Below are 144,179 nucleotides of genomic sequence, written 5' to 3' on the forward strand. Positions count from 1 at the left end.
TGGAGGGTCTCCATGGAACACTCTTTCTCTGATCATCGCTACATTAGGTTTAGAATAGCACGGCACCGAATCCAATAAGCTTCCGGAATAAGTTGACAAAATGCGGAAGGCTACTCAGAAGAAGACTTGGGCAAGATAATTTAGATTGTCCAAGCATAGAAGACATTGACGAAAATGTCAACAGGATTACGACTGCACTGGTGGGGTCCTTCGAAGATAGTTGTGCTCTTCGCGAAAGGAAATCAGCCAAAAAAAAAACCCTTAATGACCGGGAGATTTGGAATATTGGGTAAGAGGTCCGCAGACTTTTTAACAGAGCACGTCGTAAGAAGGCGGAAGTTTATTTGGAAGTGTATTTCCCACGGCTCAAGGAATACAATTAGATTACCAGAGCGGCAAAACGTGCCATGACATGGAATTTTGCAAATCCAACTAACATAAAGGAATGGAAACCAATTACAATGAAAGAGTTCGATGCTTTTTATACCCTACACCACTACTGTGGTACAGGGTATTATAACTTAGTGAATTTGTTTGTAGCACCCAGAAGGAAGAAAGATAGACCCATTGATAAGTATACCGATCGACTCTGAATCACTTTCTGATTTGATTTAGCTATGTCCGTCTGCACGTCTGTATTGATACCGTCAAACAGCTCGTCAGAGGTATTCACGCTCCCTGGGAGGGTGCAAAGCTCGACCTGGTGAGAAAGATGGATATCCCTCAGCTCACGAAGACTACGGTCTTCATCAAGGGATGGAGCAGTAAATTTGCGACGGAACTCATGTTGGGATTCTTGGGCAAGCAAAACGAAGGTTTGGCCACAGAGAAGTGGTAGGTCTTCCACAGGGAGGAGAAGGAGGAAGGCACTTTGTGGTTGCCATTGATCAAGTCTACGTGGCAAGTTTGGCTAATACCAAATGCATGGCGCACTACGGGAGCAAAGCTGTCTTTTTCAAGATTGGAAAGACTAGGATAGGCAGAAATTTTCATTCTGCGACGTCAGGTCGTGCAGTGGCAGGTGACTCAACACCGCCCAACAAACAGGGAGCCGACAACGAGACAATCACGGCATCTCACTATATTGGAAAGACCAGGAGAAGCAATGATCCTAATACAAAAATATCAGGCAGTGCAGTGACCCATCACAGACTTAAAGATTCGGAATACTGCGATAGGTAAAAATCGTAATATTGAAACATTAGGCAGCGCAGCGACAGGAGACTCAATGCATCCCAACGAACTGGGAGTCGATGATGGTACCATCACCTACTCCCAAGAAGCCCATTTACTTAAAATTTTGAAGGCTAAGATAGGCAAAGATCCTACTATTGAAACATCAGGCAGTACAGGGAATGGAAACCCAATAAAGCTTAACGAACAGGGACCCGACAATGGAACCTTTACCGACTTTATAAAAAGTCGGAAGGCTAGACTAGGCAAAGAACCAAAACCGATGGCATCAGGCAGTGCAGTGACAGGAAAGCCAATGCAGTCTAAAGAACAGGGAGCAGACGATGAGATCATCATCTACTCCCAAGATGCCCATTTACTGGAGGACCAATGATTGAGGTAATCCAGATAAACCTCCACCGGAGCGAGACTGCTAGACACACTCTGATGGAGAAAATCAGCAAGGGCAAGATTCATATTAATTAATTAATTCAGGAGCCGTGGACGACCCGGAACAAAGTTTCTGGACTGAACCATATCAACTATCAATTACTCTATGCTAACACTGGTACTCGGCCGAGGACCTGCGTTATTTCTCATAAAAATTTTAGTTATATATTTTCTCCAGAGTTGTCAACGTCGGATGCAACAGTGGTGCGACAGGGAGACGGTGGAGCATACCTGGAATCACTTTATCTGCCTTTCGACTCTCCGACACCGCCACCTACGTCGGAGGTGCAACGGCTGGTGAGGAAAGCAAAACAGACAGGAAACGAGGTACTAATAGGGTGCGATGTAAACTCTCACCTCATTTCGTTTGGTAGTACCAACACTAATAAGCGGGGCCAAGCCCTGACAGACCTAATAACACTTAATATTGGTAATACTGCTACCTTTGTTAATAGGATTAGGGAGGAGATATTAGATGTGACGATATATTTGGAAAATCTAATCGATGAGGTTCAGGATTGGAGGGTCTCCATGGAACACTCTTTCTCTGATCATCGCTACATTAGGTTTAGAATAGCACGGCACCGAATCCAATAAGCTTCCGGAATAAGTTGACAAAATGCGGAAGGCTACTCAGAAGAAGACTTGGGCAAGATAATTTAGATTGTCCAAGCATAGAAGACATTGACGAAAATGTCAACAGGATTACGACTGCACTGGTGGGGTCCTTCGAAGATAGTTGTGCTCTTCGCGAAAGGAAATCAGCCAAAAAAAAAACCCTTAATGACCGGGAGATTTGGAATATTGGGTAAGAGGTCCGCAGACTTTTTAACAGAGCACGTCGTAAGAAGGCGGAAGTTTATTTGGAAGTGTATTTCCCACGGCTCAAGGAATACAATTAGATTACCAGAGCGGCAAAACGTGCCCCCTGGAAAAATTTCTGTGAACAGGTCGATAGCGTTAATGACGCCGCCAAGATAAAAAAGTTTCTCTTAAAACCCCATGTCCAAACTGTAACTTTAGTAGAAGACATGGGAGTGAGAGCGCCTCGTCTGGCCAAAATTTTCACAGCGTGCATAGGACTTGCATATACTCCGAAATCCGGCCAGGAGGTAAGGTGGTGGTTGTAACTAAGCGCGTCAAGGCAAGTTATGCGGCTCCAAAGGCCTACAGACCCATAAGCCTTACGTCCTTTCTACTCAAAACCATGGAACGTATTGTGGACACCATTATAAAGAGTAGGACATCCAGCGAACTGCTTCAATACAAACAAAGAAAGTAGCACAGGGCACGCCACGGGGGCATTTTATCGCCACTCCTATGGGAGACCACCATAAATGACCTATAACGGATGCTGACTGAGGAGGAATTTAAACCCGCTTGCTACGCAGACGATGTTATAATACTTCTAAGGAGTAAGGATCCAAACGAGCTATGCAGAAGAGCCGAAAGGGTCTTGCATATGGCATATGACTGGGCTAGACCCAGAGGTCTCCATGTTAACCCAGAGAAGACTGAAATATGCCTGTTCACGAGGAAGACGAAGTTGGGCCAATTTAACGCACCACAATAAGACGATTTCGATATGTGACAAGGTCAAATACTTAAGTGTGATCTTGGACAGGAAACTGAATTGGAAGTGTCACATTCAGAAGTGTACTGAGAAGGCTCCAGATGTTGGGCACTATGTAGATGGGCCGTAGGCTCGAAATGGGGCTTGAATCCGAGGATAGTCCACTGGCTATACAGGAGCGTGATTAGACGATTACTTACTTACGTCTCAGTAGTTTGGTGGACAGCTATGGAGAAAAAGTGCAACATAAGGACCATACCACATACCACTGGTTCGGAGAACATGTTGTCTTGACATAGGCGTAACGATGAGGACCACACCCACTAGGGCACTCGAGACTATTCTAGATATCCGACCCATTGACACACAGATTAAGGGCGAGGCAGCCATTGTAGCTATGAGACTTAAGGCGATGGGAGAATGGATTAAGGATGGGAGCAGCTCATACCATCGCGGTATACTCAAGGCGACGATAGGAAACCTGGAAGGAAAGGAAGATGTTTCCGATCGGATACCTGAGATGAGCCTTGAAGTCGAGTTCGAGGCACTGCTGCCATCGGCACAGTCTTGGATTGACGGAACCCTAGTATTGCCATCTGCAAGATCATGTTACACGGATGCATCAAAGCTAGAGGACGGAGTGGGCCATGGGGTATACATTGAGAACCCAGGGACTGAGATTTTGATTGATTTTTTGACTGCCTGACCATAAGGCGAAGATCCGGGAGATCACGGAATGCGTGAAGTGGTGTGGTGCTAACGCGAGGACGCCGAGTGTGAAAATTTTTACCTACAGTAAAACTGACATAAGGGCAGTAACAACCAGGACGGTAAGGTCACGAATAGTCTTGCAGTGTAAGAAAGAGATTAACGCCTTCTCTGAGAATGGGAAAATCCGCATCGTTTGGGTGCCAGGCCATAACCGAGTAAGCGGAAATTAAAGGGCAGACGATTTGGCGGTGAAGGCCAGAGGACTGCCGTCAATAAACTTGGTTAACCCGAAGCCTGTCGGGTCGACGCAGTAAGAGAGTGTAAGGGATCCAGATTGTGAGAAGACGAGGCTATTACTGAAAGGAAGCAAGAAGGAGGTCAGTATAGCTATTGGTATCATAACGGAACACATAGGGCTACGAGCTCACTTATTTAATATCGGTACGGCAAGAGATAGCATGTGTAGGGCATACGGGGAAGATGATGAGACGTTGGAACATTTCCTTTGTCATAGCCCGGCTTTCCGGCACTTATGTGGAGCCACAATACCAGACATGAACCAACTTAGGGGAGTGGCATTGAAAACAATTAAGGATTTTGTAAGTACCACGGAATTCCTAACTTAAAATTTTCTTTTAAGAGCTTACTTTATAGTTTTTAGAGCGCACAACAAGCTGATTACTGGCTTAGGTGTATGCCCATAGCATGGGGCGAATTAATATCTGCACCCTCTTTTCAAACTAACCTAACCTAATCATAATTAACAAAGCAAAAAACAATTTCCATAAGAGCTGCTAAATCAGCCATTTCGCCCACAGTGCATCCGTTTTTCTACAAATGAAAAATTACCACCGCAGAACCCAACAAAATTTTCAAATAAAAAGTTCGCTTACATACCAACATGATATAAAACGCTCACCCACATTAGAAACATGACAACATAAATCCATACATAGAAAAAAATATCACGATAATTTTTTTAATTAAAAATTTAATTGAAAATAAAAATGTTTTCAATTAAAAAATTTATTGACTAGATTCATTTCATTTTCTTAATTGAATTTTAACTTTTTTTTCAATTACAATCGTGATTGAAATTTCTGTTATTTTTAATTAAAAAATTAATTGATTCAATAATTTTTTAATTAAATCTGAACTTTTTTCAATTACGATCGTGAATGAACTGTTTTTTATTTTTAATTAAAAAATTAATTTATTGAATCATTGAATTTCATGTTTTCAATGAATTGGCGAACGAATCAAATAACAAAAAAAAATGTTGTGGCATAGGCAGTCATTTTTTTCCAATCAATTTATAATGGAGTTAAAAACTTTTTAAGACCCCGCAGCACTTTTATGGCTGTCCATTTTTGGAAAAGTCTAGCCTCCCAAAATCTCGATAAGTATTTTCTGTATATAGAAAATAAAACTCCACCACAAACAGACTGCCTTTTTAAACTTCTAGACGCTATTCGAAATATACATATTAAGGACATAATGACATAACTACTCTAGATAAATGTTTTTCTGTTGGGTTTACTTCTGCAATGTATGTAAATTATTGCCTCGATACTCTTTCTTTTATAATTCTGGAAACAATATTTTCCGTTTAGGTCTTGGAAAAACCCCCATAGGTGTTTTGTTTCTAAGAAGTGATCGTGGACTCAAACATAAACCTTAAATTCGGTTTAAGGTTTACAGGAGGTTTACATATGTGAATCCTTTTGCGTCGCGATTGCGCACTATACAGTGCACTTTTCGCAATAAATTTAAATAGCATATTTTAAATTTTTAATCGATCCAATTAAAAATTTAATTGGATGTTTCGAAAATTCCAATCGTTTTTCTAATTGAATCAATTTAAATATTAAATGAAAATTTCAAAAATTTTCCTTGCATAACAGGGTGACATAATAGGCATTGGTAAATCTTTTCTTGCAACTACGAATGAAAATGTGTGTTTTAATAGATCCATGCAACATGAAATAATGCTATTTCCAAATAAAAACGATTAATTACATGTACTTTTTTAACCAACGAGGTTAAATTTCGAAAAATTTCGAACCGAACACTGATTTTGGTAATAAAATTCAATGATTTGCAAGCGTTGCTCGTTAGTAAGTCTATTCATGATGAAATGTCAAAGCATACTGAGCATCTTTCTCTTTGACACCATGTCTGAAATCCCACGTGATCTGTCAAATACTAATGCATGAAAATCCTAACCTCAAAAAAATCACCCTTTATATAGCCGCTATATAGACCGATCTCCAGACTTAAAGTATTGAGGCAATAAATTGGTAATTTTAATCCGATTTTGATGAAATTTGGCACAGGGTGTTATGGTAGACCCCTACCTATTCCTGTCAAATGTAGTCCAGATCGGACCATGTTTTAATATAGCTGCCATATAGACCGATCTCCATATATATTGTAATGTGCCGATATAAAGTAGCATTTTTCATCCTATTTCTATAAAATTTGGCAATACGAGTTTTGGTACCCCTCTCAACCCTTTTGTTGAATAACGTCTAGATCAAACCTTATTTGGATATAGATGCCATAGAGACCGATCTCTCTATATATAGAGTATTGAGCCCATGAAAGGAACATTTTTCATCCGAATAGGTCGCCCTAGACATCTAACAATAAATAAGTATATCAAATTTCCATTTTTGGGTTATTATAAACAAACTAAATTTCGCGTAAATCCCTCCACCCATCTCCGCCATCTGGCGTTTTTAAAAAAAGGGTGAGGTATGTAGAGGGGGAAAGGTATGTAGGGGGCGACCACCCACGCACTTAGCTGACCACTTAGCGACCACCCACGCACCACCTGAATAGATATCAGCATCGTGCTCTAATATTAAATTCCTTTTATTTGAGCCCCAATTGCAATTTGTTTAGGGTGAGGCAACCCCCAAACACTTGCTATGAAAGTTGGATATCAAATTCGTTTTTTACTATCAAATACCTATTATTTGGGGCCCTTATTGTCATGGTAAGCAAACATGTCCGGTTTGAGGGGAGTTTGATGGGCGGACCCTGAAATAATATCAGCATCGTGCTAGAGCCCGATTTTGTTTGAGCCTCATAATGTCGAGCATTTTGAAGGTGGCGATCAAGATATTCAGGGCTACGGGTCTCGTTCGGATCCACACTATTTTGTTTTTTTTTTTTGTATTGGTAATGCACATTCAAAATCATATTTCAAAGCTACATCTTGGGATAGCACATTTTTAAAGATCCACAGGTTCTCCAGTGTGTATCCTAATTTGAGGGTAAAATGTGTACTCTCGTACCAAATACCTTTTATTACTATCCTATTCTATCCTGATTGGCCTTCATTTATTATTTTTAATATTTTTGTTTTTGAGAAGGATTGCGAGGGCTATTGCCCTCACTCACATCTTTTAATTTGAATACAATATATTCTCGGTCGTCCTACCTGACAGTTTGGTGTTGTTTTTATTGGGAGGAAAGGGTGGGTCCCCTGACGCTAAGATCCAAAAGGCAATTTATTTGAGTCCTTTAATGTCGAGATCTACATGTCCGAGTGAACGGCAGGACGTGACCCAGTTACTTAAATTCTTATATCAACATTAGATTCGAACTCTACTGTCATAGACCTTTTGTTTGTGGTCAACTCTCAAAGACCTTTCATTTTATGCCCATTTTGTGACATTGGACACTCATGCCCGTTTAGGGAGTTGCACCAAATTCTTATAACAGATGTGTCCTCAACTTCCAAACATATTTCATTTGATACCCTTATTGTCCCAATCGGTAAATATGTCATGTTGAGGGGTTTTTGGGGGGTGGGGCGCTTTAGATACCAATTATTAAATTTTTATATCAGTTTTTTACTATACTTTTAAATACCTTCCATTCGATACCCATATTGCCCAAAGCGTTGAAAGTGTCTTTTCGGTTGGTTTTTTGGGGGTGGGGATCCCCCTCGAACACTTTAGGTGACATTTATATACCAAGTTCATACTCTACTCTGAAATATCTTTCATTTTATACCCATATTGCCCAAAGCGGTGAAAGTGTCTTGTCGGGGGTTTTTTGGGGGTGGGGGGCCCATCCCCCCGACCACTTAGGGTGAAGTTTTATTCCAAGTTTGTACTCTACTCTCAACTACCTTTCATTTGATACCCATATTGTCCCAATCGGTAAACATTCCGTTAGGGTGGGTTTTAGGATGGGGCGTCCCTAAAATTGTATACCAATTTCGTGTTTGTGGGGTACTATGAGGTGGCATACAAAATTCGCTTAAATCGGTGCACCCATCTCCGAGATCTGGAGTTTTTGCAAATTGGTGTAAGGAGGAGGGTCCGCCCCCCTTCGGATATCAGAAAATGTAGTATCCTATTTTCACCGGGGGCTAAAACTCTACCATCTGTTAAAATTTCATGAAAATCGGTTCAGCCGTTTTTTAGTCTATACAGAACAGACAAACAAACAAAGCACAATTTCATTTTTACATAATAAAAGATGGCAACATTTTGGCCGTTCACTTTTAATGAGAATCTTTTCCGCACCAGGGTTTCCTTTTTACAACCTAAATTGAGGGTTTCTATGTCAATTTTCTCTTTTATAGGTGCAATTTCCCAAACAACATGACATTCCAAGAATTCCCTTAAAGTCTGTGGCAGTACCACATATAGTCATCTCCTTTTTTCCCCAATGTTTGTTATTTCTTCAAAACTTCACTCAAATAAGATCAATGCGCCAATATATGTACGCCATGAATTCAGGGATGAAAAAATTCTGCAAATCGGCGGATTTAAAAAGGTGCTCTCACGTGAACAGCTGTTAACAGCCGGCCAGGTTTGACGATATTAAGATGACAGATTTTTATTTGCATTTCTCTTCTTTCTCGCATATTCCCTGCTCAATATATATAGGGTTACAAAATTAAAAAAAAAAATTTAGTTGTTAAATTTTTTTATGAAAACATTTTTTTAAAATGATAGCCAAATTCAATTTTGAGTGTAAACGTATACCAGAACTTCCTATCATAATCGAGACACCACATCAAGAAATAGAAGCGGAAACAATTACGGAAGCAATAAAATGCGCATATGGAAATTGTGATGGTTAAAATACCAAATCTTCCAAGCAGATGATTTGTTATTGCCACGAAAACAACCACAAAGTACCGTAAAACGACCATGCATTTTTCCTTTTTTTTAATTCTTTGAAACTTTTTTAATTTGCAAAAATCAAACCTGATTGAAAAAATACAACCAACGCTCAATATTTCGCTTGAAAGCATACGCATCAATGTTAGACATTAGAAAATTTGTTAAATTAAAAAAATTATACTCAGCTGTTCTCATGACCATACCTTTTAAGTTCTTGTACCATGATACTAATATTATAGCCATAAGCTGTGTATGCACCTCGAGCCAAATTTTCGGTTGAAGTCAGGATGCACCTTTAAAGTGAGGTCATGCGAACAGCCGAGTACAATTTTTTAATGTTTGTTTTGACTTTGCAGTAAATCTAAAGCTGGAATTACATACCACGTGCAGCACTCATGCGTAATTGAGCAATCTAATGCACCCACATGCGCCTTTTGTTACGCACGAATTTCTAAAACTCAGCTTATATATGTCATTCCCAAAGTTAATTCGAATTAGCATTGGCAATGATGTGGTTTAATATGAATTAAATAAAAAATATTCTAATTTACGGACGGCAAAGCAATTTTTGAAATGCAAACATTTTGAAATCATACATTTTGCGTTTGAAAGCGTTCAATTTAAAGTTAAGAGTTGGCTAACTTATTTCGTCAGATGCGTGCGTGCATTTATTGTGTAACTCACACCATACAAACCAACCGATTTTAATTGTTTCTGACATGCATTCGTACGCAAAGGTGCTACGCGAGGTATGTAACTCCACCTTAAGGCTGGTACTATATTCGCTTTTCGCCGATTACTTTTTTTAGATAACAGATTTTAAAGCATAAAAACTTACTGATTTCATTCAGTAGGACATTCCCTCATTATATATGGTAAAATTTTAAAACAATTTTTATTTTATCATTGTTATTTGTGCAGTGTTTTAAAAAAAGTTATCGCGAAAAAATGAGTTTCCAACTGTGAAAAACGAACATAGTACTAACCAATAAATGTCAAAGGCTTGATAACGCAGCTGCAATTTTTTTCTAAAATTTTAAAAATAAGTTCTATTTGATCCCACACATATGCAATTATAACAGTGTAATTATGATGAAAATACAAATATTAAACACATTTGAAGAAGATAAGTTGTAAAACAAAGTTTATTTCTAAAACCACTTTGACATTTCAATTTACGGGATTTGCCACCCAAAGTAATTTCGTTGGGGGTAGAGTTTTGTTGTCGTGCTAATGACATTACCTCTTAATTATACCATGGTTTGCAGCCAATCCATTCTTGCCGCCACTGCACGATGCACTTATAAGGTGAGGTCATGCGAACAGCTGAGTACAATTTTTTTTTAATTTTGTTTTTTTGCAGTAAATCTAAATGTCAAATGCTTGATAACACAGCTGTGATTTTTTTTCTAATATCTTAGATAGATATTCTATTTGATCCGATATTCCACACAAAACCATCAAAACAGTGTCATAATGATAAAAATACAAATATAAAGCACATTTGAAGAAGATAAGTTGTAGAACAGAAAATAAGTTCTAAGAACACTTTGACATTTTAATTTACGGCATTTGCCGCTCAAGGTAGTTTCTTTGGCGTACATTTTTGTTGTTGTGCTAATGACCCTACCTCTTAATTGTACCATGCCGCCACTGAAAAATAGTTGTGTTGAATTGAATACAAGATGGCGACGAACATCGATTTTGGCCGAATTTTAATCATTTTGGCTAATAAAGTACATATGTGCGGTAATTAATCGTTTTTATTTGCAAATAACTTTATTCCATATTGCATGGGGCTATTAAAACATAAACATTTTCATTCGTAGTTGCAAGAAAAAATTCACCACCCTGTTACGCAAAGAAAATTTAATTTAAGCTGCGTACCATGGCGAAACAATTAAAGATGGTCCCATTTGTACAACAACCACATATCATACGGTGCAAACCACTATCTTGCCATCAAGGTGATCGACGTTTTGCCAATACACTTGTGTAAAATTTGTGTGCATGTGTGTATACGTGTGCATAAATGAGCAGATAATATGCAAGATATATTAATTTACAGGCATTGGCAGTTGCCCAACAACTAAATATTGAGTGCACTATCTGCCAAAATCAGTGATTAGTGCAACTCTGATTTTGTGTATGTTACTCGTTGACATATGCACTTCGCGAGAAAAAATTTTACTCAACTGTTTACGGTACACTACCTGGTAGTTATGTCATAATAATATGCGAGAGAGAAGATAACAGTAAAGAGAATGCAAACAAAAATCTGACATCTTAATACCGTCAAACCTGACTGGCTGTTAACAGCTGTTCACGTGAGACCACCCTATTTAATCCGTCTTGGCTGCGTACCTGCAACCAAAATTTTCGGTAACGGTAACGAAAATTTCGTTTAGGATATTTCAATGCACTTCTTCATGATAAGTGAGTTCATGTAAGGTGAGGTCATGCGAACAGTAAATTTTTTTAATTTTGTTTTGACTTTGCAGTACATCTAAATGTCAAATGCTTTTAAATCCTTTTCCTAAAATCTTAAAACTATGTTTTATTTGATCCGAAATTCCTCACGTAAGCAGCGAAACAATGTTATAATAATGAAACACACAAATATAAAACACATTGAAGAAAATTTTATTATTTCTAAAATCACTTAGACGTTTGCATGTACGGAATTTGCCAATCAAGGTAGTTTCGTTAGGGGTAGTAGTATGACATTATTATCAGGTATTGTGCCGTTAACAGCTGAATACATTTTTTTTCGCGAATTACACTATCTGTCAACGAGGTGTGAATTTTGGTTAAGTACAATAACACACACAACCACAAAAACTACTCCCAACGAAACTACCTTGAGTGGCAACTGCCGTTAATTGAAATGTCAGTGTTTCTAGATATAAAATTTATTTTACAACTTATCTTCCTCAAATATGTTTTATATTTGTATTTTAATCATTAGAACCCTGTTTTGTTGCTTATGTATGAAATATCGCATTTTGACATTCTTTTCCTTGATCCTGCTACATCCATTATGACTTTTAAAAATTTTGAAATTTTTCGACTTCAAGGCGATTATTTGACATTTTTAGTCAGTTAAAGTCGACTTCGACTTTTTTATACCAAATGCCGATTAATCGAAAATCGACTTTTAGATCCCTTAAAGACCGTATACGATAATAACAATATTTACGTTTCCGACAAGGTATTTACAAAATAAGAACAATAAAAAGTGCACAACTTCAATTGAGATATGCTTAAGCCGAAAGCTTTAACTCAAGTTTTGAGTCAGGCCTGCTCCGGAGGAGTCCAAAACACACTGTAATTATAAATTTGATATGGTGGTAATTGTTTTGAAATTTCAGCAGGGAAGAAGTGGAACTGAATCATTTTAACGATTTGGAAGGCTTCATTCACATTACGAAGACCTAAAAGTTCCCACTATTTGCCATACATTTCATTTCAGACTTCTCAGCCAGGAAGGTGCTCTTTTGGCATATTCGGGTTATGGGGATAAGGACAAGGACGCAAGAGTGACGGCAGCAATTGCTAGCAATGTTTGGGCCGCCTATGAGAAGCACGGTCGCAATGCATTTCGCGAAGATCGCTTACAGTTTGTTTTACTCGACTGTGAGGGCGGTCATGTTGCAATAACTAAGGTACCCAATCTATTAAATTTTATGCTTTACTTACATGTATTTTTGCAGGTGGCTAGCATTCTGTTATGCCTGTATGCAAAAGAGAACTTTGGACTTTTGGGTCTTCTTAAACAAAAAGCAATGGCCCTTGCGGCGTATCTAGAAGGTCCTTTGAAACAGATAGCTGCGGCCTCTTAAGATACAATGTATTTGTTTGATAGAAAAAACTAATTACAAAATAACATGTAAAAATAATTTTTGTAGCACTTTTCTACTAAAAAATCCCTCAAGTATCCGAAATAAAACACATTTAAATATGAATATTTGTATTGATTATGTATCTACAATGTAGATTCTACAGACATCTATAGACTTAAATTGGTACATCTTTATTTTCATTAATACAAATTTATCATTGGCGTGTCGATTTATTAGACCCTTATAAAGACTGCATTTCAAAGCATGTCCAATTACTCAATAGCATACAATTTCAAAGTACGGTCCATACTAGTTGAAGCTACGTATTGAGCATGTTTCCCAAACCGAACGCCTGTGGCCAGGGCTGTATGGTCATTAAAAACTTTTAAGTCCTGCCACTGTTTGCATAAATAGATCCTGAAAATAAAAAGAAGCAAAAAATACAAAATTAATTATTGTGTAGATCGAATCGGTTCCATCTACAATAATGGAGGCTATTTACAATCGCTGTGTTTTATTTTAGTCATATTCAGAGCAAATCAAATGTTCTGAATAGAATTCCAGTGCAAACTTGTCGTGGATAGTTATCAATAACTTGCACTAACAGATTATAATAACCGATTGATTAATCGTTATTTGCACTGCATAGTACTGAAATAACAGACAGGAAATGGGTATATAAAAATATCTCGAAAAGCGAACATGTACCAGCATTAATCCGGTAATTCTAAATTTCACCTAGCGTAAGTTTACATATTTGTGATGGGGAGTCGACTGTAGAATGTTGGCTTTGTGTCACTGGCAATTGATTTATTCTGCTCTTGGTGCAAGAACGATTTTTCCATCCCACGCCACTTAGTTGGTTCATGTCTGGTATTGTGTCCCCATCTATGTACAGGTGTCTGTTGGCCGCGAAAGACGGGCAATAACATAGGAAATGCTCCAACGTCTCATCATCTACTTGCCGCACCGATTTTGAATAAGTGAGCACGCAGTCCTATATATCCTGTTGTGGCACCGAAAGCTAAACTGACCTCCTTACTTCCTTTCAGTAATAACCTCGTCTTCTCACGATCCAGATCTCCCCACAGAATTTTAGCCGTCCTACCGACCATTTCGCTATTCCACAGCGTTACATTGCATATCGTTCGTATCCTATTGTTAGTTTAGAGAGATTTTATTAAAGACTAAAATGTACAAATGAAAAATGTATGTATGCAGGCAAGAAAATATTTTAACTACATACATAACAATCAGGGTATACTATGTTAAAATAATATTTTTAATAGTAAATACAGTACAATTATAGCAGAGTACTTCGTATATTTCAACACCTCCCCTCGAAGTACGGCGACTATGCGACTTCAGCAACACCTAGTTCTTGAATGTGTTGTTTGTGTTTCGTAAATCCAAGTCCTTTTGTAAGTACATCAGCCGCCATGTCTTCTGATCTTCGATATTCCAATTTGATTTCATTCCCTTGTATTGTTTCTTGTATAAATTGGTACCGAACGTCGATATGTTTTGTTCGTGAGTGGTGGCCCATACTTTGAATTAGTTTTTGAGCACTTTGACTATCATTGAAGATATGTATTGGTGTTTTTGTTGCTCCTACTTCTTCAAAAAAACGCTTTAAATACAATGCTTCTTTAACAGCGTCTGTTATTGTAAGAAGTTCAGCCTCAGTACTAGAAAGAGCCACTGTTCTCTGCTTACGAGCTTCCCATGTAATTGCTGCCCCAGACATTATAAATGAAAACCCAGAATACGATCGTCTATCTGTTAAATTTAATCCCCAATCAGCATCTACTACCCCATACATTGGGACGTTGCTTTTCTTGTATTGAAGACATTGATTGATTGTTCCTTTTAAGTATCGCAAAATTCTTTTAGCCGCTTGCCAGTGTTCAGATTTATAATTTGAATTAAATTGACTCAAGAAATTCACTGGATATGCTATATCTGGCCTTGTATTAACCGCCAAATACATAAGTGCACCGATTAAACTTTGATATGGGTACTTCTGCATAACTTCTGGATCTGGTTTTGAAGGTTTCTCCAATTTAATTTGTAACTCCATTTGTGTCGTAGTCGGTTTACAATTTTGCATATCAAAACGTTTCAGAACTGATTCAATGTACTCCTTTTGATTTATCGTTATTTTTCCTTGTTTCATATCTTGCTTGAACTCAATTCCAACGTATTTGCTAACCTTTCCAAGGTCTTTCATTTCAAACGTTTCTGCCAACGACTTCTTTATTTAATTCAACAGCTTTTTATCATTCGTTGCTATAAGCAGATCATCCAAGTAAACTGTTACCATAATGCTTTTATTTCTGCTTAGAAACAAACATGGATCTAACTTCGATGGTTCCAGTCCCATTTCCTTTAGCTTTTGACTAAGCTTCTGATACCATTTCAGACCTGACTGGCGCAACCCATAAAGAGCCTTTTCGAGTTTACATACTCGGTTTCGACATTTTTGTAAAGTTTTCATCCATTTTGTCGCTATTTCTTTAGCCAATTTGCTTTTTCGTTCACATGTCCCAACAATCTCACCATTTATCAAATTTTGCAGAACGTCTTCTAGATAATCAGGAATTTCAATGTATACGTCTTCATCCAGATTTCCATTCAAATACGCAGTAACGAAATCCATCTGATGAATTTCAAAATCTTTCTCGACTGCCAAAGCTGCCACCATACGAATAGTGCTAGATCTTACTACTGGAGAATACGTGTCGGAAAAATCCTCCCCTGGCCGTTGGGAGCAGCCTTTTGCAACTAGACATGCCTTCCGTTTGTTGTTTTCTTTGGTTCGAAGCACAAATCTATTACCAATAATATTTTTTCCTTGAGGTCTTTCCGTTATTTTCCAAGTTCCGTTCAAAATTTGGGCAACATATTCGTCCTCAATAGCTATTTGCCAATTCGCACCATCTTCGGAATTCATAGCTTCATCACATGTGACTGGGTCATCTGTAAAAGCAACATTGCTGTGTTCACAATCCATGAGCATATCCGCTTCCTCATTATCATCCACAGACTCCTCTGGTTCATTATTAGGAACAATTTCAGTACTCATTTTTGATAACTTCCGTGGTCGGCCTCGCCCGCCAGTTCTAAGAATCCGTTTTCTTCCTCTATTACTTTTTTGTTGTTGTGGTAAAACATTTTGATTACCTTGCGACCGTAGGTTTATTTCCTTTTGCACATCTTCTACTTGCTCGTCTTCTGGCGTGTCGCTTTCAGCTTGCGGATCCAAATTGATCTCAATATAGTTTTCTAAACTTTTTCCGTAAAATTCATTTATGAATTTGACATCCCTGCTGAGTATTATATTTTTCTTCCGCGATGACCAAAAACGGTAAGCCTTTGACACTTCTGAGTAGCCCACTAATATACATTCTTCCGAGCGAGAATCAAATTTTCCATTTGACTTGTCTTTTATCAATACATAGGCTCGGATTCCAAACGGTCTTAAATGCTTTATTGATGGTGTTTTTCCTGTCCAAACTTTTATAGGCAATTGTCCGTTGAGAGATCTAGTTGGACATCTATTCCGCAAGTAACATGCCGTATTAATAGCTTCGGCCCAAAAAGATTCCGGAACACCAGCCTGCTTCATCATACACCGAGCCATTTCAATAAGAGTTCTGTTCTTCCTTTCTGCAATCCCGTTTTGCTGGGGTGTATGAGGGGCTGTTAATCTTCTTTTTATGCCAGCTTGTTCCAAATACTGGTTAAAGTCCTTGTTGATATACTCTGTTCCATTATCTGACTGTAGATGTTTGATTTTCGTACCCGTGAGAAGCTCAGCTGAATTCTTATACTTCTTAAATGCGTCAAAAACTTCGGATTTCTTTTTGAGAAAATAAACCTCGCAATATCTTGAATAGTCATCAATAAATGTGACGAAATACCTTGAATTGGAATGTGAATTTACTTTCATAGGACCACAAACATCACAGTGGACCACCTCCAACATTTCACTAGTGCGATTTTCACGTCCACTTTCAAAACGTTCTCGTGTTTGCTTTTCACTCAAACATACCTTGCACAAGAAATAAAGATTACCTCTTCGTTCAGCTTTGCACATTACTTTATTTTCTTTCAGGATAAGAGCATGATCTTTGTTAAATTTTACCTTATAGCCCTTGTCTGCCAGCTTCGATATAGACAATAAATTTGTTCGCAAGTCCTTGACGTACATTACATCTCTTACAATAAAGCTTTCCTCTTGTCTATCACCAACAACTTTAATTCTAACGTCACCCACGGCTGTTATCTTGCTCATTTCAAAATTGGCTAAGCACAAATTCTTATCAATTTTTTTCATTGTTGTGAATCCTTTTTTATTCGATGACATGTGGGACGTACACCCACTATCCAAACACCACTCATGCGAAATGTCAAGACAGTTAAACAGCGAATCGAAGCAATTGAACATCGAATTTTCTTGACTTCCTTCTTGAACCAAATTGGCATTCTGCTTTGACCGACAATTCCGGGCGTAATGCCCGAATTTTCCGCATTTGAAACAGCCTTCCTTTTGCTTACCTCTATCTGTCCTATTTTCTGTTGACCGGTTTGAGAATTTTGAACTGACCCCATTTCTTTTTGGCTTTGCGTACAACACGTTTTGATCGTCTCTCTCCACTTTTGCACGACGAGACTGGTCTTCCTCCAAAATTAGAACTTCTGGTTTCGGAAGTTCGTCCCTGGTCTCCAGGGCACAACGGAATGTCTCAAACGAGTCAGGCAAACTATATAACAGCAATATAGCAAGAAGATCGTCTCCTATGGCAACATTTATTTCCTTCAGCTTGCTTACGGCGTCGAAAAAATCATTTATATGGTCTCGAACATTGTCACCATCCTTCATACGGGCTAGAGCAACCCGTTTCAACAATGTAGCCTTCCTTGCTGGACCTTTTGATTGAAATGTGTCTTCTAATTTCAGCCATATTTCTCTCGATGTTGAACATTCGGCAATCAACCCCAATTCTGAAGGCGTAATCGACAAAAGTAAATCCGCACATGCCTTCTGGTCCATTTTTCTTTAATTCGCGGCTGTATCCCCATCTGGACACAATGTTGAACCGTCCACATACGACCACAAATCATTTTTAATCAAAATTGCTCTCATTTGCAACTTCCATGTGTCGTAATTTGATGAGTTCAACGAATCAATTCGCATAACATTTCCCGACATGTCCAATTCTTTATATTTTCACTATTTGCAGCTCCAAAAAATTATTTTCTTTTTTCCTTTTCAAACACAGTTAGGAGCTGGGTCCATAACCTATTGTTAGTTTAGAGAGATTTTATTAAAGACTAAAATGTACAAATGAAAAATGTATGTATGCAGGCAAGAAAATATTTTAACTACATACATAACAATCAGGGTATACTATGTTAATACTAATATTTCTAATAGTAAATACAGTACAATTATAGCAGAGTACTTCGTATATTTCAACATATCCCACGCCCTTAACTCGGACTACGTCGACCCGAAATGCTTCGGGTTACTTGCCGCACCGATTTTGAATAAGTGAGCACGCAGTCCTATATATCCTGTTGTGGCACCGAAAGCTAAACTGACCTCCTTACTTCCTTTCAGTAATAACCTCGTCTTCTCACGATCGAGATCTCCCCACAGAATTTTAGCCGTCCTACCGACCGGTAATTCTAAATTTCACCTAGCGTAACTTTACATATTTGTGATGGGGAGTCGACTGTAGAATATTGGCTTTGTGCCACTGGCAATTGATTTATTCTGCTCTTGGTGCAAGAATGATTTTTCCATCCCACGCCACTTAGTTGGTTCATGTCTGGTATTGTGTCCCCATCTATATACAGGTGTCTGTTGGCCGCGAAAGGCAGGCAATAACATAGGAAATGCTCCAACGTCTCATCATCTACTTGCCGCACCGATTTTGAATAAGTGAGCACGCAGTCCTATATATCCTGTTGTGGCACCGAAATCTAAACTGACCTCCTTACTTCCTTTCAGTAATAACCTCGTCTTCTCACGATCCAGATCTCCCCACAGAATTTTAGCCGTCCTACCGACCATTTCGCTATTCCACAGCGTTACATGCGCGTTCGTATCCCACGCCCTTAACTCGGACTGCGTCGACCCAAAATGCTTCGAATTAACCAAGTTTATTGACGGCAGTCTTCTGGCCTTCACCGCCAAATCGTATGCCTTTTCATTCCCCCGTACTCCGGTATGGCCCGGCACCTAAACGGTGCGGATTTTGCCATCCTCAGAGAAGACGTTAATCTCCTTCTTACATTGCAAGACTGTTTGTGACCTTACCGTCCTGGTAGTTATTGGCCTTATGGCCATTTTACTGTCCGTAAAGATGTTCACACTCGACGTCCTCGCGTTAGCAACACGCCACCTCACCAGGATCTCCGCCTGCAGGATCGTATTATGGTCAGGCTGTGAAAAACCAAATCTCAATCCCTGGGTTCTCAATATAGACCCCAAGGCCCACTCCGTCCTCTAGCTTTGATCCATCCGTGTAACATGATCTTCCACATGACAATACTAGGGTTCCTTCAATCCAAGACTGTGCCACTGGCAGCAGTGCCTCTCACTCGACGTCAAGTGTCGTCTCAGGCATCCGATCAGAAACCTCTTCCCTTCCTTCCAGGTTTCTATCATCGCCTCGATTATACCGCGATGGTATGAACTGCTCCCACCCTCAATCCATTCTCCCATCGTCTTAAGTCTCCAAGCCGCAGTGGCTGCCTCACACCTAATCTGTATGTCGATGGGTCGAATATCTGGAATAGCTCTAGTGCCCTAGTGGCCGTGGTCCTAATCGCTCCGCCTATACCAAGACAACATGTTCTCTAAACCTGTTGTAGGGTCCTTATTTTGCACTTTTATCAACCCGCCGCCCAACATCTTTGAGCTTTTACAGTACGCTTCTGAATGTGACACTTCCAATTAAGTTTCCTATCCAAGATCACTCCTGTTGTTGTAGCAGTTTATTGTGTTCTACCGTTCGTCTGCTTGATTCTGTAGAGTGTCAAGACCCAGGAACTCTGCGACTGGTGCGTCCACAGGGATCTGGTTCTGAGCCGAGTGGGTCTGGCCGGGCAGTTAAACAGGTGACGTGTATCGTGCGGTCCCTGGTTACAATCGGGACATACATCTAGGAATTAAGGCGGCTGCATCTGCCGGAACGTAATTGAGCCAAAACTACTCTGGTTTGCCGGGGGAGGTCGATTTCTTCAGGTGAATGGGTGGCGGTCGTTCTCCAAGGACTACAATCACCCGATAGCCAATTCTCGCATCTTCTACCGTGTCTGCATGAATGTTGTTTAGAAATGCTTGATATGCCGCTTGATCTAGAGGTTCTCTCTTGTAGCGCTGAACCTCACGCTCTAGATCATGTAGATCTACCTTAAGGCTTCTGGGCGGTGGATATCTATCCACAAGATGATGATTTGGATGGTTTCTGCGATAACAGCTCAAAAGGTATTGCTTAGACAGCATGTAGTTATGTCTTCGCACTGGTAGGATCTTTGTCTCCCGATGGAGGTGGTCCACATGAGATCTGAGGAGACAGCCCGTCGCAGTTCGGAGGGCGGCATTCTGACAGATCTAAATATTATTCCACTGCGTGTCACAAAGTTGAAGAGACCACACTGTCGCTGCATAACTTACCAGAGACCGGCCAATTGCTTTGTACGTGGTCAACAAGGTTTCTTTGTCTACACCCAAAGTGCTGCCAGCAAGTGACTTGAGGACCTTGTTTCTATTTTTGACTTTATCGCAGATTGCTGTGGCATGTGGGGCGAATGTGTAAGAGCTGTCAAATGTTACTGCAAGTATTTTAGGACACTTGATGGTCGGAATCATTTCTCCATCGACCTTCACAGTCAGCTCAGTATTCACCTCTCGCGTATTTGTAGAGAACAATGTGGCTGAAGATTTGGTGGCGGATATCTTCAGATTTCTTCCAGCGAAATATAAGGCAAGTTCGTTGAGGTAGACGTCTAGAGGGGGTGGAATGGAGGATAGGTAGAGTTTAAACAGTGCCCGAGATATCACACCACCTTGGGGAACTCCCTGTTTCACTCTACGGTGTTTCCATTTCTTATCCCTAAATTCCACAAATGACTGGCGACCACACAGATAATTCGCGACCCATCGTTTCAGACCTGGCTGGAGGGACGTGTTGGCAATGTCCTCAAATAATTTGGCATGGCTGCTTATCAAATGCCTTCGATAGGTCCAGTGCCACGAGGACCGTCCTATCACATGGCCTGGGCTGATTGAAGCCACGGCAAATGTGTGCGGTGATGTTGTTGTGATGTGCAGTCTTCGAAATCCATGTTGATGCTCGGCGAATGGAAATTCTCCTACGAGGCTCGGGAGGAGTAATGCCTCAAGCGTCTTTGCCACTGGTGAGAGAAGGGAGATCGGTCTGTACGACTCCCCCAAACTCGGGTCTTTTCCAGGCTTCAGTAGCGGGATCACTCTGCCCATTTTTCAGACATCGGGAACTATAAGAGTGTTCAATGACAGGTTGAGGACAGTGGTAAGGTACTCAACTCCAGGTGAATCCAGATTCTTCAGCATCAATTTAGAGATTCCGTCGGGGCCCACCGCCTTAGATGATTTGGCGCCACGGATGACATTCGTAACTTCGCCCACGGTAAATTGTGATGGCTGTTCATCGGCTCGGAAACCACGAATACGGCGAATGGCTCTACTCCTTGCCCTGTCTCTCTCGGGATGCACAACAAATTGACGGTTGAACAACCACGGTTATATCGCCAAAAGTGATTGAGGTCCTGTCAACCCTTCTACCGGGGTTCGAGAGTGACTTTACAGTAGACCACAGTTTGCCTACACCGGTGCCTAAGTTACATTGCTCCAAGTGTTCCAGCCACAAATTCCGCTTATGTTCATTGACTACCCTGTTTATTTCCAGATTCAGCTCGCTGCTTCTGGGATTAGCGGGGTTCATATAGTCCGACGACGAGGACGCCGAAGGCGACGACGACGACACTTGTGACCCACTGCAGGCTATGTTCGCGCAGCACCTTGCGACATAGCCAGTATGACTATACTCCCGTAGTGAAGTGAGGCCAGAGCAAGATCGGTAATGTACCCACTTCATGCACCGGTTACACCTCACCGACAGATGATCAAGGCGGTTTTGGCAAACCGAACAGAACCAGGGTCCGGGGTTCTTTTCAATCCCGGCACGGACCAGAAGCGTGCGGAGAACGTACTGCAGGATGTGCCTCTCCCATGACGAAAAAAAGACGAACACTCCTTAGTATTTGACTTGTGCGTTAGTCAATACACTGCCTGATGTTTCAGTATTAGGATCTTTATCCATCCTAGTCTTCCTAATCTCGTTGATGGTTCCGTCGTCGGGTCCCTGTTCGTTAGGTTGTGTTGGGTCTCTCGCCTCTGCACTGCCTAATGTTTTAGTATTAGGATCTTTGCTTATCCTAGTCTTCCACATATTGAGAAAGTCGTCCGAAGTGTCCGTTAGACGGTATCGAGTGTCCCACCACTGCACCTTGATGGCTCAATGTGAGGATATTTGCCTGTGCTAGCATTCCTAATCCTGAAAAAGTCGGCCTTTGCCCCGTTGTTGTAGTCACATTTTCATGTGAAGTAGCGATCCTCGTCAAGCTCCTGTAGGTGAGCAAGCTTGTTCCGGTCCAACGGACTGATCGCCACGGGAACAGAGTGGCCATTGGTTATTTAAAGGTACCAATAACTCGCCTTGTCATATTAAGCATTTTAGGCACTCGGTATTTGTGCTGAGACTCTCCGCTCGATACCGCTGATTGTCCGCGACTACCGTTGCAGCTACTCCGTATGGAGCATACCACTATCCGTAACCTGTGGACGCGCTCGGTAGCTCCTCGTGATAGCAATGAACAGCACTCTGCAACATGCAGTGGAATATTATTTAGTGGAAAAAAGTAATTTTAGCAAATGCCATTGGCAACTTTAGTTGATATTTGTCAACTGGCAACGCAGTTGAATTAAGTCTGCATATTAAAAGGTTAACCAACTTATCTTTTACGGTTACCTCTTATATTTCGGGTTTGGATAACCCTTGTATTGCAATCTGCCAACTGACCTATCGTTAAGCTTGACATTTTTGAGGTTATACGTACTCAGAACGTTTTGACATACGAGCGCTAATTGCGTTGTTCACAGTAACTTAAAAGAGTCATCTCGCCCAGAAAATGGAATTAAATCGTGAACATTTTCGTTAGATTACTTTTTACAATTTTCGACGTGGATTAACTCAACAACAGTGCATCAATGAACCTAATTCAATTTTTGGCTATAAAGCTCCATTAAGGACCAGTGTTTATCGATGGTATGGTGAATTCAACTGAGGTAGTAGTTCACTCCAAGACGAATTTCGTGAAAGTCGTCCAGAATCAGTTGTTCCAAAAACCAACGGTGCTGTGCGCCAACTGATATTTCAAAATCGTCATGTCGTGAGATTGAGACCACCTTAGGCATTAGTGGGACCAGCATTCATTCAATATTACGTGAACATTTGATCGTCAAAAAAATTTGTTCGCGTTGGATCCAATACAATTTGTCAATCGTTAAAAAAAGGGTCGCATCGATTGGTCGAAAGAAATGCTCCAAAAAACAATCTGAGTGCTTCGAAATATGTCTATGAAATCGTGACAGGTGATGAATCGCGGATTATCGCGTATAATCCCGAAAGTAAACAGCAGTCGACTGTATGGGTGTTTCGAGATGAGCCAAATCCAACAAAAGTTGCTCGCGCATAAAGCACTTCCAAACAAATGATCGCATGTTTTTTCGGAAAATCTGGACATGTCGGAATCGTAGCACTAGAACGACGCAGAACAGTCAATTCTGAGTAGCACGCCATTGTTTGCCAGTTGTCTTCCAAGAAATAAAAAAAACCAACCGCCGAAGACGGATCACTCTTCACCACGACAATGCGAGCTCTCACACATCGACTTAAAAAACTGCATTTTTGAGCACTCGAAACATCGATTTGATGAGTCATCCGCCGTATAGTCCTGACTTGGCACCGAATGGCTTCATTTTATTTCCGTTCGTAAAACATAAAATGAGAGCTCAACGTGTTTCGACTCCTGAAGAGGCGGTTTATGCGTTCAGAATGCATGTTTTGGAGATACCTCAATCAGAGTGGCAAAAGTGCTTCGACAATTGGTTCAAACGCATGCAAAAGTGTATAGGGAATATTTTGAAAAACAATAAAGCGTTTTTCGATTATTATACCCTCCACCATAGGATGGGGGGTATACTATTGGGTTGCCCAAAAAGTAATTGCGGATTTTTCATATAGTCGGCGTTGACAAATTTTTTCACAGCTTGTGACTCTGTAATTGCATTCTTTCTTCTGTCAGTTATCAGCTGTTACTTTTAGCTTGCTTTAGAAAAAAGTATATTTGATTAAAGTCATTCTAAGTTTTATTAAAAATGCATTTACTTTCTTTTAAAAAATCTGCAATTACTTTTTGGGCAACCCAATAATTTCGTCATTCTGTTTGTAACTACTCGAAATATTCGTCTGAGACCCCATAAGGTACATATATTCTTGATTATCGCAACATTTTATGTCGATCTAGCCATGTCCGTCCGTCTGTCTGTCGAAAGCACGCTAACTTCCGAAGGAGTAAAGTTAGCCGCTTGAAATTTTGCACAAATACTTCTTATTAGTGTAGGTCGGTTGGAATTGTAAATGGGCCATATCGATCTTGGGTCTTGACTTCTTGAGCCTCTAGAGGGCGCAATTCTTATCGGATTTGAATGAATTTTGGCACGAAGTATTTTGTTATGATATCCAACAACTGTGCCAAGTATGGTTCAAATCGGCTTATAACCTGATATAGCTGTCATATAAACAGATCTGGGGACTTGACTTCTTGAGCTTCTAGAGGGCGCAATTCCTATCCGATTTAGCTGAAATTATGCAATTATGCATGGCGTATTTTATTCTTACTTTCAACAACTGTGTCAAATAAGGTTCAAATCGGTTCATAACCCGATATAGCTACCATATAAACCGATCTGGGTTTTTAACTTCTTGAGCCTCTAGAGGTCGCAATTATTATCCGATTTGTCTGAAATTTTGTGCGACGGATCCTCTCATGGCCATCAACATATGTGTTTATTATAATCTGAATCGGTCTGATACAGCTCCCATATAAATCGATCTCTCTATTTAACTTGTTGAGCCCACAAAGTGCGCAATTCTTATTCGATATAATTTAATTATGACCCAAACCGGACCATATCTTGATATCGCTCTAATAGCAGAGCAAATCTGTTCTTATATCATTTTTTTGCCTAAGAAGAGATGCCGAGAAAAGAACTCGACAATTCCGATCCATGGTGGAGGGTATATAAGATTCGGCCCGGCCGAACTTAGCACGCTTTTATTGTTAACATTTGTTTCTGTTATCTAAACCCGAAATATAAAAGGCAACCCTCATATTGCCAGAAAACGAAACTACTTAGAATTGTTTCCAAGGCAACGGTTTAAAGAATGTTTATTTAGCTTAAAGTTATACATGTAGTTGTACTAAAGTAGACAATGATGAAGCGGTTCAAGAGAAAAAATAAAATTCACCGAAGTTATCAAGGTAAGATGTAATTTATTACTGTTTTTTAACAAAACATTTACGGTTTCTTTACCCAATGGCAAAGAACAAAATATTCATAATGATAACAAATCGGGAATAAATTGATCGAGTTTGAATTTCGATTACTGTTCTGATATTCCTATATGGCAATAACTATTGTCAGACGTTAATTGAAAAATATAGTAAGTTCATTTTGAAAAAACTGCTGCACTATGAAATCAGCATCTAAAATAATACAGCCACAACAACTTAATTTATAGACTATTGAGGCTTTGAACATATAAAAAAATCTTGATCTCATTGAACTCATAAAAAAATCTTTTTTCTGATCTTAAATATGTGAAATATATCAATAGTAGCCTTTGTTCAGTTACTCTAGTAACAATACATTAACATTTAATATGTTCGGTTGGTCATTTGTGCAAATTGGAGGTTTTTTAATAAAAATAGCCAATTAAGTAGAACCATTGGCTTTGATGATGCAAACTAACGGAACAGGGATATCCGTCCCTGTACCGCTTACTGAAGATAAGTAATATCCTTCAGCTGTAGTTATATACCCTCATAAATGCTGCCGACATATGCGAGGTCTTAAGGCATTTTAATCTAATATGCTCTGAAAACAGTTTGTTCCACGCATTAAAACGAAGACGCGTTCTGCTAATAAGTACTACAATAACATGCTACACTTCATTAGAAGAAAACACTGATTTAAAATTCCAACGAAAATTGCATATTTGGTATTGTTAAGTTAATCGATTTCGAACACGGTTTTATTTTCTTTATCAATCGATTTTTAAAAATGTTTTCTCATTTCTCTCTTTGCTTTACAATGAATTCTTGTTTGAACCGTTGAGTGGGGCGGACGTTTTGTTATTTCACTCCGGAAGAATTTTCCTGTAACTCTAAATGGGTTATTATTTTTGGAAGAGAAATTTAGGTCACTCAAGGATAGCAGCGAAGAGGTATCCATTAGACGGTTGATGATCTGCGTCAGTTTCCAGTGGAGCGACAGATCTAGAGCCCGGGAGTATGCTTAGAATGGATGAATGGAATAATTTGCCCCGGCGAACTAACACGTTCTTTAAGTGGGTGGAATGATAGAAGACGCATCGCTCTCAGGTTTAAGACACTCACGAATTGGGAGAGAGACTCCATTAATTGGGGTCGGGAATTCGCTGCACAGGCTAACCCAAAGACTACACGTCCAGATTCGGAACCAGCACCGCAGTCAGCCAAAAGGCTGAGGTCGGTCACTTAGAGGGCATCCCATGCCTAAAAGAACTAGAGCGAACAATTGTAAGATGGGTACAAGAACCTTTGCTAATGTCGCTAGTGACCGTTTGCCGCAGTTGTCGACAAGAGAGAAGAGCAGGGCTGCATGCACCTAAGAATAATTGGCAGCCGGTTGTACGTACCGGGTTGACCCGATGAAGTATTTCATCGGCAAGGGCTTACCGCCTCAGTGTACAACACACTGCTACAACAACAACAATAATTGGAGTGGGATAGTCAATGGACTGTCATCAGTATACTCCGATGTCCTTGCGGAATTTCCTGGGTCTCCTCCAGTTTGTGACGATGCAGGCTGGTATCGGGGCCGATACAGATTAATTGTATTCGTACTAAACTCTGGCTGCCTCGCAGACCTCAACAAGTATGAAGTGGTTGTATCCTATGGATTTAACAAGTTGAAACACAAGATCTATAGAAACGTGGTGTTGGGGAATCAGGAGACGACTCAGCAGTTGTTGCTGAACACTTGCCTGAGGAACTATCGACCACATCGCTAAAGTCTGGCGGATTGCAGGAGACTGAAAATCCCCCTACCACAATCGAGACAGGAGGGAATGACATCGGAACGGGACCCCACAAGCCCAGTGTAGGTGGCTCATCCGGTTGGACTGATCTCAAGGTGTGCGCCAGCGGGGAAGCATGGAACTCAAAAAGTACATCGACAGCAGCAGCTAGTGAAGCATCTAAGGAGAAATCGTCCACACCACAAGTGTCCAGTGTCCTGCGGAAGAGTGGTTCACAGCTTTCTCATCTGCTTTCTCTCACAGCTTTCTCACATGTCTCATTACTGGCTGTCTTCCCTATATATGGCACACGATTCACGCTGGTTGAAGCCGCTTCTGTAGGGAAGAAAAGCCTCATTGTAATAAGTGATGCTAATGCATATCACCAGATATGGGAAAGTTCGGATGTCAACGAAAGGGGTGAGCTGCTTATTGAATATATTATAAGTTGCAATCTGGTGACTGGTAATAAAGTTTTAGCCTTGCAAAAAATACTGAAGTGGTGGTCCCTCGGTTAAACAGAAGAAAGACGGATTGGGATAAATTTCAACGCAAATCCTGTACATCTATCCCTTCTAGACCAGAAAAGGAAGTGAAAACGGAGGATATAGACATAGTGGTCAAGCGGATCACGAAGGCCCTGAATAACTCGATTGTGCCAGCATGCCCTATTGCCAAGCCAAGGGGCAAACAGCGACCGCCATGGTGGACCCCAGAGTTTGTTGGAGCACCACACGATTGGGACATATATTAGGCTGAGCTAAGAAAATATAAGGGCGAGCCGAGAAAGGCTCAGAACAAATCCTGGGTAAAATTATGCAGCTCCGTGGAGGATACATCTGAGGGCTCTAGGCTAAGGAAGATTCTGCCCTCGAGACCTATTATAAAAGCCAGAGAATGAATGGACAATGTCTAGTGAGGAAACAAGAGACCTACTCGTTGATACACATTTCCCGGAAAACTCTCCAACGGACAACGTGGCGCCAAAAGAGTTTGTCACTGGTTTGCATTCGTTGGAGGCCCTGATGATGCATCACCGGTTGAATAACAAGCTGTGTCTGATAGACTGGTTCCTTGGCCTAGGGAGATATACTCTGCTCGCATTAGAATGTCATATATACCTGTAGGGTGGAGAGACACGAAGGTCATTTTCATTCCGAAAGCAGGAAAACCCTACCACACGAAAACGAAAGATTTTCGTCCTATTAGTCTGTCATCCTTTATGCTGAAGACTCTTGAGAGGTTGATATAAGTATATCTTAGGGCAAAGATCCCTGGAGATCGCCTGTCGCGGCAGCAGCATGCATATAGTAAAGGCAAATCCACTGAAACAGCCCTTTACGACCTAGTCGGCTACATAGAGTGTTCTCTCGCTGTCAAGGAATATACAATGCTAGCATTTCTTCACATTGAAGGTGCTTTCAATAATAGATGGGTCAGCGGAGGAACTCCTCAAGAAGGTGTACTCTCTCCTCAACTTTGGAATATAGCCATTAACAGTATATTATTGTCTCTGGAAGAAAAAAGGCTTAAAAGTGATCGCGTATGCTGATGACGTGGCAATTGTGGTAAGGGGAAAGTTTTCCAGCACTCTAAGAGATATACTTCAGGAAGCTCTAAGTGCAACAGCAAATTGGGCTACCGAAAGTGGTCTAGGTAGAAATCTGTGCAAGACAGGAGTAGTTCTTTTCAGCGGGAGATACAAGTTGCCTACAGTGGAACCTGTCTCGTTGGAAGGAGAGAATGTTCCATTTACAGAAAGCGCAAAATACCTGGATGTTTTGCTGGACAGAAAATTGAACTTCAAATCCAATATTTTGGAAAGGGAAAGAAAGAAAGCCCAAGGTTACCTGACCACTGCAGTGTGTATCAAGTGGATATCCTTGCAATTAAGGAAGTGGTGGAACGACTAAGATATAATGTCATTACGACGACTGGCAAAACAAATCAAAAACAATTGTCGCAGATCTCTAAACGAGATGGCTGAACAGTTCAAAATTCACGTATTCTGGGTGCCGGGGCACAAAGATATTCCAGGGAACTGTATAGCGGACAAGCTTGCGAGACTAGGAACTACCCTACACATTCCAGGGATACTGGAATCTGTGGGTATGCCTCTAGCGACATGTAAGCTATGTTTTCAGTTCCAGGCCCGAGAGACAACGGATTATAGAAGGTCACAAAGAGTGGGTTGTGAACATTCCACAACTATGTGGCCTAATCTAGACTTCAAGAGGTCTATTGCTGAGCTGTCATTGGCTAGAACAGACGTCTCAGACTGAAGGTTGCCAGCAACGACTTTTGCAGAAGCTGTGCGGACATCGAAGAAGAAGTGACTATAGAACACCTTCCGTGTGTGTGTCCCGCACTAGCAGTCAGAATGAGTTCCGGTGCCGAGGTAGATAAAGTTACTGACTATCTTAAAGTTGTTTTTCCAAACTTTCTCCGTTTTCTTTATCTGCTAAGTTGTACAAGGCTTTTTGGGAGTTGAAACCATCCATTTCGTCTTATCTCCATTTACTGCCAGACCCATTTTCACTAGGCTGTCTCCTTGTCTGAAACCTCGTTTGGTATTGAATGGTTCGGAGGGATTCTTTCCTATTCTTACTGAGGAACGCGTATCAGCAAGTGTTATCCTGCAATCATACCAAATTCAGACATGGCTTGAAATACCTTTGAACGTGAAGGGGTATCGAAAGCGGCTTTGTAGTCAACAAAGAGATGGTGTCGCCGCCAACGTCGGACACCAGCAGTTGGGCAAAATGTTCTTTCCATATCCTCAGCATGCTTTCTGTGTCAGTTACCAGATTTCCTTCTTTGTCCCTGCAGGAGCATGTGCCTGCACCAAAGCCATCGGTTTGATGTTTAACTATTTGGACGAATTTCCCGACTTCATTCTGACTCCTGTAAATCTCAATTCGCTCACAATCACGTCTTTCCATTTCCTTTTTCTTTCTGCGGAATAAACGTTTTTCCTCTCTCCTTTTCTTCCGATACCTCTGATAGCTACTGATTTTAGGGTTGCTCTATATGCCGCATTCTTGGCTTCAGTAGCATCTCGACACTCTTGGTCGTACCATGGGTTTCTTGGAGGAGGCTTACGGTACCCAAGTACGGATTTCGCGGCATTTTCCAAGGAGTGGGCAATAGTTTGCCACTGCGCCATTATATCATCGGAACAAGGAGTGCTTTCATCAAGCAGGTGGGTCAGTCGAGCTTTTCAATGTCTAGCTTCCGTGCAGTGTCAGATCGTACTTTCCTTGCCATGTTCAAACGGGTACGAACCTGTGCTGCAACAAGGTAATGATCCGAATCTATATTCGCTCCACGGATCGATCGTACTTCTAACACGCTGGATGAATGCCTTCCATCTATTACAACGTGATCAATTTGGTTCCTCGTGTATTGATCGGGTGCTACTAACTACCATGACATCTGTGGCGAAATCTATCAGCTTCAACCCATTACTGGACGTTATCTCGTGGAGGCTAAACTTTCCGACGGTTGGACCAAATTTTAATATCATGGGCGGTAGAAAATATCCTTGGTCTGCTCGTCCTTGTCTTCCGTCGGGACATGGACACAAATAAGGCTGATGTTGAAGAATTTGGCTTTTATGCGGTTTGTGGCTAGCCTCTCATCCACCGCAGTAAAGCTGTAGACAAGGTGTTTCAGTCTCCATGGGGTTGTGGGATTGCCCATTTATCTCTGGTTGTGGCGAGCCGCATGCTACAAAATCCGACGCTCACCTCCAGCCGCCCCCAACCTGGGAACAGACGCTGATGTTGGCCCTTGTCATCTTGAGTTTCATTGGCACTCAGCGTTTAATTAAGAGCCAGTGTCACCTGACTCCTCACTGAGACTCTCCTCTCCAAAATCGCTGACTGCCTGCGGTCGCATTTGCAGCTACTCCGCATAAAAACGGAGCTTCCCACCATCCACAACCTGGGGACGCGCCCGGTAGCTTTCAGCTAAGCTTCCCGTGATAACGATGGACACCACACAAGTGTGGTGCTCATAGTTATCCCGTGTCGGCCGGGAGGAGTTCCACTTTAGGTTTTCATTTCTTTGAGAACCTGTCTGATTTAGCGGATGTGAACATTCGCAAGTTATTTGGCTTTTTAAAGCGATCTGGATGGTTCAACGGTAGGAACTAGAAGGCATCTTCCTGCTTCTATTCCTGTTGTATCACAATGGACGAAAACGTCTAAGTGAGTCTGACTGCCACTTAAATCTAAACTAACCTTACCTAATAGCTTTACAATCTGAACATACCAACTTCTAGTTTGTGTTGTATTCTTTATTTCATTTTTTAAACTTTTTATATGATATTCGAAAATTTCAAAAGCGTTACAATATTTAGTACACATTCTTCATAGCATCAATGGCTGATTGTCATCACTACATTGATATATTTTATACAATTAATATCTTTAACCCTTAGATTATTTTACTTCGAATGACTTGCTGGACCCAGATACGCCATTGCGAATAAATTTGACAATAGATGATTTTGATGCGGTAATGAAGCTTTAATTACATCAATATATACCACAATTTGTTTGATATATTTACCAATTTGTTTAGAAAGGTCAAGTGGCTAACCCTCGTGCTCCATGTGTAGTATCAACCATTGATCCAAGTTATATAAAAGATGCTTCATTGCAACGAAGAGCAAAAAAATTTCGGATGAAGACGTAAGGATTTTAAAATAAAAAAATTTGAGTTTTGTTGCTCAAATTAATTTTCATTTGCGTTAGTTTTTTTTTTTATCAAAAAACAAACTAACTAAACATCGAAAATATTCTTGATTTTAACTATGAATATAATTTATTATTTTTACAAGTAAATTTCGTAATAGTTTTGTTTTTTTTTTTTTTTTTTTTTTGGTAGAATATTGCTAATTTAATTATGATAGTATTAGTTCATTCGCTTACTTATTTATATTTTTTGTGCAATTTAAACACGAGTTTTTTTTATTGTTTAACGCATTTAATTGACTGCCAAGACCAGTAAATTGTGTGATGTCCTACGAACTGGAGTCACTCATTGATAAACTCTAAAGGGGAGCACTCTCTTTAAAACATTGATTCGCATCGTGTTACTTTTGTGTAAAATTCAAGCAGAAAGAACAACGAAATTTAACACGAAAATCCAAAAAGTATATATTACGAAACATGTCAAAAAAATATAGGCCCCCTATCATTGAGCTTAAGCTTTAATCGGAATGCACTTATCGATATGAAAGAATTTAGTTATAGATCAATCTCTCCTGCCCCTGGCGCTAGTGACCTCTACATGGAATGTAAGGGGATAGCAGCCATGTCCGGTACTGCTGAGATAAAGCTATAGTTGTGACCCAGTAAATGGCTAAGTTTGCAGGCCCGACATCAATGGCCTACGGTCTGGCCATAATCGCCTTGTTTTAGGACTCTTTAATGCGCAGCGGACCTTAGCTTAGGCAGAGTAGATTGAAGGCTCCACGTTCTACACGGTAAATGAGGATGCCCCGTTAGGATTACGGGGAGGTGCAGCAACTTGCCAGACATTGTCAATCTATGAAGGCCGATTGGGTCGGCTTCAAAGAGTACACCAATGACGCTTCAGTGAACTGACATCCCCCACAAATGTTCTGGTTGCAGACATCATTAATCCAGCAGCCGCTCGCTTTATAACAGGTGGTCGAATACCCCAAGTGCGGCACAATTTCCCGACTCAGGTAGTGGTACTCGTAGACAAGCGTGATGGCATTCATTCGAAACAAATAGGGTAGTCAATGAAGGCGCAATAGCACAAAGCTCAAAACGAACTATGTCCCGTACACAATCCCATAACAGCCGGTTGTACGCAAGGGCTGCTACCATATTGTACAACACAGTGCTACTACAATATCATCTCCCGTACACAAGAAAGGAGACAAGACAAAATGTGCAAGATACTCTCGAGCGTTCTGTGTGAAATACTGAAACCTAAAGTCAATGAGATAATTGGACCCTATTAATGCGGCTTTAGAAGGACAGGTCAACTCTTACCATCCCTTCGTTGACTATAAATCCGCTTTCGACAGCCTTATATGTTCAAGGGTATGTCTGAGTTTGTTATCCCTGCAAAATTAATAAGAATGCAGGATGATACTTGCTGAGGCACATTCATTAGTAAGAATAGGAAATAATATCTCCGAACCATTCAATGCCAAACGAGTTTTCAGACAACGAAACAACTTATCGGGTGATATCTTTTATATCCTGCTGGAGAAGATTATACAAACTGGGGATGTGAACAAATATGGCACACTACTTAAAAGAGAACACATGCTACTCGCCTATGCCGACGACATCGATATCATTAGTCGGTCCCGGAATAACAATTCCGTACTGGTAGTAAATGAAGATTAGGCAAAATTAATGGTATTAACTCCCACAACGCATTGTACACCCGAACAGACAAAGAAAATTGAGAAAGTTGGCAACCACAAATTTGAGATAGTCAGCAACTGTATCTAGCTCGGCACCGCCCTAACCGAAACGAAGAACATCTGTATTGAAAAAAAGCGAAGAATAATACTGGCAAACAGATGCTACTTTCGGTTAAGTAAGCAGCTTACAAACAAGGGCACCTCTCGACAGACGAAGATTAACACTATACAAGAACCCCCGGCACGGGATAGCTGTAAGCACCACACAGGTTGGAACATTGAAGTCCAATCTTGCTTACACAGGAGCTTGACGAGGATCGCCACCTCCACATGAAAATGTGGCTACAACAACAGTAACAACTTTACAAGATACTGATGCTGCCCGTGTTGTTATTTGGTTGCGAGCCATTGGCACTTGTGAAAGCAGACGAGGCAGTGCGTGGAGTGTTTGAGAGAAAGATTCTTCGTAAAATGTATGGCCCAATTCGCATTGATGGAAAGTATAACAACGTTAGCATAGTTAAACGTACCAAAATGCAACGGTTGCGTTGACTAGGTCATGTTGTCAGAATGAATGAAGAAACACCAACGAAGAAGTCTTTTGAGGCGATCACTGTGGTACACGCACCAAAAGTTCGATGGAAAGATCAAGTGGTGCAAGACATCTGGATACTTGGCGACTGAGACTTTAGAAACGCAGAAGATCAAGGCGATTTTAACTCCAACTTTTATTTCACAAATTACAATTATCTACAAATTTTATTTGCTTTAACAAAAAATGGTAAGAGTATTGAAGGTTGTTGCGTTACACGACTTCTTTTGTACAAAATTATTGCAACAAATTTAGGATTCGACGTTATATATCAATAAACAGTACTATTGTATTTACAAGTGGATAACATTGTTACCATGCAATCTTTGTAGATAGATGTAGAAAATTATTCTACTAGCGAAATATGATGAAGAATATTTTTTTAGGGATATATTACGTCTTCGGGAAATTACACGAAAAAAATTTGTAATATACGCCACACAACAAAAGTATTTAGAAAAGCAAAGAGAAAGTGTCTACCAAGAAAAAATTTACCAGCATATAAGCGAATTTCAACAGGCAAGTGGGCAATTGATTTAAATTTATTTAATCTCTCTCAATGATTGTTTGTGTAATTTAGTTTGCTTCAAATGCATTATACAAAATGGAATCGAATGCCTTTGGACATATGACGCAAGTTCAGAAGCAACTAACAGACTTGCAGGCAATTAACATAAATGAAGAACTAAAGGCTGTCGCGGCGGAACATCAACGATTCCTTATGGAAGTACAGGAAGTGTATGCTCGTTTCCTGTTTCTTTTGAAACTTATTGTAAGTTATTATTATCTTTGTAGCGTATTTTGGAACTAACACGTGTGAATTTCAGGGCTACTTCGATGAAATCATTGCACCAGAAGATATAGGTGATAATTTAGATGAGTGCAAGTTACCATCGCCTGAAAACATTGTACGACTAGAAATAAACGAACGGAATCCAGTGGGTCAGAGTGAAGTGTCGAATATCATTGTGTTCATGGACAACATTATTAAGCCCTATTTGGAAAAAAGAAATCATCTAAATGCCGATATATGGATCAAGGTATTGTATTATCGAAATAACTTAAAATTTAAATTTTTCAATAAGGCTTTTTTAGGGCTATGAAAGGACCAGGCAAAAAATATTTAACTACAACCGAAGATTTACTCAAGTGGCTTTGTTAAATCATTTAGTTTCCGTGATTCACGATAAATCGGTAAGTAAAATTATTGATGTTTAGTTTCCAAACGAAAAATAAAATTCAAAATTACCAAATCTTTTCGAATTTTTTGAGGTCGGCGATATACGACTGTAAACAATAAAGCGCCATAGCATGATGTTTTCAAAAAATTTCGTTTGCGAAGAGATTTGGTGTATTTGAACACTGAACAGTTATAAAACATTTTATTGGATATGTATGTATATCACTATATTCTCTATTCTTTTTTGTAGGACAAAACTTTCTCAAGACGAACACAGCGGCCCTTATTTTTAGTGGACACAAAATTCCTAACACTTCGCATTGAATTGCTAATGCAGCGTTCTCTGAAACTATTAAACGAGTTTGAAAGGCAGCAGAAGAAAGAGTAAATATATTATGAATCTGTTAGTAGCACGCGTATAAAAAGGATTAGCATGAAATATAGAATACTAGCTGGACAGGGCCCGCTCCACTGCGCCTTCTTTCACTCTCTTATTTTATATGAGCTCTATAGTGAAATAAGACCTGTTTGGGGATGCTGGTAAGGCCTTTCAGATATTTCGCGCCTATACGGACATTATATTAGTGTTCTTCTCCCAAATAACTTTTATTGGAGCCTTATATTGCTATGGTCGGTTAATATGTCCGGTATGGGTGGGTTTTTGGGGGTAAGGCGAATCCCCATATATCAAATTCGTGCTCTGGTTTTAAATACCTTTCATTTGAGTCCCATATTGTCATTATTGGTTTATATTTCATTTGGCTGTGGCTTGCGAGATGGGGCGGCCCCTAGATATCCCACCCTAAATAAGGATACAAATTTCTGTATTTAAGTTATTATAAACAAACTAAATTTCGCTTAAATCGCCCAACTCATCTCCGATATCTGGCGTTTTTGAAAATATGGTATGGCGAGTGTTCGCCCATTAAAGTTTGGATGTTAGATCATTCTCTTGGATTTGGTGGTGGGTTGGAGCAGCCAAACTCTTTGCCCCAAAATTGGAAATTAGATTGATACTCCAATCCCAAAAACCACATTAGAGCTGCATGAGGCGTCTCTGAAACACTTGGCCATGAAACAGATACCTTTTTGTCATAATCCAAAAAAATATCAGCATTGTGCTCTACTCTCAAATTTCTTTAATTTGAACCCCATTTGCCATTGAATTAGGGGAAGTTTATGGGGTGACACGACTCTCAAACAATTGGCCTCAAAATTGGACAACCACTTCGTTTTCTACTATCAAATACCTGATATTTATCGCCATTGTAGACAATCATGACCGGTTTGAAGGAACCCTGAAATAATATCAGGCTCGTGCTAGAGCACGATTTTGTTTAAGCCCCATAATGTCAAGCATTATGAAGGAGGCTATCAAAATATTCAGGGCTATGGGTCTCGTTCAGATTCACAGAAATTAATTTTTTTGTATTGGTTATCTAAATTCAAAATCATATTTCAAAGCGACCATTTGAGACATTCTTAAAGATCCGCAGGTCCTCCTGTGTCTATCCCAATTTGAGGGTAAAAAGTGTACTCTACAACCAAAGACCTTTTATATCTGTCCTATTCTATCCGGATCGCCCTTCATAAATTATTTCATATTATTCATATATTATTTTTAATAACTTTTTTTTGGTAGGATAGGGGGAGGGAGTGTGCTCTCTTTAATTTTTTTCATTTTAGTACAATATATTCTCGGTCATCCTACATGACAGTTTGGCGTTGCATTTGTTGGGAGGAGAAGTCTCTCCCCCAACGCTAAGAACCAAACGACAATTTATTTGAGTCTTTTTATTGTCGCGATCTACTGTTCTGGGGAACGGTAGGACGGACATGAACCAGATACTTGAATCCTTATACCAACATAGGATTCAAAATGTATTGTCATAGACTTTTCCCGATCGAACAACACGTCCTATTGGTAAATATGTCCTGTTGAGGGGTTTTGTGGGGTGGGGAGGCGCCTCAGTTACCAAGGAATACATTTTTCTATCAGCATTGGACTCTACTTTTAAATAGCTTTCATTCCATATCCATATTGTCTCAATCAGTAAATGTGTCCTACTGGGGGGTTTTGGGGGGTGGGGAGGGCTCTCAGACGCAAAAAAATACATTTTTTAGTCTGATTTGTATTCTATTTTAAATGTCTTTCATTTGATACCCATATTGCTGAATGCCGTGAAGTGTCTTGTTGTGTGGTGTTTTTGGTGGTGGGCCCCCACCGACACTTAGGGTAACGTTTTAATGCTAAGTTCGTAATCTACTCTTAAATACCTTTCATTTGATACCCATATTGCCCAAAGCGGTAAAAGTGTCTTCTTGGGTCTGAAAGTAGATTGGTATGTCATGTCATCATGTCAGCATTCGTAGATGGGCACAATATTTCAAAGAGAGACCAACTGCATTATTGTGCGCACAAATGCAAGGCGTTAGTTATTGGAAAAAGAGCTTAGCGAAGAATTTAAAAGAATGTTGACGAACTTTCCGATATTTTTAATAACCAATAGAAAAGCTTGTCGTGCAAAATTAATAACAAATAGAAAAGCTTGTGTAACTAAACAAATATAATTTTGTTCCCGAAATAAGAGATCATTGGAAGAAAATTGGTCTAAAAGAGACAGCAAAATCCATCTGCGAGTAGATAACTGCCTCATGCAGACGTAAATGATCTTAAATCGGAAAATTTTATTGGAGAATTGCTTACACCGAATTGCACTACTTTGATGCAATATTGAGCTTTAAATAGCATTCATCACTGAAAAAATATTGTGCAAATACTAGTCACGTCAAGCATTATTTGATGAATTTAACAAGTAAAAGCGTGCTAAGTTCGGCCGGGCCGAATCTTATTTACCCCGGCATCTCTTCTTAGCAAAAGAAAGATTTGCTCTGCTATTAGAGCGACATCAAGATATAGTCCGGTTCGGACCACAATTAAATTATATATCGGAGACCTGTGTAAAATGTCAGCCAATTCAAATAATTGCGCCCTTTGGGGGCTTAAGAAGTAAAATGGAGAGATCGATTTATATGGGAGCTGTATCAGACCGATTCAGACCATAATAAACACGTATTTTGATGGTAATGAGAGGATCCGTCGTACAAAATTTCAGGCAAATCGGATAATAATTGCGAACTCTACAGGCTCAAGAAGTCAAGATCCCAGATCGGCTTATATGGTAGCTATATCAGGTTATGAACCGATTTGAACCCTATTTGGCACAGTTATTGAAAGTCATAACAAAATACGTCATGCAAAATTTCAGCCAAATCGGATAGGAATTGCGACCTCTAGTTGCTCAAGATGTCAAGATTCAAGATCGGTTTACATGGCAGCTATATCAGGTTATTGACCGATTTGAGACATACTTGGCGCAGTTGTTGGAAATCAAAAAGAAACACGTCGTGCAAAATTTCATTCCATTCGGATAAAAATTGCGCCCTCTAGAGGCTCAAGAAATCAAGACCCAAAATCGGTTTATATGGCAGCTATATCAGGTTATGGACCGATTTGAACCACACTTGGCACAGTTGTTGGATATCATAACAAAATACGTCGTGCAAAATTTCATTCCAATCGGTTAAGAATTGCGACCTCTAGAGGCTCAAGAAGTAAAGACCCAAGATCGGTTTATATGGCAGCTATATCAGGTTATGGACCAATTTGAACCATACTTGGCGCAGTTGTTGGATATCATAACAAAACACGTCGTGCAAAATTTCATTCCAATCGGATAAGAATTGCGCCCTCTAGAGGCTAACGAAGTCAAGACTCAAGATCGGTTTATATGGCAGCTATATTAAAACATGGACCGATATGGCCCATTTACAATTCCTACCGACCTACACTAATAAGAAGTATTTGTGCAAAATTTCAAGCGAAATTTACTTACTCCTTCGAAAGTTAGCGTGCTTTCGACAGACAGACGGACGGACATGGCTAGATCGGCATAAAATGTCACGACGATCAAGAATATATATACTTTATGGGTCCCAGACGAATATTTCGAGTAGTTACAAAAAGAATGACGAAAGCACTTTGGTCAATTGATATGTTGGGTTAGGTTAAAAAGAGGGTGCCGGTATTAATTTGCGCCATGCTAGTATGGACATACTCGTCTAAGTTGGTTCATGACTGGTATAGTGTCCCCACCTAAGTACCGGTGTCTGTGAGCCCCGAAAGCCAGGCAAAGACATAGGAAATGCTCCAACTTCTCATCATCATATAATCCTTACAGACTACATTATATACTATCCCATGACAGCCGGTTGTACGTACCGGATTGGCCCGATGGAGTCGTTCATAAGCAAGAGCTGCCGCCTGCGTACAACACATTGATACAACAACAATATATACAACTGCATTTAATAACTGCGAATTCAGCAAAAGAATAATTATCCTCTTTAAAGAATATTTGTTTTCGCATAGCTGTATATTATTGTAATATTTATTAAATTCAATGCATAAACGCATAAATAGTCCATTGTTCGCAAAATTTGTACCGTAGTATTCAACATGAAGAAGTTAAAAATTTCATGTTGGTCTTAACGGTAAATGTGATCCAATAGAAACTTGAATTTCAGCTTTCAACATGGTCAATTTGATCAGATTTAATCTTTCGTTATAGGGTGATAAAGTATTAAATGTCCAGTCACGTCCACATAACAGAATAGCACGATTTATTTTTGCACAGACTCAATTGAATTACAGTGGATTTACTAAAAAGGGCACCATGTTATTTAACTATACTATATATCCAAAATCAGTCGTACAATGGATGTATATAAGTTTCATGTAACGATTGGATCCACAAAGCCTTTGCTCCAACGCTTAAGGAATCCTAAAGAACTCTAGGCTTTATTTGCCATTGAAGATATACGTGAGTAGTTTAACCTTTGATCTAACAAAAAGCCCAACAAAAAGGGGCGAACCATGGCTTAGAATAATATGTGATTAGATTATTTAATCTGTAAAACGATATACGTTTAAATTTTTCTATGTTCAATTCCATTAGATTTAGTTGGCACCAGTTGTATAATCGGTCAAGGTCGAATTGTAATTTCAGTTGATCTGAAATGATCATTTTGAATGGTTTTAAAGTGTTTTAAAGTTTAACATCACCAGCATACATAAATACTTGAGAAAAAGTGGAAATGGATGAAAGATCATGAATAAATAATGAATAAATAATGAAAACAAAATAGGCTCAAGATGACTACCTAGTGCGAACATCAATAGTTTTAGAATTAAAATAATAATAATAAGCGCCGGTGTCTGTTAGCCGCGAAAGCCGGGCAATGACATAGGGAATATTCCAACGTCACTTAATTCTGCAGTTTTATTATTAACATTTTAACATTAATATTTTTGAATAAAAGTGTAAACCACTACATAGTTTTTAATGAAAAATGTCTAAAAAATGCAACAAAATGTTACTCCATTATCGGGGAAATCGATTATCCGCAATGCGTCCGGCCTCGATCATTGCGGATAATCGAAGCACGACTGTATTTGCCAACAGTCCAAAAACAATGTCTTTTTCTCCTATTAAGAAAACAATTCATCTAGTCAAACTACTAATGAAACTGATTTAACGATATCCTTTGACAAGCGTTTTTATATTTTTTAAGCAAGCTGCAACTCAAAATAAATGCAATTGTGCCAGTAATCTTGCAAAAAATTGAAGTTAAAATGTACCAGCGTAATGAAGCTCTACCGACACCGAAACAGGATAAAATAAAAAGCGATAAAGGGACAAAGGTATCCACGGTAGATTTCCTTGGCCACAGTGATACAGATGCACGTAGCAATGTGGAGAAACTGCAGTGGCATCTTTTGGTAATGGTTAATTGTATAAATTTAAAAATTATTCATATTCTGAATTGTATTAATATAAACATTTATATGTTTATAGAGTTTATTACAAGACTTGGAGAAATATCCACCAAATGCATGTAAACAAATTGAAGCCAAAGTAAGAAAGCGTTTTGAAATGGAGAAGGATTGCTCGCGAAGAGCATTACTAAAACAAAATCGTCTGTATAATTGGATGGATCATTATAGAAAACACGAAAAACTACGCGATAAGAAAGCAAAATAAAAATTATTATAAAAGAGATATGTCTACAATAAACTGATTTCAATTTCACAGTTTAGAAATAACGTCAAAGATTTTTCAAAAACTGTAAAGTATATATATTTATTCTTGCGGCTTAATTATTTACTTATGTTAAATACAAACACTTACCTTACATCCGAGCCAGCAATTGCCAAATATGTACCGCTTTGATCAAAACATAAATCTTTGACTTCGTAACCATCATCCAGTTGTATTGTTTTGAAATTTTTCAATTTACGTAAATCCCACAACTTAACACATGCATCGTCGGCGGCTGTGGCTAAATAATAGCCATTCTCTGAAAATGAAATGGCTGATATAGGCCCTGTGTGTCCAGGAAAATTGGCCACATTGCTTTGTTCTTTCAGATCCCATATTTTAACTTGAGAATCATCAGTTCCAGTCCCAAAAATCAAACCGTCGGGGTGAAACTGTGCGGTTGTCAGGCCCACTTCTGCAGTATCGACTACCTGAAATTGGCAGAAGTTAGAAATATTATAACGAACACAAACATATCCATATTTATTGGAACCTTTGTCAGAAGACGTCCGGTTCGAATATCCGAAAAGGCCCAATGTTTATCTGATGAAGTTGATAACACATAATCCCCTGTTGGATGCAACGACAAACCTGTAACAGGGCCGTCGTGGCATCTAAGCAATAGCTGTGTCTGTGAAGTAGGCACATTCCAAATACGGATGGACATATCGGGTGATCCGGTTATAACGGTATCCTCGTCTGGGTGATATATTACTTTAGTTATTTTCTTTGTGTGACCTTTTAGTATTGCAACGACTTGCTCGGTGTCTTTATTAAAAACAGTGGCATTTTTGTCATTTCCTCCAGTCAGAATTTTGCTGTGATCTGCCGAGTTTATATCAAGCGCTAAAATACCTGGAATCGACGCCGAATGTAAGCCAGGATGGGATGCTGTTGTCAAAAAGGTTTTTATCTGGTCTTGAGTAATCAGTTCATCAGGAACCGTGCGACCGCGCTTTTTTCGTTCCTGTGTTAACACAGTAGCTTTGTCCTGCAATTTTTGTATAATTTCTGCGCTCATTCCTGCCTGTTCTATAGGTTGTGTGGCAACTCCACCAGCTTCTGATGCTATAGATGGATGCTGTGGCATGGAATTGGGACCTGCTGATGTTCCAATACCAGCCTGCGGTTTAAGAGTTGCTAAAGCTTCACGAGCCGCAGCCACTTCCTTATTGAGTCGGGCGATTACACGACAGGCCGCGTCATGCTGATAAAGAGCATGTGATAATTCTTGACGTGTTGTTTGCAATTGCTGTCTTTGCGTAAACGAATGTAACATTAATGCATCCCATTCATCTTGTAACGTCTTCAGCGTAGCTGGTATACTTGTAGCACTAGGCGGCTTCGGTTTAACTATTGGTGGCGTCTTCACCTCAATCAACTCCTCCGCTTTCATCGTCTGGCCAGTGATTGGATCACAACCATTTTCTAGAAGGTATTTTTCGATTATTCGTTTCTCAAAAATTGCCCCAGAATGAGGAGAAATCACTGGAGCGTCCGGAACTTCATTCGTAACTAAAAAATATACGTTTTTTAGCTCTTGATTTAATGAACTTCTCTTTGCAACCATAACCTACAATTCCATGGCATTATTTGTATCTTAAACTTACTTGCACAAATTAATGACATTTTAATAAATTCGAAGTATGAAAAGTCCTTTACGATTTACAGTTTATAGTGTTGAATTTCCGGAGATTATTTTCCGATTTTGTCAGCTATATATTTGAATAAATTTTATTCCGATGAGCTGTTGTGTTTGTTGATATTTGACTGTGGGCATGCCGGGAACTCTAACGAAAACTACTATTCATGCCATGTTCTCATTTAATTTTTGGTAGTTTAGATTTATCGCTGCAACTCATGTTCATCAACTCATGGTGGGAAACATGACTCAATTATTTAAAGGATTTCTCATTAGTACAACAACACACAGGCCTGTAAGTAATTGCGGATTTTTCAAATAGTCGGCGTTGACAAATTTTTTCACAGCTTGTGACTCTTTAATTGCATTCTTTCTTCTGTCAGTTATCAGCTGTTACTTTTAGCTTACTTTAGAAAAAAAGTGTAAAATAAGTATATTTGATTAAAGTTCATTCTAAGTTTTATTAAAAATGCATTTACTTTCTTTTAAAAAATCCGCAATTACTTTTTGGGCAACCCAATATTAATTTGCAGGTAGTGGCAGTCGCCCAACCACCAAATATTGAATGCAATATCTGTCAAAAATATTTAGTGATCAATGCAACTCTGATTTTGAGTGTGCCTTTCTTCGCGCCATTTTTCGTTGATTGTGTGTTATGGTTCTTAACTATAATACACACACCTAATTAAAACTCGTTGACAGATAGTGCACTTCGAGAAAAAAAACTGTACTCAGCTGTTTACGGTACACTACCTGGTAATTATGTCATTGCCTGTACCGCGATTCTGTTATTAAAACAAATATCATTTAGTTAAATTTGTCGGAAAAAACGTTTGCCCAGACTTGTCGCTTTTGGGATGCTGAATAAATTGACGGTTGCACTACTTGGGGAATCTCTTCGGGTTAGTCACAGTTACGTCGCCAAACGTGACTGAGGTCCTTTTCCTGGGGTTCGAAAGTGACTTAACAGTAGGCCACAGCCTGCCTAAACACCATTTAAGAAGTTCATACGGTAGATTTTTTAAGGAAAATGCACCACAAGATTCGCCAGCACTTTTTAATTAAAGATAATTGGGCTGAACTGTATTTTACGGGGTAGTTCGCAAAAAATCTATTTTTTTGCATATCCCCTAATTTTGAACCCAGGAACCCGAATACGAAGTCCCTTTTTGGGGCTCGGGCTCGTAGACCCCCCTTGGGGGGGGGGGAAGTAGTCCAACCTAGGCAATATGGGTTTCAAATGATAGGTATTGATTAGTAGATTACAAATATGCAAAAATTTTGACCCGGAAAGGATTAACGGCGTCTTGTGAATTTTTACCCCTATTTGGCCTAATAAAATACAGTTTGGCAATTTTACTGAAAAAATACGCGAGCAGATCTATTTTCATAAAACAGCTGTTTTCCATAAATCCGATGATATTCATAAAACATGTGTTCAAAGTTGCAAATTTTCTGGTGGCAAAGAAAGACCTAGTAGAAATTCCAATAAAATTTTTTACAAATTTTTGGGTACACTTAACACACTTAATGAAACATATGTTTATTTGATTGTTATCAATGCTGCAATGGGAATTTTTACGAAAAAAAAACGGTTTTAATTGCCTAAAGCCTAGTAGCGACTTTGACTTTTCTCACGAACAACTGTCAAAACGCGCTATAAAAAGATGGTGACGAAGATAATACGAACACATTCAGTACAAGTGGTACTGAGTTCTTTGAGTAAAATAGTAGCGACATGTGACTGCATCAGGATAAATTTCGCACAATTTTAATTGCAAACGTAATTAAATGCTCACGAAATGGGCCGAAGTAACTCTTTTTCAATACTGTTGTGTGTTGTTGTTGTAGCAGTTTTTTGTGTTCTATCTTTCGTCTGCTTGATTATGCTGAGTGTCAAGATACAGACAGTATGCGACTAAGGTGGGGTGCGTCCACAAGGTTCAGGGTTTGAGTCGAGTGGGTCTGGCTGGGCAGTTACCGCATCTGCTACCGTGTCTGCATGAATGTTGTCTAGACCTGCTTTATATGCCGCTGGATCTAGAGGATCTCTCTTGTAGCGCTGAACCACATGCTCTAGATCATTTAGAACTACCTTAAAACTTCTGGGCGGTGGATATCTATCCACAATAACAGCCCAAAAGGTATTGATTAGACAGAATGTATTGGGTTGCCCAAAAAGTAATATAGTCGGCGTTGACAAATTTTTTCACAGCTTGTGACTCTGTAATTGTATTCTTTCTTCTGTCAGTTATCAGCTATTACTTTTAGCTTGCTTTAGAAAAAAAGTGTAAAAAAGTATATTTGATCAAAGTTCATTCTAAGTTTTATTAAAAATGCATTTACTTTCTTTTAAAAAATCCGCAATTACTTTTTGGGCAACCAGTTACGCCTTCGCACTGGTACGATCTTTGCCTCCAGATGGAGGTGGTCCACATGAGAACTGAGGAGACAGCCCGTCGCAGTTTGGAGGGCAGTATTCCGACAGATCGGAAAACCCGCTTACACTGCTCATTAAATCTGAATTTAAGGCTCTCGTCAGCTGATTTTATAAAGGGAAACGGATGATCGAGCCATTAAATCCGGATTTAAAGATTATTGTAAACGGGGTTGAATATTATTCCACTGCGTGTCACAAAGATGACGAGATCACACTTACTTACTCACTTACCACAAACCGGCCAACTGCTTTGTACGTAGTCAACAAGGTTTTTTTCAAACTATCGCAGATGTCAACAATGGATGGGGGGCCTGATGCCATGTTGTAGAATCGTCCGCATATGATACGATCTCTATGCCATCTGGAGGGGGTGGAATGGGGTTCTCCCTGTTTCACTCTAGGGTGCTTCGACTTTTTATCCCTAAATTCCAGAAATGAGTGTCGACCAGCGTTTCAGGCCTGGGTGGAGGGACGTGTTGGCGATGTCCTCATATAGTTTGGCATGGCTGACCGTGTCGAATGCCTTCGATAGGTCCAGTGCCACGAGAACCATCCTATCACATGGTCTGGGTTGCTTAAAGCCACAGCAAATTTGTGCGGTGATAGCATACAAAGCAGTTGTTGTGCTATGCAGTCTTAGAAATTCATGTTGATGCTCGGCGCTTGGAAATTCTCCTACGAGGCCCGGGAGGAGTAATGCCTCAAGCGTCTTTGCTACTGGTGAGAGAAGGGAGATCGGTCTGTACGACTACCCCAAACTCGGGTCCTTTCCAGGCTTCAGTATGGGGCACTCTGCCATCTTCCAGACATCGGGAACTATAAGAGTGTTCAAAGATTCGCCAGAAATAATGTACAGATTTTGTCGGGCCCAACGCCTTGGATGATTTGGCGCCACGGATGACATTCGCAACTTCGCCACAACAATACGGCGAAAGACTCTCGAATGCCTTGCCACTCTCGAGATTCACAATAAATTGACGGTTGAACAACCTGGCGCATCTCTTCGGAACAGTCACGGTTACGACGTCAAAAGTAACTGAGGTCCTGTCATCTTGTCTACCGGGGTTCGAGAGTGACTTAACAGTAGTCCACAGCTTGCCTAAACAGGTGCCAAAGTTACATTGTTCCAAGTGTTCCAGCCACAAATTCCGCCTATGTTCGTTTACTACCCTGTTTATTTCCAGATTCAGCTCGCTTATTCTTGGGTTAGTGGGGTCCGTACAACAAATTCCATCACACTCGTTTGCGAGTACCACTGCCTGCGCCGGGAAATTGGGCCTCACTTGGGGTATTCGACCGGCTGGTATAAAGCGAGCGGCTGCTGCGTAAATGATGTCTCGGAATTTCCTCTTGGCAACTAGCACATCCGAGGGGAGGAGATGGCAGTTCACTGAAGCGGCAATTGGTATAATCTCTGAAGCCAGCCCAATCGGCCTTCTTCTTGTTGATAAACGTCCGGCGCTCAGAGGTTATGAAGTCGGGGGATCGGTCGGTATTGAGAATTATGGGGAGGTGGTCTGACTCCAAAGAAATAATGGCTTGCCAAAATACGTCACTTAGGAGATCAGGGAGTACAATGGAAATGTCTGGCGAGCTGCTGCACCTCCTTGTAATCCTAGTGGGGGCATCCTCATTCACCGTGAAAAACGTGAAGCCTTCAATCTGCTCTGCCAAAACCATGCCACGGTCGTTGCCTAGGGGAGAATGCCATGAAATGTGATGCGCTTTAAAGTCCCTTAGAACCAGACGATTATGGCTAGATAGTAACCCATTTATGTAAGGGTTGTAAGCTTGGCCATTAATTGGGACACAGCTACCAACCGGCGATATGTATACGTTGTATAGCTCTATCTCAGCATTACCGGACCTGACTGCTATCCCCATGCAGGGGTCACTAGCGCCAGGCGCAGGCGAGATGGACCTATATTGACAAATGTTCAAGCTGCAAGTCTTGGTCAGCTTTGTCTTCTGGATCGCTGCGACCAATATGTTTTTTTCCGACTCATAAACACCACAATCTCGTCTATCTTATCACGGAGACCGTTGCAGTTGAGTTGCAAAATGATACACTTCCTGATGGCAATATTGAGGCTGGGATGCTGCTGTTGCGTATATCGCTGCACGAGAGAGGTAAGGAGGTCACATAGTCCGACGACGAGGACGCAGAAGGCGACGATGGCGATGCTTGTGACCCACTACTGTCTATGCTCACACAGCATATTGCAACATATTCAGTATGACTATAATCCCGTAGTGATGTGAGGCCAAAGCAAGATCGGAAATGAACCCACTCCATGCGATGATGGAGGCGGTTCTGGCAAACCGAACAGATCCAGGGTTCTTTTCAATTCCGGCACAGACCAGAAGCGCACGGAGAAGGCACTCCGGGATGTGTCTCTCCCATGACGAAAAAAGACGAACACGTTCACTGATGAAGGATTCCATTGCATCAATGCCTATGAAGGATTCCATTGGATCAATCGGGTGCAAATGGCGCGAACTAGTAATATACACAAAATCAGAGTTGCACTAATCACTGATTTAGACATATAGTGCACTCAATATTTTGTTGTTGGGCAACAGCCACTACCTTTAAATGAATGTGTCTTACAACGGCTGCCATGGGATAGCTGTGTGTTGTTGTTTGACTTTTGTTTGTGTTCTGACAAAGAAAAGAATCCTTCGGATTTCGGAAAAATTTAATGGGCATTTTTGCTGTGAATAAAGTCAGTACTAGGCTTAAAACACTGAAGTGTTAAATATGGAAACTCTGTTCAAACACACAAAAACCCGATTTCGAAAATTTTATCACCCAAAAGAACGTAGTACCAAATTTAACTTATGAAACAATTTTAAAAAAAGTATTATGTTATCATTGATATTTTTGTAGTGTTCAAAAAATTAATGGCGAAAAGCATGTGTTTTCACCCATAACTTATGAAACAATTTAAAAAAAGGATTGTATTATCATTTAGATTTTTCTAGTGTTTCAAAAAGTTATAGTTACCCTGTAGGAAATGTCAATAGTAAATCTATTGGGTTGCCCAAAAAGTAATTGCGGATTTTTCATATAGTCGGCGTAGACAAATTTTTTCACAGCTTGTGACTTTGTAATTGCATTCTTTCTTCCGTCAGTTATCAGCTGTTACTTTTAGCTTGCTTTAGAAAAAAAGTGTAAAAAAGTATATTTGATTAAAGTTCATTCTAAGTTTTATTAAAAATGTATTTACTTTCTTTTAAAAAATCCGCAATTACTTTTTGGGCAACCCAATACAAATAAGAAGTTTAAATTGGTGTCTAGAATTTGTACTACAATAAAGTTTAAAACTACCACCACCATAAATGACCTATTATGGATGCTGACTTAGGAGGGATTTGAACCCGTCTGCTATGCAGACGATGCCTTAATATATCTAAGATCTAAGGGGTAAAGGTCCGAACGAGCTATGCAGAAGGGCCTTGCATATGACATATGACTGGGCTAGACCCAGAGGTCTCAATGTTAACCCAGAGAAGACTGAAATATGCCTGTTCACGAGGAGGACGAAGGTGGGTCAATTTAACGCACCCCGTTTCCTCAATAACACGATTTCGATATCTGACAAGGTCAAATACTTAGGTGTGATCTTGGACCGGAAACTGAATTGGAAGTGTCACATTCAGGAGCGTACTGAGAAGGCTCACAGATGTTGGGCACTATGTAGACAGGACGTAGGCTCTACAGGAGAGTGATTAGACCAATACTTACTTACGCATCAGTAGTTTGGTGGACTGCTATGGAGAAAAAGTGCAACATAAGGACCATACAACAGGTTCAGAGAACATGTTGTCTTATCATAGGCGGAGCGATGAGGACAACGCCCACTGTAGACTATTCTAGAAATCCGACCCATTGACATACAGATCAAGTGTGAGGCAGCCACTGCGGCTATGAGACTTAAGGCGATAGGAGAATGGATTGAGGATGAGAGCAGCTCATACCATGGCGATATATTCGAGGCGACGATAGGAAACCTGGAAAGAAGGGAAGAGGTTTCCGATCGGATGCCTGAGATGAACCTAGAAGTCGAGTGAAAGGCACCGCTGCCATCGGCTCAGTCTTGGATTGACGGAACCCTAGTATTGCCAACTGGAAGATCATGTTACACGGATAGATCAAAGCTAGAGGATAGAGTGGGCCTAGGGTCTACATAGAGAACCCAGGGACTGAGATCTGTTTTAGACTGCCTGACTAAAATATGGTACTGCCGGCGGAGATCCGGGCGATTACGAAATGCGTGAGGTGGTGTGATACTAACGCAAGGACGTCGAGTGTGAACATCTTTACCGACAGTGAAATTGCCATAAGAGCAATAGCAACCAGGACGATAAGGTCACGAACAGTCTTGCAATGTAAGAAGAAGATTAACGCCTCCTCTGAGGATGGAAAAATCCACTTCGTTTGGGTGCCGGGCCACAACGGAGTAAGGGGAAATGAATGGGCATACGATTTGGCGGTGAATACCAGAGGATTGTCGTTAATAAACTTGGTTAACCCGAATCCTTTCATGTCGACGCAGTCCGAGTTAAGAGAGTGGGCGACGAATGCGCATGCAACATTGCGAAAATTCTATGGGTGAATCCAGATTGTGAGAAGACGAGGCTATTACTGAAAGGAAGTAAAAAGAAGGTCAGTATAGCTATAGGTATCATAACGGGACATATAGGACTACGAGCTCATTTATGTAAAATCGGTGCGGCAAGTGACAGCATGTGGGGAAGATGATGAGAGGTATGCGCATAGAATATGCGAGATAGAAGATAACAACAAAGAGAATGCTAAAAAAACCTACATCTTAAAACCGTCAAACCTGGCCGGCTGGTTACTGCTGTTCTCGTGAGACCAACTTATTAAATCCGCCTTGGAAATTCAAATGCAACACTGTATTGAATACCGGTTATTATCGGTAGTTTTGGGAAGCACTTTTTCTCAACATCCGACAATTTCTCATTGAAATAATAAATTTTTGTACTTTCACTCAATTTCAAAAAAATCGTTTCATTAATTTAAATGCTGACCACAATATATATTCTGAACACAATAAAAATGAAGATCACAATAAAACGCCGTCAATAACATCACTGTTGACAAATGCAAATCACCTCAATCGAAGTGTAAACGGGGATTGGAGATTATCGCACATCAAGTGGATTTGGACTCTAGTGTAGATATGGTTTTAATTGCTCCACGCAAAGGTTAACAGTTTCCGTTCTTTTTGAATTTTAGCTACTCGGTGTCACCCTGTAGATGTAGAAAATTCTGAGCTATTGCACGTTAACGACGTTGTAACTTTACGCTGGTTTCAGAACCATAATCTCAAAAGATGTCATATAATATATTACTTGCTGCTGATATTTAGTTTGGATAAATATGCTACAATCTATAATAAGTGCTGTCGGGAAAATACGAGTTTTGGAACTGCACAAAGCGACTAAGCAATTGTTTTACATCCGTCGTTTTGCAACAGTCAACACAAGTAGTATTGAAAACCATAGTAGTGTAAAAGATGCCTCCGATCACACGAATGTTAGACCGCCAAGAAAAACTGTTAATCCGTTTTCCATTAAGGATCCCCCGTCAGCTGATGGTAATGCTGCTCCATACAATCCCGCAATAAGTTCGGAAGAAAAAGAGCGTCGCTTGAAAGTTCTACAACTAGAGGTAGATATAGCAAATCAAGAGGGACGAAGGGTTCCAAGTTTGAATTTCTTTCAAAAATACCATTGGGAACATGTGCTGACATTGCCCTCAAAATCAGCTCGAATGAAATATTATGGATTTCTTTGGCAAGTTGAAATAAAAAAGCAAGCAAAGCTGCGAAGAAAGGAAGAAAAAGCGGCCGATTGCCAAGAGCGATTGGAAAAATTGCGAGAAGAGAGAGAACAAAATGGCCACATTATCTACGGATTGGGGCACGTGTCGATGTTTATGCGGATTTATGATTCGACAATAAATCACTGGATGAACCACAGGTATTTGTACTTTTCATTAAGTTGCAAGAATTGTACATAATACTTTTTTGCACCACAGGCTAATAAGAGCGATGCAGTATTCCCCAAAAATGGTTTTAGACTGTTCGTACGACCAGTACATGACCCAGAGAGAAGCCGAAAACGCAGCCAAACAATTAATGTTGTGTTTTGCAGAAAACCGTTCGCATGACGATCCCTTCGACTTACATTACTGCAATGTCAACTTAGACACACCATGCATGCAAAGTCTTCAACGCTATATACCCACCATGCTGAATATGGATTTTCCAATGAATGTTCATCAGAAATGCTTCACAGAGTTGTTTCCCAAAGACAAAATAGTATATTTAACACCCCACTGCCGCACTGATTTAGTGGAGTATAACCATGATGATGTGTACATAGTGGGGGCAATGGTGGACACAGTTAGTATAGAAAGCGTTTGCGTTAAATATAAATTTATTATTATAAATATTTAACTTATTGTAGGTAAACAACGAGCCTTTATCATTAGCGAAAGCCAAAAAACTGGGACTTCGCATGGCAAGACTGCCACTAGACCGCTATTTACAATGGGGAGCTGGTTCTGGAAAATCGTTGACTTTAAATCAGATGATTAAAATAATGCTAGACGTAAGGAAAACTGGCGACTGGAGAAAAGCATTAAGTCACGTTCCACGACGCAAGCTTTATGATCAGCAAAATGAATGCACTCGAGGCCGTAATGATTTACAAAAGGGAGCTAATCGTGTAAATGTTAAAATAGGTAGCATAATGGAAGTCGAAGATTTTACGGAGGAAGTTTCTCGATTACGTTCGCAAAGAAAGAAATTTAATGTGTCATCGTGGGGGGCAAAAAAAAAGGGACAACAAGGGTCATAATTGTTTTGCCAATAAAAAATTGTTTCAGACATACATATGATGTTAACGTGAACCCTTAATAAATCATTATCCAAAGAAAAATGGCAACAACAAATTCTTTAGTCCAATGGGCAATTAACAATTTGGAAGTTTGGAAATATGCGGGTATGTTCTAAAATATGATGTAAACTTTAACCTCCATAAACCTACATACAAAGTAAAATGGCAACAGCATATCCATTTACTTTTCCCCTCAAATAAATCAGTGTGTTCCGGTATCGGCGTATACATTAAAAACATTTTTAATTATCACTATTATTTTGTAATCTGTTTGTGTATTGTTGATCTTTTTCGTTTCGGCTATAGGTCTATTGAAATAAATAATTGAATTTTATTTAATTATTTTCCAATAATTAAATAAAATTCCGCCTTTGACGCTGAACGCTTGGTTTAGAATCCTGGCAAGACCATTAAAAAAATTTCACCGGTGGTTTTCCCCTCCTAATGCTGGCAACATTTGTGAGGTATTATGCCATGTAAAACTTCTCTCGAAGGAGATGTCGCACTGCGGCACGCCGTTCGGACTCGGCTATAAAAAGGAGGCCCCTTATCATTGAGCTTAAAACTTGAATCGGACTGCTCTCATTAATATGTGAGAAGTTTGCCCCAATTCCTTAGTGGAATGTTGATGGGCGAAATTTGCAATTTGCAACCTCGAAAAAGAAACTCCAAGTTAGGAATTCCGTATTACTTATAAAATCTTTAATTGTTATCCATGCCCAGTGGATTGGCATGTCGTAATTGGTTCATGTCTGGTATATTGTCCCGACCTAAGTGCCGGTATCTGTTAGACGCGAAAACCGGGCATTGACAAAGGAAAAACTCCAACGTCTCATTACCTTCATATCACTTGCCGCCCCGATTTTACATAAGCGAGCTCGTAGCTATACTGACCTCCTTCTTACTTCCTTTTTTTTAAAGGCATTAAAAAAATGAGTTATATTACTAAATTATACTGATTTTAATATAATTTATTCATTTGGCATTAGGTCTTATGACATAAATAATTTTTTGTTTGGTTGGGTAAATGTTATATCTACATATTTTCATTAAGGATCCAAAATCATTTTCAAAAAATGCCATTGTGCCTAAAGACGGTCATATTGCCTAAAACAACTTATATTGGCATCGTTAGGGCGATATAACATTCGTCTTATTGGGCAGAAATGTTTTTGGTGACAAGACGCTACCCCTGTGGACGCCCCTTCTGAGCTTCTCATGACAAAGACAAAGGACGCATTGTTTGTGCATCACAGCCGCATTGAGAAGGCACCATTTGGTGCACTGAAATCAATACTTCTTTTTGTGGTTAGAAAAATGGCTGCAACCTCTGCCGTAAGGATAAGCGAGCTCTCTCTTTTTACTTTTATCGGGCAGAAGCTACGGACATTGTGTTATGCTTGACACAATACTTGATATCCCAGACATTGTGGATTACACATTATTTGAGCCGCTATTTGATAGAAAATGGTATACGGACATGGAAACCTCTGCCACCATAACGCAGAGGTTAGAATGTATGCCTATGACGGTGAACGCCTTGGTTCGAATCCTGGTGAGATAATCAGAAAGTTTTTCAGCAGTTGTTATCCCCTCCTAATGCTGGCGACATTTGCGAGGTACTATTGTATGTACCGGCACGGGATAACTGTGAGCATCACACGGATTGGAACTTTGAGCTCCGATCTGTGTGGTGTTCATTGCTGTACCGAAAAGCTTAGCTGCGAGCCACAGTTCATGGTGGAATGCTCCATACGGAGTAGCTGCAATCAGCGTTATCGAGCGGAGAGTCTCAGTGAGTGGTCGGGCAGCACCGGCTCTTGCACAAATAATAAGTGCCTATGATGCTCGATATGACGAGGCGAGATTTTGGCGCCTTTAAATAACCAATGGCCTCCCTGTTCCCGCTGCGATCGGTCCTTTGGACCAGAACGAGCTTGCTCGTCTATAGGAGCTTGACGAGGATCGCCACTTCCACATGAACATGTAACTACAACAACAACTAGATAGGGGCTACAATATCCTTGATAATAGAAGGTACTTAGACTTTCATACGGTAGGTTCTGGATGGATGACCATGTGGGCTTTAGGGTATACTCTCTCTTCTCTCCTGTTTAATTTTTTCTTTAGCCTTACCTAACCTAACCTTGGGGTGTACTCTGAACACTTGGGCTGCTTATATAGAAAAGGTTACGCGATCACTGGATTGTTTATCAAGCGGAGATCCTTACCATTAGTAGGATTTCTACTTAAACCTAGTTTTTCATTCAAGACTTGTCTAAGTTAGCGGATGTAACATTCGAAAGTTTAATCTTTTAAAAGCAATCTGGCTGGTTCAGCGGTAGCAACTAGAAGGAATATGCTGTTGCTGTAGTATCAAAATGGATTAAAAGGTATAAATCTGATTGCAAACTTACAATTAAAAATAACCAAACCTAAAAAGTCTAAGTAAATCAGAATGCAGACTGCCTCTTAAAACTAACTTAAAGAAGTAAGAAATTTATAAAATTTACTCTCAGTTCCGGGTAATATATATTTTAGTTCGGCTTTTGCACTACTGGTTTATGAATAAACTAGCATCCCAGTGGTCCGCTTCGCTGCCACCGTTGTTGGTACCCCCTTTTTATTGTAGCAATTCCAAAAATCTATTTAGGTAGTCACTCGATTTATAAGATTACGAAGTTTTGTAATAATTTCGTATAAAATTTCAGAAAACTGTCCCCTTCTGCACAGAAAGCACAAATTAGTACCTAGAATAACAATACATCGGGAAAAATCATTAAATCGCCCAATATATATTGTCATGGGGAAACTAAATCCTTTTGCTCAGTTCGTAAAGATAGTACAATTTTGCATGTTTTGCATTTTCTGGTTGCCCAAAATTTATAGTCAAAGTGTAGCTGTATCTCAATTTTGGGAACTTAAGATCACTCTATAAAGAAAAGACCATATTGTATTAAAACATACAATATGGTAATTTCTTTATAGAGTGATGCTAAGTTCTCTAATTGCACGAATTAAAAAAAAAATCTTCTTACTGCCCAATCTTTTCTGCCAAGATGTAACCGTATCCAAATATTGAGTGCTTTAGCTGAATTCGTAAAGATTGTACCATTTTGTACGTTTTACACCTAAATGTACAATTTTGAATAATCTTGTGGCCACCTAAAATTTATAGTCAAGGTGTACTTGTATCCCAATTTTGAGAGCTTTAGTTCACTCCGTTAAGAAAGCACCATTTTGTACATTTGAGAACCTTAACATACGAATGAAAATATCTTCTAGTCGCCAAATCTATGCCTTCAAGGTACCGAAATGTACGAATTTCCAATGGATCATTTAGTTACCCATTATGTATTCTTCTTGTACCCACATGCCCAATTTCAGACCTCTAGCTCCATCTGTAAAGAAAGTACCAAATAGTACTTAAATGTGCGAATTGTGAATACGTCATTTAGTCACCTATTATATATTTGCTAGTTGTACCTGCATGCCAAATTTCAGACCTCTAGCTCCATCGGTGAGGGAAGTACAAATTGGTACCAAAATGTATCAATTTTTAATATTGGGTTGCCCAAAAAGTAATTGCGGATTTTTCATATAGTCGGCGTTGACAAAGTTTTTCACAGCTTGTGACTCTATAATTGCTTTCTTTCTTCTGTCAGTTATCAGCTGTTACTTTTAGCTTGCTTTAGAAAAAAAGTGTAAAAAAAAGTATATTTGATTAAAGTTCATTCTAAGTTCTATTAAAAATGCATTTACTTTCTTTTAAATAACCGCAATTACTTTTTGGGCAACCAGATCATTTAGTCACCTATCATATAATTCTTAGTTGTACCTACATGCCAAATTTCAGATCCCTAACTCCATCTATGAAGAAAGTACCAAATGGTACCAAAATGTGCGAATGGTAAATAGATATTTTGGCCACTCATCATATATTTCTTAGTTGTACCTACATGCCTAATTTCGGACATCTAGCTCCATTTATAAAGAAAGTACCAAATAGTACCAATTTTGGAACCAAAATGTTCGAATTGTGAAAAAATCATTTAGTCGCCCATCATATATTTTTACCATTGTACCATTTGGTACATTTTGGTACTTTTTAGTACCTAAGCTGCATCTGCACACATAGTATAAATTGGTTCCAATTATAGTGTCAAAATGTACGAATTGTAAAAAGCTCATAGTCACCCTTTATATATATTTTTCCTAGTTGTACCTGCAAGCCAAATTTTAGAACTTTTGCTCCATCTGTAAAGATAATACCAAATGATACCAATTGTGGTACCAAAATTTACGAATTTTGAATAGATCATTTAGTTACACATCATATATTTTTACCATTGTACCATTTCGTACATTTTGGTACTTTTTAGTACCTAAGCGTACGAAGATCACCAAATCCACCCTTATCCCGTGCCTACAACCCAAGACCAACATTCATGCAAAATTGCTTGATTCTACGTTTGGGCTGGACGATAATCAGTCAGTCAGTCAGTCACGCAACTCTTTTATATATATAGATGAACATATATGGGGTAGCGCATGTGCTAGATTAAAGAATTGTTCATCCTTTGCGATTCTTTAGTAAAGCAGGGTACTCTATGTGTTCTACTTTCGAACGAGTTATGGGAAACTGTAAAAACATATCATTATTGTAGAACATCCTGTATAGCAACAGCGAACCCCCATATTTTGAAAGCTTGAATACTACTTGTTAGTAGTTCTGTTGAACATTGCAAAATTGCTTGACGCGCTGCGCTTTCCTCCAACGTTGATAAGCTGGTTTAAGTCTTATTTATGTGGCAGAACGCAGAATGTTCTCCTCAATGGCGTTTTATCTAAAAGAGAACAACAATTATCTAACGCAGAATGTTCTCTTCAATGGCGTTTTATCTAACAATATCCGGGATACATCTGATATTCCACATTTGCATGTGGATTTGGCGATCCTCGTTAAGCTCCAATAAGTGAGCAAGCTCGTTCCCTCGGGGATCGTGACAGCCCCATTGGTTATTTAAAGGCACCAATAAATCGTTTTATCATATCGCGCATCATAGACATTCAATAATTAAGCAAGAGCCGTTGGCGCCCAGCCTCTCACCGAGACCTCCTCTCAATACCGCTGAGTGTCCGCGACAGCAATTATTGTTACTCCGTATGGAGCATTCCACTATTCGCAACCAGTGGACGCGTCGGTAGCACGCAGCTAAGCTTGCGTGATAACGATGAAAACCACATAGATCGGAGCTCAAAGATCCAGAGCGTGTAGTGCTCATGGTTATCTCGTGCCGGGGGGGGCAGTCATCTTGGTCCTGTTCAGTTCGATATAACAGAAGAAAGATCATTTAAGTATACATTAAACAGGGCAGTTATCTTGGTTCTGATCTGACCTTCCTTCTGTTATATCGTCATCTAATATTTTGCTTTTACTTTGGAGGCCACCGTATCGCAGAGATTAGCATGTCCGCCTATGACGTTGGTTCGAATCCTGGCGAGAACATCAGAAAACATTTTCAGCTGTTGTTATCCGCTCCTAATTAGGCTTGCTAAGTCCCCGAAGCTCCAACTCGGGAAACCCTAAATCGATGGTCGGGATTCTCAAAAGAAAAAAAAACAAAATTTATTCGAAATCCAGTTTTGATTATAAAGAAGAAAAAAAAAAACAAACGCATTGAAGGGCGGATGATTTTTTTTAGATATTCTTAACTTAAACTTACTTTATGTAACGATGCAGCTTCCAAAGCATTTTTATAAACATTTTCTCCCCTCCTCAGTTGTCAAAAATGTGTAGAACTCCTTGCAATTCATATTGATGTTTAATCTTTTTATTATCTTAGCCTATAGCAGATTCTATGTCTTGCTTTGGTATACACATTAGTTAAATTAATTAACACTTTTTCGCAATTGGCATTAATGACAGGTATAGAGAATAAAAAAAAAATATAAGCGTGATCTACACCTTTCTCAATAGTTGTTGGGTAAGTAGAGCACCATTATCAATTTGACAAAGGTGTTGATGAAGAACAAGACAGAATGTGCTAACTAAAGAGGAACAGGTTTCCTCCCTATCGCATACAAGATATTCTCGAGCCCACCGTGTGAAAGATTAAAACCTAAAGTCAAAGATGTAATTGGGCCCTATTAATGCGGCTTTAGACCTGGTTAATCCACCATAGACCAGATATTCACAGTGCGCCAAATCCTGGAAAAGACCCGAAAAGGACAAATCAACACCTACCATCTCTTTGTTGCTTTCGCCGCCGCTTTGGATACCCTTCCAAAGTTCAAAGGTATTTCAAGCCATGTTTGAGTTTGGTACCCCTTCAACAATAATAAGACTCTGCAGGATGACACTTGTTGAAACACGTTCCTCAGTAAGAATAGGAAATAATCTCTCCGAATCATTCAATACTAAACGAGATTTCAGACAAGGAGACAGCTTATGGTGTGATCTCTTTAATATCCAGCTGGAGAAGATTATACGAGATGCAGATGTGAATGGCACACTTCCACAAGAGAACAAATGCTACTCGTCTATATTGGCGACATCGATATCATAGGTCGGTTAGCGGGAGTAGTAACTGCAGCCGTTGAAGGAATCGAAAGAAAGACATGAAAAGTAAATGGAGGGTATCAACTCCCAAAACGCCTTGTACAAATGGAGAAAGTTCGGAACCACAACTTTGAAACGAACCGAAACGAACAACACAAGTTTTCAAATAAAGCGAAATATAATACTGGCAAACAGATGCTACTATGGATTAAGTAGGCAGTTTAGAAACAAGGCCACCTGTCGACAAAGATAGCACTATACAAGACACTGATACTACCTGTGTTCTTATATGGTTACGAGGCATGGATACTTGGGAAAGCAGATGAGACGGTTCTTGCAGTATTTGAAAGAAAGATTCTTCGTAAAATATATGGGTCAGTTTACGTTAATGGAGAATAGAGGCGTCGTATGAATCACGCTGTATGACGACGATTGCATAGTTACAAGCATCAAAATACAACGGTTGCGTTGGATAGGTCATGTTGTTAGAATGGATGAGGAAGCTCCAGCAAAGTAATCTTTTGAAGGCAATCACGTTGGTACACGCAAACCGGGACGATTAAAAGCCCGATGAAAAGACACCACGAAACTTGGTGTCAAAGATTTTAGAATAAGCGCAGAAGATCGAGGCGCTTGGAGCACTATTCTCATTCGGCTAATAGGACAAATGTTCTATCGTAGCCAATGAAAGTAAAAGTAAAGTTGATAAAGATACATGGCGTATCAGAAACCTCGAAACCTCGATAGCCATTAAAAGTGCTTTTGAAACACTTATCGAAGTCTTTATATGTAGGTTCTTTGAAATGATATTTTTGAATAGAAAGCATTGAATTTAAATGATTTCGAGTTGGAATATGTTCGAGAAATCATAAAAAGTATCAGTTTGAATAATTTTAGCGATTACCGCATTTTGCAGAAATACTACCATATTTGATCGCCTAGCAGACCTTTAGGTAATGTTGCATAAACAGCTCGAAGACACCCGTAGTCACCATAAAACATGTCAGATTCTTAAATGCAAATGTGGCTACGACAACATCAACACCAAGAAAAATACTCAGCATTATGTGTATTATAATGTGTATGAGAGTTGAAGTAGTCTACCATACAACTGTTTTCGTCTTTTAACTTCTTTGTGTTAAACTAAATAGTTATTGTTAAATTTGATCAAATTCAGAAGTTTGTTTCAGAAAGTTTTTTTTTAATAAAATTTTTAAATTTTTCAGTAATGTTAGTTTCTTATTGTATGTGTTATAAATTATTATTGGTAATATTTGTTAACTTTATGAGATTAACTGTTTTTGAACAGTATTTAAATCCTGATTAATTTTTTAAAATAATTTTTTATTAGATTAGATTAGATTAGATTAGATTAGATCTTTATTAAACAAAATTCAACTATATAAGTATAATATTCATTGCTTGTATTTTTTTTTTTTTTTTTTTTTTTTTTTGATTAACTTTAATAAAGATAGTTAAACTTAGACAATGTTTTTTTGCATTAAACGTCTGTCACATTTGTGTTTAGTTTAATTCTTGTATCAAATAGTGCCTATAATTCATTGCACATTTTATGTATTTAATCAAATTGCTCCAATCATCCTGTCGTTGTCCATTCAATATATTGATCATTTCATGATCAGCTAGTACTATTTTGCCAAAGTACAAAATTCGAAATTCTTTTAGCACTGGGCATACACCTACGAAATGTTGGATATTTTCGATAGCCCGCATATTGCAAAGGTTACATAATTTATGGTTATCTTCCACACCATATAAATTGCCGTTTAAGTTAAGCATTCCACCTCGCGCCTTTAGAATCCATATGATGTTATCTAACGGATTCTCATCTGTTATATATGAAAGCCCCTTATTATAGTCCAGATGTTTGTAAAACCGTTCTGTTGAGTTTTTATTTCGAATATTACCATAGATGTTTCTCAATTTTAAAGCCGTTAGCAGTTCAATGCTGAAAGTTTTCCATTGGACGAAAATATTCGGCAATTCAGGCCAATTGATGTTTAGATCTCTTGCTATATTTCTCAAATCTTTCACCCAAAACGAATTCCTTTCTATTAATGCTCTCGTTAGCATCTTTGGCAACCGATTATCATGGTAATGTAGTAAAACGTTATTTATATATTTCAAATGTAATCCCATCGTATATATATGGCTTTCTTCAGCAGCAGTTTCCAACATCAGTACATAATTTGGCGTATTTTTCGGCAGCCGTAAAATTTTTTTCATAAAAAAGCGTTGAAGTTTGTCTACTTCATCAAAATGTCTAAAGCCCCATATTTGAGATGCATAGCTCTGTATTGCTCTACAAACGGCTAAGTACACCTTCCATTTCATACGTAGACTGATTCGGTTCTCCTTCATTATGTGATTCCAGGTCGTATTAAGAGCAATCTTTGCTTGCAAATTTCTCTTTTCTACATGTTTTTGAAAACTCAGCTTTGGAGTAAAAATTACTCCCAAATAATTAAATTCAGAGGTAATTTTAATTTCTTCCCCTTTATACCACCACTTTTCGAGAGAGCTTAATCTTCCACCTCTTCTAAAAATTAGCATCTGCGATTTTGCCATATTGACTGAAAGGTTCCATTTTTTGCAATAGATTTCTAAGTTGTAAATCATGCTTTGCATTGTTTCTATATCATCAGAGATAATCACAATATCATCTGCGTATAGTAAAATCCTCAGATTAATACCATTACACTGCAGTCCTCCCTCCAGGCTATCATGCAAATCATTGATGTATAAAGCAAATAATAAGGGTGAGAGCAAACATCCCTGTTTTACGCCAGCCTTAGTTTGAAAATATGCGGACATTTCCTCCCCCGTCCATACAGCGTACTGTGTATTAGCGTATAAGTTCTCTACAAGCTTAGCAAATTTATAGGAGACACCCAGTTCAAATAATTTATAAATTAGGGCTTGTCTGGACACATTGTCAAAAGCAGCGGAAAAGTCTACAAAATATGCATAGACTTTCTTCTTTTCGTCTAGTTTAAGACTTACTATTGCAGACAAGTTGTATATATTATCGTATGAGGAGTAGCCTCGTCTAAATCCTGCTTGAAATTCATTCAAAACATTCTCAGATTCTACCCATTTCCATAAACGCTCGTTAAGAATCCCCATCATTATCTTTGCAATACAGTTTGAGAAAGCAATTCCTCTGTAATTATTGGGTTGTTCACAATTCCCTTTTTTATATATTGGATATATAATAGATTTACTAAATGACTCATCAACGCTTTCACCATCTAGTATCTTATTATACTTTGTTAACAATATATTCTGGAATTCATCCGTTGCATTCACAAAGAACTCATAAGGCACTCTATCCTCGCCTGGAGCTTTGTTGTTTTTCATCTTACGCAGTGTTTCTCTTAACTCAGCTATTGATATAGGTTCATCTAAATATTGGTTTAATCTAAAGGGAGGTGCATATTGAATAGGGGCAACAACTTGAATTGGATTTAATAGGTGCATAAAGTAGTTTTTAAGTTCATCTGCCGTTACGTTACTGCCAATTTTTTATTGTTAACTTTTTATTACATGTACTATAAATTATTATTATTGTTGTTGTTGTTGTTGTAGCAGTTTATAGTGTTCTATCTTGAGTGTTGTTGAGTGTCAAGACCGAGGAACTCTGCGACTAAGATGGGGTGCGTCCACAGGGACCTGGGTCTGAGTCGAGTGGGTCTGGCCGGGCAGTTAAACAGGTGACGTGTATCGTGCGCTCCCTGGTTACAATCGGGAGATACATCTTGCACGTCGGCATCAATCTTTGCTATGTAGGAGTTGAGGTGGCTGCATCTGTCGGAACGTAATTAAGCTAGAACTACTCTGGTTTGCCGAGGGAGGTCAATTTCTGCAGGTGCAATGGGAGACGGTCGTTCTCCAAGGACTACATTCACCCGGTTGCCATTTACCGCATCTGCATGAATGTTGTCTAGACCTGCTTGATATGCCGCTTGATCTAGAGGTTCCCTCTTGTAAAGCTGAACCTCATGCTCTGGGCTGATTGAAGCCACGGCAAATGTGTGCGTTGTGCTATGCAGTCTTCGGAATCCATGTTCATACTCGGCGAATGGCGAATTCTCCTACGACGCTCGGGAGGAGTATTGACTCAAGCGTCTTTGCTACTGATGAGAGAAGGGAGATCGGTTTATACGACTCCCCCAATCTCGGGTCCTTTCCAGGCTTCGGTAGCGGGATCGCTCTGCCAATTTTCCAGACATCGGAAACTATGAGAGTGTTCAGAGACAGGTTGAGGACCGTAGTAAGGTACTCAACTCCAGGTAAATCCAGTTTCTTCTGCATCAATATAGAGATCTTGTCGGGGCCAACGCCTTGGATGATTTGGCGCAACGGATGACCTTCGTAACTTCACCCATTGGAGCATTTCCTTTGTCATTGTTCGTTCGCGTCTAACAGATACCGGCACTTAGTTAGGGACACAATTCTAGACGTGAACCAACTTAGGAGAGTGGTGTTGAATTTCTTTTTAGAAGTTACTTTACAGTTTTTAGAGCGCACAACAAGCCCATAGTGGCACGGGGCGGATTAATATATGCACCCTCTTTTCAATTGCTCTCCTCCTTGCCCTGTCACTCTCGGGATGCAAAAAAAAATTGACGGTTGAACAACCTGGTGCATCTCTTCGGATCAGTTACAGTTAAGTCGCCGAGAGTGACTTAACAGTAGACCACAGCTTGTCTAAACCTGTGCCTATGTTCATTGACTACCCTACCTAACGAATCCCATCACGCTCGCCTGCGAGTACCACTGCCTGCGCTTGGAAATTGGCCCGCACTTTGGATATTCGACCGGGTGGTATAAAGCGAGCGGCTGCTGCGTAAATGATGTCTCGGCAACTTGCACATCCGAGGGGAGGGGGTGGCAGTTCACTGAAGCGGCGATTGGTATACTTCCTGAAGCCAGCACAATCGGCCTTCTTCTGATTGATAAACGTCCGGCTCCATAGGTTATTATTATTATTGTTAAATTTATTAATATTAACTAGTTCTGAGTAGTATTCAATTCTTGATTTATTTTTTACATCATTTTTATGAATTGTTAATTTTGTAGTATTATAGTCATAATTGGTCTAACGACTTGACGAATAAATCAGCAAATTAAATTAAATATGCAATCGCATAAATACTGAAATTCCATTCGATAACTGAGTACGATTAAAAAGTCGGGGTTTTACGATATTTTTTCCAAATTCTCGGGATTGGGGATTGTCAAAAAAGTCGGGATAATCCCGACCATTTGGCAAACCTACTCCTAATGCTGGCGACATTTGTGAGGTACTATGTCATGTAAAAACTCCCCCGAATATAACCGACGCAAAATACCATAAACACGAGAAAGGAGAGAGTCAATATGACAACCGAAATTAAGATTTTTATCAATCACTATCCACAAACCAATGGATTTAGCCTTAATTTTTCCTAAAACTACCGCAACATAATAAATATTTACACAAAGAAAGGAAACCGAATCGGCAGTATCGGGAAATGATTCAAAATCAGTATTAGTAGTTCGGTTAGCTCGAACACCGGAACCAAAAAAATTGTTAACCGTTTCAACATCACCATCATACACTAGACTGTCATCGCCAAAGCAACCGGAACCCTTAGGAACACGCCAAAAGCCCTTGGAATCTAAACTACCAAATCGTTCAGAATAATATCTATTTCTTTCGTTCCGTATAACGGATTTGGCCTAGTTCTGATATTTACAAAAAGTCCTCCAATTCTCAGGAGTACGATGCTCTTGATATGCACTATATGATAAATCTCTAAGATTCTGAGCAGACAAAATCTTCCTGCACTTCATCCAATCACCGCCATCATTATGAATCCTTTTTCTTATAACAGGCACGACAGCAAAAAGATAATCAAAAAGTAAGGTGATACGACATAATCAAAGGCAGATAAGCACTGTGTCAAACCGTCACAGTCAATATTTCCATAGTCCCGGTACTCTATTATGCGCTCAAGAGCCGCCAAAATTATATTAAAGATGATAAAATAAGTGCGTGGTGAGAAATGGATGGGTACTGAACGTGATTAGAATAACAGGTCATTGAGCCCTCACTTACGAGTATAAAATCTATTAAAGATGATGATCCATGAGCAACACTATAATCGCAGATCGCAATAAGGTAGACCTCGATACATTAAATAAATCGCAGTTAAAATCACCGACAATAATGACTGAATACCTGACTGAGTAGTTCCACAAAAGACATGATATCGCCGACAGGGGGAAGATAAACCACACCAAATAAAAGATTCATTTTACCAGAGGTTATTTCAAGGAAAAGGGACTCACATTTCCCCAAAACAGAAGAACGAAACACAACTATGTGTTTCAAAGTATTTGACACATATACACCTACTCCACCACCCCTCATGTATGTTGTAATGAAATATATTTTAGCTGAAGTAAATGAATAAATTACAAGTTCAAAAAGGTTATTAGTTTTGGTCAGAATCAGCGTTGGATTGAGTCACTCACAAAATAAAAACTAAGTATTACCTTTGTGAGGATGACAAGGCCTTTATGAGTGTTGGGTTGGCTACAACTGTAGCAGAAAAAAATATTATTGTGCCCTTTTGAATATAAACTTCATTTTGTTAAAAATGTCTTATAATTTTATTCAGGTGAACTGGTTAGCATTCTTTAGCGTCATTATGGTATTACTAAATACATTTTAAAATTAGCAAAAATAAATTCTCTTCAATATTTTTTTCATTTAATATATTATATATACTATTCAAGAATTCCACAAGCGCAATAAGGCTGTCTAGTAAATTATGTAATTTTAATTAAACTTTGTTGAAAGTTGTGGATACTCTAACCGGTATAGATTATTTTGTGAACATTACGAGATTCTTCAACAGAAATAAATTTCAAAAATACGTTTTATTTGTAAACAAATGGCATTGGATCAAAACAACTTCAAAGAAGAAAAAAAGAAATAACAAACCCTTTAATAACATGACCTCTTTAGTCGATGTGCGAACGCATTCGTTTTGTCACGGTATTTATAAAAGAAGAAGAAGGCTCCTCAGAAATGTGTTTTCGCATTCGCTGTGGCAGAGAAGGTAAAAGATTAACATAACGATCAGGTATACCAGCACCTAAAAGAGTAGCCCGATCGAAGCGATGCAAATTATGGTTATAATGAGTAATAGCATCCCAACAAATATCACTAAGCTTTGGTATTGTCATCCACATTTTGAAGAGATCATTTCGACGTCTCATGTCCTTCTCGCTGTATTCTATTCCACCAAAAATGTACATGCAGCCATTGCCAGCGTGCGCAGCCGAATGAAAGTATAACGGCCGTGGTAATGTTGCACTGTGAATTTTGTACCATTGTTTGGTGCGTAAATTCAATTTCCAGATATCGTTGAAGTATGTGGTAAAATCTCCCTATAACAAATGAAACATTTCCATATATAATACATTTTATAGCAGATATCTTAATTGAAATTACTTGCCTGTAGGCCTCCTGTTATGAATGCTTCTATATCACCGTTACTGGCTGTATGCTGCACACACGATAGGCATTTTCTAGCTTTGGGATATCCTGGATCTTGAGCCGAAGACGCCGTCCGATCAGGTAAGGTGTCAAAATGATCCCAACAATTTGTTTCCAAGTTGAATGCAGGTATACGTTGTAGATCGTATACGGTGTGTGATGTCCCACCACCAAGGACATATATGTGATGGCCATCGTAAACGACTTCATGTCTATAACGACCCTCGGGGTCATCACGCATTTCCGGGCGACATATATATACGTTTTCCCAAACTTTTGTAATGAGATTTAAACGAAAAACGTCACATGAATAATCGAACCCAGTGGTTCCGCCAATAGTATAAAGATAATCATTATGTATCACAATACCAGGGCCATACTGTGCCACTGGTAAATCTCCTGCGACTTTGAGAAGCATTACTTGGGGATTTTCTCCAGTAGTATAGACATAACAATCATTTGAGCATGTCTCTCCAAATGGGTAACCCGTACCACCGTGCGACTGAAAAATAAAATAAAACAATTCTTAACTATTGTATAAATGACTGAAAACTACTTAATTTATTCAAAATATTTTTGTAAAATTAAATTTATAGAGTAGGGGTTGTGGGTAGGTCAATTTCCATCAGAGGCTATTGACATTGTGGTATTAAAATAGGTGTCTAAGGGTGCCTGATTTGGGCGAACAATAACCTAAGAATTCACCAAGAATTTGTCGTATATTACGACTAATGACGAATGTTGTGACAGCCGCAAAAAATTCACCCACTCTAATGTATAGGGTTGTTAAAAATAATTTTGGTATTAGTGAATAATTCTAAATATTAATGATACATAATTCGACGTTCTTTCAGCACAGTCGGACGAAGCTGTATATACACAATATGAGCAAATATCGAGCCCTTCCTCCGAAAATTATGCAAGCGATAAAATCCATATTTTACAGGAGACGGGTGTTATTGAATAACTTTTAGATTTAGATTTCTTTATTCAAGCATTTTATCGAAGCCATTCGATCCATTTAAGAATTACAATTTTAACGTTAATAAGATCTTTACTACTCCCAAATAATAATAATAAAATAGAAAAAGATTACGAGAAGAATAAAAAAAAAATTACAGTTCACTAGGATTGACTCAATAAAATAGTGTTGAGAAAAAGTAGTGCACGAAGTATTTGACTAAAAAAAAAAAAATAAAAATGTATGGTATTCATGATAATCAGTAGTTAAAAAGATGTAGATGAAAAGACAAGACAAGCTTTAAACAAATATAATGAAGATGCTGTAAAGGATTCTTGAGGTAAGAGTGGCTTGATTTTTTAAAACTCTGAGAGTGCTAGGACTGATACGGGATGACTATGAGCACCACACAGGCTGGAACTTTGAGCTCCGACTTGTGTGGTGCCCATCGTTATCACGGGAAGCTTAGCTGAAAGCTACCGGGCGCGTCCACAGGTTGCGGATGGTGGAAAGCTCCGTTCTTATGCGGAGTAGCTGCAAATGCGGCCGCGGGCAATCAGCGATTTACGATAGGAGAGTCAGGTGGCACTGGCTCTTAACTAAATACTGAGTGCCAATGATACTCGAGATGACAAGGCGAGTTATTGGCGCCTTCGAATAACCAATGGCCAACATCAGCGTCTGTTCCCAGGTTAGGGGCGGCTGGCGGCGAGCGTCGGATCTTGGAGCAAGCGGCTCGCCACAACGAGGGATACATGCAATCCCACAAACCCATGCGGTTGGTGCGCTGGGCCAGTAACCCGCCCCCGGAAAACATAGAACTACTATAAAAAACAAAGGAATAGTAAAAACGTTGACGACCCACGCAAACGAAAAAAGGACCATGGTTTGCGGATCTGCACCTGGAATGTCCGCACTCTTTATAGAGAAGGTGCAGTATACGCGCTGGCGGATGTATTAGAGAAGTACAAGGCAGACATAACCGCCTTACAGGAAGTGCGATGGACTGGGAATGGCGTCACTACAACACCAAACGGTGACGAACTATACTATAGCTGTCATAACACGAGGCATGAATTTGGCTGCGGATTTGTGGTTAGTCGAAGACTGAAACACCTAGTGTCCAGCTTTACTCCGGTGGATGAGAGGCTGGCCACAATCCGCATAAAAGCCAAATTCTTCAACATCAGTCTTATTTGTGCCCATGCCCCGACGGAAGACAAAGACGAGCAGACCAAGGATATTTTCTACGAGCGCCTAGAGAGAGAATATGAGCGCTGCCCCGCCCATGATATTAAGATCGTTCTGGGAGATTTTAATGCGAAAATAGGGAAGGAAGAAATTTTTGGTCCAACAGTCGGAAAGTTTAGCCTCCACGAGATAACGTCCGGTAATGGGTTGAGGCTGATAGATTTGGCCGTGGCAAAAAACATGGTAGTTAGTAGCACCAGATTTCAACATAAAAATATCCACAAAGCCACATGGCTGTCACCCGATCAAAACACGAGAAACCAAATTGATCACGTTGTGATAGATGGAAGGCATTCATCCAGCGTGTTAGATGTACGATCGATCCGTGGAGCGAATATAGATTCGGATCATTACCTTGTTGCAGCAAAGGTTCGCACCCGTTTGAACATGGTGAGGAAAGTACGATCTGACACTGCACGGAAGCTGGACATTGAAAAGCTGCAGACACAACAAATGGCAGCGGCATACTCCACTCGACTGAGCCAACTGCTTGATGAAAACACTCCTTGTTCCGATGATATAATGGCGCAGTGGCAAACTATTGCCCACTCCATGGAAAATGCCGCGAAATCCGTACTTGGGTACCGAAAGCCTCCTCCAAAAAACCCATGGTACGACCAAGAGTGTCGAAATGCTACTGAAGCCAAGAATGCGGCATATAGAGCAACCCTTCAATCAGTAGCAACGCGCCAGATGAAGGAGAGGTATCGGGAGAAAAGGAGAGAGGAGAAACGTCTATTCCGCAGAAAGAAAAAGGAAATGGAAAGACGTGAGTGCGAGCGAAGATGTACAGGAGTCAGAATGGAGTCCGGAAATTCTACCAAAGAATTAAACACCAAACCGAAGGCTTTGGTGCAGGCACATGCTCCTGCAGAGACAAAGAAGGAAATCTGGTAACTGACACAGACAACATGCTGAGGATATGGAAAGAACATTTTACCCAACTGCTAGTGTCCGATGTTGGCGGCGAAGAGGATACAGCAGAACCAATCCCTGATGATGGTATAGAATGTTTACCTCCTAGTCAGAATGAGGTCCAAGTAGCAGTAACCCGACTTAAGAACAACAAGGCAGCAGGAGCTGACGGGTTACCCGCTGAACTATTTAAGACCGGAGGCGACACGCCGATAAGGCGTATGCATCAGCTTATCTGCGCAATCTGGCTAGAAGAACGCATGCCCGATGATTGGAACCTCAGCATACTATGTCCCGTACACAAGAAAGGAGACAAGACGGAATGTGCCAACTACAGAGGAATAAGTCTCCTCCCCATCGCATACAAGATACTCTCGAGCGTACTGTGTGAAAGATTAAAACCTAAAGTCAATGAGATAATTGGGCCCTATCAATGCGGCTTTAGATCTGGTAAATCCACCCTAGACCAGATATTCACACTGCGCCAAATCCTGGAAAAGACCCGAGAAGGACAAATCAACACCTACCACCTCTTTGTTGACTACAAAGCCGCCTTCGATACTCCTTTACGTTCAAAGGTATTTCAAGCCATGTCTGAGTTTGGTATCCCTGCAAAATTAATAAAACTCTGCAGGATGACACTTGCAGATACGCGTTCCTCAGTAAGAATAGGAAAGAATCTCTCCGAACCATTTAATACCAAACGAGGTTTCAGACAAGGAGACAGCCTCTCGTGTGATCTCTTTAATATCCTGCTGGAGAAGATTATACGAGATGCAGAAGTGAATAGATATGGCACACTAATCACAAGAGAGCACATGCTACTTGCCTATGCCGACGATATCGATATCATAGGTCGGTCACCGGAAGTAGTAACTGCAGCCTTTGAAAGAATCGAAAGAGAGTCGGTGAAAATGGGTCTGGCAGTAAATGGAGATAAGACGAAATGGATGGTCTCCACTCCCAAAAAGCCTTGTACAACCGAGCAGAAAAAGAACATGGAGAAAGTTGGGAACCACAACTTTGAGATAGTCAGTAACTTTATCTACCTCGTCACCGCAGTAACCGAAACGAATGACACCAGTTTTGAGATAAAGCGAAGAATAATACTGGCAAACAGATGCTACTTTGGACTAAGTAAGCAGTTTAGAAACAAGGCCACCCCTCGACAGACGAAGACTACACTTTACAAGACACTGATACTACCCGTGCTGTTATATGGTTCTGAAGCATGGGTACTTGTGAAAGCAGATGAGGCAGTGCTTGGAGTATTTGAGAGAAAGATTCTTCGTAAAATATATGGACCAGTTTGCGTTAACGGAGAATATAGGCGACGTATGAACCACGAGCTGTATGACGACGATAGCATAGTTACACGCATCAAAATACAACGGCTGCGTTGGCTAGGTCATGTTGTCAGAATGGATTAAGAAGCTCCAGCAAAGAAGTCTTTTGAAGGCAAACACGGTGGTACACGCAAAAGCAAAAGTTGATTAGCACGCGTTAAATGGCAAAAGCGGAAGCAATTAGAAACAAACCTAGGAGACTGGTACTTATAAACTTTGTAAAACATAATCAACATTCTAAAGCTCACAACGTTGTTAAAATAGCAATCCAAAAAAAGTTTCACAAAGGGCGATATATGCTCAAAACGTCTGCAAAAATATAAATAGCGCACTACACTTTTGAAAATAAACCCAACTTTTAGTATTGGCGGAACCGAAAAAGCTTCCATGCAATACAATATGTTAAATATAACATGTGCATGGACTAAACGCTCCTTGATCGGCCGAGAAAACCAGATTCGTGTCTACAATGCTCGAAGAGCCAAGTTTGTACGAGAAACAACACTATCTGAATTATGGGAAACTTATCATCAATTAAAACTCCTAAACAATTTATTCAGTTAACAATTTCAACATTGGCTCCATCATGCGATTGATGAATTCCATGAATATTCCGAGTGAAAAGAAGAACTTTATTCATACAGTCGAATCAGCTTTATTGAAAGGCTTTTAATTGAAAAAAATAACTTGAACTAATTGATTCCAATTAATTGAATAATAGGTTAATTGAAAAATAGCTTTATTGAAATACAAATCTGTGGCAAAAGGGTCACAATTCTAGGACATTACCTCCGCTTAAATGAAAACATGTATTATAAAATGTTTGCCTTTGATTACGTTTCAACAAATGGCACAAGTTTCTGAAAAGCTTCACAGCATATATTCTTCATAATTTTTATAATTCCAGATCTTTGAATTACAATACCATGGCAGCCGGTTGTACGTACTGGATTGACCCAATGGAGTTCTTCATCGGCAAGGGCTGCCGCCACAGTGTATAACACACTGCAACAGCAACAACAAAGCTTTTAACATACTGAAACTCTGCTAATGGAAAACATTCTTTATTCTTATTGCCGGCATAATTTTTGTATGTTTTATTGGTTTAAATTGTTCGTTTTTTTTTCTTATTTTATTTATTTGCGAAAAAACATAAGGACAGATAAAAAACTTCTTTAGGTTTTAACAATTAAACATTTCAGCGACAATATCGAAAGCAGAATACCAACCCTTAGGCCGAAGACTCTAGAGAAGTTTTTTATTTAATTCTTTTATTTCATTTATTTGATGATTTCACATACAACTAGATTTTACAATTTTTTTAATTAGAGTATGAGAATTTTAAAGGAATTGTATGGAATTAAACATGGTAGTCAACGAACATAAGCAGAGTTTTTGGCCGTAATAATTGGAGCAATGTAACTTGGGTACCGATTTAAGCTAGCTGTGGTCTACTTTTAAGTCACTCTCGAAGCCCGGTAGACGGGATGACAGGACCCCAGTCACTTTTGGCAACGTAACCGTGACTGATCCGAAGAGATGCGCTAGGTTGTTCAACCGTCAATTTATTGTTGTTGTTGAAGCAGTGCGTTGTACACTGAGGCGGCAGTCCTTGCCGATGAAGGAATCCATCGGGTCAATCCGGTACGTACAACCGGCTGCCATGGGATTGTGTATTTTATTGTGTATCCCGAGAAAGACAGGGCTTAGAGGAGAGCCATTCTACGTATCCGTGGTCTCCGAGCCGATAGACAGCCATCACAATTTAACGTGGGTGAAGTAACGAACGTCATCCGTTGCCCCAAATCATCCAAGACGTTGGGCCCCGACGGAATCTCTACACTGATGCTGAAGAATCTGGATCTTCCTGGAATTGAGTACCTTGCTACGGTCCTCAACCTGTCTTTGAACACTATTATAATTAACGATGTCTGGAAGATGGGCAGAGTGCCCCCATACTGAAGCCTGGAAAGGACCCGAGTTTAGGGGAGTCGTACTGACCGATCTCCCTTCTCTCACCAGTAGCCAAGACAATTGAGTCATTACTCCTCCTGAGCCTCGTAAAAGAATTTCCATTCGCCGAGCATCAGTATGGATTTTGAAAACTGCATGGCATCAACGCACACATTTGTCGTGGCTTCAATCAGCTCAGGCCATGTGATAGGACGGTTCTCGTGTCACTGGACCTGGACCTATTCTCATGTGTACTACATCCATCAGGAGACAAAGATCCTACCAGCGCAAAGACATAACTACATGCTGTCTAAGCAATACCTTTTGGGCTGTTAACGCAGAGACCATCCAAATCATCATTTTGTGCATAGGTATCCACCGCCATCATCATCATGTGCATAGGTATCCACAACAATGGTGTGTTGTTGACAGTAGTGTGTTGTTGTTGTAGCAGTTTGTTGTGTTCTATCTTTCGTCTGCTTGATTCTGTTGATTGTCCAGATACAATGGGAGACATATCTTATAATGGCGTTATAGGCAAATTGCAATCTTAACCGGCTTCACTGATGTATGGTTCCAAACAATTCGGAACCATACATCAGTAAGTATGATTTAGCCAGAAGAGTGCGAAGATACTGCGGGGTGAGTAGATGAGTTTGGTATAGGTTTCTGAGCATGCCAAATATTTTCCCGTCGTTGCAATGTCATGCTCGGTCCATGTCAGATTGCTGTTAATTATGATGCCCAGATTCTTAGCTTTAAAAACTTGCTCTATCTGTTGGTCTCCAATTACAACTGTAACTTCACATGTTATATTTTGCCTTCGGTCAGTAATGAGCATGAATTTAGATTATTTTGGGTTGATAAGAAGTTTGTTCGCTGTGGCCCATGTATGTACCTTGCAGAGATCGCTTTTTAGATTCAATACACCATCTGATAATGTCGATTTGGGACAAAAAAGATAAATTTGACCATTATCTGCATATATATGTTTGAGTATTCAAGTTGATGTGTTGATGTGGCCCAAGATAGAACCTAGAGGGTCACCTCTATTCATTGCTAAGGGGGCGGTTCTGGCAATTCCAACAAGTGATTGTATTCTATTTCGAAAGGGAATGAAGATAAACTCCCCGAGCTAAAGTCTCATTCTTGTCTTGGTTTAGCGATTTATATAGAAAGGTATAGTCTCTAAAAATAATTTTGTACGCGGCCTGTTTGGTCAGAAACTGTCATAAAGCTGATTTATTATTATAATGTCAAAGCTGATTTATTATTATAATGTTAAAGTTGATTTATTGGAAAAAGGTAATACATAAAAAAGGTAATTAAAAAAAAAGAGATATAAAAAGCAATAAAAAATAAAATAATGATAAAAAATACCAATAATTTTTATTCGGATTTCTTTTCTATATCCGAAATGAGGTAATGTGAAACAAGTAATTATACATTTTCAGAACGTATTTGGGTCCTAAAAAACCAAAAATATTAGTCTTGTGAAAAGACCTTATATGCATTTTTAGGAAGTATATGAACGCAAGAAAAAAGCAAAAATAATAATTCTATCCGCTAGGCCGTAGGGTCTTCACAACAGGCTGATTTCCAGTACATAAAAATGTAAGAGCTCTATGACCTTATATGAATTTTTGGTAAGAATTTGGGCACAAGAAAAAACCAAAATACAAATTTATTCCGCTAGGCCTTAGGGGCCCCACAAGATGCCGATTTCCGGCATGTTAGAGCTCTGGGTAAGAGCTCTACGTCGAATTTATTTTTTATTGGCGAAATAAGGTCTTGTGATACGACGTTATATTCATTTTTAGGAAGTATATGGATAAAAAAAAATAAAAATACAATTTTTTTGCATTTTTATCAAGTATTTGCACACAAGAAAAAGCCAAAAATACAAAATTTTCCGCTAGGCTTTAGGGGCCACACAAGAAGCCGATTTCCAAAAATTCTAATTTTTTTCCGCTAGGCCTTAGGGGCCCGCCAAGAGCCCGATTTCCGGCATGTTAGAGCTCCGTGTAAGAGCTCTATGTCGAATTTATTTTTTATTGGCGAAATAAGTTTTTTTGAGAAACGACCTTATATTAATTTTTAGAAAGTATATAGACACAAGAAAAAAAGCAATAACACTCATTTTTTTCGCTAGGCAGTAGGGGACCTACACCAAGGCGATATCTTGGGTATAATAATTCTGCGTAAGAGCTCTATGCCGAATTAATTTTTTTGGCGAAATAAGGTCTTGGGAAAAGACCTAATAATATCGGTCTATATGACAGCTATATCCAAATATGGTCCGATCTGGACCACATTCGACAAAGGATTGTAGAGATCTACAAAAATTCACTGTTTCAAATTTCATTGAAATCGGATAGAAATGCACCTTTTATGGGCTCAATAATCTACACATGAACGATATGTTGGGTGTGAGTGTAACCCATACACAAAGAATGAGTGGAAATTCATAACTACAATACTTTTCAAGAGTAAGCTAAAAAAAGGAGTAGCGGCGGGAGCAAAAGACGATGCTGTTTGTCCTAAAAATAGACCAATTGTATTTGTTTACCTTTAGCCGCGCACATTATAAACATGACTAGCAAACGAGAGGACCAATGTTCAAACCCCACTGGCGGCAAAAAGTAAAGGTAGCTCTTATTTGGAAAAATGGTAAAAAGTAATAGTTTAATTAAAAACAACAAAATTTAGATGCAAAAAACAACAGCAATTTTTCTTAATTTAAGATTTAAGACCCAGTTGAATATTATTATATATAATTGGATCTATTGTATTTATATTTGGGATAAATTCAAGATCCAATTGTATCAGATTGTATCCAATTAGATCCAATTATATACAACCCTCCGAATCCAATTATATCTGATGCCAGATCTGACGATATCAACTTTTATACATGTATTATACATTTTCAAATACCGAACAAAAAATTAATATTATTTTTTTTTTTGCAAAATGACGTGTAACTTTGTGGAGCTATAAATTCGGAACGCATAGTGATTTTTTCACAGTTTATAGATAACTTAATTGGAAGTGTCACATTCGTACTGCGATGGCTTACTGATGTTGGGCACTATGTAGACAGACCATAGGCTCGAAGTGGGGTTCGAATCCGAGGATAGTCCTTTGGCACTACAGGAGCGTGCTTAGACCAATTCTTACGTACGCTTCAGTAGTTTCAAGGTAAAAGTGCAACATAAGGACCATTCAACAGGTTCAGAGAACATGTCTTGGCATAGGCGGGGCGATGAGGACCACGCTCACTAGGGCACTGGAGACTATTCTCGATACCCGACCCATTGACATGCTGATTAGGTGTGAGGCAGCCATTGTGGATATGAGACTTTAGGCGATGGGAGATCGGATTGCGAATGGGAGCAGCTCATATCATCGCGGTATAATCGAGGCGACAATAGGAAACCTGGAAGGAAGGGAAGGTTTCCGATCGGATACTTGAGATGAACCTTCAGATCGAGTGCGAGGCACTGCTGCCAGCGCCACAGTCTTGGACTGACGGACTAGTATTGCCATCTGGAAGATCATGTTACACGGATGGATCAAAGTTAGAGGACAGAGTGGGCCTGGGGGTTGAGATCTGTTTTAGACTGCTTGACCACAATACGGTCCTGCTGGCGAAGATCCGGGCGACCACGGAATGCGTGACGTGATGTGGTGCTTACGCGAGGACATCGAGTGTGACCATCTTTACGGTCAGTAAAATTGCCATAAGGACAATAACAACCAGGATGGCAAGGTCACGAACAGTCTTGCAGTGTAAGAGGAGATTAACGCCTTCTCTGAGGATGCCGGTGAGATGGCCGGGCCATAACGGCAATTAAGGATTTTGTAAGTAGCACGGAATTCCTAACTTAAAATTTTCTTTTTCCAGGTTACATTTTAGTTTTAAGTTCGCACAACAAGCCGATTACTGGCTTAGGTGTATGTAGTATAATGGAGCGAATTAGTATACGCACCGTCTTTTCAACATAAGCCAACCTTATAAAAAACGTTCCTACTGGCCAAAATAGGGTACAAGCCTCTCTCAAATGAGCCTTTTAGCAAACTAGCTATTTATCGCACGTTTATAGCTAGGACTAGGATGTAGAAGCCTTTTGCAGTTTGTTAGTAGACATGTGGAGCTACTTGCAAGTGTTAAGAACTTTGGAATCTGTGCTGTCCCATTTGAGAAATTTGAGGGGATAAAAAAAATTAGGCTAAAAATTTTAAATCTTACATATTACATATCTTACATATATTGTAAGAATCAATTCGTGTTTGTTTGTTTGTGTGTTCCTTATTGACTCAAAAACGGCTGAACTGATTTTCTTGAAAGTTTCTCAGATGGTGCATAATGATCCCGTGGTGAAAATAGGGTACTACATTTTTTGATATCTGAAGGGGGCGGACCCTCCCCCTTACACTAATTTTCAGGAACGCCAGCTCTCGAAAATGGGTGGTGCGATTTAAGCGAAATTTTGTGTGCTCACATATAGTACCCTAAAAATAAAAATTTGGTATCCAAATTTCGGATGGGGTACCTAGGGGGGCCGCCCCCCCTGGGACTCAAATGAACGATATTTAGGATAAGAAAACGTATCTGATACCCAAGTGTCGGACCAAGTGTTAGGAAGACCACCCCAACCCCCAAAACATTCCTAAATCGGGCATATTTACGGACATGTCAATATGGAACTCAAATGAAAGGTATTTACGAGTAGAATACGAATCTAATATCCAAATGTGGGACCACGTTTCTGGGGGTCCAACCTTCCCCAAAACACCCCCCAAACAGGACTTGTTTACTGACCATGGGAATATGGGGCTTAAATAAAAGGTATTTATGTGTAGAATTCGAATCTGATATTCAAATATGGGACCAAGTGTTTGGGGGGGGGGGGGGGCGCCTCTCCCCAAAAACATCCCCTAAGGGGACAAATTTACGACCATAGCAATATGGGGCTGAAATGAAAGGTCTTTGGGAGTATAGCACGAATCTGATATCAATGTTCGCGAAAAGTGTCTATGGGGCCACCCCACCCCACCCCCACAACACAACCCAAATAGGAAGTATTTGCTGACTAATGCAATATGAGGCTCAAATAGGAGGGTTTTTGGAGTAGAACACGAATCCGCCCATCCCCCAAAACACCCCCAAGCCGGTCATGTTTGCCGACTATGGAAATATCGGACTCAAATTAAAGGTTTTTGGGAGTAGACCACGTATCTGATATCAACATTAGGGACCAACTGTCTAGGGGACGCCCCACCACCATAACAACCCCCAAATAGAACGTATTTGCTCACCAAGACAATTTGGGTCTAAAAGGGAATGTAACTTAATATTTATAGGTTTTGGGGCCAATACCCCAAACCGGACATATTTGCTGACTTTTGCAATAAGGAGTTTAAATGAGATTAGAAAACAAATTTTATATCCAATTTTGAGGCCAATGGCAATATGGGGTTCAAATAAATGATATATAGATATATGAGAATAAAGCATGTTGCGGATATATTTTCCGGGCTTGGGGATTTTCAAATCCCCAAAACACCCCAAAATCGGGCATATTTACTTCTGGGGTTCTACCCCTTTCCCAAAATACCTCACAAACAGCTATTTTTTACTGACCATCGTAATATATGGCTCAAATAAAGTTATTTGGGAGTATAATACGAATTTGATATCCCAATGTAGGACCATGTATTTAGGGCATCACCCCTTCCCCAAAACACCCCCTAAAGGGTAAAAATTTTTCGACCATGCCAATATGTGGCTCAAATAAAAGGTATTTGATAACCAATTTTGGGGCCATGTTTTTGGGAGACGCCTCATCGTGTAAACTCCCCTAAATAAATAAAAGGTATTTGAAAGAAGAGCACGATGCTGATATTTTTTCAGTGCCAAGTGTCTGGGGGACCGCTTCACCACCGAAAACACCCCTAAATCAGACATCATGAGAATGTTGGACAGAAATGAAGTATTTTAAGAATGGAGTACACCTTACATCCAAACTTAAATTGGTAGACCAATAAAGGTCATATGGGATTCAGATAAAGGCACTTATATTGTTAAACTGTTAGTCGACCGATATACTATTTTCGTAGCATGGTATTTCACTAAAAGCTCTTTAATTGTTGAAAATAAACATTCCAAGGAAACTTTTGTTCCATATAAAGTAAAAGAAGGCGCAGTGGAGCGGGCCCGAGTCAGGTAGTATACTTATTGGTCACATCGGGACTTCTGCAGCATTAATCGCATATAAATTTAGTTGTCTTTAAAACATATAAAAGAAAATAACACCTACTGAAAGAAAAGGAAAAATTATGAAGGCAATAATGATATTACTTTTTTAAAAAATAATTAGATTTTAGCTACAAAAAATACTTTTTAAACTCGTTTTAACACCATTTTGCCAACCTCATTTATCATCCCTGATTCCCATGCGATGAGAGAGTAATAAAACTGAGAGCTAACAGTGAACAAGTTGTTGCATTTGGTATGGATATACACCCATTTACATTATTTTTACACATACAAAATATGTATACACATATCTAAACACGCTTTTGTATTTACGGGTAGGAATGGAGTGGGGTCATTTATATAAAAACAGAAAAATTCAATAGACACAGGAAGTTGTGATCCCTCCAAACATTTGGAAGTGACTTTCTCACTCCCTCCCAGAATAGTCACTTTTTAGGTCCTTTTATATGATAGTTTGTAGAGATTTCAAGATTTACAACAACAAAATACATTACTGTCCGAATTCTATCATTCATGTTTCGCTAATTAGTTTCTCATAATCAACTGTTATTGCTTCAAATTTAAAAATAGATTTTTTTGTTGTTGTTTTGGACGCTAACTCAAAAACCTCAAACAAGAGAATGTATGTTAACTTAGCCTTCTGTAATGAAGAAAGGCCGGTAGCACAGAGGGATAGCATACGCCTCACAATCGTAAGGTTGGCTGTTCAAATCCCAGTCAGGGAAAATCATTGCAAATAAAATCTTCGATATTAATCTTGATTTGGAAAAGAAATAAATTAGAAAGAGAAATAAAAATTAGCCTCACTCTAAAAGGTAAAAAAACATTTGACAAATAACAATTTATTTTTATAAATGACGTTGATAATCGAATTTTACACTTTTTTTAGTCCCTATTTAGTCACTCATGGGTATGTATCGCCAAGTGGCACGTTTTCTCCCGTACCGAGACACTAATTAGAGTAAAAAATGATATCGCCTGAGATTGTTTTCAACTTCCTTGAGTGCAGATTTAGTGACTCGCACGATAGAAAATGTTTGGAGGGATAGGGGGTATGGATGAAAACAAGTTTATTTCGAATTGCTCGTGAGTGTGTGTTGTGGCTGCAAGCAGCTGTTTTTGTTTAGTATTTTTACATTACTGTAGTCCCCTGGTGCAAAATGTGGAATTCACTGTTTGTGGTGGTGGAATGGCATTCCGCTCACACTAAGAAGGGGAATTGCTTTCGTCATTCACTACGTAGTTGTACACTCCTGAGTCACTCTTTGAACGTTTGTTTAGAAAATACGTATCAAAACATGAAACACAAAAATTTCACCTTGATGTCGTATGAAGAAAATACAAAAACTACAACCCCTTATATACATACATTCAAGTCTTATAAGGTGGTTCTTTATTTTTTTTTAAACCTCCAATAAATTTAAATTTGGAAAGGTATGTTGATGGTTCTCAAAGCTCGCATACAACTTAGTAATGCAAATTTGCCAATAAGCTTCTCATATATCAATGAGCTCTGTCCGATTCCAGTTGAAGCCAATAAAAAGGGACCAATTTTTTTATAGTCGAGTCCGAACGGCGTGCCGCAGTGCGCCATAGGACCTCACAAATGTCGCCAGCATTAGGAGGGGATAGCATCACTGACAAAATTTTTCCTGATGTTCCCGCCAGATTTCGGAACCAGGCCTTTAGCGTTATAGGCGGACATGTTAATCTCCGCTGCTCTGGTGGCGTGCGATTTCTCATAATATAAATGCGAAATTGCTTTCGAAAAACTATGTACGTACATACCTAATAGCAAAAAGAACTATGCATATGCATAAACAAACGTAAATAAGCATATATTCATTGTCTCAATTTAGAAATACTTTTACTCAGGTAGATTGCCTTGTAATACAGTTATTTGGCCGTAAGACTTTTTGTATTAATAAATAAATATAGGGGGGATCTTTTATTATAATTTCTTTCGCTTCAAATGGTGTAAGTAGCAAAGAAAAAACACCATAAGTTATAATTTCTTTCGCTTCAAATGGTGTAAGTAGCAAAGAAAAAAACACCATAAGTTATCAATCCCATGGCAGCCGGTTGTACGTACCGGATTGACCCGATGGAATCTTCATCGGCAAGGGCTGCCGCCTCAGTGTACGTGTTCGTCTTTTTTCGTCATGGGAGAGGCACATCCCGGAGTGCCTTCTCCGTATGCTTTTGGTCCGTGCCGGGATTGAAAAGAACCCCGGACCCTGGTTCTGTTCCGTTTGCCAGAACCGCCTTCATCATCGGTCAGTGTCGGTGAGGTGTAACAGGTGCTTGGAGTGGGTACATTTCCGTTCTTGCTCTGGCCTAACTTCGCTACGGGAGTATAGTCATACTGGCTATGTCGCTAGGTGCTGTGCGAACTCAGCCAGCAGTGGGTCACAAGCGTCGCCGTCGTCGCCTTCGGCGTCCTCGTCGTCGGACTATGTGACCCCCCCGACCTCTCCCGTACGGCAATTTATGCAAAGACAGCACCCTAGCCCTACTATTGCCAGGCCAGTGTCGGGAAATGTATCGTTCCTGCAGTTAAACTGCAATGGACTGCGAGGCAAGATTGATGAGATTGTGGATTTTATGAGTCGGAAGAGCATATCGGTCGCAGCGATCCAGGAGACAAAGCTGACTAACACCTGCAGCTTGCACAGTTGTCACGGCTACAATGTGCTACGTAAGGATCGCTCAAGGAATGGAGGTGGGGGATTGGCCTTCGTTATACACCATTCCGTGCAGTATAGACCTATCTCGCCTGCGCTTGACGCTAGTGACCCATACATGGAATGTATGGGGGTAGCAGTCAAGTCTGGTACTGCCGAGATAGAGATATACAACGTGTATATACCGCCGGTTGGCAGCTGTGTCCCGATTAATGGCCAGGCCTACAGCCCCGACATAAGTGGGTTGCTATCTGGCCATAGTCGTCTGGTTCTGGGGGATTTCAATGCACATCACTCGTCATGGCATTCTCCCCTAGGCAACGACCAGCGTGGCATAGCTTTGGCAGAGCAGATAGATAGCTCCACGTTTTGCACGGTGAATGAGGATGCCCCCACTAGGATTACGAGGAGGTGCAGCAGCTCGCCAGACATCTCAATCGCATCCCCTGATCTCCTGAGTGACGTATCCTGGCAAGCCGTCATCTCTTTGGGGTCAGACCACCTCCCCATAATCCTCACCATCGACCGACCACCCGACTTCATAACCTCTGAGCGCCGAACGTTCATCAACTATAAGAAGGCCAATTGGACTGGCTTCAGAGAGTATACCAATCGCCGCTTCAATGAACTGCCACCCCCCTCTGATGTGCTTGTGGCCGAGAGGAAATTCCGAGACATCATCAACGCAGCAGCCGCTCGCTTTATTCCAGCCGGTCGAATACCGCAAGTGCGACCCAATTTCCCGGCGCAAGCAGTGGTACTCGCAGACGAGCGTGATGGGATTCGTGCTATGGACCCCGCTAACCCCAGAATCAGCGAGCTGAATCTGGAAATAAACAGGGTAGTCAACGAACATAAGCGGAATTTGTGGCTGGAACACTTGGAGCAATGTAACTTAGGCACCGGTGCAGGCAAATTGTGGGCCACTGTTAAGTCTCTCTCGAACCCCGGTAGACGGGACGACAGGACCTCAGTCACTTTTGGCGAGTTAACCGTGACTGATCCGAAGAGATGCGCCAGGTTGTTCAACCGTCAATTTATCGTGCATCCCGAGAGAGACAGGGCAAGGAGAAGAGCCATTCGCCGTATTCGTGGTCTCCGAGCCGATGAACAGCCATCACAATTTACCGTGGGCGAAGTTACGAATGTCATCAGTGGCGCCAAATCTTCCAAGGCGTTGGGCCCCGACGGAATCTCTACATTGATGCTGAAGAATCTGGATTTACCTGGAGTTGAGTACCTTACCACTGTCCTTAACTTGTCATTGAACACTCTTATAGTTCCCGATGTCTGGAAAATGGGCAGAGTGATCCCGCTACTGAAGCCTGGTAAAGACCCGAGTTTGGGGGAGTCGTACAGACCGATCTCCCTTCTCTCACCGGTGGCTAAGACGCTTGAGGCATTACTCCTCCCGAGCCTCGTAGGAGAATTTCCATTCGCCGAGCATCAACACGGATTTCGGAGACTGCACAGCACAACAACAGCTTTGCATGCCATCACCACACACATTTGCCGTGGCTTCAATCAACCCAGGCCATGTGATAGGACGGTCCTCGTGGCATTGGACCTATCGAAGGCATTCGACACGGTCAGCCATGCCAAATTATTTGAGGACATCGCCAACACGTCCCTCCAGCCAGGCCTTAAACGTTGGGTCGCGAATTATCTGTGTGGCCGCCAGTCATTTGTGGAATTTAGGGATAAGAAGTCAAAACACCGTAGAGTGAAACAGGGAGTTCCCCAAGGCGGGGTGATATCTCCGGCTCTGTTTAACCTCTACCTTTCCTCCATTCCACCTCCTCCAGACGGCATAGAGATCGTATCATATGCGGACGACTGTACGATCTTGGCATCAGGCCCCCCACCCATTGATGACATCTGCGATAGGTTGAACGTCTACCTCAACGAGCTTGCCTCATATTTCGCTGCAAGAAATCTGAAGATATCCGCCACCAAATCTTCAGCCACACTGTTCACTACAAATACGCGTGAGGTGAATTCTGAGCTGACTGTGATGGTCGATGGAGAATTGATTCCGACCATCAAGTGTCCCAAAATACTTGGCGTCACATTTGACAGCTCCTACACTTTCTCCCCACATGCCACAGCAATCTGCAATAAAGTCAAAAGTAGAAACAAGGTCCTCAAGTCACTCGCTGGCAGCACTTGGGGTGCAGACAAAGAAACCTTGTTGACCACGTACAAAGCAATTGGCCGGTCTGTGGTAAGTTATGCAGCGCCAGTGTGGTCACGTCAGCTTTGTGACACGCAGTGGAATAATATTCAGATCTGTCAGAATGCCGCCCTCCGAACTGCGACGGGCTGCCTCCTTAGTTCTCATGTGGACCACCTCCACCAGGAGACAAAGATCCTACCAGTGCGAAGACATAACTACATGCTGTCTAAGCAATACCTTTTGGGCTGTTATCGCAGAAATCATCCAAATCATCATCTTGTGGATAGATACCCACCGCCCAGAAGCCTTAAGGTAGATCTACATGATCTAGAGCGTGAGGTCCAGCGCTACAAGAGAGAACCTCTAGATCAAGCGGCATATCAAGCGGGTCTGAACAACATTCATGCAGACACGGTAGCAGACGCGTTAACTGGCTACCGGGTGAATGTAGTCCTTGGAGTACGACCGCCACCCATTGCACCCGAAGAAATCGACCTCCCCCGGCAAACCAGAGTGATTCTGGCTCAATTACGTTCCGGCAGATGCAGCCGCCTCAATTCCCACAGAGCTAGGATTGATGCCGACGTGCAAGATGTATGTCCCGACTGTAACCAGGGACCGCACGATACACGTCACCTGTTTAACTGCCCGGCCAGACCCACTCGACTCAGACCCAGATCCCTGTGGACGCACCCCATCTTAGTCGCGGAGTTCCTGGGTCTTGACACTCAACAGAATCAAGCAGACGAAAGATAGTACACAATAAACTGCTACAACAACAACAACCATAAGTTATTACACATTGTCCAAAAGTTAAGCAAAAACTTTTTCTTAACTTCCTATGTCATTGTCCGGCTTTCGCGGCTAACAGACATCGGCACTTAGGTGGTGACACAATACCAGACATGAACCAACTTAGGGGCGTGGTATTAAAAACAATTAGGGATTTTGTGATTAGCACGGAATTCCTGACTTAGTAACACTGCGAAATATTCGTCAAAAACCCCATAAAGTACACATATTCTTGATCGTCTCAACGTCCTGAGTCGATTTAGCTATGTCCGCCCGTCTGTCGAAATCACGATAGCACTCGAACGCGTAAAGCTAGTCGCTTGAAATTTTGCACAGATACTTAATAATGGTTTAGATCGTTGGGGATTAAAAAGGGGCCATATCGGTTGAGATAGATAAAGCTCCGACATAAACCGATCTCCCGAATTGACTTCTTGAGCCGCAATTTTGCTGAAACTTTGCATGTGGTGTTCCGTTATAACTTCCAACAACTGTGCCAAGTACTGTCCGAATCGGTCTATAACCTGATATAGCTCCCATATAAACCGATCTTACGATTTGAGTTCTTGAGCCCTTACAAACCGATCTCTCTATCATCCTTGTTCGGTTCCTAGAAGCTTTAATTTTTGCTGGTTTGACAGAAGTTTGGCATGTAGAAAAAACTATGACCTTCAACTAAATTTATTATGTATAAATTTTTAGTAGAATCCATGATGGTGGGTTCCCAAACTTCAGCCCTGCTGAACTAAGGACACTTTAACTTGTTAGTATTTAGAGCGCACAAGCAGATTACTGGCTTAGGTCATGTTGGACATGTCGCACTTGATGGCATTCTCCCCTAGGTAACGACCAGCGTGGCATAGCTTTGGCAGAGCGGATTGAAAGCTCCACGTTTACGGCTTACGAGGACAGGACCCGAGTTTGGGAGAGTCCCTTCTCTCACCAGTAGCAAAGACGCTTGAGGCATTACTCCTCCCGAGCTTCGTAGGAGCATTTCCATTCCATTCCATCAACATGGATTTCGAAGACTGCATACCAAAAAAGCTGCTTTGCATGCCATCATCGCACACATTTGCTGTGGCTTCAATCAGCTCAGGTCATGTGATAGGACGGTCCTCGAAGGCATTCGACACGGTCAGCCATGATAAACTATTTGAGAACATCGCCAACACGTCCCTCCAGCCAGGCCTGAAACGCTGGGTCGCGAATTATCTGTGTGGTCGCTAGTCATTTGTGGAATTTAGGGAAAAGAAATCGAAGCACCGTAGAGTGAAACAGGAAGTTCCCCAAGGCGGGGTGATACCTCCGGCACTGTTTAACCTCTGCCTATCCTCCCCTGCAGATGGCATAGAGATCGTATCATTTGCGGACGATTGTACGATCTTGGCATCAGCCCCCATCCATTGTTGACATCTGCGATAGGTTAAACGTCCACCTCAGCGAACTTGACTCATATTTCGCTGCAAGAAATCTGAAGATATCTGCCACCAAATCTTCAGCCACATTGTTCACTGCAAATACGCGTGAGGTGAATGCCGTGCTGACTGTGGTGATCGATGGAGAAATAATTCCGACCATCAAGCGTCCCAAAATACTTGGCGTCACATTTGACAGCTCTTAAACATTCTCCCCACATGCCACAGCAATTTGCGATAAAGCCAATAGCAGAAATAAGGTCCTCAAGTCACTTGCTCGCAGCACTTGGGGGGCAGACAAAGAAACTTTGTTGACCACGTACAAAGCAATTGGCCGGACTGTGGTAAGTTATGCAGCGCCAGTATGGTCTCGTCAGCTTTGTTATACGCAGTGGAATAATAATCAGATCTGTCAGAATACCGCCCTCCGCGACGGTGGAGTAGGACCAGTGCGAAGACATAACTACATGCTGTCTAAGCAATACCTTTGGGGCTGTTATCGCAGATACCATCCAAATCATTATCTTGTGGGAAGGTCTATACCGCCCAGAAGCCTTAAGACAAATCTATATGATCTATAACGTGAGTTTAAGCACTACAAGAGAGAATCTCTAGATCAAGCATGCAGACACGGTAGCAGATGCAGTAAATAGCTACCGGGTGAATGTCGTCCTTGGACAACGAGCGCCTCCAGTTGCACTTAAAGAAATTAATCTCCCCTCAAAACCAAAGCCGATGCAGCCGCTTCAATTCCTACAGAGCAAGGATTGATGCAGACGTGCAAGATGTATGTCCCGATTGTGGCCAGGGAACACACGTCAGCTGTTTACCTGCAAAGCCAGACCCACTCGACTTAGACCCAGATCCCTCTGGACGCACCCCATCTTAGTCGCAGAGTTCCTGGATCTGGAAACTCAACAGAATCCAGCAGACGAAAAATAGAACACAACAAACTGCTACAACAACAACAGAACTTAATATAGATTTGTAATAGGTTTATTTGACAAATAAACCTATTTTTTAAGGCTTCATTAAGTTTTGTGAATAAGGCCGTATGATTTTACTGATTTCCTACCGTACCAAAAACATTGATTGTAAGGAGTAAGGAAGGATAATATTAATTGGTAACCAGCACATCCATCTTGTGAAGAAAGCAAAAAACCTTGGCAGTAATGAATAAATCTCTTACTTGGACTGTTCATAAATTCGGTATCACAGGGAAAATTTTTGGCATGCTCCGCATACTTTATCAAACGCAATCATATACGCCAAAGCATAAACGACTCCTCCTGGCAAAATCATACTTGCTGCCAGAGCTACTTTACGGAAGTGAACTTCTTAGGTTAAGTTAGGCTGAAAAGAGGGTGCAGATATTAATCCGCCCCATGCCACTATGGACATACACCTAAGCCAGTAATAGGTTCTCAATGCAGACCCCAGGCACACTCTGTCACACAGTCAGAAATGTACAGAAATAATAATTTAATAAACTTGATGGGGACCCCAAATGCATTTGAAGTTACCTTAGGCAAAGAGCTTTCTAATGAGCCATTTGGGAAGCAACAAGTCCAAAATGTTCTATTTAAAGGTGAAAATGCACCTCTATAGAAAATGTTCCAATGAAAAAGTCGGGGAAAAATTTTATCTGTTCATATGAATATTCATACAAAAAGTTCAATCTGAGTAATAGTTAAAACGTGTACTGCTTAGTTGTAAACCTTTTTAGTTTTCTAGACCTTCTTTTTTTAAGAAAAAACTAAACTCAAAGACCAGGCACTACACATATTGGGATTATTTTAATAAGTGTTGATATATAAAAGAATTGATGCAAACAAAATTTGGTGAATATATGTTAGAAGGGATAGCACAAACTTATAATTGAATATCCATGTCTGTAACAGTTCATAAAATTCTTTATAATAAGGGATATGTCACTAGACACAATTTAGTACCAATCAGAGATCTATCAGATGAATCCCGGGAGAAGGAAATATGGATTCCAGGGCACTATACCAGGAAAATATCACGAAATTGTATTGTCCACGTCAGATCCTCAAATCTAGCATCAAATAATTGGAAAGTAAAACATCGAAACTTAAATGAAGAAGCAAAAGGGCTGCTATAATGCACAAATAACATTGAATAAAAACGGACCACAAATTTCCCTTGAGAAAAACTTGAGGTGTAATGCGATAAAAAATTTCTAAAGTATATCTGTTGGTTGAAAAGTTATATATTTTCTGATGTTCACGCCTGGATTCGAAACCATGCGTCTTCTAATGCGGATGTGCTTTTCTCTGCGCCGCGGTGGCGTCCTATACATAAAGTATATCTGACAAATTATTGGTAAACATTTGTAAGTGGAGGTAACACAGCTCGGAGCTCAAAGTACTAGTCTGTGTAACGCTTTTATTTTATTTATTTATTTGTAGGTGATCAATCAAATTCCCTTAATGGAATATACATTGATAGAACGGAAGATTCATTATACAAAATAAAAAAAGAACTATATATAAATATTTAGAATTTAATCACTGAAAATACAATCGTTCCGGTCCAAAGGACCGATCGCCGCGAAAACAGGGTGGCCATTGGTTATTTAAACTGAGACTCTCCGCTTGATACCGTTGATTGTCTACTACTGCCGTTACAGCTACTCCGTACGGCGCTTTCCACTATCCGCTGCGAGCTACTATCCTGTGGATAGTAGCTCGCAGCTTAGCTTCTCGTGACAGCAATGAACACCACACAGTGTGGTGCTCAGAGACATCAACCTATATGGCGCTCACAGCTATCTCGTGCCGGGAACTTTGTGAAGGTAATTAACGGGTTAGGGCTCCAAACAGTCAAAATTGAAAGATAAATGTTTATAGCTGATAAACCCTCCTAAACAACAGTACATATTCCAAATTTGCCAACGAACGTCTTATTTAATAATTTTGGCATGAGGACTGAATAATGCAGAAGGAGTGTCCAGAAGTAAATTTTTTCGTAAAGTTGTGCAAGGTAGAAAGGTGCATAATTCCAACCAAGAAATTATAAGATCGAAATCCAATCACGTGACCGTGATTCAATTAAAATTCTTCGTGCGTGAGCGTGAGTGAGAGAAATCGTGGTCACGATGCTAATCACGACTCATTAGACACTCACGATTCACGAAACGCTCACGACTCTCGAGACGCTCACAACACGCGAGATGCTAACGACTTGCGAAACACTCAAAAGAAAATCACGACTGAAGTGTAAAAAATAACGAAAAACAAAATATTTCGCATGCTCTCATATGATATTTTAACGTCTACAGATGCATAAAAATAAAGGAAGCAAATAAGTGGTTCTGCAGAGCTGATAAATTTCAAACATTAATATTTGTATGAAAAAAAGAAATGATTATTCGCGTGCGTGATTAAAATTTTTGTCTACCGAGCGTGCGTGAACGTGAGTCGACATAAAAAAGTGAGTGAACAATCAGTCACGTGCACATCTTTAATTCACACATATAACAATATTTTCAATATATATTAAGAAAATGGTCTACTTTTTGGGCAATTGCTATGCCACATTAAAGGGTTGTAACGAAAAGACCATGTTTCAAATAAAAATTAAATTCCAATCAATGCTCCTAATTAAAATTTAGGCCAATACCCGTTGGTTAGACGTACTTGTCTACGAAAAAGTTTGTATTTATCACTGAAACTGAACTTAAAGTTAATTGTGGAAGGAACATAAATGTACTTACAATTAAAACATTGTTGTATATAACCAAAGCATTAGATGCTAACTCTCTAGGCATTGCGGAATTTTCGGCATCTAAAAGTAACTTCCATCGGCTTGTTGCGAAGTTATATGCCCAGAGTTCTTGAAACAGCATACAAGCATCACGTTGCGTGTTATTGGGTGTCCTTTTAGGATTATACCCTCCCAGAGAGTATAGATGGGATTCCGAAGCTATAATACGATGGCCACTTCGAGCTATTGGAAATTCTCCAACATCATGGCGTGATTTGTACTGACACCGAATAAGGCGCAGTGGCTTAAAACTATAGTTAGGCTTAGTCTGCTCTCCATATCGGTTTAGCATGCGATGTAGCTGTTGGAAACAGGCGTTTGTGCTCTCCACTTGAAAAGTGGAGTCCGAATCATCATAATATTCGTCGGAAGACCAGGAATCCTGCTCCATTATCTCCTCATGAACGTCGTCACTACTTTCGTCGTCATCGTCAACAGCATCACCGGGTTCGCTGTCTATGTCACTGTCTTCCTCCATTACATCCATTGCAATATATTCCTCTAGCGCACCTATTGCTAAATCTTGCATTCCTTCATAATTGTCGCCTTGAAGCTGTTCATTTTCTTCTAGATGGCCATCGTCTTGATCCATATTGCTGCCTCGAACAATCAGCCCTCTAAAATATGTGTATGTATGACGAATGAATGTGGTATTAAATTCTTGGAGATTATTTAACAAATTAAGCGTGAAGAAAACGACCAATTGTAAAATTTTCATAACAAAAATTTAGCTAAAAATTCAACCAGCACTACTTAATTAAAATTTGGGAAAAAAGAATGGGGCGATTCGAAGCACTTATGTCCAAAAAGACTAATATTCTTCAATGGTATTTCTTTGTCGATTCTTTAAAACGTATTAAAAAAAAACACCAGCTGAGCACCAACACCACGACATGCATATGTATGTTGGGGGGCTGTCAATTTGACGTTATTGCATTTACCTTATGCTTTTATTCTGTTTTTATCGCTGAATGTATATTTCTCGATCTCCTAAGCACGTTCCTTAGTTTCAAATTACATGCACAGAAGTAAACAATTTAAAATTATACAAAATTTATTGAGTAAAACAATTTTCCGAAGTAGTTCTTCTTTTTGGTGACAGTCATACTTTAATTCTTCATATATTAAATTAATCTTATGCATCAAAAGTAACCAATTGTTCTTTGTACTTTGAAAAAGTTTCTATTGAATGGAACAAACAAAAACACGTACTACGTCACTAAAAATAAAATACAAACGTCAAAGCCGTTGCGAAAGTTACGACTGCGTAAAAATCGATGTATTGTGTCAACGACTCACACATGGTACATCTAAAGGTGGTATTACACGATATGTATCCTCATATATTAATTCAAATGTGGCAACTTCGATAGTTGTACACATTGTGTAATAACACGTTCAGACCAAAGCAGTTTTAACCAAACGACTCGTTTTCCCTTTATAATGCCACGAAAACGACTCCTTTTTTCCCTTTACGACTTATTAGGGCAAAACGAATCTTTTACCACTAAAACCAGTCATTTAGAGCAAGTGAGCCCAAATAAATGACTAAATACCACAAGAAAAGAAATATATACCAAACGAAATTTTCGTTACCGAAAATTTCGCCTGCAGGTACGCTGCTCAAATAATCAGCATAAAGCTGAGTATTCTGTTCAGTTTTTCAGGCCGAATGCTGGCAAACTCCATATAAAAAAATTGGCAAAACGCTAGGAGAAAATAGGTGAAAAAGTAATACTCTGTTTATAGTAAGGAAAGTGGCAACGCTTGACATAATTGTCGGCATCATTTTTATTTCATTGGTTTCAGTGGTTCGTTTTATCTTCTTGTTATTTTATTTACTTTCAAAAAATAAAACCATAAGTGCAGATAAAAAACGTATTTTGGTATGAAAATAAAAACAACACATAACTGTCAAACTTGGGAGTGCGTTCATATTTAAAAATTAATATGGCATAAAAAAGTTGTTATCTGCTTACGTGCTTGTGTACGCACAAATGTGAGTGTGTGGGTCGTACTGAAATTCATGTATGGTGTTGTAATTTAAACCAAAACTCATCCCTTCGTAATTAATAAATAATTAAATACAAGACAATTTAAAAACAGACAAATGCAACATTGATTAAAAAAATAATTAGATTTTTAGTACTTTCACTCTTTTAAGTAAAATAAGCACAACTTTCCAAAAGCCATTGTCAGCATCTTACACTTTTATCCAAATATTGTAGTTGTAATTGCAAAGACCAAAAGCAGAACTCATTCTTTCACAATCCTTATTATTTCTTACGGATTGATTTGCTTGTTGTTAAAGAAATATTTATTTATCTTTTGAGAATATTTATTTATATTTAAATAATACTTTCTTATTTATGCATCCACAAACACTCTATTTTTTTCCACCCGAGTAAATACATGTGACCAACATTACTAACACTAACAAACACTCGGTTACAATTAGAAGTTTGGCGGTCGCGTTTATTTTGGGTAAGAAAATGACTTGTTGCACAGCGACTGTGGTTGTGGTTGAATAAATATTTTTAAAGACAAAATTTTTACCTATTACGCCTCACCCTCGATTCCGTTGTCCGATTTTGATGAAATTTTATCTCTATATATAAAGCAGACGCGTGATTGGTCGAAATATGTGAATTTTTCATAGTGCAAATGCGTAGAGCTAGAACTTCGATATTTGGCTTGAATGATTGTTGTTGAGAAATAAAGGGGGTAGATAGAAAAAATATGAAAAATACAAATGGAAACCGAAGAAACGTACGTTTAGTACGTTTCTTTACATCTATGTTACAGTTACATCTATGTTCAGTTACATCTATGCACTATGTACCATGCCATATTTACCAGGTAGTGTACCCTAAACAGCTGAGTACAATTTTTTCTCGCGAGTGCACTATCTGTCAACAAGTTTTGGTTGTGTGTGAGTATTATAGTTAAGAACCATAATGACTCAATACTTAGATGTTGTTTTGGACAACTGCCACTACCTGCAAATGAATATATCTTGCTATGTACCAAGTAACTGCAGAATTATTTGATATTCCTTGGTTTTGGTAAATAAAGTGCCACTTTGTAGCACTTTATTTACAGACTGAGCTACATCTGTGAAATTAGGGATACAGGTAAACCTTGGCAGTATGTAACGGATGACTAGAAGATTGTTCTGAAATTTGTACAAATGTACTTTATTTAAGGATTGACCTAAAGATCTCAAAATTTGGATACAGTTACACCTTGGCAGTATTTATACGCCGACTAAGGTTTTTTAATTCGTACATTTAGGCACTAAAACTTTCAAAAAGTTCCTTCTTTACGGATAAGGCTAAAGCTATTACAATTCTGATACAGTTACACCTTGATATTGGGTGTACCATCGAAGGCAGGGAAGCGACAAGGCTTATGCTAGCATATTCATAATTTAGAGAATTTATATTGACGCATCAGTTGCTTCAAATATTTTGAATTTTAAAAAAATTTTTTATTTCCTTACAACATTTTCTTAATATTTTATGACCATTTAGCGAAGAACCTGCTGTCAAAAGAAGAAGGATTATTGCCATAAATTTATTTTTTATAGAAACAATTAAATGGAACAAGACAATAAAACGGATTTGAAAAATCTCACTCCTAAGAATTTTGAAAAAATTTTTGTTTGATTTTTGGGATATCGATCTGTCAGTTCCTGCACTCAATAGCTACCAATTTCACAGTAACAAGAATTTTGGCAATTTTCGATTTTGAAAAAATTTGGGGTGGGTCCATTACATAATGACCAGGTAGTATACCGTAAACAGCTGAATACAATTTTTTCTTGCGAACACTATGGAATTTATCTTGGTATAAGCTGTCACTTTCTGTATTCATAAGATTTGTATTATGTACGTCCAAGTCGGATTGAAAAAAGTGGTCTCACGGAAACAACTGTAAACAGCCAGTCAGGTTTGACGGTATTAAGATGTCAGATTTTTGTTTGCATTCTCTTTGTTGTTATCTTCTTTCTCGCAAAGTACTAAAGTACTAAAAAAAATTAGATTTTTAGTACTTTCACTCTTTTAAATAAAATAAGCACAACTTTCCAAAAGCCATTGTCAGCACCTTACACTTTTATCCAAATATTGTAGTTGTAATTGCAAAGACCAAAAGCAGAACTCATTCTTTCACAATCCTTATTATTTCTTACGGATTGATTTGCTTGTTGTTAAAGAAATATTTATTTATCTTTTGAGAATATTTATTTATATTTAAATAATACTTTCTTATTTATGCATCCACAAACACTCTAATTTTTTCCACCCGAGTAAATACATGTGACCAACATCACTAACAAACACTAGGTTACAATTAGAAGTTTGGCGGTCGCGTTTATTTTGGGTAAGAAAATGACTTGTTGCACAGCGACTGTGGTTGTGGTTGAATAAATATTTTTAAAGACAAAATTTTTACCTATTACGCCTCACCCTCGATTCCGTTGTCCGATTTTGATGAAATTTTATCTCTATATATAAAGCAGACGCGTGATTGGTCGAAATATGTGAATTTTTCATAGTGCAAATGCGTAGAGCTAGAACTTCGATATTTGGCTTGAATGATTGTTGTTGAGAAATAAAGGGGGTAGATAGAAAAAATATGAAAAGTACAAATGGAAACCGAAGAAACGTACGTTTAGTACGTTTCTTTACATCTATGTTACAGTTACATCTATGTTCAGTTACATCTATGCACTATGTACCATGCCATATTTACCAGGTAGTGTACCCTAAACAGCTGAGTACAATTTTTTCTCGCGAGTGCACTATCTGTCAACAAGTTTTGGTTGTGTGTGAGTATTATAGTTAAGAACCATAATGACTCAATACTTAGATGTTGTTTTGGACAACTGCCACTACCTGCAAATGAATATATCTTGCTATGTACCAAGTAACTGCAGAATTATTTGATATTCCTTGGTTTTGGTAAATAAAGTGCCACTTTGTAGCACTTTATTTACATACTGAGCTACATCTGTGAAATTAGGGATACAGGTAAACCTTGGCAGTGTGTAACGGATGACTAGAAGATTGTTCTGAAATTTGTACAAATGTACTTTATTTAAGGATTGACCTAAAGATCTCAAAATTTGGATACAGTTACACCTTGACAGTATTTATAGGCCGACTAAGGTTTTTTAATTCGTACATTTAGGCACTAAAACTTTCAAAAAGTTCCTTCTTTACGGATAAGGCTAAAGCTATTACAATTCTGATACAGTTACACCTTGATATTGGGTGTACCATCGAAGGCAGGGAAGCGACAAGGCTTATGCTAGCATATTCATAATTTAGAGAATTTATATTGACGCATCAGTTGCTTCAAATATTTTGAATTTTAAAAAATTTTTTTATTTCCTTACAACATTTTCTTAATATTTTATGACCATTTAGCGAAGAACCTGCTGTCAAAAGAAGAAGGATTATTGCCATAAATTTATTTTTTATAGAAACAATTAAATGGAACAAGACAATAAAACGGATTTGAAAAATCTCACTCCTAAGAATTTTGAAAAATTTTTTGTATGATTTTTGGGATATCGATCTGTCAGTTCCTGCACTCAATAGCTACCAATTTCACAGTAACAAGAATTTTTGCAATTTTCGATTTTGAAAAAATTTGGGGTGGGTCCATTACATAATGACCATGTAGTATACCGTAAACAGCTGAATACAATTTTTTCTTGCGAACACTATGGAATTTATCTTGGTATAAGCTGTCACTTTCTGTATTCATAAGATTTGTATTATGTACGTCCAAGTCGGATTGAAAAAAAGTGGTCTCACGGAAACAACTGTAAACAGCCAGTCAGGTTCGACGGTATTAAGATGTCAGATTTTTGTTTGCATTCTCTTTGTTGTTATCTTCTTTTTCGCATATTCTCCGCTGATGAACGCACATGTATACACACACGTACACAAATTTGTTTGCGTGTGCTGGCAAAACGACGATCAAGATGGCGGATTGGTAAGAGGGCGGATTGCACCATATGATTTGTGACTGTTGTAGAAATGAGACCACCTTTAATTGGTTCGCCATGGATCTTAACTATAAAACACCGTTTACACTGCTCATTAAACCCGGATTGAAGGCACTCGTCAGCTGATTTTTTAAAGGGAAAACAGATGATCCGGATTAAAAAAGCAGTGTAAACGGGGCTTAATAAACACAGCCCTGAATAATGTTAAAAAATATAAATCAAATTTCTTCATAAAAAAATGTAAATAAAATAAACAAAATTTTTCAGATAATGGCTGGTACTATGTTCGTTTTTCGCAACATTTTTCGTGAATAATTTTTTTAGATTTTTTGAAATTAAATTTTTTAGATTAGATTTTGAAGCAAAAAAACTTGCTGATTTCATTCAGTTAGACATTTCATCATTATTTATGAAAAATTTTTATTAAAAGTATTGTGTTTTCATTGAGATTGTTGTAGTGCTTGAAAAAGTAATCGTTAAAAATATGTGTTTTCAACTGTGAAAAACGAATATAGTACCAGCCTTTAGGCAAGAAAACAAAAATCTTAAGAATAGTGCAGTGTTAAAAAATTAAATTTGCAAAATAAGTCAACTGGTGTGAATGATTGAGATGTTTTCCAAAACAACATAAGCAAAACAAGTCAATGTAGACATACCATAAGTGGGATTTGTACACAACTCTTGACTTCTCTTGAATTCCATCGGCTGGAAAATTGACCTTTCCTTTTTTATTGAACCCTGATACCAACTCAAAGACGTCAGAGTTGTATTGTAGGTTAAGTCAACACATTGTTGTTTTAAGTGTCACATTACTTTTTGGCTTTGGTGTCATTCTTAAAAAAGTATTTTGCGATTTCGGTTCGTGTCAATGTCTCCCGTTGGAAATGGTTATTCTTTATATGAAGAACATTTTAAAAAACATTTGATAGAATGTCTCAGTTAAAAATTTTGTTGACATCATCAACAAATAAGTAGATTCGACAAATATATAAAAAAAATAAATAATCTTCATAATAGTGTCTTTCGTGTGTGTGTAAATTATTAGGGCATACAATTTTTGTTTTTTTTTTTTGGTTTTTTTTAACACATGGGCACCATGCGGTTTGATCTGTAATCTAAAAAGTACCACTGCTTAAGGGAAGCGGGAATTAATTATACAATACGTTTCTGGGCCATTGTCCCTTGCGGTCGTATAAGATATGGAATAATCCAACTACGTCCATACATCTTGTGTAACAAGTGAAAAATCAATTTTTTCGATAAATACGTAACCTGTAAGCGACTAGTTCGAGCAGCTAACCTTAAAACCAAATTTAAGGCGCAAAACGGAGATAATTAGCAAGATTTTAATTTGCTGTACCCGAGATCCCAGACCAAACCGTAAATCTAATTAAAAGTAATCAAATATGACGGCAAGAACCGAAAGCAAAAAGGAGTCGGAAGAGATGGTCACTAACGAGAACGGCAACGTCAATCGCTGTGAAGAGGTCCAAGTTGAAAATCCTCGAAAAAGCCTGAAGCTAAAAAAAATGAGCAATGGCCAATTGGAAAAACGTGTCTATAAAATTGTTCTAACCGGAGGTATGTGTTTTTTTAATTAAATTATTTTTTTTACTACCTTTTAAGCTACCATTCGGCGATGTCTTTGGATGCAGATTTTAGATTTTCAATGTCAAGGCCATGGGGCCATTGTTACACACTATATTGTGTATATGTGCATTAGCAGTCTTGTGTTTGTGTGATATTATTTATATATATATATATACATATATATATGTATATATATATATATATATATATATATATATATATATATATATATATATATATATATATATATATATATATATATATATATATATATATATATATATATATATATATATATATATATATATATATATATATATATATATATATATATATATATATATATATATATATATATATATATATATCGTTACAAATGGGACAGTGAAGCCGACGAAAGAAAATTTAAGAAATAATGTGTGAAAACTATATAGATAACGGTTTAGATATACCAATTTGTTACTATTAATTAGAACAATCGGAGAGGTAGGATCCGTAGTGTGTTTTGCTTTTGAAAATGCGCAAAGCACACACACACAACAGCGATGTATGTTGTTGTTGTAGAAGTTTGTTGTGTTCTATCTTTCGTTTGCTTGATTCCGTTGAGTGTCCAGATCCAAGAAATCTGCGACTAAGTAGGGTTTCGTTCAGAGGCATCTGCTACCGTGTCTGCATGAATGTTGTCTAGACTTGCTTGATATACCGTTTAAGATAGAGGTTCTCTCTTGCAGCGCTGAATCTCATGCTCTAGATCATGTAGATCTACCTTAAGGCTTCTGGATACCCATCCACAAGATGATGATTAAGATGGTCTCTGCGATAACAGCCCAAAAGGTATTGCTTAGACAAAATGTAGTTATGTCTCCGCACTGGTACGATCTTTATTATTGTTGTTGTAGCAGTGTGTTGAAAGACTTCCTCGAGGTAGACTGTGTAAGAGCTGTTTGGGACACTTGATTGTCGGAATCATTTCACCATCGACCATCACATATTTATTCCTAAATTCCACAAATGCAGTCTTCGAAATCCATGCTGGTGCTCGGCGAATCGAAATTCTCCAACGAGGCTCGGTAGGAATACAGATGAAAGAAGGGAGATTGGTCTACACGACTGCCCCTTACTCCGGTCTTTCCAGGCTTCATTAGCGCGATCATTCTGTCCATATTCCAGACGTCGGGTACTATAAGGGTGTTCAAAGGCAGGTTGAGGACAGTCGTAAGGTAGTCGACTCCAGGTAGATTCAGATTCTTCAGCATCAGTGTAGAGATTCTATCGGGCCTCAACGATTTGGATCCGCGGTAGATTGTGATGGCTGTCCTTCGGCTCGGAGACGACGGATATAACGAATAGTTCTCCTAGCCCTGCCACTCTTGAGATGCACAATGAATTGACGGTTGAACAACCTCGCGCATATCTTCAAATCAGTCACAGTTACGTCACCAAAAGTGACTGAGGTCCTGTCATCCCCGTCTAGCGGGGTTCGAGAGTGACTTAACAATGGATCGCAGCTTGCTTAAACCGGCACATAAGTTGCATTGCTCCAAGTGTTCCAGCAACAAATTCCACTTATGTTTGTTGACTATCCTGTTTATTTCCAGATTCAGCTTGATAATTCCGGTGTTAGTGGGGTCCGTACAATGAATCCCATAACTCTCGTCTGCGTGTACCACTTCCTGTGCCGGCAAATTGGCACCCACTTGGGTTCCTTAAACGGCTGGTATAAAGCGAGCGGCTGCTGCGTAAATCGTGTCGCGGAATTTCCTTTCGGCAACTAGCACATGTGAGGGGGTTTATTAACGTCCAGCACTTAGAGGTTATGAAGTCGGGTGATCGGCCGGTGGCGAAAATTTTGAGGAGGTGGTCTGATCCCAAAGAAATGACGGCTTGCCAGCATACGTCACTCAGGAGATCAGGGGATGCAATGGAAATGTCTGGCGAGCTGCTGCACCTCTTCATAATCCTAGTGGGGCTATCCTCATTCATCGTGCTAAACGTGGAGCCTTCAATCTGCTCTGCCAAAGCTATGCCACGCTGGTCGTTACCTAGGGGAGAATGCCAAGAAGTGTGATGCACTTTAAAGTCTCCTAGAACCAGACGATTATGGTCCGACAATAGCCCACTTATGTCGGGCTTGTGAGCTTGGCCATTAACTGGGTCACAGCTACCAACCGGCGCTATGTACACGTTGTGTAGCTATATCTCGGCAGTACCAGACCTGACTACTATCCAAGGCGCAGGCGAGATTGTCTACACTGCATGGAATGGTGTATCACGAAGGCCAATCCCCCACCTCCTTTCCTTAAGCGATCCTTACGCAGCACATTGTATATGTGACAACTGTGCGGGCTACAGGTGTTTGTCAGCTTTGTCTCCTAGATCGCGGTGTCCAATATGTTCTTCCGACTCATAAAATTGTCTATCTCGTCCATCTTGCCACGGAGACCGTTGCAGTTTAGTTGCAAAATTGATACGCCAATATGCATGACAAAACGGCGGCCAGGCGGGCTAGAGAGTTCCCTCTAATCTGCCATTTAAAGCTATAGTTATCAAGAATGGCAAAAGGACTATGTGCCTGAAGATAATTTAGACACATTGAAAGTGTTAAAGTTAGTGTTAGTGCCACAATAGGTGCTCAACCGTCTATAACTCATCCTCATCCCCATAAATCAAAGGTAAGTCCGTCTTGTGTCCGGCGTGACGTAAAATTTTGACATCGCAATGAGTGCGGTAGCTTCACCCCATCTGGGAGAAATCTCTTGAATACACCAAACTATCTCATATTGGTGAATAGCACAAACTTTAACTTATCTTTCGGGAGATACATCAAGCCCAATGGCCAATCTTGCCACACACCATAATGACAACATCATCCTCAATCCCATGGCAGCCGGTTGTACGTACCGGATTGTCCCCATTGAGTGCTCCTTAGGCAAGGGCTGCCGACTCAGTGTACAACACACTGCTACAACAACGTCATCCTCGTACCAAACAAACGAGAGCTTCAAAAAGTCATACAAAACCCCTCTGTTTAAAATCTTCCTTTTTTGAGGCCATTAGTAGTACGCTAATTATTCTGCAGCATTCAACATCAGTTTCACTTGCTAGCTATCTACCGCTATAATAGCCTTGAAAACTATGCCTTCTTTATGGTTTTGTGGGTTAGCCTTCGAGCTAATGGGAGTTTTGTACATTTAAAATTTTTTTCTGGCTTGACACTCAAAAATAAATAAACTTCTTGCTCTTATTGGTCGAAGCAAATTTGAAAAGTCACGGCGCCTTGCTTACAAATTTTGACATATCAAGTTCCAAAAAAAAGATGCTTTGTTGTAGCAATTCGCCGATGCTTCCACCTTATTTAATATGCCTTGGATATGTCAAAATGTGTAAGTAAGGCGAATAAAATTCGATTCGCCTTGACATTTTCAATTTTCGGTGAATTTGATTCAACCAATCAGAGCCAGAAATTTATTTATATTTGTGTCTAAAAGAAAAAAAACATTTGAAAATTTCCATTAGCTCTAAAGGCTTTTCCTATAAAACCAGGTGGCAGGTTTAAAAAATTTTCTCTAGCTATAGTAGCGCTGGGCACATGGAGATGCGAACTAACCCAGGATTTGTGGAAATGAGGAGTTATAGACGGTTGAGCAACAATTGTGCTACTGCACTGAAACTGAAATACTCTTCCTACTAGTCTTAAAAACATATCAGTATGTCAACAAACTCTTAAGTCGAAGCTAATCCAACATTTATTATAGGCAACTCGATTGAATTCGTTTTCATCACTGATGTTGTTGTTGTTGTTGTTGTTGTTGTTGTTGTTGTTGTTGTTGTTGTTGTTGTTGTAGCAGTGTGTTAAACACTGAGGAGGCAGCCCTTGCCGATGAAGAAATCCATCGGGTCAATCCGGTACGTACAACCGGCTGCCATGGGATTGGTTGTTGTATCACTGATGATATCTCACATTTGTTGCTTCTTCTTGGTGTTTGAACGGATAATTGAGCGTTAGACTATGTAACTAATTCAAAAAAAAAAAAACAATTTTTTTACATTCAATAAATTTGTTTGTTTTTTCTTTTAGTGATAGTAATATATTAGATTTTAATATTGATTTTTGTATTATGAAAAATTGAAAATTTATTAATGTAAAGTCCGGGTGGGCGATGTATGATTAATAAAAAAATTTATAAATTGCGGAGGTAGTACCGGATTATTGCTAAACGAATACCTTTTTTCCTATCTATATTATCTTCTCGCCATTCTTGACTATAGTCAAGAATATAATATACTATAGGCGCTTGAAATGGCAGCTGAGCTGTGTTTTCTTGAGCTTTCTGAATCTTTTTTCGAGGGCGACATAATGAACATGATGCGATTGGTCATTTAAAGGTGAGGTTGACAATATCGTTCATATTCGCTTTCTAGTCGCTCATAGAAAATATCCTTGGTCTGTTCGTTCTTGACCCGCCGGATAATGGGCGCAAATAAGACTGACGTTGAAGAGGTGACGCCCCATATTATAGCTGCGATGAACTTGGCTGTGTATTTGTGGTTAGTGGGAGACTGGAACATCGGTATAAACAGTTTTTGAAGAATCTCGACACAAACTTTCCATTGTCAAATGATACACAATTGCACTTGAATAGTATGAGTTCAGCTAGCTGAAATGCCGATTTCATAATGAAACATTCAATTTTAAATAGCCACTTTAGGGTGTAATGAAGCACCCCGGGCCAGCTATTAAGACTATAAAGTAGATAAATGACTTACTATCAAAACAATAATAGCATTAAACTTTTTTATATTTTTGTTTTCTTTTTAGGTCCTTGCGGAGGCAAAACGACTGGCCAATCACGACTGTGCACATTTTTTGAAAATCTCGGATGGAAGGTTAGTTTACCTCCTATGCTTATTCCCTCATTCTACAAATGTTAGATAATGTGTTAAATAAATCATCAATTATTGTGAACACTTTAACGACATTAAATCAATGGTTTTGATGACATTTTTAATACTAAAAGATAAATGAAAACAAACATTCAATTTATTTTAATGCTGGGATAATGTCCTTATAGAGCATTTTTTTTATTCTTCGTCATAGACTTCGTCTACAAGTATAAACAAACTCTTCTTAACCAATACATCCGCGACGTGAAATTAATGTTTGCGTTAGTAATAGTAATGTAAATATATAGAATTATTAAAATGTCAAAAGGTTAATTAATTAATTATCCTATGCTGAAAAATATACATATGTAAACGATAAGATACCTAAATTAAATAGTTTGCAATTAGCAAGGATTCATATTTTGATTATTTTGAAATTCTTGCAAAAAACAAGCTTACGTGTTTGATTTTAGGACAAGGTTAATTAATTGTTGTTATAACTAAGGGAAATTGTACACAAATGAAAAGCAAAATAATATGGTCAACAATTTTTGGGTTTTCAAGATGTTTTAATTTATCAAAATAAATAAATATTTTCAAGAGTAATTCTTTAGAATGCTCTTTTTGAATAATACGAGGCCCTCCTTAAACCACTGTTCACTTGTCATTATTGTTTGACTGATTCTCTCCATTAGGAAGCGTTTAAGTTGGAAATCGGATTTACGACTGCAGTTGATTTACTCTTTGTAAGTAATGTTTAATGTTTCGTTACAGATATTAATTTTAAAATAATAATAGTAATAATTATTTGAGTGCATAATATTCTCCATTAGATCACTGATCTTACGATATCACTGAAGGATCTCACTACTTCTCATGTTTGCTCCGCCTATAGTTCTGGGTTTGAATTTTTGAAAATTGAATAACAAATTGTGGAAAGAAGAATAAATTATATAGTTTTTCCAAGGTTTTATCGTGGCGTTCATGATGCTAAACGTCGAGTGCTATCTAATGTTAACCACATGTATAATGGGTATGTGACAAATGGAATAGTGAATTTCCGCTATTAGGCTCTGTGGTTAAGAGATCTTTTAAACTTTGTAGTAAGAAACGAACACTTGTTGGTTGTAGTGCTGTTATCTATTGCCTTTCAACTTATATAGGCAGTTATAAAATATCACCAACGGGACGGTAGTAGGTTGAAAAAAAAATATGAACTACTAAACAAAATCTAGGGCTGTTTCATTTAACCCCTAAGCGGATATTCTCGCTTATTTTGTATGGAGGAAAGTGCTTAATGTTATCGCGGATAAGCGTCTAAATTAAAAACCATATGGTTTCATCATTCAATATGAATGACTTTTACTAAAAGAGGAATTATTTAAATACAAAAATAGCTAAGAGTTTTAATAAAATCACAATTTGAACTCCGAGAAAGATTTATGTATGATTGAAACTACTTTGCCACATGCTTTCGGATGGGTGTTCGTTTTCGGTAAAATACAAAGCTTTTTGGGGGAAGAGCATTTTATTTGTCCAAAAGCTAGCGAATTCGCCAGATTGGTAAAAAAAACAGATCATCTTATGATGTTGTTTGGATGGTTCTTTTCAAGCAACAGAAGTGGAAATATCAACAAAAGTTTGGTAAATTACCCGAGGCCATATTATTTTGCTGTTTACTTAAGTACATTTCTAAACAAAGTGAAAATTGATATTATTTTAATTTCATGTCATTTTTTTAATTAAAGTTTTTAATTTAAGCTGTCGATTAGTGTGCGATGTAAAACTAAGGCTGAAATAGAATCAGTAGCTTGAACCGATTCGTTGGGGATTTGCATTGAAGCTGTAGAAATAAAATTACAACATTTTCCTTAAATGACCAATATTACTAAACATATCGTCCCCTTACCACCAAAAAGATGTAAGTGACCAATGTTGAGATTTGCAGTCTTTAATTTTAATCATTTCATTTGAAACCGTTTCCACCTTCATTAACATTTTGTGTCGATAATGCAAACGTTATTATTTTACAACAAAAACAATAAAAATGTCACATTATATTCGCCAGACATAAGTATCTCAAAGAAATCAAGCAATAACTAACAAGCATTAGAGCAGGGGTGCACAAAACTAAAATTTTCTTTACGCTAGCGTTGATCTCAATTCACACATATTTTTATTCTCTTGACCTCAGTCGTTCTTGAGAGAGCAACAAATGAATACGCGCGTGAGTGTACGCACAATTTTTCAATTTTCAAGTTAAAAACAATGTTTAATGCTAGACAAGAAAGGAAACGTTATATAACCTTCTTAGTATTGTGTTTACTTAAAAAAACCTTCATTCGTTCTTTCAAACAATTAAATATATGTGCTTAAATCAAACATAAAATCTCATTTTCATTTTGTGCACCTCTGGATTGGAGAATGAATATGATGTTTAAATTTAAGGGGTACTAGTATAAAAGTGAGAATGAGTCTAAAATGAAAATTACACTGTATGTGTGAGATGGTCTCTTAAATTTTTTTATAATTCTCTCTATCAGTAAAAATTACTTTAGTTGACTAAATATTATGGATTTTAGTTTATCGAAAACATAATATTAACGAAACCTATAGCACGTTTACATTGAAATTTTTGTAATCCGGATTTTACTAAATCCAGAAACAAATCCTGTTCGTTTACACTGCGTTTTTTGGGGATTTAAGTGACATACAAAAGCGTACATGCGTATACATGAATGTGCATATCACACACAACCATAAACAAGTCTTGAGAACAGTTGCATATTTTGGTACTTTTATCGATTGTTCAGCCATGAAATCGGGTTTAATTGGGATTTAAATATAATGGGTTTTATTTTTGTATGGTGAAACCTCCAAAAAGACACATGATTTACCACTTAAATCTAGAAAAGGCCATAAAACCGGATTTACTGGCCAATGAAAAAAATATTACACTAATGTTACATCTATACGGGACAAATTTCATATGTTGTCATTTCGACCAAAAAATATGGTACAAATCCCATCCTCGTCTTCAGATGAAGAACTTTCTAGCAATGCATCTAATATGCCGTTAGCTAAATCAAACGCGTTTACTTTTTCCATTTTCATATAAAGGGTGATTTTTTTGAGGTTAGGATTTTCATGCATTAGTATTTGACAGATCACGTGGGACTTCAGACATGGTGTCAAAGAGAAAGATGCTCAGTATGCTTTGACATTTCATCATGAATAGACTTACTAACGAGCAACGCTTGCAAATCATTGAATTTTATTACCAAAATCAGTGTTCGGTTCGAAATGTGTGACACCATGTCTGAAATCCCACGTGATCTGTCAAATACTAATGCATGAAAATCCTAACCTCAAAAAAATCACCCTTTATGTATTCTTTTAATATTTTGCCGCTTTTTTCCAAACGTTCCAAATTTTGTCTTCTATAAAAATTGTCGACAAAATTTGTTGAATGTTTGGAAAAAGCAAATTTTGTCTTCTATAATAATTGTCTGAAGGTCACCGTGGCGCAGAGGTTAGCATGTCGGCATATGACGCTGAACGCCTTAAATCATTGATCTCAAACTTGAACCGGACAGCACTCATTGATATGTGAGCAGTTAGCCCCTATTACTTAATGAATTGTTCATGGGCAAATTTGCATTTACTGAATGTGATAAAACGACCAAACTGAAATGTTCAGTTGTAACTGTGCACCAAACAACCCCATACAAATTTACCGTTTTTGGGAGTAGAGTACGAGTGTGATATCCAAATTTAGGGCCACCACTGGCCAGCTAATACTTGAAATTCATGTATATCAAGTACTATTGAAGAAGATAAAACAAATAATAATGCGTTACGTTCGGCCGGGCCGAAATCCGATAAAAATCACTATTTATGAATACAAGAAGTTTATTCTACATACAACAAAATACCATTATGGTCCGATCCAGACCATATGGGACAAGGGTTTTGAAGAGTCAAAGAAAACTTACAGTTTCAAATGTTGGTATCTGGTAATAAGTACAATTTCTATTTCTCTGCAGGTAACAAATACGGCCCTTATTTGCCCAAGACATCTTTTATTACTGACTATATCAAATTTCAGCAAAAATCAAATAATAAATGCGTCTTCTTTGATTATAAGACTCAAATTCGAAAGATCGGTTTGTACGGCACTTATAGTAAGAAGCAAAACCGAGTGGATGTTTCACTTTTTGCATTCCTTTCGAATGTTAAAAATCAAAACTAGCAAAACCAATAATTTTTTTAGTTTAATGCTCTTCCAGTTATCATGTTTTGATAATAATTACTGAACAAGAGAAAAGTACTGTAAAAAAAGAACAAACAATACTGGCACTTTCATGGAAATGGAATGGAAATGGAATTTTTGTTTTGATTATTTTTTCATTAATAATATTCCTTAAACCAGTTTGCATGAGCTGACATGTCTTCTATACATTTTAGAGTTAATTTGTCAGAAATTAAATAATTATACTGATGAAACTTTGTCTGTTAGATATTTAATTTAACGTGAATTGCTTCAATTTTCTGCAATTTTCTATAAGATTTTTGATGAAAATAGGATTCAAACTTTGTAGTTTCTTTCCTTCGACATTAGAATTTCGGATTTGATTAACATATTACCAAATCACTAAAAAAGGTGATTTTACTGACCAGATAAGTGTTTGTTTCGAGGTTTGGGGTTTACTAAGGGTTATTCAAATCAATTTGTTTTCGACGATATCTTGAAGTTATGCGACTTCCTAGCATCTAAGGGGATCACATTACACGACGTAAACGGTCCCATGTGAAGGTGTTTCTTTAAGTTGATATGAAACGAAATGTATTGTCACATGCATTTTCAAAGATAGCAACTCTAAAAGTTGCTAATACATACGAAGAATGAAATATGAAAAATGGATTTTGGAATAAATATGCAACTGTTTGATTCAAGCGACCGATGTCTATAAAAACTAAAAAACATTAGAGAATATATGCCGATTAGAGCGCGTACTCTTCGTATTTAACGCACATAAGGAAAGTCTTATGAGTAGAGAAAGTGACAGCACATATCATGTGATAGCAACTTTAGATGGTTTCCTAGGCGAAGCCTGTGGTCTTGAAAACTGTGGTAAATAAAACATTGCAAGGCTACATTTATAGTTTTATTTGGTCTCTATATTAATAAATTTTACGTTTTTAGTCGTTGATTGCGATATAGTATAAAATCGCATTACATGTTAGTACATCAGATCGATTGTTAAACTCGATGCTTAATGCGGAAAAGACTTATAACAATACTTTAAAAAATTATGCCTCCGAACATTTGAGGGAAAACGTATCTCTTGTTGGTGGGATACACAATGAAAATTTAAATAACAACGTTAATATGTTAATCATTACACATTCACACTTTTTGCGCTACATTTATCAATATAATATATATACAATACAATATCTGAGTGAATGTGCCAATTTTGTTTGTACTTTTTTGCGGGGACTTTTCATTTATGTTTTCAGAAATGATTATCCAATCGTGATAGCTGGAAAACGTTGGATATGGACGATATTTGGCGCATATGTATAGGGCTCTAATATGTCTGATCCAAATTTCAGCCAAATCGAGCAAGCTCACTTTCAAACTATGGTATTAAGTGCATTTAATTCTAAATTAGTTAAAACTAGGTCATTCAGGTGTCAGCGAAAAAGATGTAAGTAGCAAAAGTTTCGTTATCTTCATTTTATTGCATTTTATTTCTGTGTTACCATATGCATTAGCTGAAGAAATGGAACTCATGAAATAATCATATTTCAGTCTATTAATTTAAATAAAAACCTTCTCCTTTAAAATTTTGATATTGGACTTACCCTTTTAGGTGGTAAAGGGACGATATGTACGCACAATGCTCTAATTCTGTTTCAGCCTTTGAGAGGAATCATTTGATATTATTGAAAGAAGTTTGGGATATTTGAAACCATTCAAAAGTCTTAACTTAAATTGTAAAATGTTGGTAGTTTAAGCAAGCTCATGGAAAGTATGACAATTAAACTAATGACATATATTATTCCGCTCTCGATGAAATTAGCAATATGAGAATATAAATCTTCTATTCATTCAATAATAAAAGAAAACATACATTTTAAGAAAATATTCATATTTTTAGGTGTTCAGAGTACCTGAAACTGCTACTGTATTACTCAGGTAACGTTTACGAATATCTCCCCAATTACGTCTTCTAACATCTTTTATTTTTTGTTTTTGTTATTTTGCAAATGTCTTAAAATATGTTTACAGTGGTGGTGTCAAGTTTTCCGATCTCACCGAAAAAGAAGGTAATTCAACCAAATATGTTCATAAATAGACACATAAGAAATTTCAACAAGATTCAATAAAGAATACAATAAAAAGTTGACGACGCAACTGCCCAATTGGTTAAGCCAACACGTATTAATTAGATGCATTGCTTGTTTCGTTGTCGAGTTGCAAATTCAAATGTGTTTGCTCAGAAAAATATGTTTCTTAGATATCAGAGACTACTTCATTGCTATATATACTTTAACTCCAAAGTGACTTCCAAATGATGCTGTCCTTTTTATTAATAGGTCGTACCAAGAGGTACCATATCTAGTATCGCCTACTTTAAGGGAGTGTAGTCATTTGCAATATCACGACAATCCTATCGGCATATGTGTGTGAGATATTTGAGATTGATTTAAGGGTTAATTTTATTGAGTTCATACTAAGATTAGCTAAGCCTCTTTTGTTAACCCCTCGCGTTCTTAAATCTCCTTTATTATTGCTTATTTATATTCCACTTTTGCAATATGTAAACAACTAATTTTCAAGAGCATTATTTTCTTTTAATTTTAAGCGAGTATTCTCTTAATTAATTTGCCCATACGTTATATAATATAACATTACAATAACACACATTTGCTTAAGTTTATTTGATTCTCTATTCTCCAGAGTCTTGAATATTCTCCTTTCCTGTGCGAATTGTTGAATTCGATCGGTATTTATCTTTTATCATAACGTTCCCCAGTTGCATGATTTTCCGGGCTTTGATTGTTTTAATCAGGGCAGCGTGGATTTTTCTTACCAAATCGCTTATCCACATATGTATAAACTGGCGAAAATCATAACAGCGACAGTTATTTTGATTTCAATGTTTATTCCTCTTTCAATATTTTATTTGTTGAATTTAAGTAGATAAAAACGTTTTTTACCTGATAAGCACTAACTAAAGAAAATAAAAATTCAATATTAGTACCAACAGAATAAACAAAAATGAAAATTATTTTTAGATGCATTTGGAATAATTTAAAGATTTTTTTAAAAAATTAATTAAGTTTAACTTAAGACATTTTTCACATCTTGTGCTGGATCCATTCGAGGTAATAACTACTTGGTGCCAACAATCATAGATTCCGACAGATATAGTCAAGTTACTTTCGAAATAGAGCCACATTTTCCCATAATTCATTCACATGTTTGAGATTTGTCGTCTCACTTTGGTTCTTTTTTTTACAGAATTATACAATTTTATTATTTTTTCCAAGTTAGAAATTTAGGTCCACCTCATAAATGGGAAGCGATCGCCAAATTAATTCTAGTATGACCTATTTTCTTTTCAAGTACAGTACAAGGCACGAGACTGAATATTTTTGCAACTTTCAATAGATAATGTTCGTGTACAAACAACGCAAATAACCAGCAGTTTGCGTGTTATAAAATAATTTAATTAATATTCGATTGTTGACTAAATAAAAAAAGACTTAAACTGTAGCCAAGTTTCCAGATGGATTGTCAATGCTTTACAATGTTTGTAGAGTTATACGTATATTTTGTTGTTGTTGTTGTTGTTGTTGTTGTACTTGATGGTTAAACTAGTTGACAGCTACGTTCGCAGTTGATGTACATGATTGTAGATGGTACGTAGGGTTTTGCATTATCTCCTTAAATAAACGAAAATCGTGGTGAGATATCGCTCTTCGTACACCATTACGAATACAAAATATATTTGTTCATTGTTCTATATCGTGTATACAGGGAATATAAAAAGAGTTGATTGGCACCAATATAAAATGATAAGAAAAGCTTTCAATTTTGACGAAAATGGCATGCGTGCAAGTTTGTATGTGTATTCTGGTCACATGTTTCGTAACATTCGCTATATTATAATTTGGATAATATTATTCTTTTTTATTTTATTATGTTTGGGAAATAATTTTGTAAATTTAGCACCTCCGACACCAACAACTTTTACTTATAAGAATCTTCCTTTCGCCGCACCGGAACATAGTCTTATAGATTTGACGGCATCATGTCCACGTTGTTTGGCTAACGCTGCCTCGAAACCAAACGGCAGCGAAGGTGAGTGTGTGTACGCTCTTATTGAAAGAAGGCATATGTTTTTTTCGCTACAATGTGCACTTCTGTCCACCAGTCTCAGTTCTGTTTTAACGATTTTTTTCACAACACATTAACGCTTTTAGCCAATTTGTTTTCCCATGGCTATATATAAACGCATCATATCATCTTTAATCTTTAATATATATATATATCAAAGTTGTTTCTTGCAACGGACATAATCAGTGTTGTCACCTACGATTAATATTGGTACCAAGATTCTGAGATGATCCTACCAAAGGTTTTATAAGCAAAAACAAACGGCAGTAATTTTTTTACCCACCAGTGATTTTGTCATTCCGTTTGCACCATATAAAAACATCCCTTTACGCCTTGTCCGTCCACATGTTAATTTTCCACCTGTTTGTGGTAATCATATTACAGTCTTCATAAATGAAGGCATACAGTTGAAACTTGATATACATCAGTGTTGTCAATAAGACTCGTTAAACTAATCATCCTATTTTACATCTTAAGGCCACAAGTTTCGCTGAAACAATTCAAGCCAAATTTTGATATAGCTCCAAATAGTCCGACCCTTCGATTCGATTATTTGTTTCAGCCCATTGAGTGAAAGTTTTGTTAAAATTGGATTGGATTGATATTTTGATGAAATTAGAACTAACGAATTACCAGACCACACTAAATATGGGCTTTTTCTGGTCCACAAACAAAATATAATACAATATAATATCTTAGATTCCATAGGAAATCTCCTGTGCATTGTAAGCTCATGTGTTAGAGACAAGCAAGCTGGGAATTGTGAGCTGGCAGACGGGAGGCTCAATGAACACAATGGCGTTGATAAGGGGCCTTAACCAAGGATCCGATACGTCCGCTAATGGTGTGTTTGTCTGTGTACATTTCGCCTGTATGCCTGGCAATTTATTTTTTGCTAATAAAAACCTTTCATACTCATGGTCAACAGCTCGCATCTCTCTCCTTTGGCTGATTAATGAAAAAAAAGTATAACTAATATCACAACTCGTACATAACTGATAGAAAACAATATTTTAGTTAAACCTACTAAACATGCAGTGAAGCCTGTGAAACCTCTATACGGCTCTGAAAGGCTTATGTACTTGTTAGCTGTATTCGCTTACTGTTGTAAAAATGTATGCTTAACGCTTTGTACTACGCAATCATTGCTTATTCTATCAAGACTAACCATTCTCATTTACAGTGAAAGACCTTTGATTGAATAATAATGAATTAAACTGACAAATGGGCCGTAATCCAAAATGTTATGTCGGACAGGTAAACCCCTGTTCTAAATTTGATAAGTATATTTCAGTACACTAGCCTCAGTTTATCTTGGTTGCTGAATATATCATTGAAAAGGTCCACGATAGCCGAACGAAAGAAGACAATTACGTTTTGTCAAAAATACTAGCATGGAGGCCACCGTAGCGCAGAGGTTAGCATATCCGCCTATGACGCTGAACGCCTGGGTTCGAATCCTGGCGAGACCATCAGAAAAATTTTCAGCGACACACCTTTCGGACTCGGTTTAAACTTGAATTGGACTGCAGCTTAAACTTGAATTGGACTGCACTCATTGATATGTGACAAGTTTGCTTATTGGAATGTTCATGGGAAAAATTTGCAGTTTGCATACCAGCACGGATGTACGATTATACACCAGAGATCCGGCACCAGTCAAAATAATAGTCTATCTACATCGAAGAGACAAAAAAATGACGTTGCAAAATCATATACCAATATCATGAACATACCTTGTTGAAAATATTGACAACGCGCGTGTTGATTTTGTCTACCAGTGACCCGACTTTCATTTCTTTCTTACAAAATGTGTATGTTTACCAACCTTAAGTTAAAATGATTTAAAACCTATGCGATTGTGATCCAATGTGGCAAGCCGTTTGTAAGCACACAATCAGGGGATGATGGAAAATAGGTTCGACTTAAAAAAATCTGTACTCTAGACGTTGTCATAATGTGGATGTCTGTGACTATTGTTAGCGATTTGTTCACAAAAAACTGTTGTTGATTTATGTAGAGGCAAAAATAGAAGACATGTGTATCGGCCTTAACCTAACAAGAGGGCAAAGTAAACATTCGGCTTACGATTACTTATAACTTTGTTATTTTAGGTATACTCGAACCTCTGTATAATGAACTTCCACATAACGAATTTTTTCTATAACGAATAAAAATTAAAAGCGCAACATTTTTCAACATTTTCACTTATTTTAACCTCCCAATAACGAATTTTTTAAAGCGCAATTTTAACAAACTTTTTTATTAAAGTTTATACAAAAAAAGAAGTATTATGGGCGAATTGGCACCAACTTTGAAAAGGTAATACTTTAAACCTTAAATTAACTTACGAATTTACTTATTCCTGTCGTTAAGGTTAAGTTTTGGGGTTTGTGTTATGAGACTGATTAGACGCAGGTGTAATGGGTATTCAAAAATAACTATTTTATTTTTAAATATTCGAAAGAGAAGACAAGTATCTACTATCTATTAGTTACAAAAAACATCCTTGTAAGATGCTTATTTTGTATATTTGTAGTGTTCTAAAGTTTTTCACTGTATTCTGTTCCATAATGAAATATGCTATTAACTTCTAACTTACTCCTTTTCTAGTTCCGCTATACTAACTAACTGGATTACATTATTTTTTGCGTTTTAAATATTTGTTACCCAGGTAACCTATATATAGTTTTATGAATATTATGACGGTATGTTGATTATGCTTGCCATTCGAACAAATGTTTGGTCTTATTTCAGTTCCTAACAGCATTTGGCTGAATAAAACAAAAATAATGTAGGATAACACATTTCTGTTTTTTTTTTTCTTATACAGATTTGCGCGTAAATGTGTTTAAGTAGTCTTGATTACGTATAAAATGAAAACAGATTTTGTTTATATATATGTATAGACACATAGTTATGTGCGCATACACAAAATTAGAAAAACGTTCTTAATAATAATGTAGATGCGTGCATTAGGATCTATCGACAGTAGCAGGCAATTCTCCCATGAAAAGTTTTGAAATTTAGTGATTTTAAATTAAAATTTAGTACTATAATAATGTAGCGAATAAGTTTCGGTAGTAAACTTTTTGATAAACCGCTTATAATGAAACATGGGTTCGATTCCCACCAAACGTTTTATTCTGTCGCTACAAAATAAAAAGTAGTTTAACAATGTGCTAAAATTGTCTGAATGAGTCTGTTAAAAAGACTGCTCCACTAACCTTATCATATATAAATTAAAACACTTTCATTAAACACCCAGCAAAATTGTTGTTTCCAAAGATGTAGAAAAAATGTAGTTTTTGGGGATCTGAATATACTCTAAAACTGCACCAAATTTTACCCTTTTAATATAGGGTTGTCGCAAAGTAAATCCAAAATTTTGCTACGTCGTTTTCAGTGAATCTTATTCGCTCTTTTATTGTTGCGTTGGTTTTGCGTTAGGTTAAGTTGAAAAGAGGGTGCAGATATTAATCCGCCCCATGCCACTATGGACATACACCTAAGCCAGTAATCGGCTTGTTGTGCGCTCTTAAAAGTATAAAGTAACCTCTAAAAAGAAAATTTTAAGGTAGAAATTCCGTGCTACTTACAAAATCCTTAATTGTTTTCAATACTACTCCCCTTGGTTGGTTCATGTCTAATATTATGACCCACCTAAGTGCCGTTATCTGTTAGACGCGAATGCTCCAACGTCTCATCATCTTCCCCACGAGCCCTACACTTGCTATCACTTGCCGCACCGATTTTACATAAGAGAGCTCGTAGTCCTATATGTCCCGTTATGATACCAATAGCTGTACTGACGTCCTTCTTGCTTCCTTTCAGTCATAGCCTCGTCTTCTCACGATCTGGTTTCCCCCATAGGATTTTCGCCGTCCTACCGACCCTTTCGCTGTTCCACAATGTTCCCTTAACTCGGACTGCGTCGACCTGAGAGGTTTCGGGTTAACCAAGTTTATTGATGGCAGTCCTCTGGCCTTCACCGCCAAATCGTCTGCCCTTTCATTTCTCCTTACTCTGTTATGGCCCGGCACCCAAACGATGCGGATTTTGCCATCCTCAGAGAAGGCGTTAATCTCCTTCTTACACTGCAAGACTGTTCGTGACCTTACCGTCGTGGTTGTTATTGCCCTTATGGTAATTTTACTGTCGGTAAAGATGTTTACACTCGACGTCCTCGCGTTAGCACCACACCACTTCACGCATTCCGTGATCACCCGGATCTCCGCTTGCAGGACCATATTATGGTCAGGCATTCTCAAACAGGTCTCAGTCCCTGTGTTCTCAATGTAGACCCCAAGGCCCACTCTGTCCTCTAGCTTTGATCCATTCGTGTAACATGATGTTCCTGATGGAAAAACTAGGGTTCCGCCAATCCAAATCTGTGTCGATGGCAGCAGTGCCTCGCTCTCGACTTCAAGGTTAATCTCAGGTATCCGATCGGAAACCGCTTCCCTTCCTTCCAGGTTTCCTACCGTCGCCTCGATTATACTGCGATGGTATGCGCTGCTCCCATCTTCAATCCATTCTCCCATCGCCTTAAGTCTCATAGCCGCAGTGGCTAACTCATACTTAATCTTATGTCAATGGGTCAGATATCTAGAATAGTTTCCAGTGCCCTAGTGGGCGTGGTTCTCATCGCTCCGCCTATGCCAAGACAACATGTTCTCTGACCCTGTTGTATGGCCCTTATGTTGCACTTTTTCTCCATAGCAGTCCACCAAACTACTGAGGCGTAAGTAAGTATTGGTCTAATCACGCTCCTGTAGTGGATTATCCTTGGATTCAGGCCCCATTTCGAGCCTACGGCCCGTGTACATTGTGCCCAACATCTGTGAGCCTTCTCAGTACGCTCCTGAAGGTGACACTTCCAATCCAATTTCCTGTCCAAGATCACACCCAAGTATTTGGGTGTGATCCGAACCCGAACGTAGCTCGTTCGGGTCTTTACCCCTTAGAAGTATTATAACATCGTCTGCGTAGCAGACGGGTTCAAATCCCTCCTCAGTCGTCATCCCTAATAGGTCATTTATGGTGGTCACCCATAGAAGTGGCGATTAAATGGTTGAAGCCCCTCAAGGATTCCTTCACCATAAATTCCGTTATTTAAAACCTTCGATCATCGTCATTATTCCAAGATTCCGGTGTCTCCGTGAGTCCCTTCGTATCCTGTGGTAAATGGGTTTTCATCAAAAGCCTCAACATGTCCTCCGTTGTCTCTGCTCTCACTCCTATGTCGTCTACTACAGTTTCAGTTTGGACATGGGTTTTTGAGAGAAACTTTTTTATCTTGGCGGCGTTATTAACGCTATCGACCTGGTGGCAGAAAAACTTCCAGGAGGCACGTTTTGTCGCTCTGGTAAACTTATTGTATTCCTTGAGCCGTGTGTAATACACATCCCAATAAACTTCCGCCTTTTTACGACGTGCTCTGTAAAAATTCTGCGGACCTCTTTCCCAATATTGCGAATCTCCCCGGTCATCCAGGGTTTTTCTTGGGCTGATATCATTTCCGAAGAAGACAACTATCTTCGAAGGACCCCACCAGTGCAGTCGTAATCCTGTTCACATTTTAGTCAATGTTTTCCATGCTTGGACAATCTAAATTATCTTGCCCAAGTCTTCTTCTGAGTAGCCTTCCATTTTTTGTCCAGTTGGTTTTCAACTTATTCCGGAAGTTTATCGGATTCGGCCCTGGCCGTTCTTTTCTAAACCTAATGTAGGGATTGTCAGAGAACAAGTGTTCCATGGAGACCCTCAATCCTGAACCTCATCGATTAGATTTTCCGAACATATCGTCACATCTAATACCTCCTCCCTAATCCTATTAACAAAGGTTGCGGTGTTACCAATAATACATGACATAAAAAATTGATCACAAACAAATTATAAAACTCAGTTTACATCTAGATTATTTTTAAATTCGAAAATCGGTCGCAATAAATCTCACATATTTATGAACATATGTTTATGGACGACATTTAGGAATGTATTGAATGACATATGTGTGTTTAAGGTGTAAATTTTAGCCGATTCGGAGAAATATGAAACTCAATTTATCAAATCGGGAGATCGGTTTATATGTGGGCCTATATGGACCTATACATATATGCAGCCTTTGGCGCGAGAGTCAATTAACAATATTTCCAGTTGTTACAAATTGAATGACTAGATATGTACCTCCATCCTATTTATATATACAGCGGTCAAAAAAAGTATTCATCATTAGCAAAATTGATAATAAATTCACTTATTTTGGGTAATTGAAGAAAATTTAAAGTAAACAAATAATGCAGTTTTATGCAATAGTTTATTTTTCATAATATGTTTTAAAATAAATTCAAAAAATAAATTTAATTAGCGCAAAAAATGCAATTTTATATAATAACACCAAAAACAGAACAAAAAAAGTATTCATCATTGATGTGCTATCATCAAAGTCAAATTCAAATATTATTTGGAAATCCCCCTTTTCTGTTTTATTTAGTAAAGGAGGCTTTGCCCTTGACAGCAAATATTTAATTTCATTGAAAATATAGTTTTTGTCAAAATGGGTCGTAAGCAAAACGAGGTTTCTGATGAGGTAAAAGTTTTGATAATAAAACACTACAGGAATGGTTTAACTCAAAAAACTATCAGTGAAATATTAAATAGACCACGATCTACTATACAATCCATCATCAGAAAGTGGACAGAAACGAAAACTGTTGACAATAAACCAAGATCTGGTCGACCAAAAGCACTTTCAGTTGGAGATGTGCGTTGGCTAGTGCGGCAAGTTCAGAAAACTCCGAAGACAAATGCGACCATTCTTCGTAAAAACACTATGGAATATTTAGGGAAGGAAGTTACTACACAAACAATTCGAAATACACTCAAAAGGCATAGTTACAGAGGAAGAACTGCACGTAAGAAGCCCTTTATAAATAAAATAAACCGAGTGAAAAGGCTAAACTTCGCAAAAATGTATGTAAAACAGCCCGAATCATTTTGGAAAACAGTCATTTTTGCAGACGAGAGCAAGTTTAATCTTTTTGGGTGCGATGGAAAGGTCATAGTGTACAGAAAACCAAATACAGAGCTTGAAGAACGAAACACAGTTGCTACTGTAAAACATGGTGGAGGTGGTTTAATGGTTTGGGGGTGTATGGCGGCTTCAGGAGCGGGAAATCTTGAAATTATTAATGGAGTAATGGATCATAAGTATTACATTGACATTTTAAAGAGGAATTTAAAAGATAGTGCTGTAAAACTTGGGCTTGGTAATAACTTTCAATATTATCAAGATAATGACCCCAAACATTCTGCTTTAAATACCAAGATGTGGATGCTGTATAACTGCCCCAAAGTCATTAAAACTCCTCCTCAAAGTCCCGACTTGAACCCAATTGAACATCTTTGGGAACATCTCGAACGCAAATTGAGAACGCGCAATTTTTCGAGCAAGAGTCAAATGCAACAGGTGATAATGGAGGAATGGACTAATATAGACCAAAATATAACCGCTAAATTAGTCCAATCGATGTCAAACCGTTTAAAAGAAGTTATAAGACGCGGTGGTCGAATAACAAAGTATTAATTTTTTTAAATTATGTTATTTATTTTTTTGTTTTTTTGCAATGATGAATACTTTTTTTGTTTAATTTTTTGTGTTCAGCTGTTAAATGGCCCTTTTTGTTCCAATAAATACTATTTTTTTCTTTAAAAACAATGAAATTGTGTACATATATATCACACAAGCACTACTGCATCATTAGTTTAATATGTTTTTATTCCAATTGTCTTTTGTAGACTTATTAAAAAAAAAAACATTGAATGATGAATACTTTTTTTGACCGCTGTAGATTTATTTATTTGTTCAAAACCAAATACTAACTACTGCCAAATACATATCATTCACATAATACACAGCGCCTCGTAAATGACTGGTAATATGGCATGGCAAATACATTGCGGCTCTTCTTAACTAATCATATTATAGTTGGCTTTGCATTCCCGAATTGCATCATGTCAGCGCTTGGAAATAGTCTACTAATTAAATTAGAAATTATTGCCTATATGTATTCAACAAAAAATTATTTGTTGTTTATATTGTCGTTTAAAATGCACACCTTAGATGTATGTTGTGTTACATGTTTTTAGTTGTTGTCTTTCTATTTATTTTTTATTAGTTCCAACATATAATAAATATATACTCAAATACAGAAAAGGTAAAGCATTGGCTAATATGGCCATCAGCTTAAACAGTTACAAAAATTCGTTTATAACATACAATTTTTATTCTATTTATTAAACTCATAGTAAATATATAGAACAATCAAGCATTAGCTACAAGGGGGCTATCAGCTAAAAAACTTTTATAGGAAGTTTTACATTAGAAACCAAATTGGAAATTATATGTATGTTGTCAGCAGATGGTGCTACGAGAATATCCAGGCCTTTATTGCCAAGGGTTTTTGTGGGCGATTGGGTTGGCTGGTGCGTTTTCGTTTTCCAAAAAGGTTTTCCATTATTAAAGGCGCAGAACAGGCAAATTTGGTGAAAGTATTACAGGCTAGGCCTACATGACCGGGTTTCCAACACAGTTTATTTTTGTATATACGCTTGGAACACATAGGGGATTACCTATGGAAAATAAGATTACAAACCAAGAACTGTAGCATGCAGTGCAACTTCTCTTCATGTGTCAAAAAATTGATAATGAAGAGTTGTTGTACAGCAAGCCGCAATTGTTGTGGTAACCTTAGTTTCCATAGGAATTCCCCTGTGTGTTCTAAGGTTATATACCAGGAAAACGTAAGCTTAGATCTGTGGCCCTTAATCACATCCGAAACGTCCACTAATGGTGCGTTTGTTCTGTGTCTGACCCGCTTGTGTGTCGGGCAATTTCTTTTCTGTAATCAATAAAAACCTTTCATTCTGCTTATTCATACTCATTCTCAAGGTCACACAGAATGAGTATGATATACATAGCTGTTGTATCGATATACATAGCTGTTGTAGGTTCTTTTTGTTGCATTTTTCCCGTATGTATTTGTTGTAGCCACAATTGGATGCGGAGATAGCGATCCTCGTCAAGCTCCAAAGGTGAGCAAGCCCGGTCCAATCACGGCGGGAACATTATGGCCATTGGTCATTTAAAGGCGCCAATAACTTGCCTTGTCATATCGAGTATCACAGGCACTGAGTATTTAAGCCAGTGCCGCCAGTCCTCTCATGATCATAGTCAGCCCATACGGGATTTTAAAGATTTTTTGTTATATATACCCAAGATGGTTGTTGTCTGAAGTTCGGGAGGAACTCGTTGCCTTTTTACTTGCTTTAATTTTTTTGGCGGGCTGCAGCACCCCCAAGAAAAATGTCTAGTTACGCCAATGGTCTTGGATCAGATGGTCAACTATTTCGAACTACATACATTAAAAATAATAATTATACGCTTTTTGAAACAAAAAGCGTATAATTAACCAATTGACGTGGTTAAGGGTACAAAACGAAATAAAACGCAAACAATTAACAAATTTATGAATATTTTTAATTTCGAATGCTTTCAAAAAACGTTAGTCCCGGCAATTTTAATTGTTGGCGAGAAAGAGGAACAGCAGACAAAATTGTCTCCGCCTAAGGCTTGGTATTACGGTGTGTATATAAAATGTTACGAGTGTTTTCCTCTTGTGGAATATAATTACAAAATAAAACAAGTAAGAGCCTGCTAAGTTAGGCGGGCCGTATCTTATATACCCTCCACCATGGACCGTGTTTGTTGAGGTTTTTGCGCGGTATCTCTTTTTAGGCAAACAAAGAATAATGGATAAGAATTGTTAGGCTATTAGAGCTCTATGAAGTTATAGTCCAATTCGGATCATAAGTGAATTGTATATTGAAGACCATAGCAGAAGTCATTGTGTAATATTTTAGTCTATTCCGATGAGAATTGCGCCTTGTAGGGGCCCAAGAAGCAGAATCGGGAGATCGGTTTATATGGGAGCTGTATCAGGCCAAAGACCGATTCAGACCATATTGGACACGTATGTTGATGGTCATAAGAGAAGAAGATGTACAAAATTTTATCCAAATCGGATAAGAATTGCACCCTCTAGAGGCATAAGAAGTCAAGATCCCAGATCAGTTTATATGGCAGCTATATTAGGTTATGAACAGATTTGACCTTACTTAGCACAGTTGTTGGAAGTCATTACAAAACACTTCATGTAAAATTTCAGCCAAATCGGATGAGAATTGCGTCCTCTATTGGCTCAAGAAATCAAGATCCAAGATCGGTTTATATGCCAGCTATTGGGTTGCCCAAAAAGTAATTGCGAATTTTTCATATAGTCGGCGTTGACAAATTTTTTCACAGCTTGTGACTCTGTAATTGCATTCTTTCTTCTGTCATTTATCAGCTGTTACTTTTAGCTTGCTTTAGAAAAAAAGTGTAAAAAAAGTATATTTGATTAAAGTTCATTCTAAGCTTTATTAAAAATGCATTTACTTTCTTTTAAAAAATCCGCAATTGCTTTTTGGGCAACCCAATACTTTAAACACTGAGAAGACTCGATTATACCGCGATGGTATGAGCTGCTCCCATCCTCAATCCTTTCTCCCATCGCCTTAAGTCTCATAGCCGCAGTGGCTGCCTCACATGCCAAGGCAACATGTTCTCTGAATTTGTTGTATTGTTCTTATGTTACACGTTTTCTCCATATCAGTCCACTAAACTACTAAGGCGTAAGTAAGTATTGGTCTAATCACGCTTTTGTAAAGCCAGTGGACTATCCTCGGATTCAGGCCCCATTTCGAGCCTACGGCCTGTGTACATAGTGCCCAACATCTGTGAGCCTTCCCAGTACGCCCCTGAATGTGACACATCCAATTAACTTTCCTATCCAAGATCACTCCTAAGTATTTGACCTTTTCAGATATCGAAATCGTTTTATTGACGAAACGCGGTGCGTCAAATTGACCTTTCCTTGTTGTTCTTCGTGAACAGACGTTTTTCAGTTTTCATGACGATCAAGAATATATATACTTTGTGGGGTCTTCGATAATGAAGATCAAGGCATGATTCTATTCTGTTGGGTAACTCCGCTGTGGCGTGGTTTCTTGACCCTGTTTGATAATAAAGGCAAAAAGCAAGGGTATTAAAAGAAAATTTGTTATCACGCTATTAATAAGGTACAAATACAATTGAATTTAAATTTATTTTTATGTAAATCTGTTCTTTTCCTTTTTTATATTTTTAACATTTAAAAATCTCTAAGAAAAATTATTGTAGTGAACAGGTTTATTTGTTATAAACTCAATTTATACTAAACTCAAAAAAATATGTATATATACATAACTGAGATTTACACATTCAAGAGAGTTCCTTATGAGAGCGCAATCTTTTAGCTTTTGAATTACATCAAACAAAAGAAAAATCACTCTTATATGATAAAACCTTAGGAATTACTTATCTCTATTTACAACTACAATAAGAGTTAATGAGGGGAGTGTGTTGAGTGACTGACTGGCGGAAGCAATGGTTAAGGCCTAATGCAAAATTACGCCATGAGAATTCCAACGCCAATCTCAAGATTCATAACAGCTGCTTCAGGAATTGTCTGTTTTCTTTTCGTTACAGTGATATAAATGAAATGTAACATTCTCGACATACTTGGAATTTAATTAACCGAATTTTTTAATTAAACGGTGCTCACTCTTTAGCAAAAAACATCTCTTTTTTAAATTTTTGGTGTTTTCATGTATATGTTCAATGTACCGTTATTCACATTTGCAATAAGTACTCATGTCCGAAATTGTTCATTACAAAATGGATTTCTAAACCTGTGTCTCAAATGATAAAAGTATCAGAACCTCAAATCCCAACAAAAACTTATAATAGAAAAATGTGTGGTATAAATAATCGCTTACGCCAAGGGATCAGAAAGTGCAGTTAAAACCAATTAATCCTAGAGTAATAAAGGGTGATTTTTTAGAGCTATAGGAAAGTTTTTCAAAGAAAAAAAAAACAATAAAATTCAGGAAAACACATGAAATCTTTATTTAAATCGATAGTACGGTCCATACAATTTAATGTTTGAAGATTATTTCATGCAAATGTTGACCGTGACTGCGCCTCAAATGTTCCATCCGCTTAGTCCAATTTTGGCACACTCTTTCCGACATTTCCAACGTGAAATAAAATGTTCAACGAACTCACCTCTCAATAAGTCCATTGCTACGCGTGCTATGTGGCATGTGGCATGTGGCACCGTTTTGTTGAAACGACATGTCATGCAAGACATGCTCTTGTATTTTGGGTAAAAAATGTTGGATATCATCTCCCGGTAGCGCTCACCGTTACGTTACGACTCGCATCATCATTGAAAAAGTACGGTCCAATGATGCAACCAGCCCATAAACCGCACCAAACTGTGACTTTCTGGATGCATTGGTAGGTCTTCCAATACTTCTGGCTGATCTTCACTCCAAAATCCATAATTATTCATATTTACGTTCCCATTGAGCCAAAAATGGGCTTATTCGTAAAAAGGAAGAAGCGCGCGATGAACTTTCTTAACAGAACACCCATTTTGATAATAAAACTCAATAATTAACAAGCTTTGTTCGTTTGTAAAACACTATTCATGGTTATATTGTAGACCAAACTGAATATGTTGGACAGTGAAACAAAACACAAAAAGATAATAGCTAAAACATTTCCCTTTATGAAGGTAAGATTTTGTTGCTACATAAAATTCCTGCAGTTGAGTTAAGTAAGTTTAAAAATATGCTTGTCGAAGTTTTTTACAAATATTTGGAAACTTGTACAAAATACCCTGCTTAACAGTATAAAAAACATAAATTAAAAAAAAAATCGACATGAATCAGTAACACAACTTCCAAATTTGCACAAGAATCACACAATGTATATTCTGCAACAATTGTAATTGTCTGAACAAAGAAGTTCATATCCACAAAAAAAATGGACTGCTTGTTGGACAAAATAGTCGAACTTAGTATGTGTGGTTTTAATTTCACAGACGCCATACTGCAGTGGCTAGAATAGGCTAGGTTACTGTTGCAGTCTTACATCGAACTCCGTATATTTTTATGACTATGACTTTAAATGATAGCTATGATTTTAAATATGATTTGAATTTTCGTATATTATTAAATTTTGTATTTATTCTAGATTGATAAATATATTGTGCATAGAAACATACTTAAAGCCTCTAATATACAAAATTTTGTTGGTCTCTTTTGTACTTATGGTTGCTATATTCATATACGTTTATATGTATGTAAAGCTCTGTGTCACAACTAAATTGTTTGCTTCAATCTATTCCACGTGACTACAGCTTTTATAAATTGATATTGTTATATCAATTTGCTTTTCTGATTCGTTTCTTGGGGCTGTCGAATTCCCGCCATAGCTTTAAATTACGCGATGATTTATAATAGCCATGTTTTTAGTACTGGATACACAAGCCGTGAAGGAAAAAACACAATTTATCCAGTGCAAGTCTGTTTACTTTAAGTAGGGTACTCTGTTTTTAGTTTTTAAAAACTTAAAAAAAATATCTTAATTTACATGTTTACTTATTACTTGGGCCTTATTGCTAGTTTTAGGTCATTAGCTTAAAAAAAGCATTTCAATTCTTCACACATTTTTCATTTGCAATGTTTTTATATGGAGTTTCAAAGTTGTTTGCGTGAAAAGCAGAATAGAGTACTAATCCGAACACGGTGTGGTAATACCGTCGTCCAAACTGTCAAACCAATTCAAGGAAAAGAGTTAAAATATTTCTTAAATTTAAAAATTTAAAAATAATACTTGGAATTTTTTTGTGCCATTCACAGTAGATATACAGTTATGTGCAAAAAAAAAGTTAAGCGAATAGATGGAAAAATAAAGGATTCTAAAGCACATAAAACGAGAGCTAGATCGATGGTTAATAGTATTTTTTTATGAATGTAGACTGCAAAAACAACCCCTGTTATGAATGTATCAAACATGTACTGATATTTCACAAGAAAGCACTATTGCTACAAAAAGTCCAATTTTAGGTTGTGCAAAGTAATAGGGACATATGCAAAACAACTAAACATGGAAAATTACTATCGGAAAGTGGCTGAATTGCTGATAGAAAATGTTGTGAAATGCCGTAAAATGCATACTTAAGCCAGAAAACAAGGCGTATTTAATAAGGTGGCCGCATCAGTACGGCTGATGGGACTTGATATGTCAATTAATTTTTAAATTCGCTTTATAAAATTATAAATTTTAAAATAAATATTTTGTAAATTGATAAAATGGAAGGCGTCTTACAACTTCAATCGCTATTAGCTTCACTGAGGAAACTAAGGTTCATTGTGTCGCCCCCGAAAAAGATTCAAAAAGCGCTGAAGACGAAATTTACGGTGTACAATGCCAGACATAAGAAGGAAGAAGATAAGAAACCAACATGCATGACAATAATGGGGGCCTGGCCGGCTGGAAAAGTTCCCTCCAGTCAGCCATTTCAAGCTCCTATTGTAGTCAAGAAAGGCGAAAGGACCATTTGCCAGAAAATAATTTAGACAGGAAAAAGGTCTCCCTTTAGCCATAACCATGTACCTACCCCTGCAATTTCAGGCAGTGTCACAATAGGTTCTTTACCGTCTATAATGCGCAAGTCCGCCATGTGTGCAGCGCGGTGTCAAAGTCTTGACATTAAATAATTGATATTTTTCACATTAATAAAAAACTTTTTATTTCATTGGATTAAATTGCGTATAAAATATGAAAAATGTTGCAAAAAAATATTTATATTTTTTTTATTAATGGTCCCAGGCAGAGACGTAGCCAGGATCTTATTTTGTGGGGGCCACCCCACATTTTTCCAAAATCGAAAATTGGTAAAATTTTTCTGTTACTATGAAATTGGTAAAGATACAAAAAAAAAATTAAATTGTGGTCACTATTGAATGAAGAAACTGACCAATCGGTGGTGACATTTGGTCATAAAGTCAGAGCTGAATTTTGTTCTGATTGCAACACACTATTTATAGGCCGATTCTAACCCTTCAAAGTGTGGTTATCTTTGCGAATATCTTAGTTTTATAGTGAAAGTTTCGACAAATCAGCTTCAGTATTTTGATGAAATTTTTTCATTTGCGCTCATTTTTGCTCTCAATGATTTCAACAGGTTTATGTTTGTGTCGGTCATTAAGCAACTATAATTGTTAAAAATTAAAAAAATAAAATTTTACCAATCTTTACGTATAACCATCTACATTCTGCTTTAATGATGTCGCTAATTTCTTCTTCAAACTAAATTAAAATCGATCGAAAATCCGGTTTTGATAGAAAATATGTCCGGTAAAAATTGCATCCAACTATTTTCGTATATGTTTATAATATCCATCTGGTCTATAAGTCTTAAAGACTTCCTAATTTCATAAATAAAAGTCTCATAGATAAAAGTCTGCTAACTAATATTATTTTAACACATTTCCTCACTTAAGGTGGGTATTAAGTTCGTGTTTCACAGTGAACATTTATATTTTTTACGATTACTTTTTATAGATAATTGATTTTGAAGCAAACTGGCATTCCCATTATTTATGATAACATTTTAATAAAAGTGTTTTGTCATCAGTGATATTTTTTGTAGTTTTTCAAAAGTTATCGTGAAGAACATGGGTATTTCACTGTGAAACACGAACTTAATACCCACCTTTAGCGAGCTTGGAATTTTTGTAAATATGCAATTTGACATGTCGAATTTCATTAAGATTTTCTTGCATAACACACAAGGAAATCATTATTCGCAGAAATTCAAAAAGTACATTTTAAAACGTTTTAAATGATATTTTACTGTGCTCAAATCTACGGTCAAAGCCAACAGAACTAACAAATTGCTACAATAATTTTCTTCCCTTAATCACTATGAGCACCTTATCAATCGATTTTAATACTGTATTTTAAATTTTGAAATTTCAAGAAAAAAATGGTTTTATTTGAAATAAAGATTTTAAAATGTATATTAATTAAAATGTGTTTCAGAGTCCTTAACATTTTTTATAATTAAATATTACTAATTTTTCTTTGGAAAAGTTTTTCAGACTAACTAGCAAATTATGTGTTAGAAAATTTGTTGTTTAATGCTTGTTTTTCTGATTAATTAAACAAATTGTTGGCAAGAAAATTCCACGACTGAAACTAGTTACAACAATTTTTCCCGTCATGTTTTGGGGGAAATTTGGCTTGTCGAAAGTAGGCAATTTATTACATCCCAAAAATCAAATGAAAAATTCTCAAAATTCCTAGGAGTGAGATTTCTGGAATCCGTTTTAATGTCTTGTTGCATTTGATGGTTTCAATATTTAAAAAAAAAATAAATTTATAGCAATAATCCTACTTCTTTTGACAGCAGGTGCGATTTAAAGTTAAAATCTTTAAATCCAACTTACTTCGCTACAAAATGATGTTTGTTGTTGTATAGGCTAAGGAAATAAAAAGAATTTAGTTTTTAAAAAAATTTTAAAATTCAAAATATTTAAAAGAATATAAACTCTCTAAATTATTTATACATAAAATTTCATCAAAATTGGACAACGGAATCGACGGTCAGCCGCAATGTGTTAAAGTTTTGTCTTTTAAAATATTTTTTGAAATTTGTATATAGAAAAAATTTTAGGAAAATGTTGTTTGGGAGAGGTAAATGTTTATGCAAAATGTAGTGTCGCAAAATGCAAAATTTTATTGAAATTGATAACAAATTTTGCCTTTAGAATAAATTTAATTAACATGTTGTCTTTAGAAAAATTTTATAGACGTTTTGTCTTTAAAAATTAATTTCGAGGGAGGTCCGGCCCGTGTTGTTATGTTTTTAATGAATGTTACGCAGAAATGTTGTCTTAGAAAATTTTCATTAAAATTAATTTGGAAAAAATTTCATTAAATTTTTGTTTTTACTAAGAATTTCATTACCTGAGGGCAAACCCCCCTCCCCCCTGGCTACGTTCCTGGTCTGTAAAGAGTATAAATGTACATATTATATATTAAAATATATTAAATTAAATAGGAGTAAATGCTAATCTTAGTATTTTGCGTACAATACCATGAATTCTAGATCCACGTGTGTTATCTTTCATTATCAGTGCCCTAGTCAATATAATCTATATATGGATAATAAAATATTAAAAAAGGATAATATTAATAATATGTATTTATAAATACCACGATTACATTCTGCGATAGCCTCAAATTTTTTGGGTTTGGCACATACGGCATTTTTCGGCTTATTTATTTATTATTATTTTCGGCACTATTTCAGCACACAATTTTTCACAATAAATTTGTTTAATTTCAAAATTATAAAAAAATACCTTTTTTTTGTAGAGATAAAAACCATACTTCATATTTTCTTGATTTTTTTTTTGTCCACCCAGTGAACCAAACGTTCAGTCAGAAGTCAAGTTCAATTCGGTCAGAAGTCTGTACGAAAGACGGAAAATTTATCCGAATTCACATCCGAGATCTTCTGAATTCTTAACGAAAAATTTATGGAGTGGTTGGTAAGACTTCGGAACGAAATGTCGGAGGGAAATCTGATGTTTCTGACAGAAACAGAAACATGGGAAATTCGAGACTTCTGACCAAATTCTGATGTTGAGTCTTAATGAATACGTATGTATTTTCCGACTTGTCTTTTCGATTTTTGACCGAAAATATATTAGAATTCCTTTAGAATTCGAATGTTTTTTCTGATTCATCGTATGAATTTCTGACCGAATTCTGGAATAAAAATTCGGATGTACTTTCCGACTTGTCACATCGAATTCTAACCAATTCCGAAAGAACTCTTACAGTATTCGAATGTGTTTTACAACAGTTCAAATTGCATATTTGCTGTTGAACATTCCATTAAGAATTAACTTTCTATAGCCGAATCCGAATGGGAGAAGTTTTTACATGGCATAGTTCCTCACGACTGAAAAATTTATTGGATATTCCCGCCAGGAATCGAACATCATTTGATGTTCCCGCCAGGAATCGAACATCCCGCATTCAGCATCATAGGCGAGCATACTAAACAAAAATATGCAAACAAGCAAGCTCAAAAAAAAGACAAAAACATTCGATAACGAGTTCAGACATCGTTCGGAATTCCTTCCGAACTGTCGGGAAAAATATCTACCGCTAAGAAAAATGTGCCACAAAAAAGACAAAAATAATACGAAACAGAGTTTAGAATTCCTTCAGAACTGTTGGCACAACAGTCGAATGTTCGGAATTCCTACCGATCCGTCGAAAGAAAAATTAAAAAAAAAACATACGACAGGACGTTCTGACATCGTTCAGAATTCTTTCATAACTATCGGAACAAAAATTCCTACAGACCAAAAGTCCAGAAACCTTATCGATGCGTCGGAAGAAAAAATTAAAACAAAGATCTATTGGAAACAAGTTCACACAGACAAGCACTCCAAAAATCGTTCAGAATTCCTTTCGAACTGTCAGACGAAAAATTAAAAAAAATCTACAAGACGTTCAGAACTCTTCTATAACTGTCGGAATAAAAATGCCTTAAAAAATCAAACAGTATTCGAAACGATTTCGGTAGGATCTTGTAGTCAGATTTCAGAATTTGTACAGAAATGTCTGGCATCCGAAATTTGGTTCACTGGGTAGCCACACCACTTTGTGTCTGTGTGTGATGGAAGCTAGACACTGTCTTATTTGCACTTCTTTTCTTTTTTTCAACGTATGCCTTATGTGCCAATCACTTGCCGTGATACAAAAAATATCGAATTTCTATATCAATAATAATTAAATCAATTAACAACTTGTTTGAAAAGATTTTTTTAAGTCAATAACATGTTTAATCAGTCAAATTAAGGTCTGATTTTCTGTGTATAGAGGGCATCTTAAAATTTACAAATAACGCTAAAATTCAACAGAATTTTATTTATACGTTTTCTGGAGACTAAAAGCTACAATAGTCAGTTTGATATTCTAACTGGAAAAGAGTATTAAGCACGCGTTTTAAAACAGACAATCTTGGTATAGAATCAATAAAATATCTTTTCGGGGTGGCCCCCAAAGTCTCCGAATCTAAATTCGATTGAAAATGTTTGGAATATCATTAAACTCAGATAAGGGGAATACATCAGTCCAGTTACCCATTTCAGCTCCACAGGTAATTATACAAGTTTCGGTTCACCATAACTGAACCGAACAAATAAAACAAACAGCACACGTTTAATATTTTCGTAACGGAAGTTGTTTTTGCAGTCTACATGCATTACAAATTGGTCAAACCATCGAGCTAGCTCTCATTTTACGCGCTTTAAAATCCTTTATTTGTTCGCTATACCTTGCTGTGCACATAACTGTATTCTTTTTAATTTGCCACACTTATTGTGAAAAACATACCAAGGCTGGCAATCCTGGGGAGAAATGTACGACATAACTTGCAATGGATATTTATGCAGAACTTCGTTGTTCCGAATTGAATAGATTTCATGATTTCATTTCCTTTGCACTTTGAGTAATAAAATAAAACAAGGCCTATGTTTTCTGCTTGATTTCCAGACACTTTTTTTATAACCATTGCAGTTCTCGATGTCATATTTTACTTCGAATTAATTGAACTGCGTATTTGTAAACTAAAATGTAAATAGACAGACTTCTCTCTAAATGAATTTCAGTTTAACGCTAAAAACACTAATATTAATCGGAAAATACTAAAGTTAAACAACACAAAAATTATTTTTAATTCTCTATTGCATTTGTTTATAATACCTTGCATGAAAAGATGTCGCCAGATTGATGATTATGCTAACAGGTGCAGAATAGGGTTTCAGTCGATGCTCGTACGTGTATGTATGAAGTGGATTGCTTTCGCGGTATATTTGAACTTTAAAATCTTCAATGACATTTCAAAAATGTGGCTCTGCAATAGGCCAGCATGCCCATTGGTGCAGTCATACGAACAAAGAAGAGTTGCTGACATTGACGCCATTCAGTTTTGTTAGTGCAACAGCCTCGTTTGGTATTAAAATGGCAGACGTGATTTCCAATTTCTTGAGTACATATTGATGTTAGTAACATGCCTGGATTATGTTATATTAAGTTAAACGACACGCGCAGTAGCTAACCGTTTCACTATATACATATATGTATTTTTTTCTCAACTAGTATTTGTAGGAATTCACCACAACACGCTAAGGATTCTTAAATATACAAGACATCGTATTATTTTGAGTGACATAACCTAAAAAATTCATATTCGAATTAATTATTTATAAATAATATCCATATAAGATAAGCCAACGTGGTGCAGAAGTTAGCATGTCTGCCTTTGACGCTGAACGCCTGGGTTGAAATCCTGGCAAGACCATCAGAAACAAGTTAGAGCGTGCTAAGTTCGGCCGGGCCGAATCTTATATAACCTCCACCATGGATTGCACCTGTCGAGTTCTTTACGCAGTATCTCTTTTTAGGCAAACAAAGAATAATGAATAAGAACCAAAGGCGAGGAGGAGAAAGAGGAGATATATCAAGTTATAGTCCGATTCGGGGCTCAAGAAGCAAAATCGGGAGATCGGTTTATATGGGAGCTGTATCAAGCTATAGATCGATTCAGACCATATTGCATACGTATGTTGAAGGCCATGGGAGAGGCCGTTGTACAAAAATTGGGCCAAATCGGATGAGAATTGCGCTCTCTAGAGGCTCAAGAAATCAAGATCCGAGATCAGTTTATATGGCAGCTATATCAGATTATGTACCGATTTAAACCATTAGCACAGTTGTTGCACGATTGGGTTGATATGGCAGCTGTATCAAAACATGGACAAATTTGGCCCATTTATTGGGTTGCCCAAAAAGTAATTGCGGATTTTTTAAAAGAAAGTAAATGCATTTTTAATAAAACTTAGAATGAACTTTAATCAAATATACTTTTTTTACACTTTTTTTCTAAAGCAAGCTAAAAGTAACAGCTGATAACTGACAGAAGAAAGAATGCAATTACAGAGTCACAAGCTGTGAAAAAAATTTTCAACGCCGACTATATGAAAACTCCGCAATTACTTTTTGGGCAACCCAATACAATCCCAACCGACCTACACTAATAAGAAGAAAATTTCAAGCTGCTTGCTTTACCCCTTCAATAGTTAGCGTGCTTTCAACAGACGGATGGACATGGCTAGTTAGACTTAAAATGGCACGACGATCAAGAATATATATACTAAGACCCCAGTCTTAGACGCAATTTTCGAGGTGTTACAAATAGAATGACGAAATTAGTTATCCCCCCTAATACTGGCGACATTTATAAGGTACCTTACCGTGTAAAACTTTTCCCCAAAGAGGTGTCGCTCTGCGGCACGCCGTTCGGACTCGGTTATAATGTGGAGGCCCCTTATCTTTGAACGTAAAGCGCATTTTATATTTTAATTTTCAGTTTTTATTTTCATCGTTTAAAGCACGCTTCTATGCACGTTTATCATATAAATAAAAGTAAACATTTTATAATGGTGTCAATATTTTACATACTAAGCTTAACATTCAAATAATAATTGCGCCATCTATGGGCTCAACATAGATGACCCGTATGACTATATTTTAGGTTGTAGACTGTTGTAAACGTCAAAAAAGTCTTATAGTTGTAAAAAACGCGTAAAAATAGTAAATGTCATAAACTTAGAAAATGCTCTGCTACTTGTTTAGTTGCGAAATCATTCCATTGTTTAAGGTTTGTTGTTGTTGTTATATTTCAAAATTTTAGTAATGTTAAAAAGGTTTTGCCTTAATTTTTTTATATTCAGCGCCTTGCGGAGTTGGGAAAGTATGTCATATACTTCGGAGCTTTCGACAGACCATCTCTGGGGTTCAAGTAGTCAAACGTGAAGATCAATTTATATATGTTATACCAACTTATAGACCGATTTGGATTATTCTTGCTACAGATGTAATTTGTATTTGTATTTATTAATAGATTCACATACAACAAGATTTGCATCTTTTAATTACAGGATGTGACTTACACTGGCAATACAGATAGAATAAACTTGTTCGTTTTTTGTTCAATAATAAAGGTACATTTAGTATTATTAATTGAATTTCTTATTAGATTCTAGACTAAAACTATTTAAAATGGTTATATAAGGCTTTTGGATTTGTGGGGGCAGGGAGTTTCACAGGCGTATCGTTTTGTAATAGAAATGCCATACGGAGATCAGCAGTTTATGTTGTTATCCTTCTGTTGGATCTAACCGTTGTTATTTTGTTGTACACGTATTCAGGTCATCTATCTTGTGTTACATTAGCAGCGCTTTTATATTTAGTAGACCCCAAAACGTTAAGAGCCTTCTTACTCTTTGCAAATTTTGAACAGCTATCGTAGCGTCTGAGACCGAAAACGTACCTTATAATGCCTTTATTAGCCGTTTTCATGCGAGATTTGCTTCTCGAATCGCATTTTCCAAACAGTTCACAACCATGCAGTAGCACGGGGTAAAGATATGCATTTGCCAGGAGCGATCGAATATTTTTGGTGTGTACAGGTGTGTTTTATAGAAAGTTCTCAGGATTCTAAATAATTTTCCAGTTGTCGCAATGAAGTGGTCATTCCATGTAAGGGTTCTGTTTAGAATTATACAGAGGATTTTTACCTTAGACACCTGGGATTTTTCTTGATTTCCAACACGGATGGGATATTCACACATGACTTCTTGTAAAAGGTTCTAGAACAAAAAACCAAAATTCTCCTTTTTTGGATTTATGTTGAGCCTATTTTTTTACCCATTTGTAAACGCTGCTTAAATCTTTCTTCAACTTCGATTTTCCATCCATTAAATACGATTTAGGAAAACTTAAATATATTTGAACATCGTCGACATATATTTGTAACGTTAAGTTGACGGAGTAGGTCATTTATATATATGCAAAACAGTAAGGGTCCCAATATTAATCCTTGAGTCTTCAGTTTGATACAAAAGCTATTGCAGTATTCGAAAAATTAAAAAAGTCTTTGAAGCTTCCTGCATAAGATATACTGATCAACACAATCAAACGCCTTAGAATGATGTAATAATACCAGACAAGAGACATTGCCATTATCCAAGTTCGACCGAATTTCTTCCGTCACATCAATTAGCGCAGTTGTACAGTTATGTAGAGTTATTTGATGGGAGATTATACGATCAAACGCTCAAACGCATTTGATGATTTTGGTATTGGATATTGGTTCGTTGTTAATATGGTATTCAATATATAAGTTACGTATTGAAGTAACAAATTTAATATAATTTTTCAAATTTGGGGTCATCTAAACCAACTGTATTTGATTTTACTGATTAACAGCTCTTTGCGACATCAAAATATTCGATACAAGCAAATTCGAAAGCAGAGAAAGGGTGGAAAGTCCGCGGCCATAGTTCATCAGAAGTGGATGTAACGGAATTCGGAGAATTTTCTAATGATTTAATAAATATTTCATTTAATTTATCTGGATCTTCATTCCCTGCGCATGATTCCTATTTCTCTTATTGTTTGCCATTTCTTTTTTTTGAATCAGCAGCCCATATAGCGTGAAGTTTGTTGTGGCACGGAATTTATTTGCATCATTCTCACGTTTTCGTTAAGAAACTCCAACTAGCCCTTAACTGGCACCATTTGGAATATTTCACTTCAATTTATGAAAAGATATTCTCTCATTAGAATATCATAATTCACTTTTCTATAATTGTAATACGAGGGTTGCCTTTTATATGTCGGGATTAGAGACCACAAAAAAAATTATTCATCGAAAATCGCTTTATTGTTTTTCAAAATAATCCCCAGTAAGATCTATACACTTTAGCATGCGTTTGAATCAATTATCGAAGCACTTGATTGAGGTATCTTCAAAACATCCATTCTGAATCAACCGCTTCTTCAGGTGTCGAAAAACGTTGACCTCTCATTTTTTTCGTAAAGGAATAAAAAGAAGTCATTCGGTGCCAAGTCAGGACTATACAGCGGATGACTCATCAAATCGATGTTTTGAGTGCTCAAAAATGCAGATGTTTGAGCCGATGTGTGAGAGCTCGCATTGTCGTGGTGAAGAGTGATTCGTCTTCGGCGGTTGGTTTTCTTGATTTCTTGGAAGATAAGTGGCACTCAGAATTGACTGTTCTGAGTTGTTCTAGTGGTACGATTATGACATGTCCAGTTTTTCCGAAAAAACAGGCGATCATTTTCTTGGAAGTGCTTCGTGCGCGAGCAACTTTTGTTGGATTTGGCTCATCTTGAAACAGCCATACTGTCAGTTGTTTAATTTCGGGCTCATACGTGTAAATCCAAGATTCATCACCTGTCACGATGTCATAGACGTGTTTCGAAGCACCGCGATCGTATTTTTGTACCATTTCTTTCGACCAATCGAGCGATTGACAAATTGTGTCTGAACCAACGCGAACAAATTTTTGGACGGTCAAATGTTCATGCAATATTGAAGTACATATACTCCCATTAATGCTTAAGGTTGTCTCAATCTCACGAAAGGTCGCATGACGATCCTGCTATATCAGTTGGCGCACAGCATAAATGGTTTTTGGAACAACAACTGATTTTGAACGACCTTCAAAAAATTCGTCTTGGAGTGAACTACGACCTCGGTTGAATTCACCATACCATCGATAAACACTGGTCCTTGATTGAGCTTGATAGCCAAAAAGTTCATCGATGCACTTTTGTTGAGTTAATCCACGACGAAAGTTGTAAAATGTTCACGATTTGATTAAATTTTTTTAGGCGAGATGGATCTTTTGAATGAATCTCGTATGTCAAAACGTTCTGAGTACGTATAACCTCAAAAATGTTAAGCTTTGCGATAGAGCTGTCAGTTGGCAGGTCCCAATCCCGAAATATAAAAGGCAACCCTCGTATTTCTTTTCCGGTTAAGGAGGTGGCGGCTGATCATCATAAGCCATGAAAATAAGGTCATGTTTTGAAAAACATGATGCGCTTAGTTGGTCATAAAACACAACCTTTTCCATCTTGTTGACTGGAAATAAGTCCAATAAGCTATTGAAGAAAAATGGGTCGGCATTGTCGTGTTTACTGCCTTCAGTCCAATAGCTCTAAGGGATTCAGATAGAGTGGTCTCTTGCAATAGATTGGAATTTAGATCGCCACCGATAACAATATCATCCACAGATATATTTGATAAGATGTCTACTAATGAGTCTGATGGTGCGCACCTGTTAGGTCGATAGACGCAGCCAAGAAGGTATTTACTAGATCCAATCAAAGCTTCGTAAAGATTGAATCGACTTTAGCATTATTATCTGATTTAAATAAAACCTTACATTGAATATTACATTTGATATATATTGCTACACCTCCTTCAATTGAGTTTCTGTCATTTCACTAACATTTATATCCACATGCACTTATTCTGGCATCGGTAATGGAAGCGTTGAACCACGTTTCGGAAACGTATACAATTTCTATTCCTGACATCTCAAAGATATATTAATATTCCTCAATTTTATTTGTCAAACTGCGCATTAATATGGCAAATAAGCAAACCACTTTTCTACTTACATTGAATTCAAATAACATGTTTTGAGCCGTCATTGAAACTGCTTACTTTACATCGACAAATATAATAATGTGGGCAACGCAAAAAATTAGAATTAAGTTTTTTTTTCTTCCTACTAATTTTTTGTAAAAGAAAAAATAGCTACAGAAATAAACGCAGTACTTGGTGTTGGAAAAATGATCTGTATGTAATAGATCATAATACTTAAATGTTGAGGCGAACAAATTGTTCTAGATGGGAGGGACTTGCTAATAATATTACTTTAGCATCGGATGTAGTTTTTATATAAATTAGGCCTCGATATGAGAAGGTAGAGGCAATCACATTTTCTCCTCTCAGTTTTATTATAATTGTTTGCTGTAAGAATCTCATTGATTTGGATTGGGTTGTCCGAACCAAAAACCCCGAGCTAAACAAAATCCACATCATCTGAATGCATGCTACAACTAATAATGTTAATGTTGAAGGAAAGACTTGTCACGCACATCAACAAAAGAGTTGATGGAATTGGGTCAAAAGAATTTAGCATAATTGAGCGCCAAATGCAGCGAATTGATGAGAATTTAAAAATCATAGATGAGAGAGCCTCAGTGGCAGAAACGGAGTTTAGAAAATTAAAGAGTATGGAAGAAGAAATAAAATGATTGAGGACGCGGGCTGAAAGACAAGATAATCTATCGGTAGCATGCGATATGCTTATAAACGGAATACCATATGATTATATTGGCTAAAGTCGCTCGTCGGTTTTGGGCAAATCTAGATTTGCAAACAACCACTGAACACACATTTCCGTTGTGTTCCTCAGTCATGAGACTTCCTTAAATCTACCTTTGCCCAAATTAATTGCTTTATTGAACTATGCTGAATTGCAACTGGCACATACATATCTCCTTTTTGTGTGCTGGTAAATATCTCATTCATGAAACTTCCTTAAATCTGCCTGTTCCAATTTAATTTTTCCATTTTTGGGCTACCTACCACGACATCATTTGTTCCTTGATGTCCCTTGATAAAACATACCAATAGCACTTGTGTGAAATGCAACAATAGCGTTTGTCTCTTGCTTTTTATCATTTGCTATTGGATGTTTGTTACTTGAAAACCCATTTTTTAATACAATTTTTCATCACTTGAATGTCGTTTTGTTTCGCACACCATACGTGATCTGTTGAGTGTTGGGCATACTGCTGTTCTGAAATTTCGAACGTTAAAATTAGCCCAGAACGCATGAAAACTCAAAAAAAAGCATATTGTAACTAATCTTTCAATTTTAGGGGTATATATCGTAATTTATTTTCTTGGGTTGCCCAAAAAGTAATTGCGGATTTTTTAAAAGAAAGTAAATGCATTTTTAATAAAACTTAGAATGAACTTTAATCAAATATACTTTTTTACACTTTTTTTCTAAAGCAAGCTAAAAGTTACAGCTGATAACTGACAGAAGAAAGAATGCAATTACAGTCACAAGCTGTGAAAAAATTTGTCAACGCCGACTATATGAAAAACCCCGCAATTACTTTTTGGGCTTCCCAATACTTTAATTTGGTATTCTTTTACAGAAGAACACAGAACACTCAATGAAATTTATTATTCAAAATGGGAAAAATATTTTCTAAAAGAGGAAAAGCAGACATTACTGCTGTTTTAGCAAATATTGCTTACTGCAATTTCAGCTAACAGATGCATAAAACACAAAAATCTGCTAAAATATTAAAAGAAAAATCTGCTGAAATGAAAAAAATTTTTGCTTTCTATTTCGTCATTTATGGCCGATCATGCGTCCTAGTTCGGGCATTTTCACAATGGGAGCCGACACTCGCAAATAATGTTGGAAGAGAAGATTTGTGGAATTTTACTTTAACAAAATTAACTGATCACCAGATCTTTGTACACGTAGACATTCATTTTGAAAAGTGTGGTAATTTTCTTGTCAATTTTAATGCTCTTCTAATGCCTACACTGTCGTGGCTACTGGCTTTGTAACTCATTTCTACTTATATCGAAATGTCAATGTCTCATTCAAGAACGTCCTTAAATCTGGCAGTGCCAACATTTTTTGGACTACCTGGGACAGGTGCCTACTAGTCAATATTTCATTCAACAAAATTTCTCAAAACTGCTTGCCAATATTTTTTAGTCTACATACGTATTGTCTCTTATTACTCTCGCTTTCTGTGAGGAAACCCATTTGTTTGGTTTTTCTGATATTTTGCCTTTTAACACAACAACGACATCCATCTCTCGTCTTCAGTTACGTAGAACAACAACAGAGCAAAATTTATTTAAACAGGAAGTGATCCTACCTACTTTTGTCTCTCTCTCTATGTCATAAAACGCAGCGCACATGCGCCTGCGCTCAAAACTGTTTTACAAACTCTTTGCAAATTAACTACCAACAATCAGCAGACAGTGTTTTCTATTTTCAGCAAACTTTTTCTATGAGTGAACATTTGTCCCATTAGCCAAACTTAAAATAGCATTCCATAGCCAAGCTGATGTATACGTCAGGGGCAGCTGTCGTATTCTCTTTCTAGGCGGTTGTAGAAGATATCCTTGGTCTTCTTGTCTAACCACAAATCCGCAGCCAAATTTTGCCTCATGTAGTGGCAGCTTTCGTAGAGTTCATCAACGTTTGGTGTTGTTGTAACACCATTTCCGGTCCATCGCACTTCCTGTAAGGCGGTAATATTTGCCTTGTACTACTCCAATTCATTCGCAAGCGCGTATACTACACTTTCTCTATAAAGAGTCCGGACATTTTGTTTGCGTGGGTCGTCAACTTTTGGGAAGTTCGTTTTAACTTTTCTTTTGTTTCTCGTTAATCGTAATCGTTATAGCCGCCCCTAACCTAGAAACAGATGCTGATGTTGGCCTTTGGTTGTTTGAAGGCGCCAATAATGTCATTTTGAGTATCATTGGCACTTAGTATTTAAGTAAGAGTCAGCGCCACTTCACCCCACTGAGACCCTCCTTGAAATTGCAGACTGCCCACGACAGCATTTGCAACTACTCCACATAAGTACGAAGCTTTCCACCTTTTGCATCCTGTGGACCACCCGGTATTACCGTGATAACGATAAATACCACACAAGTCCGAGCTCAAAGTTCCAACCCGTGTGGTCCTCACAGTTATCCCTTGTCGGGCAGGTATAAAATAAATACAAAATAAATACTAAAGTAAAATTTATGCTTAAAAATCATGTGCACGAGTACGCCTAAAATTGGAAAAAATTTTTATTAATGCAAGGTAAATGCTTCAATCGTCGTTTAGAAATCCAGAAATTTAGAATAGATGAATAAACCAAATGAAAATTCAAATTGTTTTTCAGAGAAATTTTTTAGTAAAAACAGTAAAAATGTTTTCAGTAACATCAGAAATTCTGCTGCAATTTTACAAGCATATAACGTAAAAGTTTTTTGCAATTTGCCAATTTTTTAACGAATTTAAATAACAGCAGACAAAATAATTACTACTGTTATATTAATTCTTCCATAAAAAATTAACTCCTAAAAATTGAGGCATATGCCTCAATTGTTATTTAAAAGTTTAAAACATTTATAAGAATTCATTCAAAAGTTTGAAGTTTTTAACTTTTATTAGCAAACAGTGTTTCCTGATATCAGCAGACTAATTTCGCTGGGTGTATGCAATCCAATTAACAATGTCTGAGGAAAATAAAGAAATAAGGCGAACGACTTTATATATTTACTAGTCAATATTTAGTGAATCCATGTTGAAACATTTTATTGATGTACATGATCCGCAAACATTTTCTGCTAATTTTACTCCAACAAACACTTCAAACAATCGTTTAGGGATTTCCTATATAATAATGTACATATTTTTGGGTATTATGGCCGTTAATTTTTTTGTTAAAAAGTATAAAAATATATTATCAGTACACCCACAGATATAAGTTATATGAAACTTGTCTACTGATTTTAAATTGCAATTTTTTTAACTATTGAAGAAAATTTTTTCAAATTTATGAACTTCAAAACAATAATTTAAGCATTTCCTACATGCTTCCCCTTCTCCAGAAAATCCTTAACTCTGCCCAAAAATCGCTGAAATATCGCTTGCCCGTTCTTCAACCCGAACGGTAGACGGCACTACAAACGAAGCATGTCTAATCGAATCGTCCGCCATCCTCACCAGGTAAAATTAGGACTTAAGATCCATCACCAAAAAGAAACTCTTACTACCCAAATGGTCTAAACAATCCTCAATGCGTGGAAGCGGATAATTGCCCCTAACCACCAACTTGTTCAGGCTCCTATAATCCACGCACATTCTTGTCTCCACATTCTTCTTCTTCGTCAATACCACCGGAGAAGCAAAGGGAGAATCACTCGGTCTAATAACACCCTTTCCAACAGTTCACTAAATATTCTATTCATCTCTTGCGAAAGAAAGCCTTCTAGGCGAACAATAAACCGTAGTGCCCGCGTTTACCGCAATCCTTGCCTCATAATCCACGCGAGCGGGGTCAACACCAAACATCTCCAAATAATCCGCCTTTACCACCTCCCTTATCCTATATTTATCCCACTTACTCAACCCCGGGCGGGTAACTAGCTCCACCGCTTCACCACCCAATAACATGTCGTCTTTATAGGGTAATTCATTTATTAGGTTAATATTATCATTGCTATCATCTATCGGTTCCAACTCAAACAATTCCGTACTCTCCGATTCGAAACGGACATATTTCACAACCTCCTTAGGAGCACTTATGTACATATAATGAAACAAAAAACATCTTCATAAAATCCCTACGCAATATTAGGTCATGAGGGATAGCACTATTCGGTACAATATATAAAAAAATATCTGCCAAACGCCCCTTCAACTCGATCCTCGCCTCCATTCTGCCACACATTCTCAAACTCCGCTACCTACACCTCTAAACTCCGACACCCGGTCACCGTCCAACTTCACACAAGGAACTGCCGCTTCTACCACTTCTACCACAAAACTACTGGGAAAACCAGAGTACAAAAGAGACAAAGTAATATTAGACTTCCTTTCTACTCCCATATATGCAATAGCTACTCTTACCTGTATATTATAATTAATCTCATCCAAATCTCCTAAAGTTGCCACCACCCGTGATGGACAGTTCGCCAACATGTGGACCGCCTTGAGACACTTGAAGCAAGTCCCTATTGTTCGCTTCCACTTCGTGCAATGCTGAGCATAATGCCCAAAGTTGGAGCAGTTGAAACGTCTGACATCCTTCATGGTCGCAGGTCTTGCGGCATTGCCAGTAACTTTGGCTATGACTTTCTCATATCTAGCGATGAGCTCCTTAAAATCGTCAACCGAAGACACGTTGTAGAACATTGACATTGCTCTGCTTCGGTGATAGGCGTTCCACGCTCGATCTCTTGCATCGTCAATACATATCTATGCAAGGTTTCCGACTTTTCTCATTTTTCGCCTCTAATTTTCTCAATACATCTCTAGCGCTCAAAGTCTTCTTAAATTCCTGGACGAGTTTCTTCTTCAACTCACTCCATGAGTGGACAGATATGATTCGGAGTTATATATTGGCCATCATACGCCGCGCAAAAATATTTTTTTCCTCTTTGGAACAGACATTCACTTAAGCACACCATACTCATTATCACCGCTAAACTTCGGCAATGAGTTCTCGACATCTGAAAAATTCATGACGACCCGCTTATCCAAACGGTCCATTTCCATCTTTTTTATTTCGTTTTTCAGCTTCAGAATACGGAGACGGCTTGTATGGTCTCGCTCGACCCGCTCTAATTCGCCGCCTTCACCGGTCTGACCATTAGCATTCTGCATGGACTTGCTATTCTCACTGGCGTGTATATTGGCGTCATTCTTTTCGACGTCAATGACGTTATCGCTGCTCATGTTTGTATCGTAGCCATGTCCTTCGCCGTCTTGTGCATCTGCCTGGCCTTTATCCACGTGTTCAGTCACGACCCCTCCCAATTAGTGTTTCAACGGTATGAGGCTGGCCGATGGAGGGAAATCTATGGCCATTGCCCTCGATTTTGCTGCAATTTTGTCCTGAACACTCATTTCTTCTGTCACGATTAACTTATTTCTTTCCTTGTTTGAAGTTGTTTTTTTCTATTTTTTCTTAAGGTTTTTTCTTCTTCCTTTGTTCTTTTCTGAAGGTTTTTTTTTAAATTTCTCAATTTTTCTTCCTCCAATGACTGAAGCTGTTTGTTTTCCTTTTTCTTTCACCAAAGGGTCTTTTTTTATTCCACAATCTTTCCCACAGGCCTTAAAAAAATTCTTTTCGTTTTTCGGCCACACCTGACGATGTAGACTATTTTACGGTTTGCACAGGAATGCCTGCGTTGTCTTCTTTATTGCATCAGTCTACCTAATACAGAACTGAAGCTACCAATGTATATTTACAGATCATCTTATATACATACACATGTGCACAATCGAACAACATCAACTCGTTACCATACTCTACTCACGTACGCCACACCCAACCTATCCTCTGCTTCATCCCGGACGTACATACATGTGAACTTATCTAAATTACCATCTCATATATACACTCTCTTTTCGTATAGCGGATCAATGTGTTTTTTGGGCGTCCCATCCTTCGCTTTCCTTGCGGATTCCAGTCTAGGACATTTCTCGCTACATCGTCGCGCCGTCGGCGTAGGATATGACCCAACCAAATCCATTTCTCTTCCAGGTTTCTACATCGACAGAGGAAATATTTGTTCTTATGTACAATTCTTCATTTTTAATACGGTTTGGCGAGAAAATTCAAAGTATTTGTCGTGAGCAGCGATTTATAAAAACTTGGACTTTGCGGGTTGTCGCTTGTACCAAGCTCCATATACAAGATTAAAATAGATTTCACACTACTGTTGAAGATTCTGACTTTTGTGTTATGTGAAATGTCACTGCATCTCAAAACTTTATTGAGTTAGTTAGGTAGGCTCTCTTTTCCATTGAACCGGACTGAAACTTCAGCATTCCTATACAGCTCCATAATTAGGAATACGCACGCTCGAAGTAGATGAATAAAAGGTGTATGTGAGTATTAAGTTATGCCTACTGTTCAATGGAGTTAATATAGTCGGCACAAGAACGTCCTGGCCGAAAATCTGCCTGTTCCTTCCTCAAAATGCTGTCAAGTACAGACGCTGCAGAAGAATACTTGCCATCAATTTATTTATTGCGTTTAGCAATGTAATTCCCCTCCAATTATTACACTGGGTGAGGTCACCCTTCTTGGGGATTGTGAGCATAATCCCCTTCATTCA

General features: G+C 38.2%; 6 protein-coding genes and 2 long non-coding RNA genes across 13 annotated transcripts in view; 5 read left to right on the plus strand and 3 right to left on the minus strand.

Moving 5' to 3' along the window:
• Positions 1 to 12,215: 12,215 nt before the first annotated feature.
• Positions 12,216 to 13,022, plus strand: LOC106092808 (ragulator complex protein LAMTOR2 homolog). Its single transcript, XM_013259736.2, has 3 exons — positions 12,216 to 12,384; positions 12,530 to 12,722; positions 12,771 to 13,022. The coding sequence occupies exons 1-3, from the start codon at positions 12,317 to 12,319 to the stop codon at positions 12,897 to 12,899; spliced, it is 390 nt and encodes a 129-aa protein (XP_013115190.1). The 5' UTR covers positions 12,216 to 12,316; the 3' UTR covers positions 12,900 to 13,022.
• Positions 13,011 to 43,510, minus strand: LOC106092806 (pre-mRNA-processing factor 19). Its single transcript, XM_013259734.2, has 4 exons — positions 43,317 to 43,510; positions 42,200 to 43,221; positions 41,797 to 42,137; positions 13,011 to 13,316 (listed from the first exon to the last, which is right to left on the minus strand). The coding sequence occupies exons 1-4, from the start codon at positions 43,333 to 43,335 to the stop codon at positions 13,172 to 13,174; spliced, it is 1,527 nt and encodes a 508-aa protein (XP_013115188.1). The 5' UTR covers positions 43,336 to 43,510; the 3' UTR covers positions 13,011 to 13,171.
• On the plus strand, positions 25,481 to 41,711 carry LOC106092807 (uncharacterized). Its single transcript, XM_013259735.2, has 10 exons — positions 25,481 to 25,559; positions 31,803 to 31,879; positions 31,946 to 32,055; positions 34,752 to 34,884; positions 34,946 to 35,137; positions 35,193 to 35,405; positions 35,461 to 35,559; positions 35,796 to 35,929; positions 41,180 to 41,387; positions 41,464 to 41,711. The coding sequence occupies exons 1-10, from the start codon at positions 25,511 to 25,513 to the stop codon at positions 41,647 to 41,649; spliced, it is 1,401 nt and encodes a 466-aa protein (XP_013115189.2). The 5' UTR covers positions 25,481 to 25,510; the 3' UTR covers positions 41,650 to 41,711.
• Positions 43,511 to 50,804: 7,294 nt separating the features above from the next.
• LOC106092804 (mitochondrial ribonuclease P protein 1 homolog) lies at positions 50,805 to 52,776 on the plus strand. The gene is made up of 4 exons (XM_013259730.2): positions 50,805 to 50,992; positions 51,055 to 51,800; positions 51,859 to 52,225; positions 52,290 to 52,776. The coding sequence occupies exons 2-4, from the start codon at positions 51,199 to 51,201 to the stop codon at positions 52,680 to 52,682; spliced, it is 1,362 nt and encodes a 453-aa protein (XP_013115184.2). The 5' UTR covers positions 50,805 to 50,992; positions 51,055 to 51,198; the 3' UTR covers positions 52,683 to 52,776.
• Positions 52,777 to 66,215: 13,439 nt separating this feature from the next.
• Positions 66,216 to 91,623, minus strand: LOC106095199 (kelch domain-containing protein 10 homolog). 2 transcript variants are annotated; one of them, XM_059370082.1, is made up of 4 exons: positions 91,363 to 91,623; positions 90,372 to 91,038; positions 66,816 to 67,358; positions 66,216 to 66,747 (listed from the first exon to the last, which is right to left on the minus strand). In XM_059370082.1, exons 2-4 carry the CDS (start codon positions 91,011 to 91,013, stop codon positions 66,319 to 66,321), a joined length of 1,614 nt encoding a protein of 537 aa, XP_059226065.1. In that variant the 5' UTR covers positions 91,014 to 91,038; positions 91,363 to 91,623; the 3' UTR covers positions 66,216 to 66,318. The 2 variants fall into 2 exon arrangements, with proteins under 2 accessions (XP_059226065.1, XP_059226064.1); XM_059370081.1 differs by lacking the exon at positions 91,363 to 91,623 and having other exon boundaries at positions 90,372 to 91,168.
• A 5,644-nt stretch (positions 91,624 to 97,267) lies between these two features.
• LOC106094161 (TRPL translocation defect protein 14) overlaps positions 97,268 to 144,179 on the plus strand; it is a 61,304-nt gene continuing 14,392 nt past the window's right edge. The window contains exons 1-5 of one of the 4 annotated variants that reach the window (XM_013261355.2): positions 97,268 to 98,021; positions 102,850 to 102,917; positions 109,082 to 109,119; positions 109,213 to 109,250; positions 111,160 to 111,291. In XM_013261355.2, the coding sequence (XP_013116809.1) occupies positions 97,847 to 98,021; positions 102,850 to 102,917; positions 109,082 to 109,119; positions 109,213 to 109,250; positions 111,160 to 111,291 (451 nt within the window). In that variant the 5' untranslated portion in view covers positions 97,268 to 97,846. The remainder of the gene's footprint in view (positions 98,022 to 102,849; positions 102,918 to 109,081; positions 109,120 to 109,212; positions 109,251 to 111,159; positions 111,292 to 144,179) is intronic. The other 3 variants (XM_013261357.2, XM_013261358.2, XM_013261359.2) reach the window with 3 other exon arrangements.
• Positions 101,478 to 102,248, plus strand: LOC131998051 (uncharacterized). Its single transcript, XR_009398513.1, has 2 exons — positions 101,478 to 101,737; positions 101,876 to 102,248. It is a non-coding gene; the product is annotated as an uncharacterized LOC131998051 (long non-coding RNA).
• Positions 141,439 to 144,179, minus strand: part of LOC106094162 (uncharacterized) — a 5,120-nt gene continuing 2,379 nt past the window's right edge. The window contains exons 2-3 of one of the 2 annotated variants that reach the window (XR_001222502.2): positions 141,964 to 144,179; positions 141,439 to 141,880 (exon numbers count right to left, since the gene is read on the minus strand). The exon at positions 141,964 to 144,179 is cut by the window's right edge and continues 1,399 nt beyond it. This is a non-coding gene — a long non-coding RNA (uncharacterized LOC106094162). Of the gene's footprint in view, positions 141,884 to 141,963 lie in introns of both variants that reach the window. The other variant, XR_001222501.2, reaches the window with a different exon arrangement.

Source organism: Stomoxys calcitrans, chromosome 5 (genome assembly GCF_963082655.1).
Source record: "Stomoxys calcitrans chromosome 5, idStoCalc2.1, whole genome shotgun sequence".
Taxonomy (NCBI): Eukaryota; Metazoa; Arthropoda; class Insecta; order Diptera; family Muscidae; genus Stomoxys; species Stomoxys calcitrans.

Coding starts and splice junctions, on each gene's coding strand:
- LOC106092808 (XM_013259736.2), top strand. CDS start 12,317: ATGCTTAAGCCGAAAGCTTTAACTCAAGTTTTGAGTCAGGCCTGCTCC. Junction 12,385..12,529: donor GGAGGAGTCCAAAACACACT/GTAATTATAAAT, acceptor ATTTCATTTCAG/ACTTCTCAGCCAGGAAGGTG. Junction 12,723..12,770: donor GTCATGTTGCAATAACTAAG/GTACCCAATCTA, acceptor GTATTTTTGCAG/GTGGCTAGCATTCTGTTATG.
- LOC106092807 (XM_013259735.2), top strand. CDS start 25,511: ATGATGAAGCGGTTCAAGAGAAAAAATAAAATTCACCGAAGTTATCAA. Junction 35,406..35,460: donor ATGCCGATATATGGATCAAG/GTATTGTATTAT, acceptor AGGCTTTTTTAG/GGCTATGAAAGGACCAGGCA. Junction 41,388..41,463: donor AACTGCAGTGGCATCTTTTG/GTAATGGTTAAT, acceptor ATATGTTTATAG/AGTTTATTACAAGACTTGGA.
- LOC106092806 (XM_013259734.2), bottom strand. Junction 42,138..42,199: donor CCGGACGTCTTCTGACAAAG/GTTCCAATAAAT, acceptor TGCCAATTTCAG/GTAGTCGATACTGCAGAAGT. Junction 13,317..41,796: donor ATTGCTGGCTCGGATGTAAG/GTAAGTGTTTGT, acceptor TTTTATTTTCAG/GATCTATTTATGCAAACAGT.
- LOC106092804 (XM_013259730.2), top strand. CDS start 51,199: ATGCTACAATCTATAATAAGTGCTGTCGGGAAAATACGAGTTTTGGAA. Junction 51,801..51,858: donor AATCACTGGATGAACCACAG/GTATTTGTACTT, acceptor TTTGCACCACAG/GCTAATAAGAGCGATGCAGT. Junction 52,226..52,289: donor TGGGGGCAATGGTGGACACA/GTTAGTATAGAA, acceptor AACTTATTGTAG/GTAAACAACGAGCCTTTATC.
- LOC106095199 (XM_059370081.1), bottom strand. CDS start 91,139: ATGAAAATTTTACAATTGGTCGTTTTCTTCACGCTTAATTTGTTAAAT. Junction 67,359..90,371: donor TATACAACAATGTTTTAATT/GTAAGTACATTT, acceptor TTTATTTTTCAG/TCGCACGGTGGTACGGGTTA. Junction 66,748..66,815: donor TCATAACAGGAGGCCTACAG/GCAAGTAATTTC, acceptor CATTTGTTATAG/GGAGATTTTACCACATACTT.